At 45.9% G+C, this 114,500-nt stretch overlaps 1 protein-coding gene across 2 annotated transcripts; it reads right to left on the bottom strand.

The window, feature by feature from the left end:
* Positions 1 to 14,126: 14,126 nt before the first annotated feature.
* Positions 14,127 to 111,601, bottom strand: capn5a (calpain 5a). 2 transcript variants are annotated; one of them, XM_052026074.1, is made up of 12 exons: positions 111,524 to 111,601; positions 57,345 to 57,476; positions 53,334 to 53,542; positions 44,080 to 44,272; positions 40,561 to 40,754; positions 36,300 to 36,377; positions 34,524 to 34,719; positions 31,670 to 31,792; positions 29,490 to 29,686; positions 28,456 to 28,577; positions 26,642 to 26,778; positions 14,127 to 23,309 (listed from the first exon to the last, which is right to left on the bottom strand). In XM_052026074.1, the coding sequence occupies exons 2-12, from the start codon at positions 57,438 to 57,440 to the stop codon at positions 23,127 to 23,129; spliced, it is 1,728 nt and encodes a 575-aa protein (XP_051882034.1). In that variant the 5' UTR covers positions 57,441 to 57,476; positions 111,524 to 111,601; the 3' UTR covers positions 14,127 to 23,126. The 2 variants fall into 2 exon arrangements, with proteins under 2 accessions (XP_051882034.1, XP_051882033.1); XM_052026073.1 differs by lacking the exon at positions 111,524 to 111,601 and adding an exon at positions 78,035 to 78,171.
* Between the last annotated feature and the right edge of the window lie 2,899 nt (positions 111,602 to 114,500).

The following is a 114,500-nucleotide window of genomic DNA, read 5'->3' as shown; positions in this document are numbered from 1 at the left end:
GAGAAAGCAGCGGGAATTGAACCCGGGTCGCTGGCGCTGTAGTAGCGTTATGCTAACCACTTTTACTGTCATGTGCACAAGTACGGTGAGGTACAGGTACAATGAAAAGCTTGCAGCAGCATCACAGGCACGTAGGTTCAGACAATTCATAGAACATAAATTACACATAAATTATACAAGTCGTTCTGTGTTCTGTGAGTACAGCTCTAACAACACTCTGAAAGCTCTTCTTACAAGCCTGGTGATCTTCTGACCTCCAGGAACGACTACGAAGCGGACCCGACTCGTGGACCCAGAAGGCTGACCTCACGATCTACCTTGTTGTGACCTTGCACCTTATTGCACTGCACTTTCTCTGTTGCTGTGACACTTTACTCTGTACTGTTATTGTTTTTACCTGTACTACATCAATGCACTCTGTGCTAACTCAATATAACTGCACTGTGTAATGAATTGACCTGTACGATCGGTATGCAAGACAAGTTTTTCACTGTACCTCGATACAAGTGACAATAATAAACCAATACCAATACCAATACCATCCAGGACAATTGGTAATTGGTAATTTTCTTGTGAATGCTGCTTATCTGATGCTCTGTGCCTGTGATGCTGCTGCAAGTAAGTTTTTCATTGCGCCTGTGCACACATGGACTTGTGCAGATGACAATAAACTCGACTTTGACTTTGGTTTATTATTGTCACATGTACCGAGATACAGTGAAAAGCTTCTGCTTGCGCGCCATCCAGACAGAGCCTTCCGTACATAAATACATCGAGGTAGTACAAAAGAAAAACAGAATGCAGAATGTAATGTTGCAGTGACGGAGAAATTGCAGTGCAATGCACTTCATTTGTTTATAAAGTACGAAGCAAAGCAGCCCACATGATTGTCATTTCAATCACCACCTTAAACTCCCCCTCCCTCCAGCACTGGAGCAGGAGCTGCAGCATGCACCATCCACAAAATGCACCGCGGATACTTGCCCAGCCTAGTCTGTCGTCACCTCCTAAACCTGTGACCTATACCACCAGAAAGACAGGAGCAGCGCCTGCAGGTTCCCCTCGAAACTTCACCCCATTCTAATATGAAACTATGTGATCATTCCTTCGCTTTTGCTAGGTCTAAATCCTGCAGCTCCCTCTCCAGCAGCCCTGTGGAAGCCCCTTCACCAGAAGGGCTGCAGTGGTTCACCCCCACCTGTTGTAGGGCAATGAGGGATGGTTAATGAATGCTGGCCTTGTAGCAATGCCCAGATCCCAAAAATAAAAGGTAAAAAATACATAGCTTTGGTCACTCTAGAGGCACTGACAAGGGGGCAGAGATAACTTGTCAGGGCATATATATATTCATGGGAGAAGGAGGTCAAAGAGTTGTATTTAAAATGATGAAAGGTGATGATAGAGTGTATGCAGAGCGAATATTTCCACACAACAAGATGCTGGAGGAGCCTAGTGGGTCAGGCAGCATCTGTGGAAGGCAATGGACAGTTAACATCTCGGGTCGAGACCCTTCATCTGGTCCACATGAAAAGGGCCTCAATCCGAAACGTCGACCATCCATTCCCCCCCTCAGATGCTGCCCGACCCGCTGAGTTCCTCCAGCATCTTGTTTTTTGCTTCTGCAACTTCTCTTGTGTCTCTAGAGTATAACCAGAGGCTGTCAATATATGTCAAAAAATGCAAGCAGGAATTCAGAAGAAGCTCCTTTACCCAGAGGGCGGTGAGAATGTGGTGCTCACTTCCACAGGGAACGGTTGGGACGAATGGTGTGGATGCATTTAGGGGAAGGCTGGACAAATATTATTGGGAGAAGAGACTAGAAAGTTACATTGTTATATACACCAGGGTGTAATGAAATCCCTTGAGAGTCACGCAAGCAAGGAATTTCATCGCACCGTGGTGTATATGACAATAAACTAATCTGATCTGATAGATTTAGATGCAGAAAATTTATTTATTATATTCACCCAATCTTTTAACATTCTATAAGTCCAGTCAGAGGAGTGCGTCATAGAGTAAGGTAAGATAAGATAAGATATCTTTATTACTCACATGTACATCGAAACACACATGCACCTTTTGCGTAACGTGTTCTGGGGGGGAGGGGTAGCCCCCAAGTGTCGCCACGCTTCCGGCGCCAACAGTGAGACACTAATTGAATTTTCAAAGCTTTGGGGGCCACAGTTACTCATAGGAAGCCTCGACTCACTGCCCTTACACTCTCAATCTCCCTAATGCATGGGTATTCTGAGGAATTTAGAAAGAAATCTCTAGCAAACATTGTGATGCTAATCCAGCAAGAATTTGATTGTGTGCCATGGAACTTCAATGGATTGTTCAATTTACCTACCCATTTACCATCTCAGTGGCTCAAACCCACACTCTGAAGAAATGAGTCCAAAGCCCAGGCCAATGCTATCTTGTGGATCTCGGAGTGATATCAAAGGATAGGCAAAGGGGATCTTTCTCTTTGCTTTACTGACCAGAATGTGTCCTTCAACAAATTGAAATAGAATGTTCAGCCTACTTATTGTGGGAACTTGCTAAGCACAACTGCTTGTGTCATTTCCTGTGACAACACACTAATTAATTGTCTGTAGAGGCTTTGAGAAATCGGTGACAGGTGCTATAGAAATGCCAGGACTGCCTTTGTTATCATAGGCTCCAAAAGGCAATGGACAGTGAACAGCACTGTCCTCTAGTGGGTGCCTTGTGTACTCTCCAGGCGAGGAGATTTTAATCAATAGATTCTTCTGAAATATCAGATTGAAGTATCTCACGCTCCTGTCTAAATCAACGGTGCTGAGGTCAAGAGGGTTGAGAGCTTCAGGTTCCCGGGAGTGAACATCACCAATAGCCTGTCCTGATCCAACCACGTAGATGTCACGGCCAAGAAAGCTCACCAGCGCCTCTACTTCCTCAGGAGGTGAAAGAAATTCGGCATGTCCCCTTTGACCCTCACCAATTTTTATCGATGCACCATAGAAAGCATCCTATCCGGATGCATCGCAGCTTGGTATGGCAACTGCTCTGCCCGGAACCGCAAGAAACTACAGAGAGTTGTAGACACAGCTCAGCGCACCACAGAAACCAGCCTCCCTGCCATGGACTATGTCTATACTTCTAACTGCCTCGGTAAAGCAGCCTCGGTAAAGCAGGTACATGGATAGGAAAGGTTTAGAGGGAAATGGGAAAATTGCAGCAAATGGAACAAGCTTGGATGGGGCATCTTGGTTGGCATGGACTCTGACTCCAAATGGTGAAAGTTCTGTTTCCATGCTGTCTCTCTCGATGATTTTGACCTCAGCACCACTTACCTGTACAATCCCCTTACCTGAGAAGCCTTCCAGTCGATTTGGAAGATTTTGTGGAGACAGTGTTGGTGGTACCTCCCCAGTATCTTGAAGTGTAACCTCTGCACATCGTCTCTGTGGCCCACTCCACATCCAGCCTTGTAGCATTGAGATCACTTTAACCATTTCGTTGCTACGGGAATGGCAGCGAAGCACTGTGTCCACAACCAGGAGGAAATGCAACAGAAAATTGCACAAAGCAAGCTCCCACAAACACCAATGGAGCATCGACCTAATAAGCTGGTCTTTTTTTGTAGTAATGTTGATCGTGAATTAATATTGGGCAGTCTAGCAGTCGCTTCATAACATCTTTTACAGTCACCTGAACAAACATAGAACAGGAACAGGCCCTTCGGCCCACCATGTCTGTGCCGAACACAAGGACGAATTAAACCAAATTTCTTCTGCCTGCACTTACCACTAAAAAAAACTTGCCCCACACATTTCCTTTGAACTTACCCCCCTCTCACCTTAAGTGTGTGATCTCTAGTATTTGGCATTTCTACCCTACGATAAAGATTCTGACTATCTATGCCTCTCATAATCTTATAAACTTCTATCAGATCTCCCCTCAGCCTCACAACACTCCAGAGAAAACATCCTAAGTAACCTTGGTCTTACACCTGATTTGAAAGGCAGCATCTCCAGCAGTGTAGCACTCCCTTGGTATTCAACATTCCTCAATATTTGGTATTGGTATTGGTTTATTATCATCAGCTGTACCGAGGTACAGTGAAAAACTTGTCTTGCACTCCGTTTGTACAGATCAATTCATTACACAGTGCAGTTACATTGAGTTACTGTAGTACAGAGTGCATTGAGGTAGTACAGGTAAAAACAATAACAGTACAGAGTAAAGTGTCACAGCTACAGAGGAAGTGCAGTGCAGGTAGACAATAAGGTGCAAGGTCACAACAAGGTAGATTGTGAGGTCAAGAGTCCACCTCATCATATCAGGGAACCGTTCAGTAGTCTTATCACAGTGGGATAGAAGCTGTCCTTGAGCCTGGTGGCATGTGCCCTCAGGGTCCTGTATCTTCTGCCTGATGGGAGAGGAGAGAAGAGAGAATGACCCGGGTGGGTGGGGTCTTTGATTATGCTGGCTGCTTGACCAAGGCAGCGAGAAGTATAGACAGAGTCCATGGAGGGGAGGCTGGTTTCTGTGATGTGCTGAGCTGTGTCCACAACTCTCTGCAGTTTCTTGTGGTCCTGGGCAGAGCAGTTGCCGTACCAAGCCGTGGTACATCCAGATAGGATGCTTTCTATGGTGCATCAATAAAAGTTGGTGAATGTCACAGGGGACAAACCGAATTTCTTTAGCCTCCTGAAGAAGTAGAGGCGCTGGTGAGCTTTCTTGGCCGTGGCGTCTACGTGATTGGACCAGGACAGGTATTTCACAAGATGCCTGGCTAAAGGAAGAGATGGGGTAGATTAAAAACTGGATATTGAGGAGGATTTTTGTTCATTCATTTTTCAGGAGCTAGACATGGCCAGCATTTAATGCGCATCCCTAATTGCCCTGGAACTGAACGGCTGCCGAATCATCCCAGAGACAATCACATATAAGATGGCAAATCTCCACTGTTCAGGGACATTGGCAAACCAGATGGGATTTTATATACAATCCAGTGGTCTGTGTAATAATTAAATTTTGACATTTCACTTTTGAAGTTGCTGAATTCAAATCTCATTAGTAGATACATTCTTGAAGTATCGGGGAATCAAGGATGATGGGGAACTGGCACAGGAGAGGAGTTGAGGCAAGTATAGATCCGCCATTGATCAGTGGGATAGGGTTGATGGCCCGAGTGGCCTACTCCTGCTCCTGTTTTCTTGTTTTCTTAAATCCTAACCCAGCACCTGTGGGATTTGAACTCATCTCCAGATTGTTAGTCCAGGCCTCTTGGTTACGAAGCCACTGATGTAACCACTGCACCACTGCTGTACATTACTGAAGAGTGAGATGGACAAAGAGGCTGAGGTGTGTTTTGGAAGATAGTGCAGTTTCACCATCCCTACCTCCGTAACCTGCCTTGGCCCTCCAAGTACCTCTTAAACCTTCTTGAATTTAATTTCACCACCTCTAGGGAGCCCACCCAACATGTGTGTGTGTTTCCCTTATCTGGTTGCACAGCACCTCCAGTCTCTGTCTTCCACCATTCCTCCCCCCACCCCCCGCCATTGACTTCACTTGTTACCCCCCCGCCCCCTCCCCCGGATCCAGGGTTTCCACCCAAAACTTCAATAATTCCTCCCCCACCCCCCTGCCCCCACAGATGCTGCTCGACCCACTGAGTTCCTCCAGCAATGGAACATAGAACATAGAACATTACAGCACAGAACAGGCCCTTCGGCCCACAATGCTGTGCTGACATAGCTAATCCCTCCTACCTACAGAATGCCCATATCCCTCTATTTTCCTCTCATTCATGTGCCCATCCAAGCCCTTCTTGAAAGCCCCCAATGAATTTGCCTCCACCACCTTGTCAGGCAACGCATTCCAGGCATCCACCACTCTCTTAGTAAAAAACGTACCCCTCACGTCTATTCTGAATCTATCTCTTCTCACCTTAAATGCATGCCCTCTGATATTGGATCACTCAATAATGGGAAAAAGATATTGCTTGTCCACCCTATCTGTGCCCCTCATAATTTTATACACCTCCAACAGATCACCCCTCAGCCTCCACCGCTCCAGAGAAAAGAGCCCAAGTTTGTCCAGCCTTTTCTGATAGCACATGCCCTCTAATGCAGGCAGCATCCTGGTAAACCTCCTCTGCACCCTCTCTAAAGCCCCGACATCCTTCAGGCATCCAATACACAAAAAGTGCTGGAGGAACTCAGCAGGTCAGGCAGCATCCATGCAGGGAAATAAACAGTCGAAGTTTCGGGCCGACACCCTTCATTAGGACTGGAAAGGAAGCGGGCAGAAGCCAGAATAAGAAGGTGGGGGGAGAGTCTATTGGTGGTGCTGCATGGAGTGAGACATATACTGGCTGTGCTCCATCTAATTCTCATGTAACACCTTGTAATAAGACTTTTATAATACTGTTACAAGATTAATTTTGATTTTTAACTGTCAAAATGAATACCAGATCCAAAGCTAGAGCTAATGGCAAGAATAATGGAGACACTCAACCTACTTTGGAAGCTATTTCTAAACTGGATAAAAAGCTTGATCGAAGATTTGCCGATTTGGGAACACTTTTAAAGGATATGGAAGACAGACAAAATACACTCATTCAGGAAAATGCTAAACAGCAGCAGTTAATTGACGAGCTGAATCAAGCTGGTAAAAAGAGAGGTTCCAGACTGAACTCACTTGAAAAAGATTTGATTACGACCACACAAAATCTGGAAGAGTAAAAACAGAGGATTATTGAACCTAGAGAGTCACAGTCAGACACGGAATGTAAGAATCATCAGATTTCCTGAAAATGCCGAAACTGGCAACCCCATTGAATTCTTTTCTAAACTTCTGGTCGATGTGTTTGGCTCTGAAGTGTTTTCTACTCAGCCTATTCTGGATCGTGCTCATCAAGCAATAAGACAAGAGCCTTCGCCAGAGCAAAAACCACAGCCAGTAATATTGAGCTTTCACTACGTAAGTATGAAAGAACATTTGATACGAATTGCTCGTCGTAGTGGAATGATTCAATACAAACAGTGGAAGTTTCGTTTGGTTGAAGATTATACCCCAGAGGTTATGAAAGAGAGACTGAGTCACAAACCAGTTATGTTGCGTCTCTATCAAAGCAATTACCATCCAGCATTATTATTTCCAGCACAGCTGAGAATTACATTACCCGATAAATCTCATAAATGGTTTAACACTGGCAAGCATGCCGAAGATTTTCTCATGGACTAGCCTTCAATTTAGAGGGTTAAGAAATGCAATTTTCCTTGATTTATTACTTATTTGATCTATTAAGTAATAATTAACTTTCAGATTTGACTCTTCCTAATTTTGGAGATACTTTTCTTTCTTTTGTTAATGTTCTCCTGCTTGGTTCTGGAACATGGACACTAATCATACTTAATGATTCTTCTTTTCCTTTTTCTATTATCTCTTTCAGTTTAATAATTTTTTTAATGCTCTGTTTTAATAATAATCAAGAACTTGACAAAGTGATTGATCGCTTTTTTTTGAAATAATTATAAAACTGTATTTTTTAAACGTTGACTGTTAATATCGTTTGCTTTTGTTTAAATTTTCTAACAAGTTTGCTTATAGTTTGGTAAATTTGTTTTGGGTTTTTTCGATTCTTTGTTTCGACTACAAAAGGTGGCTTACATCCTTTTCAGTTTTGGAGATCTGCCACCAATGGAGTTGGGGGTATTCAAATTAGTAGATAGCTTTCTGACTGCCTATTGGCCAGTTTTTGGGCTTTTCTGGGTGGGGGGGTGGGGTTGCTTTTAGGTTAGGTTTTTTCCTCTGGACTGATGAGCTACAAATATGTCTGAATTCTCGTCATATCCGGCTCCCCTTTGAATTCTTTTTCCTCTTCCAGTTAATGAGCCTCCTATACAATAAGGTTAACCCTTTACATACCATATGTTTTTAGTCTATTAAAATGGATAAGATGATCAATTTTGTTTCCTGGAACACAAACGGTTTAAATAATCCAATTAAGCACAATAAGTTCTTTAAAGTTTTTCATAGACTGAATGCTCAGATTATTTTTGTCCAGGAGACTCATGTGAGGACAGAGGATAATCAACGCTCTTTTAGATTTTGGAGGGGTCAACAGTTCCATTCTAATTCACAAGCAAAGGTGAAAGGAGTCTCTACTTTTATAGACTCCTCAGTTTCATTTGTTCGTCATGAGATAATTTCAGACCCAAATGGTAGATTTTTATTAATTACTGGCTTACTTCATAATAAAAAAGTTGTTATGGTTAACGTCTATGCACCTAATGTTGATCATCCTGAATTCTTTTAAATATTTATTCGTATCTTTTCCTAATTTAGACAAATATACTTTGACTATGGGTGGAGATTTCAACTGTTGTTTAAACCCTCCAATGGATAGATCTGTGTCAAATCCTACACTTCCAAACAAGTCCGCTGTCTTTATTAATTCCTTTTTAGTCGATTCCAGAATCTTAGATGTTTGGAGATTTCTACACCCATATGATAAAGAATTTTCATTTTTTTCTCATGTTTATCATAATTACTCGAGGATTGATTTTTTTTACCGACGCCAGATTAGCTTCATTTATTATTGACTGTAAATATGATGCAATTGCCATTTCTGATCATGCGCCGTTGAAATTATCAATTAAATTAGCAGATGTACCCTCTGGTGTCAGACAATGGCAATTCAATCCTTCTCTATTGCAAGATTTAGACTTTCTTCAATTTATTAAAGAACAGATTTCATTTTTCTTTTTAACTAATTTTACTGAAGAAATCTCCAGTGGGATAATATGGGATACTTTTAAAGCATATATCTGCAGTCAAATTATTTCATATTCTGCTAGATTGAAAAAAACAAACTAATAATGAAATACGTATATTGGCTGATAAGATTAAAGAAATCGATAAAAAATATTCCGATGCTCCTAATTTGGAGCTTTATAAAAAGAGTACAGAACTTCAATTACAACATAGTTTACTATTAACATTTCCAACTGAAAATCAATTACTTAAAACCAGAAGTCAGTTTTATATACATGGTGACAAATCTGGTAGATTGCTTGCCAATCAATTGAAAGCTGCTTCAACTAAACGTTAAATTATTAAAATTCGTAAACCAGATGGTAACTATATGGTGGACCATGAACAAATTAATAAATCTTTTGAAGGATTTTATACTTCTTTATACCAATCAGAATTCCCTGAGGATTCTATATTAATGCATGAATTTTTAAGGGACCTGAAGACTCTGAAATTATTATGTAATGAACGTTCAATATTACATGCACCCATTTTGGAGGAAGAAATAAAGAAGGCAATTTTTTCAATGAATTCAGGTTAAACACCCGGTCCTGATGGGTATACAGTCGAATTTTTAAAATCTTTTTCTGATCTTCTTTCTCCCTGGTTAGGAAAAATTTTTAAAGATGCCCTATCAGTGGGTAAACTACCACAATCCTTTTAAGAAGCTATTATCTCTTTAATTCTTAAAAAGGATAAAGATCCCACTGAATGTGCATCTTATAGACCTATTTCTTTATTAAATGTGGATTCCAAAATATTGGCTTCTAGATTGGAAAAGGTTCTTCCACAAATTATCTCTGAAGACCAGACAGGATTTATCCAGAATCGTTATTTGCATTTTAACATTAGGAGGTTAATGAGTATTATATATACCCCCTCATCTAAAATTCCAGAATGTGTTATTTCATTAGATGCTGAAAAGGCATTTGATAGAGCCGAATGGGAATATTTATTTAATACACTTGAGAAATTTAATTTTAGTCCCAATTTTATATCTACAATCAAATTGATTTATCATACACCTAGGGCTTCAATACTTACTAATAATCAGAGATCCCCCCTGTTCAGGCTTTTTCGAGGTACTAGACAGGGTTGCCCTCAAAGTCCTTTATTATTTGATATTGCTTTGGAACCCTTGGCAATTGCCCTTCAGGATTCTTTTAATATATTTATTATCACTCATGGACAGGCGATTCATAAGGTATCTCTATATGCAGATGACTTGTTACTTTATATTTCTAACCCAGAGGAATCCATCCCTGCAGTATTAGCACTGCTTGCTCAGTTTAGTGTTTTTTCTGGTTAGAGATTAAATCTTAATAAGAGTGAACTCTTTCCATTAAATATGCAAACCCCAATTTATAGGCAAGTACCATTTAGATTAGCAACAGACCATTTTACGTATTTGGGTGTTAAAATTACCAAGAAGCATAAGGACCTGTTTAAAGTTAACTTGCTACCTTTAATTGATCACATTAAACAATTATTTACGAAATGGTCCCCATTATCTCTATCATTGACAGGCCGAATTAATGCAGTTAAGATGAATATTTTACCAAAATTTCTATATCTATTTCAGGCGATTCCAACTTTCATCCCAAAATCTTTTTTTGACACTATTGATTCTAAAATTCTTTCATATATATGGCAGAATAAAAACCCAAGGTTAAGTAAGAAATATTCACAAAAATTAAAAATGGATGGTGGCATGGCTTTGCCTAACCTTAGATTATATTACTGGGCAACTAATATCAGATATTTAATTTTTTGTGCACAACATTTAGATGTAATTCAATATCCCAAATGGGTATACCTTGAGTATGAATCAGTGCAAGGATTTTCATTAGTTTCTATTTTAGGAGCCTCACTCCCTTTTGCACTTACTAAAGTGAGTAAGTATATGAATAACACAGTTAACATACAATATGAATATGGTTTCAATTCCGTAAATTCTTTGGATTGAATAAATTTAACTTATCAAGACCCATTCAATCTAATTTTTTCTTTCAACCATCCAGAATCGACTTAACTTTTTCTTTATGGAAAATGAAGGGAATAACATCTTTTAGTGATCTATCCATTGACAACTGTTTTTTATCTTTTGAACAGTTGTCTAATAAATACAATTTGCCTAAATCACACTTTTTTCGAAACTTACAGATTAGAAATTTTTTAAAAGTTACTATGCCTTCTTTTCCGACTCCATATAAAATTGAAATTACAGAAAAAATTTTACTGTAAGCTTTAATCCCTATCAGAAGGGCTTGATAGCAATAATTTATGATTTAATTATGAAAGTACGTCCAGAGACATTTGATAAAATTAAGAATGAATGGGAACAGAACTCCAGATACTTTTACCCACAGAGACATGGAAGAAAATTCTTCAATTAGTTAATACATCTTCAATGTGTGCTGGACACTCTTTGATACAATTTAACGTGGTTCACAGGACCCATATGTCGAAGGACAAGTTAGCCTGTTTTTATCACCATATAAATCCTATATGTGACAGATGTAATTTGGAGGTGGCTTCTGTGACACACATGTTTTGGTCCTGTCCCCTTTTAGAAAAATATTGGAAGGACATTTTTAACATTATTTCAACTGTATTGAATATCGATTTACTACCTCACCCAATTACTGCAATTTTTGGGTTACCAATGATGGAATCTGGCCACTTATCTGCTGCAGCTTGTCATATGATTGCCTTTGTTACATTAATGGCCAAGCGATCCATTTTGTTTAAATGGAAGGATCCAATACTTCCCACCACTTTTCAATGGTTTTCTCAAACTATATCATGTTTAAACTTAGAAAAAATTAGGAGTGGCACTGTGGATTCTTCGCTTAAATTTGAGGAAGTTTGGAGTCCATTTATTCAATATTTTCACATGATATAGATCCCTTTTCAATAATCTTTGAATTTAGAGGAGTGGAGTTGACAACCTAGTAATGCTCTTTGTTCATCGAAAAATATCAGTCCAGTTTGTTTTTCTTTTGAAATTTTTTTAGTTTGTTTCATTTTGTTACAATTTTTCTTTCCGATTTGGTTTTTTTTAATATATTAAATCTTTTTCTTCCTCCTTTTTAATTTTTTAGTAATATATTTGTTTACCAAGAAACCATGGGGCCTAGAATATATTTTTTATTCTTTATGACTATATATGAAGGTGGGGGGGGGGGAGGGGGAGGAGCACACACAGGCAGGAGAGAGGCAAGTCCAGGTGAGGGGGGGAAGGTAGTGGGTAGAGGAGGGGGTGAAGATGTAAGAAGCTGAGAGGTGATCGATAGAAGAGGCAAAGGCCTGAAGAAGAAGGAATCCGGTCGGAGAGGGCAGTGGACCATGGAATAAAGGATGGGGGAGGGGAGGAGAGGAGATGGGCAGGTCATCAAGGCAGTGGAAGGGAGCCACAGGAATAAGGGAAGACAAAGGTGTGTGGGGGGTGGGGGGGGGGGAAGAAAAAGAAGGGAGGGGTTACCAGAAATTAGAGAAATTGATGCTGAGGCCATCAGATTGGAGACTCCCAAGGCAGAATATGGGGTGTTGTTCCTCCAACCTGCGCCTGGCCTCAACGTGGCGGTAGAGGAGGCCGTGGACAGACATGTCAGTGTGGGAGTGGGAATTGTGTCTCCGAGTTCCTCCAGCAGACTGTTTGTTGCTCCAGGTTCCAGCACCTGCAGTCTCTTGTGTCTCCACTCCCTGTTTCTCTCTCCACAGATGCTGTCTGACCTGCTGAGTATTTCCAGCATTTTCTGTTTGAATTTCAGATTTCCAACATCTGCGGTGTTTCTTGATTTTCACAGATGCAATTTGTTTTTGTGAGCCTTAGAGGAGGTTACACAGAGGGGGCGAGGAGCGCTGTGAAGCAGATAGAAGGCAGGAAACAAATCCATGTGACGGCCAAAAATCTGCAGATGCTTGAATCTGGAGCAACATAAAGTGCTGGAGGAACTCGGCGGGTCAGGCAGCAACATGTGACGGCTGACCCATTAAGGATCTGGAGGAAGGTAATGGGAGCAGTGAGAGCCAAGACAATATCCCTCCTCTTCGTTGAAATGCAGTGGGAATGCTGCTGTGTGCATCTGCCTCCTTCTCCCTCTCTCCCTGTGTCTGTGGTTGCCTGGGTTTGCACGCCTTCCTTGGGTTGTGAACAGGTTCCGCTTTTGCAGATGTTGTCCGTAAGTCGGCATTGACACAATATCACTCGATATGGTAGCCATACCTCCACAGTATTGCAATGAGTGGTGTTGATGAAGTCCAATTACCAAGACAGTTTATCGTCTTCCCCACCTAGTTACAACGGTACAGAATGAGGATGCTCCATGCTCACTGGATGGTTTTGATGGGCTTGAAGTATCAGTGGCTGTTACATTGTTTAATGGAGCATCATTGCACAAGTATCAATAGAAGCGATTGCTTGTCAATTTCCAAAGCAACTCTCTTAAGTGGCTTCCTGTGGCGAAACTGGCAGCCTGTGTACTCAAGAGATAATGGTGTCTGATTACTGCAGGAAGGTTACGTGTTAAACAGGCTTCTTTTTTCCAAGACTGGTTCTTGTTTGAATTTGGTAATATTTATGGGAGCTCATTTGTACGTACAGGGTGTCCATGAGTCAGGCAATTTGTAATCCGGGAAGGACCTGTTCTTGTGTGAGTTTCTCTTTTTGGTTCTGTCTCCTGGACTGTGTGCTCTGAACACCCCTGTCTCTCTCTCTCTCTCTCTCTGTTTCTCAGTGGGTCTGCCCAACTGTCTCTTTCTCTCTCTCTCTCTCTCTCTCTCTGTCTGCCTGCCTCTCATTGTCTCTCTGTGTTCACTCATCTCTCTCTGCCTCTAGTCTGCGTGTCTGTCTATATCCGCCTCCCTTATTGTATCTACTTCCCTCTCCTTCATCTATGTGTGAGCCTACTTTCCTTCAGCAATACCAGGTGATAAGATATCTTTATCAGTCACATGTACATCGAAACACACAGTGAAATGCATCTTTTGCATAGAGTTTTCTGGGGGCAGCCCGCAAGTGTCACCACGATTCCGGTGCCAATGTAGCATGCCCACAACTTCCTAACCCGTACGTCTTTGGAATGTGGGAGGAAACTGGAGCACCCGGAGGGAACCAAAGCAGACACCGGAATTGAACCTGGGTCGCTGGCACTGTAATAGCGTTATGCTAACCGCTACACTACCGTGCCTGATGAGGTGGAGAGTGGAGTGAAGGACACCTCCCATAAGAGTTGGCAGACAACGTTCACACAGGAACTAAGGCAATGATAAGCAGGATCATTTTCGGAGAAGTGGTGATAGTGAGGTTTGATGCCAAATGATGAGCCCAATTCCAAACTGTATTCATAGTTTATTTCTTTTTGAGAGTAACCTTCATATAAAATACATTTTATTAAAGCACTTTAATAAGCCACAGCTCTGTAGAAAGTCAAGACACAATGGGGTTCCATGCAGAATTGATCAGTGCAGGAATTTTGCCTCTGTGCAAGGTCAGAGAGCTCAAAGCTGAGGCAGTAACTGGTGGAGTCTCACCGTGAGGAACCAGGGTCAGCATTGCAACAGTGTCTCATTGTCTACCTACTGGAACACCCCTCTTCCCCAAAAAATCTTTTCCTAGGCAGGTAACCACCAGGTAATCCTCCCACTGTATCCTCCCTCAGATGTGTCATTCCTGTATTCCAGTCAAGACCAAACCTCGACACTCCATGGAACTCCAAGATTTCTGTGAGGTGCTTTGGTTCTGATAGAGACCTTGCTCTTCCTCTAGGGATGCTGGGATGAGGAAGGGGAAATCCTGCCAATGACTGCAGGGCAGCCAGATTGGAAAAAAGTCTCGCATTTCTAAAGCGCCTTTCACATCCCTTCCCAGGAAGCATTTTTGGTGTAGTCACTCTTGTAACAGTGAGTCCAATAGCCAATGGCATGTGCCCACAAGCAGAAACCTCACCGCAACCACTTTTGATAATGTCCTTTGATAAATATTGTCCTGGACACCACAAAATAGATTTCCCTGCCCATCTTAAAAGAACCCATGATACTACTTTGACGTTGCGAGTAGACGGAACCTTGGTTTGACATCTCATCCAAAATTGGGATTGGCTCCATTTGAAACCAGGATACTGGGTCTGCCATGGCTGGGGGAAAAGTAAGCACTCTCCTCATTGTACATGCAGAAAGGAGGTGCTCGCTTGCCTCATTCCCACCAATTCTGGCTCTGCTGCAATGGACTGAGCAATGTTGCAAAGAGTCAATGGATGAGCATGAAACTTGATTCATACAGCACTGGGGAGGAATTAAACAGCAAGTTGCAGTGTCAACAGTTCACCACCAGGTGCCAGCAATCCTCATCCTTATTGTTCCCAAACCATTTGGGTCAGGAATTTCCTTCTGCTCCACTGATTTAACTGGACCACAAGCTGGAAGCAACTGCATGGATCTTTCTAGCCTTACTTTGGCAGAATATCAGGATTTAATCAGCTGCCTCTAGTTCAGATGTCATCCAAAACTGAGCACAGTAATAGTGTTGAACTACAGTCCACGGTCTGAGGGTTAGCAACAGTAGCAAATGTTGTTGGATTGTGAAATATGGATATTTCTTGTAAAAAATGTAATTTTATTATCTTGTTTTCATCTTATAGATGTCAAAAATGGGATATTTATTCTTGGCAACAATTATGAATCTTCTTTCTTTCGTTGCTGGTACAAACTTTTCCAGATCGACAAAGTAACTGTTCTCAGGGGACTTTCCGGTCCAGAATGCTTTAGATTCTCTTCCTTGGCCTTGCCCCATCCCCAAGTGGTCACAACCACCATCAACGTTCTCAACAGTTGCCCACTCGTGTGAGCATCTCCAATGGGGCCGCCCGACACAGCTCCCCCTCTGGTGGGAAGTTTCTGCCTCTGCTTGGCCCAAACAGGAAGAAAAGATTCAAAAGGGGCCCAAAAACAGCAGTCCAGATGTTAAAATTTTGGGCCAAAAAGAAAAAGTATTGCTTCTTTTAAAATAAATCCTCAATATTTTTGCTTATTGGTTTAAAAAAATGCCAGTGGCTGTCGATTAACAGTCAAGCATCATTAAGTAGCATCAGGAAGAGTCTATTCACTATCTAATAGGTTGGGCAATAGAAAGATAGACATTCTGGCCAACTAATAGCACGACAGCTGGAGGCAGGAAGTTGACTGACAATGCATTTGGGAATACGTCCAACCAGGACTGGCCTACCCAGAACACCCTTTCCAAAAGATGTCCTCTGATTTGAAACCTCTCGGATACTGAAAGGCTTGGAAAGAGTGGATGAGGAGAGGATGTTTCCATTAGTAGGAGAGCCTTGGATCTGAGGGCACAGCCTCAGAATAAAGGGACGTCCCTTTAGAACTGAGAGGAGGAGGAATTTCTTCAGCCAGAGGGTGGTGAATCTGTGGAATTCGTTGCCACAGATGGCTGTGGAGGCCAAGTCATTGGGTGTATTTAGAACATAATAGCACAGTACAGTACAGCCCACAATGTTGTGCCAACATTTTATCCTGCTCTAAGATCTATCTAACCCTTCCCTCCCACATAGCCCCCCATTTCTCCATCATTCATGTGTCTATCCAAGAATCTCTTAAATGTCCCCAATGTATCTGCCCCCACAACCTCTGCCAGCAGTGCGTTCCACGCACCCACCACTCTCTGTGTAAAAAACTTACCCCATGACCTCCCCCTTATATCTTCCTCCAATCACCTTAAAATTATGCCCCCTCGTGTTAGCCATTTTCACCCTGGGAAAAAGTCTCTGACTGTCCACTCAATCTATGCCTCTTATCATCTTGTACACCTCTATCAAGTCTCCTCTCATCCTCCTTCTCTCCAAAGAGAAAAGCCCTAACTCGCTCAACCTATAAGATTTAAGGCAGAGATTAACAGGTTCTTGATTGGTAAGGGGGAGGTTAAGGGTTATGGGGGAATGGGGTTGAGAAAATATCAGCCATGATCAAATGGCAGAGTGGCCTAATTCTGCTCCTATATCTTATGGTCTATGACTAGTGGAGTTGACCAGCTGGATCTATGGGAGAAGGGTTCTCATGGTTCTGGAGTGTTCCGATACAAAATTAAAAGGCAAGAAGGCCATTGTTAAATAAGTAGATACACCATCCCAGCAGGCAGAGCAGAAATAGCAAGAACCACCTACATCAAAAGCGGTCCTTAAACTAGTGGTCTCTCAGCAGCATGAAAAACAGCACAAGACTTCAAATAATTTGCCCGATTTGGCCCATTAGTAATCTCAGTACAGTTGCTATGACATTATGAACGGATCCTACATCACAGTCAGACCCCCACAGGAAAAACTTGAGTGATACATCCCACTAAATGTAGCCTTGGCTGAATAAATGATCTGCTGGTGGTACACAAGCAAACATATAACAATTTTACATAATATGCACATTTTTACACAGGATGCTCCAAGCAGCTAGTTAACACTGGGGAGGTTTTTTAATATGTTGTTAGTGTGAATTGTATTCTTATTGACGTTACTAGGCAACGGAACACCGCTTTGGACCCAATGTCAAGCATTCCTATGTCACAGGCAGAATAAAACAACCTGCCATACTGAGAATTGGCCTCCAATTAGTATTCCCTCTACAGGGTGGAGACGATATTTCTATCCTCTGCTCCCAGACCATTCAGCCCCTTTAGAGTTGTTCTGTATTCCAAGCACATGAGGGAGAAAGAAAGGAGATGCTGATGGGGTGAGAAAGGGCAGGGTTGGGTGGGGAGGGGGCTCGTTTGGAGTAGAAACACTAGTGTGATCTGATTGGGAGTTCACTGGGGACACAAGAGGGACCACGCAATCCCAGCACCTCTTGGCCAAGGTGCAGCCCAGAAATATCGTCATAGAGTTATACAGCACAGAAACAGGCCCTTCAGCCCAATTTGTCAATGCTAACCAAGGTGTCTACCTGAGCTAGTCTCACTTAACCTACATTTGGCCGTTATCCTTCTAAACCTTTCCCATCCATGTACCTGTCCAAATGTCTGTTAAATATCGTAGTTGTAGCCACCTCTACCACTTCCTCCCGCAGCTCGTTTCATATACCCAGTGTGAAAAACTCTGTTAAATCTTTCCCCCTTCAACTTAACCTATGCCCTCCAGCTCTAGACTCCCCTACCCTGGGGAAAAGACCGTGACCATCCACCTTGTCTCTGCCTCTCGTAAGGTCACCCCTCAGCCTCCATCACTCCAGGGAAATCAGCCCCAGCCTTCCCAGTCCCTCCTGAGAACTCAAGCCCTCCTGTCCCGGCAACACCCTTGTGAATTTCTTTCTGCTTCCCTTTAACTGAATCACATCCTTATGAAGGTTTAGACAATCCTCCTCTGGATGGGGAGAAATTTCAGTCCAGGCACACATTTGACTAAAGGGTTAAACAGATACTTAAAACCACACAGAATGTTAACAGGAGGCTTGTTAAAGAGTGAATGCAGATTGAATGCTAAGCAACTATGTGTAGAAGGGGCTGCCGGCAACAGTGGTGGAGGCGGATACGACAGGGTCTTTTAAGAGACTTTTGGATAGGTACATGGAGCTTAGAAAAATAGAGGGCTATGGGTAAGCCTAGTAATTTCTAAGGTAGGGATATGTTCGGCACAACTTTGTGGGCCGAAGGGCCTGTATTGCACCGTAGGTTTTCTATATTTCTATGTTTAATTGGAGGTGGAATGAAGAAATTTCTTGTTTCAACAGCCCTTGATATAACCTGAGATTCACCAAAGGGCAGACTGCCTGTAGGAAGTTGAATAAAAACTTTAAAGGCAGGTTTTTTTTTTTCCCCAGGGATTTGGGGAAAAGAGCAGGGAAGTGGGAATATCAGTATGGTCTTGATGGGCCTCCTCTTGAGTTAAGACCATTCCACAAATTGATAACAGGGTAGAGATAGCAAGTCCGATTCCTGTGCTGTATGTTTGATTATTAAAGAATGAGAAAGCAAACTTGGAACTGGATTATGTGAAAAGGAAAACATTAAGAAATTAAACTTATAGCAGAACTGTGGGGTTTTCCGAAATCACCACTGCTTCTGGAATCCTCTGGTACTTTTGAGATGGAGATCAATAGATTATTTTTGTTAAGTAAGGTTACCATAGAGTTGTACAGCAGAGAAACAGGCCCTTCGGCCCACGGCGTCTATGCTGACCATCACACCTATCTATACTAATCCCTCTTGCCTGCATGAATTCCATATCTCTTAGCATTGAAGGACTGGAATTTAGAAACACCCTAAAGGAGCTGCAGAGTATCCAGAAGGGGCTCTTGCATTGCAATAGTTGCCCCAAAATGGAGATCAAGTCTCCCTGTTGGATTCAGATCAGAGGAATTTTTACTGTATTTAAATCCTGGCACACCTTGACCAGGTAATGCTTGAAACTGGGGTTGAAGACAGGTGAGATTAACCATTAACTGCTCAGCACTGAAGAAAGATCACCAACCACGCCGCAGGGCCTAATTTACAGACCAAGGTATAAACCCATCTATAATAATTCACCATTGTCTTTAGCACAGAAGGTACATCATGTAAACATCTTGGGTTCTGGGTTAATGGTCCAGCACCCACAAGCCCAAGAACTCAAAGGCATTTGTTGCACAATTTGTTAAGTCTCCATGATCTGTAAAGCCACAACAGGCAACTGAAGCCCAAAGACATAACGAGGCAGAATAGTTTCTATTATCTGTGAAGGAAGTTGATGCCTTCCTCTCACAACCCATCATCACCACCTTAATATTATGGGCAAAATACGCAAATCACCCCAGCCATGTTCCCCACTCTCCACCAATCCCAGCCAGGTGGTGGAGATCCCACCAATCCCAGTGAGATGGGTGGAGATCCCACCAATCCCAGAGAGATGGGTGGTATTCCCACCAATCACATGGTGGGTAGTGGAGGGCCCCACCAATCCCAACCAGTGGGATAGAGATGCCACCAATCCCAGAGAGGTGGAAATCCCACCAATCTCAGTGAAGTAGGTGGAGATCCCACCAAACCCAGCAATGATGTGTGGAAATCCCACCAATCCCAGGGTGGGGGGGGGGGGGTTAGGGGAACCACCAATCCCAGCAAGGTGGGTGAAGATTCCCACCAATCCCAGGTGGAGATCCCACCAATTCCAGCAAGGAAGGTGGAAATCCCACCAATCCCAGTGAGGTAGATGGAGATCCCACCAATGGTGTGTGGAGATCCCACTAATCCAAGGGTGGGGGGGGGGTGGAGATCCCACCAATCCCAGCAAGGTGGGTGGGGGTTCCCATCAATCCCAGATAGGTGGAAATCCCACCAATCCCAGAGTGGTGGGTGGAGATCCCACCAATCACAGGGAAATGGAGGCTCCAACTAATCCCAGGGATGACTTTTTCCTGATTATGGCTTGGCAACGTCTTTCACTTTGTGTGGGGCACTGGCAGTGGGAAGGCAGGAATGAAGACAGCAATTGGTGATTGTGCACAGGTTCGGAAGATGCTCCATTTTGACCTATTATCCTTGAACAATCCTCCAGGCACAGATTCAATGCACTAAAGCCATACCATCATCTCAACCAAAGGTTGTCGTGAACACCATAAATCCATCAATAAGGGTAGTTTCTGCCCTGTATACAGCAGTAAAAAAGGTCTTCCATTTATAAAAACATATTTAAAAAAACATTTAAAAAATCAGTGGTAAAAAATCCTCAGGATATTTCTTTCAGTTCAAAATGATATCCTTCAAGTTGAGTGAACCCTTTTCACAGTGCACACCCTCAGTATAAGGCTGGTGTGTCACAAAATGGCTTCCCTCCTGTGGTCCCAACAAGATATCCTACCCCAGTGTCAGAGGCAGGCATGAGTGGACAGGGGAAGAGGTATGGACTGCATTACAAGGTACAGGCAGAGTAGGAGTGAGAGAGGAAGTAAATCAGGACCCATAGGGTGGTCACTCCAAAACCTGGGAGTCAAACTCTGGAGAAGGGAATGTGTAGGGGTAGAGGAGCAACAAGTTGGAACAGCAGAGTGTGTGATTCAGTTTTAATCTCTTATGGGACGCAGTTGTCACCAGAAAGACCAGCATTTATTGCCCATTCCCCAACTGCTCTTGAGAACCCAAATGGAGACACAAGAGACTGCAGATGCTGGAAACTGGAGCAACACACACAGGCTCTGGAGGAACTCTGTAGGTCAGGCAGCATCTATGGAGGGAAATGGACAATCGATGTTTCAGGTTGAGACCCTTCATCTGGACTGGAAAAAAAGAGGGGAGTCAGCCGGTATGAAAAGGTGGGGGGGGGGGGAAGGGGTGGAGCAAGAGTTCTGAAAAAGGAGGACATCTCGGATGTCCTGGAGTGGAAGGCCTCATCAAGAGAACAGATGTGGTGGAGACAGAGGAACTGAGAAAAGGGAACGGTGTCCTTGCAAGTGACAGGGTGGGAGGATGTGTCATTGAGGTACCCGCAGGAGTGAGTGGATTTGTTGTAGATGTCAGTGGATAATCTGTCTCCTGAGATGGAGACAGAGAAATCAAGAAAGGGACCTGGCCCCACCCCTTCCCTCCACCTCTTTATACTGGTTATCCTCCCTCTTTCTTTTCAGTTCTGATGGAGGATCTCGACCTGAAACGTCGACTGTCCGTTTCCCTCCATAGATGCTGCCTGACCCGCTGAGTTCCTCCAGCAACGTTGAGTGTTGTCCTTGAGAGCCGCCATCTTGAACCACTGCAGTCTTTCTGGTGAAGGCGCTCCCACCATGCTGTCGGGGAGGGAGTTCCAGGATTTAGACTCGGTGATGATGAAGGAGCGGCGAGATGTTTCCAAGTCAGGGTGGCGTGTGACTGGGAGGGGAACCTGCAGGTGGTGGTGTTCCGCTTGTCCTCCTTGCTGGTTTCGGAAGGTGTTGTTGCAGTAACCTGGGCAAGTGACTGAGGATGGTACACACTACAGCCACTGAGTGCCAGCCATGGAGGGACTGAACATTGAGGGTGATGGACAGGTGTGAGACAAATGGACTGCTTTGTCCCGGATGGTGTCGAGCTCCTCAAGAGTTGTCAGAGTTGAACTCATCGAGACAAGTGAGAATTCCACCACTCCCGTCTTATGCCTTGTGGATGGTGCCAAGGGCTTGGGATGTCAGGATGCACAATATCCTACTCTTGGAGGGACGGTATTTATGCGTCTGGTCCGGTTGAGTTTCTGGTCCCCAGCATGGAATCAGTGATGGTCAAGGGGCCACACTGAGATGCTTAACTACAAGTGTGATAGTGAGTGGAGAGAGTGTGATCCTTCGGGAGAGATAAAATCACAAGCCAGTCAGCTTCAGAGTGGAGGGTGGAGGGGGTGGTACTGGAGGGAAGAGAGAGGGAGAAACATCTTGTGATTATGATTGGTTGGGAAAACCAGTGAAAATATTAATGTTTATCTCACCCAACAGCCTGGTACTGATGATGGGCTGGTTGGTCAACAGTCTGTGGAGATGGAGGATTGGGGAGGGGAGGGGGTTGGTGAGAGGGGGGGGAAGGGGCAGGTGTGGGAGAGGAGGACGAGGGGGAGGCGGTGGGGAGGAGGGAGCAGGAGAGAGAGGGGAGGAGAGAGGAGGGGGGGAAGGGGAGAGAGCAAGGAGGCAGCAGAGGGGAAGATAGGGAAGAGGAAAGGACGGAGAGATTGGGGGGTGAGAGAGAGGAGGGGGAGCGGGAGGGCAGTGGAAAGAGGATGATGAGGAGGAGAAAGGGGCAGGGAAGAGGGAAGGGAGGCAGGACGGAAGAGAGAGAGGGAAAGAGAGAGGGAAGTCACAGAGGAAGAGAGGGAAGGTGGGACTGGTAGGGAAGAGAGAGGGGCTGGGACACAGACACATGGGAGAGGGAGGGAATTAAGAGGACATCCCATTTAATCCTGAAGTCTCCTTCGGAAGAGTTCCAGGGGAATGAAGAGGAACTGACAGAATTCCCTTGTACTTTCCTTTCTCTGACCATCATCTCACCCAACATCCTCCTTGCTCTCTCGGGGAGGGGCTGTAGATGCAGTACCAGGGCAGGGCAGAGGAATCTGTTGAGGTATGAGCAGCTTAGAGTCAAGGAGGAGCAGCATTATGGAAGGAGGAAGTCTCCAAGAAATTTCCGGAATTACAGCCACCCAAGTAGGTCGTCGGGAGTTCCCATATCAAAGGCCATTCCAAAAGAGGTTGGGTGATTAGCGAAGAGGAGGTCGATAGAGGGGGTAAAGACCTGTAGGCATCAACAATTCCTCACCCCACCCCTCCCTCCCCTTCCGAAATCTTCCTAGCCGCAGATCCGGTCGACCGTCTCGCGCGTCTTGTCTGGCAGAAGAGTGTCGGGGAGTTTAGATACTGGCCAGCTCGTTGCTGCTGCTGATGTTAAGGTTGATGGTGCCGGGAAGGTCGTTGTCCTGACGGTTGCCCTTGTCTCTCAGGTGCAAGGTGTGGTGTGGCTGGAGGTCACTGGGGTCAGCCAGGAATGTCACCTGACCCAGGAACTGGTCATTGAAGACATTGTTATTCCAGATCTGGGCAAAATAAATATGTGTGGAGAGTTCAAGTTATGACAGTAAACATTGCATTATTTAAATTTAAATTATTAAAATTATTTCAATTTCTATACAGAGCATTCTGACTAGTTGCATCACAGCCTGGTATGGAGCCTTCAAGAGGCTGCAGAGGGTTGTAGACTCAGCCAGCTCCATCACGGGCACAACCCTCCCCGCCATCGAGGACATCTTCAAGAGGTAGTGCCTCAAGAAGGTGGCATCCATCACTGATGACCCTCACCATCCGGGACATGCCCTCTTCTCGTTACCACCATCAGGGAGGAGGTACAGGAGCCTGAAGACCCACACTCAACGTTTCAGGAACAGCTTCTTCCCCTCCGCCATCAGATTTCTGAATGGTCCATGAACCCATGAACACTATCTTGTTATTCCTTTTTTTTTGTACTAGTTATTTACTTATAGTAATTTTATATCTTTGCGCTGTACTGCTGCCATAAAATAACAAATTCAGTTGAGTCAGTGATAACAAATCTGATTCTGATTCTGATTTATGAATTGGAACCTCTTTGCTTATGTGATGATGTTGAGTGCACCTGTTCTAAATTCCTAATCTTAAATCAAGACCTTTATCAGTTATAAGTGTCTACAAGTACCCTCACTTTAGGAAGATTATACTGTATCTACTTGTATTTCAAAGACTAATTGACTGAATTACTTTAGTCTCTTTTCTAAATGGGTTTAGTTGTCAATAATCACCATTTCGAGAGGTGGGTCCCTTCTCCCAACCAAGAAGAAGATACTTCCAGCTAACAATGCAGATTAAACAGTTATTTTACTTTAAATGGAGCACGTTTATTCTGAGGAGTAAATTTTAACAGAGATTATAATCCTACAAAGGATTTTCGAAACACAAGTACAATTCAGTAGTGGACTCAGCCCAGTACATCACGGGCACATCCCTCCCCACTGTCGGTAGCATCTACAGGAGGCGCTGCCTCAAGAAGGCAACATCCATATAAAGACCCTCACCATCCGGGCCGTGCCATCTTCTTGCAGCTACCATTGGGCAGGAGGTACAGAAGCCTGAAGTCCCACACCACCAGGTTCAAGAACAGTTACTTCCCTACAACCATTCAGTTCTTGAACCAACCGGCACAATCCTAGTCACCATAGTTTAGCAACACTATGACCGCTTTGCACTCAAATGGATTTTAATTGTGTTCTTTCTTGTAAGAATTGTGTATAATTTATGTTTTTCTTGTGAGTGCTGCTTATATGTTGCTATGTGCCTGTGATGCTGCTGCAAGTAAGTTTTTCATTGCACCTGTGCACACATGTACTTGTGCAGATGACAATAAACTCAGTTTGAACTTTGAGAGACAATTGTGCTGCCCACTGAAATCAGGCGATGAAACAATGGAGGGGTGGAAACATCTTCCTCATTATAGGAAGAATGTGGAAGTGTTGGAAAGGGTGCAGAGGAGATTTACCAGGATGCTGCCTGGTTTAGAGAGTATGGATTATGAGGAGAGACTAAGGGAGGTAGGGCTTTACTCTTTGGAGAGAAGGAGGATGAGAGGAGACATGATAGAGGTGTACAAAATATTGAGAGGAATAGATAGAGTGGACAGCCAGTGCCTCTTTCCCAGGGCACCAATGCTCAATACAAGAGGGCATGGCTTTAAAGTAATGGGTCGGAAATTCAAGGGAGATATCAGGAAGGTTTTTTACCCCGAGAGTGGTTGAGGCATGGAATGCACTGCCTAGGGCAGTAGTGGAGGCAGGTACGTTGGTCAAATTCAAGAGATTACTAGATAAGCATATGGAGGAATTTAAAATAGAGGGATATGTGGGAGGAAGGGGTTAGATAGTCTTAGGTGTGGTTTAAGGGTCAGCACAACATGGTGGGCCAAAGGGCCTATATTGTGCTGTACTGTTCTATGTTCTATGTTCCCATAACATTCCTCCAACTGCTCAGGAACACGAGGATTGGACCCAGCAAATGATTGAATCCAGAGATTACAGAAATGGTTATCTATCAATGATGTCAAGTGCGTGAAGAATGCTGAGATATGGTGTTGGGTATGGGGAGGGCGAAGTGTTCTGATACTCAAGTGATATCCAGAGCTGAGCTCAGCTCCCTGACCCAAGTCCAACGGGACCACAGAAATTGCAGAGAGTTGTGAACGCAGCCCAAGCCATCACGCAAACCAGCCTCCCCTCCATTGACTTTTGTCTACACTTCCCGCTGCCTCGGGAAAGCAGACAAGATAATCAAAGACCCCCCCCCCCCCCCCCACCCCGGTCGTTCTCCCTTCTCCCCCCTCATTGGGCGGAAGATACAAAAGCCTGAAAGCACATACCACTAGGCTCAAGGACAGCTTCTAGTCCTCTGTTATTAGATTTAAACAAACCTCTTGTAAGCTAAAGATGAACTCTTGATCTCTCAGTCGTCGTGGTCCTTGCACTTTATTCGTCTACCTGCACTGCACTTTCTCTGTAATTATAACACTATATTCTGCATTCTGTTTCTATTTTCCTTGTGTACTACCTCGATATACTTACATATGGAATGATCTGTCTGGATGGCATGCAAAAAGCTTTACACGGTATCTTGGTACATCTGACAATAATAAACCAATTACCAATTAACTGCGTCAGGAAGGAACAGATATTGGGTAGCCTGGCTCAGTATTTTAACCAGGTCAGGATGAGTTATATAAGAAATAGGAGCGGGAATTGGCCATCCGGCCTCTCAAACCTGCTCCACCAGTCATCCAGTCTGATCTCAGTCCCATTTTCCAGAACTATTCCAGATCCCTTGAACCCTTCAACATCCAGAAACCTATCCACCTCCATTTTGAATAGACTCACCAACCGAGCTTTCTGGGCTTGAGAATTCCAGAGATTCACCAGCCTCTGAGTAGGGAAGGCTCTCCTCAGCCCCTTTATTCCCATTGGTTGATATTATTCCATGTTTCCTCTATTTCTGACATTCAGGATTACAAGTCCAGTTCTCCCCCTTTTGCAAACCCCTCCAGGGTGGGTTGGAAATGGAAACAAAATGGGCCAGGCTCAAGCTTAGCTCCGATTGTCTGTGATGGTATCAGCGCTGGGTTGTTACCTGGTATGACCTCTAACCAGATTTGGTTTCAGGCAATCACAAGGTCGATGGCAGAGAGTGGGACTAAGTGGGCAACTCAACTGGAGAACAGGGATAGGAAGGAGGGCCAAATAGCCTCCTCCTGCTATGGTATGTTCTGGACTGTGACTGGGTACACGGGCAACTGCGTTGCAATCCTCAAAAGGTGCATCTTAAGGAGGAGGGAGGAGGGTGGGCGGTCACTCACCTCAATGCGGATGGGAGTCTTGGCATCTTTCCTGTAGAAGATTCCCTTCACATTGAACTCGGGATTCACTGTGTCCTTGTGAATGGGTGACCTGACCTTCTCTCTCCCACACCGGATAATCACATAGGGGTCAGCTCCTGCGCAAGGACAGAAGAACGATATCAATTTCCAATGCCGCACTTGTTCCTGACATGGAGAATCACAACCAATCGAAGTAGTGCCATGTAACCTGTGCACCACTTCCCAACCTTGCCCACCAGAACATAGAAACAAGAGGCTCCTTATCAGAGTCATAGAGTCATAGAGCAATACCACATGGATACAGGCCCTTCGGCCCAACTAGTTCATGCCGACCACATTGTCCACCCAGCCAGTCCCAATTTCCTGCATTCGGCCCATATTCCTCTAAACCCCGCCCATCCAAGTACATATCCAAGTGCTTCTTAAATGAAACTATTGTACCTGCCTCAACCACTTCCTCTGGTAGCTCGTTCCATATACTCACCACCCTCTACGTGAAAAAGTTGCCCCTCAGGTCCCTTTTAAATCTTTCCCCTCTCACCCTAGACCTACGCACCCTAGTTTTGGGCACCCCCACCCTGGGGAAAAGACTGTTACCGTCCACCTTATCTACGCCTCTCATAATTTTGCACACTTCTACATGGTCACCCCTCAGTGTCCTATGTTCCAAGAAATAAAGACGTAGCCTGGCCAACCTCTCCTTATAACTCAGGCCCTCTAGTCCTGGCAACATCCTCGTAAATCCTTTCTGCACTCTTTCATACCCTGAGGAGCTTTAGGATATATGCAGGAGTTGTCTGTTTACACAAGGCTTCAGGTTAACTTGATGCAGCAACGAAGTGCAGGTGCTGGGAAGTTTTTAAAGCTTATATTTCCCTATCTAACATTGAGAAGGGATAACTTCCTTAACTATCTTCACACCCCAAAATCTTACTGAAGTGTAATTGAAATCCTGGAACTCTCCTCCCCAACAACACCGTGGGAGCACCTTCACCAGAAAGACCGCAGCAGTTCAAGGAGGTACCTCACCCCCGCATTCATCCGAGTCATAGAGATGTACAGCACAGAAACGGGCCCTTCGGCCCAACTGGTCCATGCCGACTGTGATGCCCATCTATGCTAATCCCATTCGCCTGCACTAGGCCCAGATCCCTCTACGTTCCGACCCAAGTACCTCTCCAAATGCCTTTCAAACGTTGGACGATATTTCAGAAACAGAAATCTGCCCTTGCAGAGTTCACAAATCACTACGAAAAGATCCGAGGTACAGAGGAAGAATTTGCTCTCACAAAATCTATGTGAATAAACGTAAATAAATCCACATAAAATGCACTTTTATCTCAACTCACATTCCTCAGCACAGATGACATGGCTTCCTATAATGGGAAACCACAATGTAGGCGGTTTTCTAGGACTGCAACCTCTTCCCTATAATGCAGGGGTCATCTGTAGTTGTACCCACCTCTACCACTACCCCTGGCTGCTAGCTCCAGATAACCACCACCCCCTGTGTGGAAAGCCTCCTCTCATGAATGCCAATCTTGCCAGTAATGCCACAAAAAAAGCATGTCCATAAGGACATAAAGAGCTTCCTGACCCAATTATCCAAACTCACCTTATCTGATTAACCTATCAGACGGCTGCATCACCCAAAATATTACACACATTGGAACTTCTCAGCATTAATTTTGTAAACTTTATGCTGTTTGGTGGTAAGTTTGCAATGGTCAACCTAGTGCAAGATGGTTAGAAAACTCTAGCCAATTGGTGAAGGGTTTGCAGTGCGTGGGTACCTGTGGTGCCATCTTGTTGGGCCAATCCACTCGCAGCAATGACGTGAACTTGGGTCACAACCTGGGGGTGTCCACACAGCCCAGACCAGCACGTGCGGGGAGGCTCGTTAAGAGTCAGTTCCCTGCAGAGACAACCACAAGGAAGAAAAGGACAGGTCTGTAAGAACGATTATAGTCATCTGCACATCAAGTGGAAGGCCAGAATGCAAACACCAGACCACATAGAGGAATGCTCTGCCAACTTTAGTAGGAATGTTATGAAACAAATAAAGCTATACTCTGTCATCAGATGGATCTCACCATCTCCCCAGGAACTAAAACAGGATGTGGTCGACTGTTGCCAGATTGTGAAGCACGCACAGATCAAACGATCCAAGGCTCACTGAGCAGCTTATACGATGCACTGTCCGATTATCCACGAGGTGCAGCGCTGAGACAAAGGCAGAGACACAAAGGAGGGAGGAGAATGAGCAGGCATGGAACGAGCAGGCACGGAACGAGCAGGATAAGTCAGAGGGAAAGGGAGGAAGAGAAAAGGAAGGTGAGAGAGAAAGAGTGGACGAAGATAAAGAGAATGAGCAGGAGAGAGGGAGCAAGGGCTTGGTCATCAAATGAGACATGGAGAAGTAGGGATGGAGGGCCAGACAGGAGGGTCTTTCAAGGTCTCCCAGCCTTCTATTCCCTGAGACGGGTGAGGTTCCTCTAATGGATGGGCTGAATGAGATACAACATGTTCATACTTGGCTGCAACATCACCCTCCTCGGCCAAAGACAAATAGCGAGGTATCGACTGTAAGGTCATTTGGTCATCTCAGGAAAGGCCAGCCTCAACGTTGATCTTTCATGAAAGGTGGTGGAGTCAGTTCGGTCAGGGAGGGGGTGGATGGGGAAGTCAAAGGGGGATGAGCAGATCTTCTCCACAAATACCTAGTTCGTTTGTCAGAGACCATCACTGCCCAGAGTCTACCTGACCTGCTGAGTATCCCCAGCATTGTATTCCTTCATCAGAAGCTGCTTTACACTCGTGGTCTTACTTGAAGTTTGCCGGCACATCTGTGAAGACCCTCAGCAAGAACTCCCCAGTTATTCCAGGCTCGAAGGTGGTGGGGATGATGACATAACGACCCTGAGGGAGTTCCTTCCGAAGGAAGATGGTCTTGGAGTTGATGTAGACGGAACTGGCCACCTTCTGCTGTATGGTGTGCATCCTGTAGTTGCGGTTCAACTCCACCTGTGGAAACCAATTCTCTTCAAAAACCAGCAGGGAGTAAGGGACTTGTGGGTTCAAATCCCGCACCAGGAGCTTGAGATCAAATATCTAGGTGGACACTCAGTGCAGTACTGAAGGAATGCGACACTATCAGAAGCCAGTACCAATTCCACATTATTTTCACTTTGTGGGATCTTCCTGGTGTGAGCCCCTGCCCTCTCTGCCACTGTGTCAGGAATTTGGTTTCCTTTCAGCAAGGAATTATCCATGGCAGAGTGCGGAGAGGTCGCCTGTGAGGGCTGTTGTTGGGTGAATGGGGGGTGGGCTACACCCTAGCCAGCATGGTGAATCATAGTCATAGAGTCATACAGCACAAAACAGGCCCTTCGGCACAACTGGTCCGTGCCGTCCAAGATGTCCCATCTATCCGTGTACCTGTCCAACTGTCTTTAAAAAGTTGTTGTTGTACCTGCCTCAACCACTTCCTCTGGCTGCTCATTCCAATATACATACCACCACTTATGTAAAAAAAAGTTGCCCCTCAGATCCCTTTTTAATCTCTCCCCTCTCACCTTAAACCTATGTCCTCTAGTTCTTGATTCCCCAACCAGGGTACATTCACTCTATCGATGCCCCTCATGATCTTATACACCTCTATAAGGTCACCCCTCAGTCTCCTACGCTCAAAGGAATGAAGTCCTAGCCTGTCCAACCTCTCTGTATAACTTAGTCCCTCAAGACCTGGCAACATCCTTGTAAATCTTTTCTGCACTCTTTGTTTAATAACTTCTTTCCTATAGCAGGGTGACCAAAACTGAACACAGCACTCCAAGTGCAGCCTCACTGGTGTCCTGTACAACTGCACCATGACCTGTCAACTTTTGTACTCAGTGCCCTGACCAATGAAGAAACCTTTGGGCAGAGAAGTTGGGACATTATGTGACAGTTGTACCAGACATTGGTGAGTTCGCACTTAGAGTATTGTGTACAGTTCTGGTCACTCTCTTATAGGAAAGGTGTCTAAACTGGAAAGAGTGCAGAGGAGATTTACAAGGATGCTGCCAAGACTCAAGGGCCTGAGTGAAAGGGAGAGGTTGGACAGGCTAGGACTTTATTCCTTGGAACGTAGGAGACTGAGGGCTGTCCTTATAGAGGTGTATAAAATCATGAGGGGCATGGATAGGGTGAACGCACATAGTCTTTTTTCTCAGGGTAGGGGAACTAAAAGGGCATTGATTTACAGTGAGAGGGGAAAGATTTAAAAGGGGACCTGAGGGGCACCTTCTTCACACAGAGGGTGGTGAGTATATGGAACGAGCTGCCAGAGGAAGTGGTTGAGGCAGGTACAATAACGACATTTAAAAGACATTTGGATACGTACATGGATAGGAAAAATTCAGAGGGATATGGGCCAAATGTGGGCAAATGGGACTAGCTTGGTGGGCATCTTGGGCGGCATGGACGAGCTGGGCCGTAGGGCCTGTTTCCCTTCTGTATTACTCTACGACACAAACCCAGATGGATCGGTGTATGGACGATTGGCAGATGGAAGTGGGAAAGGTGAACAGAGGGAGAGGGACACAGCCTGACCGAATGGTCTAATTTGAAGTACGTGGGGATACATACTTGTGGGTGTTCCGGTAGGAGAACCAAGAGTGCCATATCCTCACACCTTAGTGCTGAGAGGTAGAACCACTCAACCGGGCCAGGTCACCTTCAGCCTTCCACACTCAGCCATGAACGATTCATTGCTGGTGAGTGCCGGGTTCCTGGCACAACAGTGCCTCGCAGCAGGAAGGGCAGGCGTTCATACCAGGTTGCCAGCACCTTCAGAAGGCAAGGCCAGTACACCACCAGCTCATTCCAAGCCACCGTGAACCCATGGACGTTGGTGGCTCTCCATCCCTCCAACTGGGATCTTGCTGTGTGCTGCAAATAACGTCGTTACCCAACAAAGACGCTCCACGCTTGGTCTCCCCGATGGAGTTACAGTGGGTCACTTACCCTGTAAACCTCGAAGCCCATGGACAGCTTCTCGCCCTTGCCCTGTTGCCGAGTGTAACGGATGTCTTTCTGCTGCAGGCACATCAGCACCTCGTCCATGTCCTTCTTTACATCAAAGACATACTGGAGGGGGTTAAACCCAAGAGAACACATTATCCTTCAACAACATCACTACACCACTGTAATCATTGCAATTTACAACACCATCACTACACATTACACCACAGTAACCATTGCAATATACAACACCAACACTACACTACACCCCTGTAATCATTGCAATATACAACACCAACACTACACCACTGCAATCATTGCAATATACAACACCTACACTACACCACACTACACCACTGCAATCATTGCAATATACAACACCGACACTACACCACTGCAATCATTGCAATATACAACACCGACACTACACCACACTACACCACTGCAATCATTGCAATATACAACACCGACACTACACCACTGCAATCATTGCAATATACAACACCGACACTACACCACTGCAATCATTGCAATATACAACACCGACACTACACCACTGCAACCATTGCAATATACAACACCGACACTACACCACTATAATCATTGCAATATACAACACCGACACTACACCACTGCAACCATTGCAATATACAACACCGACACTACACCACACTACAACACTGCAATCATTGCAATATACAACACCGACACTACACCACTGCAATCATTGCAATATACAACACTGACACTACACCACTGCAATCATTGCAATATACAACACCAACACTACACCACACTACACCACTGCAATCATTGCAATATACAACACCGACACTACACCACTGCAATCATTGCAATATACAACACCAACACTACACCACACTACACCACTGTAATCATTACAATGTAGAACAGCTAATACTACATATTACAGTGCTCCAACCTCAGGGTGGGTGGAGCAGGATAAGGTGCAGAGTGAAGCTCCTTCAGCAGTCTTCCTCCACTCTACCCCACTCAATGGCCCCTACAGGATTGCTCAGAGCCTTTGGTCATGATACGTCTCACTTGGTTGAGATTATTAATCCCAGCAGGCAGGGTTCCTCCAGTTTTTTGTGTGTTGCTCCAGATTCCAGCATCTGCCGTCTCTCGAGTCTCAACCAAACCATTGTCTCACATAAGCCAGACTAGATAAGGATGACGGAGTGCATCCTTTTTAGGTGAACCACCATTAATTCCAGAGTTATCTCCTTACTTGAGTTAACTGTGTTGGGATTTGAAGTTATCCTGTCTGAATCAATTGTCCAATTCCTCTGAAGCTCAGTCCAGTCACTGTGACCTCGACCTCCTTGCGGCAGTCAGTGAAGGGGGAGGCAGGTTTTTGTTCTACATACATATTGAAGGGGCGTGAGTGTTGCTAACAACACCAGCATCTATTGACCATCCCCAATTGCCTTTGAACTGAGAAATGGGGAGTCCACTATGTTGGTGTGTCTGGAGTCATACTTAGGCCAGGGGGAATAAAAATCGGCAGATTTCCTTCCCAGGGTTGAAATGTCAAATACCAGAATTTCAAGGTGACAAGGGGGTAAATTTAAAGGAGATGTGCGGGGCAAGTTTTTTTTACACAGAGAGGGGTGGGAGCCTGGAACGCACTGCCAGGGGTGGTGGTGGAGGCAAATATGATAGTGGGGTTCAAGAGGCTTTTAGATAGACACATGAATATGCAGGAATGGAGGGATGTGGATCATCTGCAGGCAGAAGGGATTAGTTTAATTTGACATCATGCTCAGCACAGACATGGTGGGCTGAAGGGCCTGTTGCTCTGCTGTACTGTTCTATGTTCTATGTTTCTTGAGGAACATACTGTAAATGAACCAGATGGGTTTTTATAACAATCCAGTAGTTTAATGGTTACTGTTACAGACACTGGCATTTTTGTTTAATATTCTAAATTTGCTTAACCATTTCAATTTGAATACTGCAGCTGTTGCGGTGGGATTTGAGCACACGCCTCTGGATGAAGAGCCCAGAAACTTAACCACAACACTATCATAGCCCTGCACTGGCGTTGGATAGAGTAGCATCTTCACACTGTATCTGTATCTCTCGAAATGGCCCTCTCGGGAAAGCAGCCAACAGAATCAAGGACCCCTCTCATTGGGCAGAAGATACAAAAGCTCGAGAACATGTACCACTACGCTCAAAGACAGCGTCTGTCATAAGACTCCTGAACGGACTTCTTGTATGATAAAGAACTCCTGACCTCTCAATCTACCTCATCATGGCCTTTGCACTTTATTTTGACTACCTGCACTGAACTTTCTCTGTAACTAAGATACGACAAGATCTCTTTATTAGTCACACAGTGAAATGCACCTTTTGCGTGGAGTGTTCTGGGGGCAGCCCGCAAGTGTCACCACACTTCCGGTGCCAACATAGCCCACCCACAGCTTCCTAACCTGTACGTCTTTTGTATGTGGGAGGAAACTGGAGAGTCCCCGGAGGAAACCCACGGGGACACGGGGAGAACGTACAAACTCCTTACAGACAGCGGCCGGAATTGAACCTGGGTCGCTGGCGCTGTAATAGTGTTACTCTACTGTAACACTTTATTCTGCATTCTGTTATTGTTTTTCCTTTTGTACTACCTCAATGTACATCGAGGCATTCAACGTGATGTGTGCATGAAATGATCTGTCTGGATGGCATGCAAACAAGAGCTATCCACTGTGTCTTGGTACATGTGACAATAATAAACCAACTCCCAATTCCCACATCCAGACCCCCATCGCCCAACAATGTTTCCTGATCTCCCTCCTCGATGAGGTCATTGGGAGTGTCATGTGTTTGGCCTCACCTGGGGGTTCTGAAGGAAGGTGTCCCGGTTATTGATGCAGCCTCCAGCACGGTTTTTCAAGGGGTCTTCATGCCTGGTCCAGGCTCCCTTGACCATGGCCTCCTCCCAGGTCTTGTGGAAGCTGAAGAAGGAGGTGTTCATCACACGGCAGACAACGAGATCCGTGAAGTGCTTGCAGAAATCGTCGAATGACATCCTGAAACCCAGGCAAACACTGGTCAGACCTAAAGGACCTGATTGAAGCAGCAGGGACCCAGCTTCAATCTTAACCTTGGGTGCTGTCTATGAGGAGTTTGCATGTTCTCCCCATGAAAATGTGGGTTTCCACGAGGTACCCTGGGTTCCCAGTTACAGTAAATTACTCCTTAGTGTAAGTGGGCTGTAAAAGAACCAAAGGGAAGTTGATGGACATGTGAGAGAGAGAGAGAGAGAGAGAGAGAGAGAGAGAGAGAGAGACATAAAGTGCAAGAGTACAAGGGAATGGGACTGATGGGATTGCACTGCTAGGAACTGACTGGGATCTGATGGGCTGAATGGCCTCTATCTGTTCTTTAAGAAGTAAATGTCTCCATCACTCTACCTCTCTTCATCTTTAAGATGCTCCTTAACGCCATCATTTTTGCCCAGAACTTCACTCACCTTGTCCTAATGTTGTCTTAAATGTTAGTCCATCTTCACAGCGCATTAGCTTATTTACTTTCTTAGGTGTAAGAGAAAATTTGGCATGTCCATAAGGACTCTCTCAAACTTCTAGCCGTTGCAAACTTCTAGCTTTTCCAGCAGATTGTTTGTTGCTCCACAGTCAAGTATCTGCAATCTCTTGTGTTACCATTCCATCAAACGACCTCCAAGGACGACCCTGGTCCACACTGGGTGCAGTGAAGGAAGGTCCGAGGCTCCATCTCTCATTTTCTTCCCATCTCCCACCCCAGTGAAAATGGCATCACAGGTAGACAGGGTGGTGAAAAATGCACTTGGTACGCTACCTTTCATCGATCAGGGCATTGTGTATAGGAATTGGGACATTATATTGCAGTTATACAAGACATCGGTGAGGCCAGAACTGGAGTATTGTGTACCATTTTGGGGATCCTGTCATAGGAAAGATGCCATTAAGCTGGAAAGAGTGCAAAGAATATTTGCAAGAATGTTGCCAAGACTCGATGGCCTGAGTTATAGGGAGAGGTTGGGCAGGCTAGGACTTTATTCCTTGGAGCATGGGAGACTGAGGAGTGATCTATAGAGGTGTATAAAATCGTGAGGGGCATAGATAGGGTGAATGCACACACGGTCTTTTTCCCAGAGAAAGGGAATCAAAACATAGAGGGCTTAGGTTTAAGCTGAGAGGGGAAAGATTTAAGAGGGACCTGAGGGGGGCAACTTTTTTTCACCCAGAGGGTGGTCAGTATATGGAATGAGCTGCCAGATGAAGTGGTTGAGGCAGGTACATTAAAAACATTTAAAGGGTACTTGGACAGGTACATGGATCGGAAAGGTTTAGAGGAATTTGGGCCAAATGCGGGCAAATTGGACTGGCTTCAATGGGCATCTTGGTTGGCATGGATGAGTTGGGCTGAAGGGCCTTTTTCCATGCTGTATGACTCTATGAAGGTACCGATAGGCATCAGGTCACAGCTGTGTACGCCTTCAGCATGTCAATCCCCAGCAGAAGCTACCAGTGATTAATCTTGTCACCTTCCTGGTTCCAATAACAATCCTTAGCATTGGCCCACTGTAGATAGAGAAGGACAACAAAGGACACCTATAGAGACTCACCAGAATTCGCCATCATCTCGCACGGTTACACCCATGGACTCCCGCTCTCCTTTGCTGACCTGCTTCCATTCTTGAGAGCTGCAAAGACAAAGTTAATCCGATCTCACTCCACAGGTCAATTCAGTTTTTACACATTACATACTGCTTTACAACATAGTAATCTAAAGGAAGCTGTTTATCGATTACAGCTCAGCATTCAACACCATCATCCCCTCAGTACTAAAAAACCTCGGCCTCTGTACCTCCCTCTGCAACTGGATCCTCGACTTCCTTATTGGGAGACCACAGTCAGTGCAAATTGGTAGCAAAGTCTCCTCCTTGCTGACAATCAACACAGGCGCACCTCAAGGATGTGTGCTTAGCCCACTTCTCTGCTCTCTCTACACTCATGACTGTGTGGCTGAGCACAGTTTGAACGCCATCTAGAAATTCGATGACACCACTGTTATTGGTAGAATCTCAGATGGCGATGAGGAGGCGTACAGGAGTGAGATAGACCGGCTGGCTGAATGGTGCCGCAACAACAACCTCGCACTCAACATCAGCAAGTCCAAGGAACTGATTGTGGACTTCAGGAAGGGGAAGTCGGGAGAACACACACCAGTCCTCATTGAGGGGTCAGTGGTGGAAAGGGTGATCAACTTCAAGTTACTGGATGTCAACACCTCGGAGGATCTATCCTGGGCCCAAAACATTGATGCAATCATGAAGAAGGCCCACCAGTGGCTCTATGTCGTTAGGAGTTTGAGGAGATTTTGTATGTCACCGAAGACACTTACAAATTTCTACAGACGTCCGGTGGAGAGCATTCTGACTGGTTGCATCACCGCCTGGTATGGAGCCTCCAATGCACAGGATCGCAAGAGGCTGCAGAAGGTTGTAGACTCAGCCAGCTCCATCACGGGCACAACCCTCCCCTCAAGAAGGTGGCATCCATCACTTAGAGCCCTCACCATCTGGGACATGCCTTCTTCTCGTTACTACCATCAAGGAGGAGGTATAGGAGCCTGAAGACCCACACTCAAGGATTCAGGAACAGCTTGTTCCCCTCCAACATCAGATTTTTGAACAGTCCATGAACCCACGAACACTACCTCGTTATTCCTCTTTTGCACTATTTAGTTTTGTAACTTACAGTAATTTTATGTCTTGCACTGTACTGCTGCCACAAAAGAACAAATTTCACATCATATGTCAGTGATAATAAACCTGATTCTGATTCTGAAGATCTGCCTAGTCTGCTAAACCACGATGAGGATGATTTCATAGATTAGAAAAACCTGGAGCAGAGAAAGCCAAGAGGAGATTTGGTTGAAGTGCTCAAGATCACGTAGAGAAAACAAATACTGTTCCCATTGGTTGAGAACCACAGAATTAAGGTGATTGACAAAGGAACATTATTCACACAGCCAGTAGCCATGATCTGGAACTCACTGGCCACCAAGAGCGAAGGAAGCAGATGCTTTCAAAAAGCTTTTGGAATAAGTACATAGGAAAAATATGTGCAGGCAAACAGGAAAAGAGGTAGGGAATAGGAGTAATCGGATTCCTCATACTGAAAGCTATCACAGGCTTGATAGGTTTAATGGCCTCCTGCAGCAATTGTAAGAAAGGGGTTGGAATTCCAAATACCAGGTTAGAATAAAAATTAAGAAATTAAAATTAAGAATTGAAGAGTTAGTTTTCTTCTGAAGACCGGTAGGTCATGCAATAAATTGGGGGGAGAGAAACATTGAGAGGGGGCGGTGTACATGCACCTCTCTACATCAATGGCGCTGAGGTCCTGAGGGTTGAGAGCTTCAAGTTCCTGGGAGTGAACATCACCAACAGCCTGTCCTGGTCAAATCATGTGGTTGCCATGGCCAAGAAAGCTCACCAGCGCCTCTACTTCCTCAGGAGGTGAAAGAAATTCGGTATGTCCCCTTTGACACTCACCAACTTTTATCGATGCACCATAGAAAGCATCCTATCTGGATGCATCATGGCTTGGCATGGCAACTGCTCTGCCCAGGACCGCCAGAAACTGCAGAGAGTTATGGACTCAGCCCAGCACGTCACAGAAACCAGCCTCCCCTCCTTGGACTCTGTCTTTACCTCTCGCTGCCTTGGTGTAGCAGCCAGCATAATCAAAAACCCCACCCACCTGGGTTATTCTCTCTTCTCTCCTCTTCCATCAGGTAGAAGATACAGGAGCCTGAGGGCACGTACCACCAGACTTGACAACTTCTATCCCACTGTGATAAGACTATTGAATGGTTTCCTTATACAATGAGATGGACTCTGACCTCATGATCTACCTTGTTGTGACTTTGCACCTTATTGTCTACCTGCACTGCACTTTCTCTGCAGCTGTGACACTTTGCTCTGTACTGTTATTTTTACCTGTACTACCTCAGTGCACTCTGTACTAACTCAATGCAACTGCACCGTGTAATGAATTGACCTGTACGATCGGTTTGCAAGACAAGTTTTTCACTGTACCTCGGTACAAGTGACAATAATAAACCAATGCCAATACATTAATCTGACAATAGAAACAAACCACTCAGCCCACTGGGTCCGTATCCCACAAGACATTCCCCATCCTGTGACATCCAACACTGCAGTATCCTTCAATCCCCATTGTCCTCATTTACTTCTGCAGTTTCTCCATTCTTCGCCTGAATCATTCACTGTGGGAGTGGGTTCCACATTCCCACTGCTTTCTGGGGAAAAAAATATCTTCGAAATTCCCTTCTAAATGGCCCGTGTTTCTAATGTTCTTACAAGTGGAAATATCTTCATCAGCCAATCAAACCTTTCCATAATCTTCAATACCTTTTATTGTCAGCCCTTCTTACTAGATAATAAAATTCTGAGACAAAGATCTAGGAGAAAGCGCAGATGATAAATAATGGTTTCATTTTACCTTCTTAAGGGGCTTCCCACAGGGAATGATCCCAAAGTTGCCTGTCAAGTCCTCTGTTGCCCAACCAAATAGGCAATCCTCGGGTACAACTTATAGCAGGAAGTGTTGGCAGAGGCTTTAAGGATGAGACAGTAACTGATAAATCCCAGTCAGAGTTCAGCAGTCACTCCCTTACACAGAGAGGATGCAGGGAGTCATTGAGACAAGCAGCATGGATGCACTTAATGGAATGAAGGATTAGGAAGCATTTACAAGAGAGAAAGGGATAGAAGGGTATGTTAGGGATAGATGAAGGGAGGTAGAAGACAAATCCTGTAGAACTTAGTAATGTAGGGCGTAGACCTGACTGGCCTGGCTGTAGATTCCATATAAGGGGAAAGGACACAACGACACAGGAGGCAGTCCAAAGGAGATTCACTGGCCTGGTTCCTGGGATGAGACAATTGTCCTACCACAAATGGCTAAAGAAGATCGATCTGTATTCTGTTGAGCTTAGAAGAATGAGGGGTGATCTTATTGAAACACATAAGGTCCTAAGGAGACATGATAGAGTAGATGTTGAGATTTTTTCTGCTTTGGGAGAGTCTTGAAGGAGAGGACATAGGTACAAGATCAGAGGTTGGTCACAAAACGTGAGGTAAGTAGGAATTTCTACTTGCAGAGGGGGTTGAATATCCGGAGTGCTCTATTTCAGAGGGTTGTGGTGACTAGATCATAGAGGATATTTAAAAAAGATAAGTTTTCAAAAGATCAAGGAATTGAGGGCTATGGGTGCAACATCAGCATATCCTGATGCAGGATGTCAACCCGAAATGTCCTGATTCGACCCGAAATGTCAACAATTCCTTTCCTCCCACAGATGCTGGAGGAAAGTGCTGGAGGAACTCAGCAGGTCAGGCAGCATCCATGGAGGGAAATAAACAGTCGAAGTTTAGGATCAAGACCTAGGCCCGAAACGTCAATTGTGAATTTCCCTCCATTGATGCTGCCTGACCTGCTGAGTTCCTCCAGCACTTTTTGTGTGTATTGCTCCAGATTCCAGCATCCGCCGAATTTCTTATGTGAGTTTCTCCAGCAGATTGTTTGTTGCCCCAGATTCCAGCGTCTACAGTCTCTTGTGTCCCCTGAGGGCTATGGGTAGCTGGCATAGAAGAGCCAGCCTTGAGCAAATCACCCACGATAACATCAAATGGCGGAGCAGGAGTGAGGAGTCAGTGGCCTACTCCTGCTCCTATTTTCTTGTGTCTTTCTGTACCACAGCCAAGTGCATCTCTCCAATCACCACACACCATGGGTTAAAAATAAATGCCTCATCTAACACAGGCTTTAAACAGCTCTGTAATGTGTGCTTACTTATCACTCCAGGCTCCATTCCATTCCTTCTGTCCCCAGGGATTCCTCATCCTGATCATGAAGAGTTTATCCGCTTTGAAGTACGCAAGGAGACCGTGGCCAAGTCGGACTTTCCGGACATCAGTCACTGCATAAGCGTGGCCTTTCACCAGGCCACTGTTCAACCGCACTTCCATCTCAGCAGCCGACGTGACCTATGTAAACACAACACAACCTCCTGTAGTGTAATCATTGCCATCAAACCAGCTGACAAAGGTGGTGCCATGGTGGTCTGGCGTACTGACCTCTACCTCGCAGAGGCCAGACACCAACTCTCGGACACTTCCTCCTACCTACCCCTGAACCATGACTCCGCCGAGGACCACCAGGACATTACCTCCCGCAGCATCACTGACCTCATCACCTCGGGAGATCTCCCCCGCCACAGCTACCAAGGTGACAACACCTGCGCTCTGTCTGTAACCATGACCTGCATCTCCCCATGGCCAGTCACTTCACGTCCCCCTCCCACACTATCACTGATATGTCAGTCCCAGCCTCCTCCACTGGTATGAAGGGTATGAAGCCTGAAGTCCCACACCACCAAAGGCTTTGACTTTTTTTCTGTCTCAGCAACTCAAACTTGGAAACTACTTCCTTTCAACCATTCTGTTCTTGAACCAACCTGCACAACCCTTATCCCTACCTCAATATAGTGACACTATGTCGACTAGGTGACACTCCAATGAACTTTAGTTTTTTTTGTTCTAATTGTGTTCTTTCATGTAAAAGTTGTGTTTAATTTATATTTAATGTATGTTTTTCCTGTGAATACTCTTTATCTGATGCTCTGTGCCTGAGATGCTGCTGCAAGTAAATTTTATATGCATAGGCAAAGATGTACTTCTGCACATAGTCATAGAACAATACAGCACGGATACAGGACCTTCGGCCCAACAAGACCATGCTGACCACGGTGCCCACCCAGCTAGTCCCAATTTCCTGCGTTCGGCCCATATCCCTCCAAGCCCTGCCCCTCCGTGTACCTATCCAAGTGCTTCTTAGATGATATAATTGTACCTGCCTCACCCACTTCTTCTGGCAGCTCGTTCCATATACTCACCACCCTCTGTGTGAAAAAGTTGCCCCTCAGGTCCCTTTTAAATCTTTCCCCTCTCACCCTAAACCTATGCCCCCTAGTTTTGGACTCCCCTACCCTGGGGAAAAGACTGTTACCGTCCACCTTATCTATGCCTCTCATAATTTTAAACACTTCTATAAGGTTGTTCCCTCATTCTCCTACGTTCCAAGGAATAAAGACCTAGCCTGGCCAACCTCTCCCTATAACCCAGACCCTCTAGTCCTGCAATGTCTTCATAAATCTTTTCTGCACTCTTTCCAGTTTAACCACATCTTTCCTATAACAGGGTGACCAAAACTGTACACAGTACTCCAAGTGCTGCCTCACCAACGACCTAGACAACTGCAACATAATGTCCCAATTCCTGTACTCAGTGCTCTGACTGATGAAGGCCAGCGTGCTGAACGCCTTTTACACCACCCTGTCTACCTGTGACGCCGCTTTCAATGAACTATGCATTTGTACTCCTAGGTCCCTCTGGTCCATTACACTCCCGAGTGCCCTATTGTTCATAAAGTAAGTCAAGCCCGAGAGTCTGGGCTTGAGGCTTGACCCTTGCTTCCCCTCAACCATGTGTGTGGAACAGTAATTAAGTGGAGTCACCACACAAGATGGTGGCGGGATCTGCAAGTTAAGAGATTGGGAAACAGAAGGGTGGATGGACCAAGCCTTACCTTTGGGCCAGTTCAAAAGGAGAGTGATCCAAGACCAATGATATGGAGACACATTTGAATCCACATGGAGATTTGGAGATTGTAAGATTGGAGGTGCAGGTACAAATTTTGGAGGAAGGAGGCAGAGAGGTGTAGGTTCAAACTTTGGAGAAAGGAAGGCAGCAGATAGAAAGAACACTATGTCAATAAACTTGTCTGACTTTTTTTCTGTCAAACTTGGAAACTGTCTCCCTGCTCATTTGTTTCTGGGCAAAGATCAGCCTTCATCAGCTGTCCTTGGGCACGGGACCAAAAAGGTGCAAAAGATGCTTTATAAATTCAACATCTCATTTCCGATCATCCCTGGGAACAGCTCCCAGCCACACTGTCAGGGTGGAGGCACCAGGGTTGTTTTCCTTGGAGCAAAGAAGGTGGGGGGGACATTTGATAGATGTTTCTATCACTCTGGTTACTAGATACCATGGTGGTGTTTAAGAGGCATTTAGATAGACACACGAATATGCAGGGAATGGAGGGATATGGATCACGTGCAGGCAGAAGGGATTAGTTTAATTTGGCATTGTGTTCGGCACAGACATTGTGGGCTGAAGGGCCTGTGCCTGTGCTGTACTGTTCCATGTTCTATGTTTGGAAGACCACGGTGGGTTGAGCTGGCATTACTAGATTCATTAATGGGTGGTTCAAGGGCAGGGAGAAGGTGGGGGCGCAGATTTAAAGGAATGGGTGAAAGATGCAGGGGGCGTGCGGGGACAAGCTTCATACACACACAGAGTGGTGATAATCCAAACTCACTCCCTGTAGGGAAGGTGGAAGTCCCTCAGCACTCTCAGAAAGGAATTGGACAGTTGTCCGAGGGGAAATTAACGTCAGGGAAACGTGGAAGGAGATGGAGAAAGGGTACAGTCAGGATCGCTTCTATTGATAGAGAATGGATGCTGACGGGAAACTATTGGGAAATGAGACTGGATCATGAACTCGATGGACTGAATGGATGCCTTTGGTGTTGCAACAAGTTTTTTGATTCTAGTACAGCCCTCTCTGCACTGAGGGGTGCTTCTTCAAGTGCGTGAGTGAGATGGGATCTAAATGCATGTCAAAGTGTGCCATGTATTGACTCGTGGCCAGCGCAGTGGTGGCTACATGTGTAACCCCATCTGCAGCATCTCTGCATCATCAAGGGGGTATAGCTCAGTGGTATTTGACTGCAGATCAAGAGGTCCCTGGCTGAAATCTGGGTGCCCCCTCTTTTGACTTATGAGGATAGGTTGAGTGAGCTGGGGCTTTTCTCTTCGGAGAGGAGGATGAGAGGTGACCTGATAGAGGTGTACAAGATGATAAGAGGCATAGATCGAGTGGAGAGTCAGAGACATTTTCCCAGGGTGGCAATGGCTAACACGAGGGGACATAATTTTAAGATGATTGGAGGAAGGTATAAGGGGGATGTCAGGGGTAAGTTTTTTTACACAGAGAGTGGTGGGTGCGTGGAACTCACATCCGGCAGAGGTTGTGGGGGCAAATACATTAGGGACATTTAAGACGCTCTTAGATAGGCACATGAATGATAGAGAAATGGGGGGCTATGTGGGAGGGAAGGGTTAGATAGATCTTAGAGCAGGATAAAATGTCGGCACAGCATTGTGGGCTGAAGGGCTTGTAATGTGCTGTAATGTTCTGTGTTCTATGTCTATCACCAGTTGAAGGGCGATGATCCGACTCGCTACTCACCCTGATGGAGCAGCTGATGAGACCCTCGCGACTGTGGACCTTCAGGAGTTTGTCAAACAGCTGGAGCCTCTGCTCCTCCACAGTGGCAAAGTTCCCCTGGATCAGGTCGATAGGCTCCGACACCCCACCGGTAAAATCCACCAATGCGTCTGCGGTGTTCCCTCCGTCCAGAGACTCGTAACAGCCCGCCAGTCTGAAAACGGGAAGGCCAAAGGGGTTCAACAACAACAACAACAACTTGCATTTATAAAGAAACAAGAAACATTGACAAAATTAACAGGCACTTGAGGAGATATTAGAAGGTTGGATTCAGTACGATGCGCAGCACAAAAATAGGCCATTCGGCCCAACCAGAAGAGGCTCCACTTCTTGCTCGTCCCATCTTCCCTCCTAAATCCCTCCTGTGTAGGTAAGTGGTAGGTAGAGATTGCGAGGCTGGGGGTGGGGGTGATGGGACTATTGGGAGAATAAAATTGGATGAGTTTAGGATTAATGTAGGGTTAATCACAGGAAGGATGTGGAGGGTTTGGAGAAGGTTTACCAGGATGCTGCCTGGATTAGAGGGTATGAGCTATAAGGAGAGGTTGGACAAACTTGGGGTGTTTTCTCTGGTGTGTTGGAGGCTGAGGGGAGACCTGGTAGAGGTTTATAAAATGATGAGAGGCAGAGATAGAGTGGATAGTCAGAATCTTTTTCCCAGAATAGAGCTGTCGAATAGCTTTATGGTGAGAGGGGGAAAGTTTAAAGGGGATGTGCGGGGCAAGTTTTTTTTACACAGGGTGTTGTAGATGCCTAGAACAGGGTGCCCGGGGTGGTGGTGGAAGCACTTTAAATAGAGGCGTTTAAAAGGCTCTTAGATAGGCACATGAATATGCAGGGCATGGAGGGATATGGATCATGTACAGGCAGAAGGGATTAGTTTAATTTGGCATCATGGTCGGTACAGACATGGTGGGCCGAAGGGCCTGTTCCTGTGCTGTACTGTTCTATGTTCCATGAATATGCAGGGAATGGAGGGATTAGTTTAATTTGGCATCATGGTTAGTACAGACATTGTGGGCCGAAGGGTCTGTTCCTGTACTGAATGACTCCATGACTATAATCGCTCCTTGGAAGCCAAGCCTTCTGTCATTCTGGTTGCTTCCTTTTACATCCTCTGAGTGGCTGCAGCATTCATTACAATGATACACCTTCAGTAGAGAGGCTTTGGCAGCAGGAAATGCTTTCCCCACATGAGAGAACTCCAGCTCCCGTTGCCAGCGAGGTTTCAGAGGTGATTTACACAGTCTGAAGTATGCAGCAGTTGTCAGCAAGCAAAACTCGAGGCTCATTTGTTTCACTCCTTTAGTACCAAGCCAACTCCCTACACTACGCAGCAAGACTGGCTCGGTGCCAAGGTTTCCAGAGCAGTTTCCAATCATCCCAGAGAACAGGAACATAGGTCTCGATATCATTGATATAGAGTCACACAGCAGAGGAAACAGACCTTTTGGCCTACTACATCCATGCCGACCCAGCCATAATTGATCCCATCTCCAGCACTTGGCCCGTAGCCGAGATATTTCAAGGGCTCGTTTTAGACACTTCTTAAATGCTGAAAGTGCCTCTGCTTCTCTCAGGCAGTGCACTCCAGGTACTCACCCTTCTCTGGGTGAGAAAGGATCCCCTCTAAGTCTCTTCCTCCTTACCCTCAATCTACATCCTCTCGTTTTACCTCACGCAACTGCAGAAATAACACACTCTGAAAATAATAATGATTTTTTAAAATCTCAATCAATCACTAAATTTTAACAGCATAGGAAGATGCCTTTCAGCACATTGTTCCTCTGCCATCTCTTTGAAAGACCCACTCTCCTGCTCTTTGGACCCATTTATATTTTTTCTTTTCAATTACATTTGCAACTCATTTGAGTCATAGACTAACACGGCATGGAAACAGGCCCTTCAGCCCAACCTGTCCATACTGACCAAGGTGCCCACCTAAGATAGTCCCATTTGCCCATGTTTGGCCCATAACCCTCTAAAGCTTTCTTATCTATATACCTATTCAAAAGTTGTTATTGTACCTGCCTCAATTACTTCCCTTGGCAGCTCGTTCCATCTACCCACCACTTGCAGGCACGGTAGTGTAGCGGTTAGCGTAACGCTATTACAGCACCAGCGACCCGGGTTCAATTCTGGCCGCTGTCTGTAAGGAGCTTGTACGTTCTCCCCATGTGTCTGCATGGGTTTCCTCCGGATGCTCCGGTTTCCTCCCACATTCCAAAGACGTACGGGTTAGGAAGTTGTGGGCACAATATGTTGGCGCCGGAAGTGTGGCAACACTTGCGGGCTGCCCCTAGAACACTCTATGCAAAAGATGCATTTCACTGTGTGTTTCGATGTACCTGTAACTAATCTTATCTTATCTTACCCTCTGCATGAAGAAGCTGGATCCCTTTTAGATCTTTCCCCTCTCACCTTAAACCTATGCCCTCTAGTTTTAGTTCCCTTTCCCTGGGAAAAAGACTGTGTGCATTCACCCTGTCTATGTCCTTGATGATTTTATACAGTTCTGTAAGGTCACCCCTCAGTCTCCTACACTCCAAGGGATAAAGTCCCAGCCTGCCCGACCTCTCCCTCTGACTCAGGCGCTCAAGTCCTGGCAGCATATTCGTAAACCTTCTCCACACAAACAGGCTCTTCTGCCCATCATTTCTACACTGACCATTGAACATCCATCTCCACTTTTCCCATTTATTCCCCCCCAAACTCTCCTACACAATAGGGGTAACTTGGTGGTTAATTAACCTACCAACCCACATGTTCTTGGGATGTGGGAGGATCTGGGGGAAACCCATGCAGTCACAGGGAAAATGTGCAAACTCCACACAAACATCACCGGAGGTCAGGATTGAACCTAAATTGGTAAATTGGTTTATTATTGTCACCTGTACCGAGGTACAGTGAAAAACTTTGTTTTGCATGCCGTCCATACAGATCATTTCATCACATAGTGCATTGAGATAGCACAAGGGAAAACAATAACAACACAGAATAAAGTATTACAGTTACAGAGAAAGTGCAGTGCAGGCAGACAATAAGGTGCAAGGTCATAATGAGGTAGATTGTGAGGTCAAGAGTCCATTTTATTGTACTAGGGGACCATTCAATAGTCTTATAAGAGCAGAATAGAAGCTGTCCTTGAGCCTGGTGGTACGTGCTTTCAGGCTTTTGGATTCTTGGAGCTGTGAGGCAGTGGCTATACTAGTGTTGAATCTGCTGCAAACTCTCATTCAAGCTGCACATTTCAGATTATAACAACAAAATTATCCTAACCTCAAGGTTCCTTTGATCAGATTAGATGAGTTTATGCATTAGGGTATACATCACGGTGGAATGAAATTCCTTGTTTACACGAAGCTCACAGAGTACACAGTAGACATGGTAACAATAAATACAAGAAGGGTTTGCTGAATCTTGGTGGCCAGTGGTGATATTCACTTCTTGAATAGTTTATTAGTTTTTATGGAAGTTCCTTTCTTGGTAACTGACTTGATCACTCCAACAGCCACCATCTGTCTCATATCACGGACAGCAAAGTGGCCAAGACGTGGATGTTCAGAAAAGCTCTCGACGCACATGGGGTCAGTCGGAATCATGTCAATAACGTAGCAGAAAGGTGCAAAGACTGCAGTGCAATCTGAAGTAGTGCAAAAAGAAATGCTAAAGTGACAATAATGGAATAACTGAGAGAGGTAGAGTTAAGAGTCCAAGAACGTGGCAGCACCACCAGAAAGGGGATGTGAAAGAGGTGATTGGTTCATGGCGGCAGAGTACCTTGGCCCCCTTTACTGTCACCTTGAGGCCAGGCGAAGGTTAGAGGAACAACACCTCATATTCCGCCTTGGGAGCCTCCAACCTGATGGCCTCAACATCGATTTCTCTAACCTCTGGTAAGCCCACTCCTTCTTTTTCTTCCCCTACTCCTTTGTCTTCCCTTATTCCTGTGGCTCCCTTCCCCCGCATAGATTACCTGCCCATCTCCTCTCCTCCCCTCCCCTCCCCCTTCCTTTGTTCCATGGTCCACTGCCCTCTTCTACCGGATTCCTTCTTCTTCAGCCCTTTCCCTCTTCTACCTATCACCTCTCAGCTTCTTACATCTTCTCCCCCTCCCCTACTCACTGACCTTCCCCCCTCACCTGAACTCACCTGTCACCTGGACTCACCTGTCCCCTGCCTGCGTGTGCTCCTCCCCCTCCCCCCACCTTCTTATTCCGGCTTCTGCCCTCTTCCTTTCCAGTCCTGATGAAGGGTCTTGGCCCGAAATGTCGACTGTTTATTTCCCTCCATGGATGCTGCCTGACCTGCTGAGTTCCTCCAGCACCTTTTGTGTATTGGCACAGTAATGTAGCAGTTAGCGTAACGCTATTACAGCGCCAGCGACCTGGGTTCAATTCCCTCCGCTGTCTGTAAGTTTGTACGTTCTCCCCATGTCTGCGTGGGTTTCCTCCGGGTGCTCCGGTTTCCTCCCACTTTCCAAAGACATCCGGGTTAGTAGGTTAACATGGGTGTAATTGGGAGGCGCAGGCTCGTTGGGCCAGAAGGGTCTGTTACCGTGCTGTATAAATAAAGTTTAAAGTCTGAGAGCAGTGGGGAAGAAACTGTTCTTGAGTCTGGTCAGCAAGCTCCTGTATCTTCTCCCAGAAGGTAGAAGAGAGGAAAGGGAATGACCAGGGTGACAGGCATCCTTGACGATACTGTCAGCCTTCCTGAGGCAACGCACGGTGAAGGTGGACTGGATGGAAGGAAGTGACGAGCCTGTGATGGACTGTGCTGTGTTTACCCCTCTCTGCTGGTTATGTCAGTCAAAAGCAGAGCAGTTGCCCTACCAGGCTGGGATGCAACCTACTGGGATACTTTCAACAGCACACCTGTAGAAGTTCGAGAGAATCCTTGTAGACAAGCTGAATCTTCTCAGACACCTAGGTAAATAATCTGATGTGCTTTCTTGATCACCACACCAGTGCGGAGAGACCAGGTAAGGTTGCTGGTGATATGAGTATCAACGTCATTCAAATCTGTAACGTGCTTGTATTGGAGAGAGTACAGGTGAAGTTCTCCAGGATGTTGCCTGATTGGAGGACTTTAGTTATGGGAAGAGATTGGACAGGCTGGGCTTGTTTTCCCTGGAGCGAAGGAGGCTGAGGGCTGACCTGACAGAGGGATATAAGATCATGAGAAGCATAGATAGGGTAGATAGAATCTTTCTTCCCATGGTGGGGTATCAATAAGGTGACCTTGCACCTTATCGCACTGCACTTTCTCTGTAGCTGTGACACTTTACTCTGCACTGTTAATGTTTTTACCCTGTACTACCTCTATGTTTCTTAAGTTGCCGAGAAGAGGAAGGGGTGTAGAGAACAAAGGGAATGTCTGTGATAGGGTGGGGACCAAGAGAGTCTGTGGTGCATATAGTGGTGGGGAAGGTTTGTTAATTACAACTGCTCTGCCTGGACCAGATCAGGACCAGAGGCAAAAAAATGTCAGAAGTGAGAGATAGAGAATGCATAGGTTTGGGGTAAAGAGTTTAGAGGATATCTAAGGGAGAGATTTTTCACCCAGAGGCTGACTGGAATCTGGAGTACACAGCCCTAGGGAGTGGTGGATGAACTTTGTTTTGCATGCCATCCATCCAGATTATTTCATCAGCCCTAGGTAACCTCACAACATTTAAGAAGTACCCAGTCAAACACACACTTGAATTCCCAAGGTTTAATGTTAATGGAGGTACAGAGAACTCCCGTAGAGAGAGGTCTGTGGCAGTTCCAGGCCCAGAGCTGTGGGAGAGAAAGAGAAGAGGGCCAGCAGATATCTGTGCATAGAGATGAGGGTAGTGTGTATAATATGGGAGGAGATGTTCGTTGTAGGTCATGGAGACCAAGTGTGGTTAAATGGGACTAGTATAGATGGATCAGCATGGAAACAATGGCCCTAATGGCCTGTTTCTAGGCTGTATGAAAACTCTGTGGTTTCTGGAAATCTGAAATAAAAGAGAAATACCAGACAGGTCACGAGCACTTGTGGACAGAGAAAAATTCAGTGTTACAGGTAGTGATCTTCCAACCAACCAGTTTTTCCGGTTTGTATCACAACTCCCAGGTTTCGATGAAAGCCACGGTGATTTTTGACTCTTCCTATAAACCATCTATTCAAGCAACCCTAACACATTTTTAGAAAATTTGTAATGAAAACAAAAAGGGGAGAATCTTGGATTTATTTACAAAATGTTTAGTATTCCAATGTGCATCATTGCAATCACAGCTGAATAAATAACTGAGCTCAGAACTAGGACTGTCACGCTGAAATTCAGCTCAAGGGAAAAGGTCAAGAATTTTAACCATTTGGTACATCACCAAAGACACTTACAAATTTCTATAGCTGTATGGCGGAGAGCATTCTGACTGGTTGCATCACCACCTGGTATGGAGGCTCCAATGCACAGGATCGCAAGAGGCTGCAGAGGGTTGTAGACTCAGCCAGCTCCGTCACGGGCACAACCGTCCCCACCATCGAGGACATCTTCAAGAGGCGGTGCCTCAAGAAGGTGGCATCTGTCACTAACGACCCTCACCATCTGGGACATGCCCCCTTCTTGTTTCTACCATCGGGGAGGAGGTCCAGGAGCCTGAAGACCCACACTCAACGATTCAGGAACAGCTTCTTCCCCTCCGCCATCAGATTTCTGAATGGTCCATGAACACTATCTCATCATCTCTTTTTTGGCATTATTTATTTATTTTGTAAGTTATAGTAATTTTTATGTCTTGCACTGTACTGCTGCTGCAAAACAACAAATTTTACGACACATAAGTCAATGATAATAAACCTGATTTTGATTCACTTAATTTGCTCTTACACCAACACAAACCCCTGCCTTTTGTCAGTTATTTTGTATGTCCAGCTGAGAGAGCACACAGAGCCTCTGTTTAAAGTCTATTCTGAAAGCTGGCTCAAGGACGGCTTCTATCCCGCTGTTATCAGACTCTTGAACGGACCTCTCACACGCTAAAGGTGAATTCTTGATCTTCCAATCTACCGTGTCGTGGCCCACCTGCACTGCAGTTTCTCTGCAGCTGCTACACTATATTCTGCATTCCGTTTTCTTTTTACTTCCTTTAAGTACTTGTGTATAGCATGATCTTTCTGGATAGCGTGCAAACAAAAGTTTTTCCACTGTATCTCGATACAGCCTCCCCTCCATGGACTCTGTCTATACTTCCCGCTGCCTTGGTGAAGCAGCCAGCGTAATCAAAGACCCCACCCACTCGGATCATTCTCTCTTCTCTCCTCTTCCATCGGGTATAAGATACAGGAGCCTGAGGGCACGTACCACCAGACTTAAGGGCAGCTTCTACCCCACAGTGATAAATCTATTGAACGGTTTCCTTATACGATGAGATGGACTATAACCTCATGATCTACCTTGTTGTGACCTTGGACCTTATTGCACTGCACTTTCTCTGTAGCTGTGACATTTGACTCTGTAGTGTTATTGTTTTTACCTGTACTACCTCAATGCACTCTGTACTAACTCAACGTAACTGCACTGTGTAATGAATTGACCTGTATGATCGGTATGCAAGACAAGTTTTTCACTGTACCTCAGTACAAGTGACAATAATAAACCAACACCAGTACGGAACTCCCTCAGTCCCACATTGGAGCACGTTCTTGGCACTGCACCACTCTGTCTCCATCTCTCTGCCTTCCAAGATACAAAAGCTTGAAAACATGCACCACCAGGCTCAAGGACAGCTTCTGTCCTGCTGTTGTAAGACTCTTTAACAGACCTCTTGTATGATGAAGCTTTTAGTGTTTAGCGTAATGCTATTACAGCGCCAGCGACCCGGGTTCAATTCCCCCCCGCTGTCTGTAAGGAGTTTGTACGTTCTCCCCGTGTCTGCGTGGGTTTCCTCCGGGTGCTCCGGTTTCCTCCCACGTTCCAAAGATGTACGGGTTAGGAAGTTGTGGGCATGCTATGTTGGCGCTGGACACAAGGTCATGACCTTTGCACCTTATTCGTCTACCTGCACTGCACTTTCTCTCTCACCGTTGTAGGCCATATCTCAAACAGCGATGAGTCGGAGCACAGGAAGGAGATAGAGAGCTTAGTGGAATGGTGTCATGACAACAACCTTGCCCTCAATGTCAACAAAACTAAAGAGCTGGTCATTGACTTCAGGAAAGGGGGCAGTGTACATGCACCTGTCTACATCAATGGTGCTGAGGTCGAGAGGGTTGAGAGCTTCAAGTTCCTGGGAGTGAACATCACCAACAGCCTGTCCTGGTCAAATCACGTAGAGGCCATGGCCAAGAAAGCTCACCAGAGCCTCTACTTCCTCAGGAGGCAAAAAAAATTTGGTTTGTGCCCTTTGACTCTCACCAACTTTTACCGATGCACCATAGAAAGCATCCTATCTGGATGTATCACGGCTTGGTACGGCAACTGCTCTGCCCAGGACTGCAAGAAACTGCAGAGAGTTGTGGACACAGCCCAGCACATCACAGACACCAGCCTCCCCTCCTTGGACTCTGTCTTTACTTCTCGTTGTCTTGGTGAAGCAGCCAGCATAATCAAAGACCCCACCCACCCGGGACATTCTCTCTTCTCTCCTCTTCCATCGGGGAGAAGATACAGGAGCCTGAGGGCACGTACCACCAGAATAAGGACAGCTTCTACCCCACTGTGATAAGACTATTGAACGGTTCCCTTATACAATGAGATGGACTATGACCTCACGATCTACCTTGTTGTGACCTTGCACCTTATTGCACTGCACTTTCTCTGTAGCTGTGACACTTTACTCTGTACTGTTATTGTTTTTACCTGTACTACATCAATGCACTCTGTACTAACTCAATGTAACTGCACTGTGTAATGAATTGACCTGTACAATCGGTTTGTAAGACAAGTTTTTCACTGTACCTTAGTACAAGTGACAATAATAAACCAATAGCAATACTTACTGCAACTTTTTTCTTTCTACTACTTCAACGTATGTATGAAATGATCTGTCTGTATGGCACACAAAAGAAATGTTTTTCACTGTATCTCAGTTCATGTGACAACAATAAACCAATAACAATTTCTCGATATTTCCAATACAGTGGGCCGAATGGCGTTCTTCAGCACTGGATGATTCTGCCTCCACACAGGGCAGGAAGAGTAGCCAAGCAGTGCAGACCCGCTTCACGGCCTAATGTTCACTTACTTGGCATAAGCCTTCTCCACCAGAGCGCTCCAGAACTCGTTCTTGGAGTTGGAGTGGCAGTAGATCAGCTGCCCGTTGACTGTCGGCAGACGGTCGTCGATCACCACGTCTACCCACTCTCCGAAGCGCCAGAAACAGAAGTGGAAAATTCCCGCGTAGTTGTTGGGTCTATCCACGGCCCATTCCTGCTCCTTCCAATTCGGGATTACCTGTGATCCCAAAAAAATGCACACAGGTCGGGCAGGGGTCCGAAAGTTAACCAGTCGATCGACGGCTTCTCGGAGAGCCCACCCTTTCCTATTCCGTCCGCCCCATTGTACCTCGCTGCTGCACATTTTTAGATAGATATCTTTATTAGTCACATGTACATCGAAAAAATGCATCTTTTGCGTAGAGCGTTCTGGGAGCAGCCCGCAAGTGTCGCCACGCTTCCGGCGCCAACATAGCGCGCCCACAACTTCCTAACCCGTGCGTCTTTGGAATGTGGGAGAAACTGGAGCATCCAGAGGAAACCCACGCAGATACGGGGAGAACGTACAAACTCCTTACAGACAGCAGCGGGAATTGAACCCGGGTCGCTGGCGCTGTAAAGCGTTACGCTAACCACTACACTACCACTGATGCCCAGAATCTCTACGATTGCCTCCAGTGAAGACAAGGAATCGTGGTGTGAGGAAACCATTCAGACCCCCGTACACTCTTCCCCGTACATTCAATAAGATCAAGGCTGCTCTTTTACCTCAGTGCCTCTTTCTGAATTAACCCATATCCTCAACGGTAGCATAGCAGTTAGTGTAACGCTATTACAGCGCTAGCGACCCGGGTTCAATTCCCACTGCTGCCTTTAAGGAGTTTGTACGTTCTCCCTGTGTCTGCGTGGGTTTCCTCCGGATGCTCCGGTTTCCTCCCACGTTCCAAGGACGTACGGATTAGGAAGTTGCGGGCATGCTATGTTGGCGCCAGAAGAGTGGCGACACTTACGGGCTGCCCCCAGCGCATTTTTAGCAACGCAAAAAGACGTATTTCAATGTGTGTTTCAATGTACATGTGACTAATAAATAAATATCTTTTCTTATCCAAAAATCTATCGACCTCTATCTTGAACCCACCATGATCCTCTTGGGAAGAGAACATAGAAGAGTACAGCACAGGAACAGGTCCTTCGACCCACAATATCTGTGCCAAACATGATGCCAAATCAAACTGAATCTCTTCTGCCTGCAAGTGGTCCATCTCCCTCCATTCCCTCCGTATTCACGTGTCTACCTAAAAGCCTCTTAAACGCCACTATCGTATCTGCTTTCACCACTTCCCGGGCAGCCCATTCCAGGCACCTACTACTCTTTGTGTAAAAAAAAAACTTGCCCCACACATCCCCTTTAACATAAGAACATAAGAAATAGGAGCAGGAGGAGGCCATCTGGTCTGTCGAGCCTGCTCCACCATTCAATAACGTCATGGCTGATCTGGCCGTGGACTCAGATCCACCTACCTGCCTTTTCCCCGTAACTCTTAATTCCCCTACTATGCAAAAATCTGTCTGTCTCTTAAATATATTTAATGAGGTAGCCTCCACTGCTTCCCTGGGCAGAGAATTCCACAGGTTCACTACTCTCTGGGAAAATCAGTTTCTCCTCACCTCCGTCCTTAAACTTTCCCCCTCTCACCTTAAATGTATGTCCTCTCGTATTTGACATTTCTACCTTGGAGAAAAAGATTCTGATGATCCACCCTATCTATGCCTCTTATAATTTTATAAACTTCTATCAGGTCTCCCCTCAGCCTCTGATGCTGCAGGGAAAACGACCCAAGTTTGTTCAACCGCTCATACTGTCTAATCCAGGCAGCACCCTGGCGAACCTCGTCTGCACCCTCTCCAAAGTCTCCACATCCTTCCTGTAACGGGGCGACCAGAATTGCACACAATGCTCCAAGTGCAGCCTAACCAAAGTTTTATACAGCTGCAACATGACTTCCTGACTCATACTCAGTGCCCCGACCAATGAAGGCAAGCATGCTGTACGCCTTCTTTATCATCCTATCTACTTGGCGGCATGGTAGTGTAGCGGTTGGCATAACGCTATTACTGCGTCAGCAACCCAGGTTCAATTCCCACCGCAGTCTGTAAGGAGTTTGTATGTTCTCCCCAAGTGTCTGCGTGGGTTTCCTCTGGGTGCTCCGGTTTCCTCCCACATTGCAAAGACGTACGGGTTAGGAGCTGTGGGCATGCTATGTTGGCGCCGGAAGCGTGGCGACACTTGTGGGCTGCCCCCAACACATTCTCAGTAATGCAAAAAGATGCATTTCACTGTGTGTTTCGATGTACATGTGACTAATAAATAAATATCTTATCTTATTTTGTGTGGCCACTATCAGGGAGAGGTCCAAAGATTCACTACCTCCTGGGTGAAGAAATGCATGACCTCTAGTATTTGACATTTCTACCCTGGGAAAAAAGGATTCTGACTGTCCACTCTATCTATGCCTCTCATAATTTTATAAACTTCTATCAGGTCTCCCCTCAGTCTCTGACACTCCAGAGAAAACAACCCTAGTTTGTCCAGCCCCTCCATGTAGCTCATACGCCTTAATCCATTTCTTCTCATTCTGAATGGCCAACCCCTATTTTGACCCCTGGTTCTAGACACACCAGCCAGGGGAAATATTAACTCTGCATCTACCCTGTCATGCCCCGTAAGACTTTGTACCACAGAAAAACCCTGCTTCTCCTTGGTACATCCATCATCTCTCAAGGGCATTGTCTCTTGGGCCTTCAACTAAGGCCTAGTGTCGTAGAGTAACAACTCCTCCATAAGATAAGGTATCTTTATTAGTCACATGTACATCGAAACACACAGTGAAATGAGTGTTCTGGGGCCCTCAATTGTCGCCCAAGATTCCCATCTAAGCCAGTCCCACTTGTGTTTGTCCCATATCCCTCTAAACCTTTCTTGTGTCCAACTGTCTTGGTTAGAGTAAAATTATAGTTGTACATGCCACAACTATTTCCTCTGGCAGCTCGTTCCATATACCTACCAGCTTCTGCATAAAGAAGTTTCCCCTCAGTCTCCTTTTAAATCTTTCCCCTCTCACCTTAAATCTAAGTCCTTTAGTTTTTGATTCCCTTTCCCTGGGAGATTGACTGTGTGCAGTCACCTTACCTATGCCCATCATGATTTTATATCCCTCTATCAGGTCATTCCTCAGTCTCCAACAGTCCGAGGAATAAAGAACCAGCCTGCCCAACCTCTCCCTATAACTCAGGCCCTTGAGGCCTGGCAGTATCTTTACAAATCTTCTTTGCGCTCTTTCCCGCTTCACGACACCTTTTCTATAACAGGGTGACCTAAACTATACACAATACATCAAATACGGCCTCACCGATATCTTATACAACTACAACATAAAGTCCCAACTCCTATACTCAGTGCCCTGATTCATGAAGGCCAGCGTGCCAAATGCCTTCTTCACCACCCTGTCTACCTGTGACGCCACTTTCAGGGAGTGATGTACTTGGACTCCTAGGTACTTCTCTTCTACAACACTCCCCAGGGTCCTGCCGTTCACTGTGAAAGTCTTACTCTGGTTTGACTTCACAAAGTGCAACACCTCGTACTTACCTGGATTGAACGCCATTTGCCATTCTTCAGCCCACTTACCTCGCTGAACAAGATCCCCTTGTAATTTTTGATAACCTCCTTCACTGTCTATGACACCACCTATTTTAGAGTCTGTAAACGTACTAACATTGTACGTTCTCATCCAGATCATTCATATAAATAACGAATAACAAAGGTCCCAGCACCAACCCCTGTGGCACACCGCTAGTCACAGGCCTCCAGTCCGAGACTTCACTCGCTTCCCTCCCTCCAAACTCCTTCAGACCCTCCTTCGTTGTAAAGATCCATTTAAACCACGTCATTGTTAAGCTACAAGCTATGCAACTCCTGAGCCTGAACTGTTGTCATCCTTGTTGGACATGCAAAGCAAGATACTTAGAGAAACACTTACCTTTTGCCACAAGGTCTCCCTCGAGGCCAAGCAAGAGCAGGCAGCCACGAACCAACAGTTACCCAGCTGGCCTTGGTTCAGGTCATGGGCACTCATGCCATCAACAAAGAGGTGAGGGCTGTTGCAGATTTCCTGTGGGGGGGGGGAAGGAGAACACATCAGAGTCTGTATCAATAGTGTTGAAGTGGAGATGGTTGAGAGCTTCAGGTTCCTGAGGTTAAATATCACTAACTATTTGTCCTGGTCCAGCCACGTTGACACTACAGCAAAAAAAAACACACCAACACCTCTACTTCCTCAGAAGGCTAAAGAAATTCAACTTGTCCCCGACGACCCTCACCAATTTTTACAGATGCACCATAGAAAGCTTTTTATCTGGATGCATTGCAGTTTGGTATGGCAACTGCTCTGCCCGAGACCGCAAGGAATTGCAGAGTTGTGAACACAGCCCAGTCCATCACGCAAACCAGCCTCCCCTCCATTGACTTCGTCCTCACTCGCACTGCCTGGGGAAAGCAGATAACATAATGAAGGACCCCTCCCACTCTGGTTTCTCTCTCTCCTCCTCTCTACTGTCAGCAGAACACACAAAAACCTGGGAGCACGTACCACCAGACTCAAGCTATCCCACTGTTATCAGACTCTTGAATGGTCCTCTCATACACTAAAAGATGAACTCTTGAACTCCTGATCTCCCAATCTACGTCATTGTGGCCCTTGCACTTTCTCTGTAACTGTAACACTATATTCTGTTTTCTTTTTACCACCTCAGTGTAATTATGTATGGAATGATCTATCTGGATGGCACGCCAAACAAAGTTTTTTCATTGGATCTTGGTACGTGTGACAATAATAAAACAATTCCAATTCCACTGACAAGGTTCTGTGAGGGACTGAGAGGATGGATCCCAGGTGCCTCTTTCCTTTGGAAAAGGTGGGGCCAGGGACGAGAGTCACTATGGAATAAAATATCTTCACTCAAAGGCTGGGAATCTCTGCAATTCTCCCAAAGACCTGTGAATGTCCAGACTTTGAATATATTCAAGCCTGTGATTGGCAGATATTTGTAATGAAAGACAATCGCCAACAACAACTTTCATTCAGGTAACACCTTCACTGTAGTCACTTCACAGGAGAGCTCCCAGATTAAAAACTCTGGTGCTTTGTCACAAATTGGTGCAGATAATCCAAGTCAAAGAAGTAGGTTTGAAGGAACGTCTTAAAGGAAGAGAGTGAGATAGGATGGTGGAGAGGTCTAGGGATGAATTTCCAGAGCTTAAGATCCAGGCAGCTGATTCAGATTCAGGTTAGTTTATTGTCATAAACACCAGGGGTGCAATGAAATTCCTTGCTCATGTGAAGCTACAGAGTAAACAGTATATGTCACGTAGATGCCACAGCCAAGAAAGCTCACCAGCGCCTCTACTTCCTCAGGAGACTAAAGAAATTCAGTTTGTCCCCTTTGACTCTCACCAACTTTTACCGATGCACCATAGAAAGCATCCTATCTGGATGTATCACGGCTTGGTACGGCAACTGCTCTGCCCAGGATCACAACAAACTGCAGAGAGTTGTGGACACATCCCAGTGCATCACGGACACCAGTCTCCCCTCCTTGGACTCTGTCTTTACCTCTCGTTGTCTTGGTGAAGCAGCCAGCACAATCAAAGACCCCACCCACCTGGGTCATTCTCTCTTCTCTCCTCTTTCATTGGGTAGAAGATACAGGAGCCTGAGGGCACGCACCACCAGGCTCAAGGACAGCTTCTACCCCACTGTGATAAGACTATTGAACGGTTCCCTTATACAATGAGATGGACTATGACCTCACGATCTACCTTGTTGTGACCTTGCACCTTATTGCACTGCACTTTCTCTGTAGCCGTGACACTTTACTCTGTACTGTTTTTACCTGTACTACATCAATGCATTCTGTACTAACCCAATGTAACTGCACTGTGTAATGAATTGACCTGTACAATCGGTATGCAAGGACAAGTTTTTCATTGTACCTCGGTACAAGTGACAATAATAAACCAATACCGATACACAGTAATAATAAATACAATAAGTACAAAACAGCAGAATGGTGCAAAGATTGTAGTGCAAACTGAGGTAGGGCAAACTGAGGTAGGGCAAACTGAGGGAGTGCAAACTGAGGGAGTGCAAAAAGAAATGCTAAAGTAACAATAACAGAAGAGGTAAAGAGTTCGAGAATGTAGCAGCACCACCAGGAAGGGGGTGTGAAAGAGGTGATTGGTTCAAAAGTCTGACAGCAGTGGGGAGAATCTGTTCTTGAGTCTGGATGTCGGGGCTTTCAAGCTCTTGTATCTTCTCCCAGAAGGGAGAAGAGAGAGAAGGGAATGGCCGGGGTGACAGACATCCCTGACGATACTGTTAGCCTTCTTGAAGCAACGCACCGTGAAGGTGGATTGGATGGAACAGCCATATAACCTAGAATGAACGTGACAAAGCTCAGAGAGACACGGCGGGCTAGAATTGGAGGGGTGCAGATATCCAAGGGTGTATGGGCAGGAGGCAAGAACAGGGAGGGATCTGAAAATGAGAGCAAAAGTTATAAAATGGAGTAACTTCTTAACCATGAAATCAATGAACAAAATAGTGAAGGGAGAATGAGACAGACATGTTAGGACACAGGCAGTAGGGTTTTGAATATCCCCAGGTTTCACAGTGAGGAGAATTCGGGTGATCAGCTAGGTGTACATTGGAAAAGTCAATGACAGCTGACAACATCGCTGGTATTGGTATTGGTTTATTATTGTCACTTGTACCGAGGTACAGTGAAAAACTTGTCTTACAAAACGATTGTACAGATCAATTCATCACACAGTGCAGTTACAATGGGTTAGTACAGAGTGCATTGATGTAGTACAGGTAAAAACAATAACAGTACAGAGTAAACTGTCACAGTTACAGAGAAAGTGCAGTGCAATAAGGTGCAAGGTCACAACAAGGTAGATCATGAGGTCATAGTCCATCTCATTGAATAAGGGAACCATTCAATAGTCTTATCACAGTGGGGTAGAAGGTGGGGTACCACCTTAAATCTGGTGGTACGTGCCCTCAGGCTCCTGTATCTTCTACCTGATGGTAGAAGAGAGAAGAGAGAATGTCCCGGGTGGGTGGGGTCTTTGATTATGCTGGCTGCTTCACCAAGACAACGAGAGGTAAAGACAGAGTCCGAGGAGGGGAGGCTGGTGTCCGTGATGCGCTGGGCTGTGTCCACGACTCTCTGCAGTTTCTTGCGCTCCTGGGCAGAGCAGTTGCTGTACCAAGATGTGATACATCCAGATAGGATGCTTTCTATGGTGCATTGGTAAAAGTTGGTGAGAGTCAAAGGGGACAAACCATCATGGTGAGGGTTTCAGCAGCAGAATGGAGGGAGGCGGTTACGGAGGTGGAAACAGTTAGACCTAGAGATGGCCATCAAGAGATATAAGACCATTAGACCGAGGAGCAGAATTAGGCCATTCGGCCCATTGAGTCTGCTCCACTATTCGGTCACGGCTGATTTATTTTTCCCTCTTAATCCTATTCTCCTGCCTTCTCCCTGTAACCTTTGACTCTCTTACTAATCAAGAACCTCTCAACCTCTGCTTTAAATACACCCAATGACTTGGCTTCCACAGCCATCTGTGGCAATGAATTCCACAGATTCACCACCCACTGGCTGAAGAAATTCCTCCTCATCTCAGTTGTAAAGGGACGTCCCTTTATTCTGAGGCCGTGCCCTCGGATCCTAGACTCTCCCACTGCTGGAAACATCCTCTCCACGTCCACTCTATCCAGGCCTTACAATATTCGGTAGGTTTCAATGAGATCCCCCCTCATCCTTCTAAACTCCAGCGAGTACAGGCCCAGAGCCATCAAATGCTCCTCATACGTTAACCCTTCCATTGCCAGGATCATTCTTGTAAACCTCTTCTGGACCCTCTCCAATGCCAGCACATCCTTCCTTAGATATGGGGCCCAAAACTGCCCACAATACTCCAAATGTGGTCTGACCAATGCCTTATAAAGCCTCAACATTACAACCTCGCTTTTATATTCTTGTCCTCTTGAAATGAACGCTAACGTTGCATTTGCCTTCCTTACTACTGACTCAACCTTCAAGTTAACCTTTAGGGAATCCTGCACTGGGGCTCCCAAGTCCCTTTGAACCTCCGATTTCTGAATTTGCTGCCTGTTTAGAAAACAGTCTACACCTTTATTCCATCTACCAAAGTGCATGACGGTACACTTCCCTACACTGTACTCCATCTGCCACTTCTTTGCCCATTCTCCCAACCTGTCCAAGTCCTTCTGTAGATTCCCTGCTTCCTCAACACTAACTGCCCCTCCACCTATCTTTGTATCATCCGCATGGGGGCTGGGTTGGGTTGCTGTGATCTTCTCTTACCCAATGTTCAGAGAAAATGAGAACAATGTGTTCTTTTTGATGTTTTTCCAAAGGTATTTCTCTCATAGGAGTGTCCTCAAGATATAGTCTGTAAGATATGGTCTGTATAGTAAGACATAATCTACTCTGGTTAGACCACACTTGGAATATTGTGTTCAGTTCTGATCACTACATTATCGGAAGGATGTGAAAGCTTTGGGGAGGGTGCAGAGGAGATTTACAAGGATGCTACCTGGGTTGGAGAGCATGTCTTATAGAAACGTAGAAAACCTACAGCACAATACAGACCCTTCAGCCCACAAAGTTGTGCCGAACACATCCCTACCTTAGAAATTACTAGGCTTACCCATAGCCCTCTATTTTTCTCAGCTCCATGTACCTATCCAAAAGTCTCTTAAAATGACCCTATCGTATCTGCCTCCACCACTGTTGACAGCAGCCCATTCTACTCTCTGAGTAAAAAACTTAACCTTGACATCTCCTCTGTACCTAGTCCCCAGCACCTTAAACCTGTGTCCTCTTGTGGCAACCATTTCAGCCCTGGGAGAAAGCCTCTGACTATCCACACGATCAATGTCTCTCATCATCTTATATACCTCTGTCAGGTCACCTCTCATTATGAGGAGAGTTTGAGCAAGTTAGGGCTTTTCTCTTTGGAGTGACGTAGGATGAGAGGAGACTTGATACAGGTGTATAAGATTATGAGAGGCATAGACAGAGTGGACAGCCAGCACCTTTTCCCCAGGGTGGTAATGGCCAATACTGGAGGTCACCCGTTTAAGGTGTGCAGGGATCATGGGCCAAAGGGCCTGTTCCTGTGCTGTACTGTTCCATTCTGTTCTTAATCTGTGGAGGCAGAGAGTTGGTCAACATTTCAGGTCGAGACCCTGCATCAGGACTGAGAGGGTCGAGGGGAGATATTCAGTATAAGGAGGTGAGAGGGAGGGGCGAGGCAGGGGCTGGCAAGTGGTAGGTGGAACCGGGTGAGGAGGGGGATGATGGGCAGATAGAGCCAGGTGGGGGAGGAAGGGGTGGAGTCGGGTAACAGTGGCTGCTGGGTGATAGGTGGAGACAGATCATAGGAGAGGAAAAAGGGGACAGATGGAACCAAGTAGGGAGAGAGGGAGGGGAGGGGTAGAGACAGAGGCTGGAAGGTGATGTGGAGATGCAAAGGGCTGCAGATGCTGGAATCTGATGTGACACCTATATCCCGAAGCTTGGTGACCAGTTCAGCACAAAACAGGCCCTTCGGCCCACAATATTGTGCTGACAAAGCTATTCCCTCCTACCTACAGAATGCCCGTATCTCTCCATTTTCCTCTCATTCATGTGCCCATCCAAGCCCCTCTTAAAAGCCCCCAATGAATTTGCCTCCACCACCCTATCGGGCAGCACATTCCAGGCATCCACCACTCTCTGAGTCAAAAACATACCCCTCACATCTATTCTGAACCTACCCCCTCTCACCTTAAATGCATGCCCTCTGGTATCTCAATAATGGGAAAAAGATATTGTTTGTCAACCCTATCTACGCCCCTCATAATTTTATACACTTCCAACAGATCACCCCTCAGCCTCTGCCGCTCCAGAGAAAAGAGCCCAAGTTTGTCCAGCCTTTCCTGAAAGCACATGCCCTCTAATACAGGCAGCATCCTGGTAAACCTCCTCTGCACCCTCTCTAAAGCCTCGACATCCTGCCTGTAGTGTGGTGACCAGAATTGCACATGATACTCTAAATGCGGCCTAACCAGAGTTCCATAGAGACGCATCATAACTTCTTCACTCCTTTTCTCAATAACCTGATTAATGAAAGCAAGCATTCCATAAGCCTTCTTAACCACCCCGTCTACCTGTGTAGCCACTTTCAATGAGTCATGGACTTGCACCCCAAGGTCTCTCTACTCTTCAACACTGTTAAAGATCTTGCCCTTAAGAGCGTACTGCCTCCATCAGCCTGGGAACACCAGAGCGAAGGGAAGGACCATGTACACATTGATAGACAGTTGGAAAGGCTAAAAGGGTAAATGCACATTGTCTTTTTCCCAGGGAAGGGGAACCAAACACTAGAGGGCATGGAGGGGAAAGACTTAAAGAGGACCTGAGGGGCAACTTCTTCACAGAGAGGGTGGTGCGTATATGGAACGAGCTACCAGAGGAAGTAGTGGAGGCAGGTACAATTACAACATTAAATAGACATTTGGATAAGTACATGAATAGGAGGCGTTTAGAGAGAAATGGGCCAAATGCAGGCAAATGCTTAGTGGACACCATGGTCGGCATGGACGAGTTGGGCCGAAGGGCCTGTTTCTGTGCTGTATTACTCTATGACTCTATGTGCGGGAGCAGGTATATGCAAATGCACATGTAACACTGAGCTGGTAATGAGTAGGTGTGTGACTGCATAAACAGCATCGCAAGACCCTAGTTTGAATCCTCCCACATCAGCTGGGGTATTTAAAGTTAGTTCATTATGTATAAATCTGGATTTAAACAAGCAACCACCATATTGGTTTCACTAACGTCCTTTACAGAAGGAAGTCTGTTGCCTTTACACAGTGTGGTCTACCAGTGTCTCCTTAACACAAGGCACATGGTTCACAAGAAGGAAGCTCAAAATTTAGGATAATCGATAATCTCTGACCTTGCCACTGCTGACTTCACCACGTAAACCAAACTTGTCAGTGTACACAGTCCTGTGTGCATTGGTGTACAATCTATGTTGTCAAGGTCCCAGTTATAACAAAGATGTTTCACTCTGGGATCTGTAAACACGTACCCCACCCTTCTCCATTACTGCTCAATGTAATACAATAGAATGTAAGGCTTGCACAATGACTCAGTCAGCTTGGCTGGGAACAGACACACAGGAGACCTGTGGTTACCAGTCTCTTAATGAATCATAGAACTGTAACAGCATAGCAACACTGAAACAGGCCATTCAGTCCACCTAGACCATGCTCTTCTGATGCCTATCTATGCCAATCCCACTTGCCTGCAATAGGGTCCCTATGACTTTCCTGTCTAAGTATCTGTTCGAATGCTTTTTAGACATTGTTAATGCATCTGCCTCCACCACTGGCAGCTCGTTCCAGGCACCCACCACTCTCTCTGTAAAATAAACTTGCCCTGCACATCTCCCTTTAAACTTTCCCCCTCTCACCTTAAAGGCATGTCCTCTGGTATTTGACATTTCTACCCTGGGAGAAAGAATCTGACTGTCCAACCCATCTACGCCTCTCATCATTTTATAAACCCATCAGATCTCCCCTCAGCCACCGACACTCCAGAGAAGTCAATCCAAGTTTGTCCAACTTCTCCTTATAACTCATACCCTCTAATCCAGGCAGCATCCTGGTGAACCTCTGCTGTGCTCTCTCCAAAGCCTCCACATCCTTCCTATAATGAGGCGACCAGAACTGTACACCATACTCCCAAGTGCGGCCTAACCAAAGTTTTATACAGCTGCAACTTGTGTTCTTAGGACTGGGGAAGAACTTCAAACTGTCTGTGAGCAATAAAGATAATAACAGACAGTTGGAAGACACCTTCTTTGGTGTTTCCACAGGTCAAGGACGACTTGTTTCCAACGTCCTTCTCTGGGTTCTGAGGTGGCTGAAGAGTCTTGCACAGGATCTGCCAACTACCGCAACTGGGGCTTGGCTGGGCTGTTTAGTTTGTTGCATGCTCTTTCCTATGTTTTGTCTTGGTTCCCACATGTTCCCATTGCTGCTCTTTGACCACAGTCCAGATGAAGGGTCTCAACCTGAAACGTCAACTGTCCATTTCCCTCCACAGATGCTGCCTGACCCGCTGAGTTCCTCCAGTTATTTAGAGTATTTAGAGCACACTTAGAGTACTGTGTCCAGTTCTGGTCGCCTCATTATAGGAAGGATGTGGAAGCGTTGGAAAGGGTGCAGAGAGGAGATTTACCAGGATGCTGCCTGGTTTAGAGAGTATGGATTATGAGGAGGGACTAAGGGAGCTAGGGCTCTACTCTTTGGAGAGTAGGAGGATGAGGGGAGACTTGATCGAGGTGTACAAAATATTAAGAGGAATAGATAGAGTGGACAGCCAGTGCCTCTTTCCCAGGGCACCAGTGCTCAATACAAGAGGGCATGGCTTTAAAGTAATGGGTAGGAAGTTCAAGGGAGATATCAGAGGGAGGATTTTTACCCAGAGAGTGGTTGGGGCATGGAATGCGCTGCCTGGGGTGGTGGTGGAGGCAGGTACATTGGACAAGTTCAAGAGATTGCTAGATAAGCATATGGAGGAATTTAAAATAGAGGGATATGTGGGAGGAAGGGGTTTGATAGTCTTAGGCGAGGTTTAAAGGTCGGCACAACATTGTGGGCCTAAGGGCCTGTATTGTGCTGTACTGTTCTATGATTCTATGATTTCTGTGTGTTGCAGGGAAGTGGGATGGCTCTGTGATCTGGCATAGATTCAACAGAGTGAAATGGCCTTTTTCTGTGTTGTAAGGAGATAGGGAAATGCGTTCTCGGCCAGTTAATCCCCATGGCTTTTCAAGTCTCAGGTGGAAGATGGTAGATCAGGAAGATTTGGAGAAAGCTGGGTAAAATATTCACAAAGTACAGGAAATCCTTGATCAAGATCCAGGCCACAGGCTGACGAGTAAAACTGGCCAAACATTTACTTTCTTAACAATAGGAATCTAGATTTTAATGCAAAGTTGTTCCTCTCTCCCACACCAGCAACCAACACCCTCTCAGTTCACACAGGCTATCGCTTCCCACCCTTGCATCAATCTCCCCACCCAGTCCTTCACTAGGACTTCTACCCCATCCTTCTCCCCTTCATAACCAGTGGGTCCCCCAAACCCCTCCTGCACCCTCACCAGGAAAGGGAAAAGGAGTTCAAATTCAAATTTATTGCCTTGGGCTTACACGCACAGGCTTGAAATGCCAGGAAAACTAGCTTTTTGCAGCAGCAGCACAGTACGTTACAAACATGACAAACATAAGTTAATTTAAACTTAAATTAACATAAATTAAACATAGCTTACGGGACAAAATAAACAAATGGAGAGGAGAAAGAGGGAGGGATAGAGGAAGGGTAAAGAAAATTCTTTTAAATGTCAAGTTTTCCACAGCAGGGAAACAGTGGAGGGACGGAGAAAGACTTCTGTTCCAGTTTACACTGGAATGTTGGAATCTCCAGCCAGCCAGGTTCCCAATCATTACCGTAAACTCTGGTGTATATGTTACACCTCCGTTTGTCACCCACTAGCCTTCAGACTGACATTTTAATGATGAATTGGTTATTATTGTCAGTGAAAAACTTGTCCTGCATACCGTTCACACAGATCAATTCATTACACAGTGCATTGAGGTAGTGCAGGTAAAAACAATAACAGAATGCAGAATAAAGTGTCACAGCTACAGAAAAAGTGCAGTGCAGGTAGACAATAAGGTGCATGGCCATAATGAGGTAGATTGTGAAGTCAAGAGTCCATCTTATTGTACTAGGGAACTGTTCAATAGTCTTATAACAGTGGTATAGAAGCTGTCCTTGAGCCTGGTGGTACGTGCTTTCAGGCTTTTGTACCTTCTGCCTGATGGGAGGGGGGAGAAGAGAGAATGTCCGGGGTGGGTGGGGTCTCTGATTATGCTGGCTGTTTTACCGAGGCAGCGAGTAACCTTTTAATCTTTGAACCTGGTTTTCCAAGCTCCCACACAGACTACCACACCCGTGTGTCAACTCTCAAGAGGGCTTGACAATCAAATTGAATTAATCATAGCCGAACACGGGTGCAGCAACAATGTGACGTAATTTTGCACATAGAAAACTTGCACAAACAGCTGTACAATATCGACCAGACAATTAGTATTTAGGTATCGGTCTGGAGATTATACTTTGGCCGGGACACCTGGGAGATCGCCCTTGTGTGTCTCAGCAAGTGCCCTGGGATCAGTAGTGGCTAAGAGAACAAAAAACACAAAGAAATTGGAGCAGGAGTACGTCACTCTGCCCCGTCCTTCAATGAGATCATGGCTGATCTGCTCCTGGCCTCGTCTCTTCTTCTGTGCCAGCTCCCCATTGCCCTTAATTCCTTGATCTTTCAGAAAATAAATCTACCTCCTTTTTAAACACCTCCAGTCATCCACAACCCTCTGGGGAAGAGAATTCCAGAGATTCACCACCCTCTGCAAGAGTTTCCTGAATTCATTGATCTTAAATGATTGGCCCTTTCCCTTGCCTGAGGCTCCTCACCACCTATCTCAAGATCTCAACACCTACCTCAAGGTCTCAACACCTACCTCAAGGTCTCAACACCTACCTGTCAAACCACCTGAGGATCTTGCATGTTTCAATGAGCTTAGCCCTTATTCTTCTAAACTCAAAAGAACACAGATCTCGCGCTATTAGCTCGTGATAGGCCAAGCCTGTCATCCTAGGACTTAGCAAGTGAATCTCTTTCAGCCTTCCTCCAATACTAGCACATCATTTTTTAAATAAGGGGAACAAAACCATGCATAGTACTCCAGGTGTGACTTCACCAGCACATTATATAGTTGTAATAATACTTTCATGTTTTCTAAATTCCAAGTTCCTCACAATAAAGGCCAAATTACCATTGGTCTTCTTAACCTACCTGCTGTAACTGCATGCTGACATTTTGTAGTTCATGCACCAGAGCACCTAGATCCCTCTGTGCATTCATGTTCAGTCTCTCTCCATTTAGATAACAGCCAAGAGAGTGGACTGCATTGGGTTTACTGACAGTGCATCAGTCCCTCTGAAGCCCACACATTACATCTACTTCCCAAAATTTAGGCTGATGATGTAGTTGGTGGAATGTTTACAGAGAGAAGCATTTTTCACCCAGAGGGTGGTAGGGATCTGGAACTCATTGCCTGGAACTCCTGACTGGTTGCATCATGGCCTGGTACGGCAATTCGAATGTGCAAGGAACATAAGAAGCTGCAGAGAGTAGTGGACTCTGCCCAATACATCACGGGCACCTCCCTCCCCATCATTGGTAGTATCTACAGGAGGCGCTGCCTCAAGAAGGCAACATCCACCATCAAAGGTCCCCACCATCCGGGCCATGCCATCTTCTTGCAGCTACCATCGGGTAGGAGGTACCGATGTTAGGAGGAGCCTGAAGTCCCACACCACCGGGTTCAAGAACAGCTACTTCCCTTCAACCATTCGGTTCTTGAAGCAACCTGCACAACCCTAATCACAACACTGTGATTACTTTGCACTAAAATGGACTTTTTTTTTGTTCTAACTGTGTTCTTTCTTGTAAAAATTGTTTATGTTTTTGTGAATGTTGTATATCTGATGCTATGGGCCTGTGATGCTGCTGCTAGTAAGTTTTCATTACACCTATGCATACATGGACTTGTGCATACAACAATAAACTTGACTTTGATCCTTTGGAAGAGATGGTAAGCTCATCACTGTTAAACACTATTCGGATGTGTACTTAAAAAGCCACGGCCTGCAGAGCTATGGGCTCAGTAGCCTGAGACTGGATAGTTCTTTTTTGGCAGAGACACGATGGACTGAATGGTCTCCTTCAATGTTGTAAATGTTCCAGCTCTCCCTCAGCTTCCATTTGCCAAGCTCACCAGCTCTGAAGGTTTCACAGAAGAGGAAAGGAATCTTTACATTGCTAAGAAGGGGTTAAACTGCAGATCACATTTTCCAACAACTAATCAACCCTTAGAGAACAGAAAATTCACAGTCACCGGTTTCCTTCCTACTGCCAGACATTGTCTGTGTGCAAAAAGAACGAACAGAACAGAAACAGCTCCTCCGATTCGAACAAGGCAGCCCAACGAGCCACAGCTGTAGTTGTTACGGAAAATTCTTTCCCTCTTCTTCCCTCCCCTGCTACATGAAGGTCACTGACATCCAGTAATGTTCTCCATCAACTAAACCCAGCCAGCAGAGAGAATGAGACAGTGAGGAATAGTCCCAAATTTCTCTGCCATTTCTTATGTCATGCTTATAAAGACAACAAATGAGGCAACTGTACTGGGTCCATGTTATCCCAATATTCCCATCCCCCACTTCCTTATTTTCCTCTCCCCACCTCTCACCGACTCCCCTTTACTTCTTTTTACCAATTATCTACACTAAGGGGCAAGTTACATTAATCACCGACACCACCAGCATTCCTTTCGGACGTGGGAGGAAACTGTGGAGTACTCAGAGGAGACCCACGTGGTCACGGGGAGAACGTGCAAACTCCGGACGGACAGCACCGGAGGTCACTGGAACAGCACTAAACAACAAATCACCGTCAGGGCATGAAGCTCCTTTGAAGTGTGGTCACTGTTGCAAACACAACAGCCAACTTGCACACGGAAAAAAATCCCACAAAATATGATGTGGTAGCAACCAGATGATCTGCTTTGGTGCTCTCAGTTTTCTGTCTCATATTTTTCTTAAATGGTGGAGGTCTCGTTTCTTATCGCTATGGTAACTGCTCTTGAATCCACAAGTCTTTTTGAACATGACAACCATTGTATCCTACTACCTCCACAGCCGCATCTTTCAAAACCCTGGGACACAGATCATCAGGTCTTGGGGATTTATCAATCTCATTAGTTTCTCCAATTTTCCCAATGTCAATTTTTGTTCAGCTCTAGGTTTACTTTTCTCCACTATTTTTAGTTGTTTTTGTGTCTTCTTCAATAAAGACCGACAGAAAATATATTTGTTTCCTCTTGCTTTTCTTTCCCCCTTGTCTGCTTCCACCCATCACTCACCTGCCTCTAATCTCCCAACTCCACACCTGCCCTGTACAACGGGCAGGCGAGGACTTCATCCTTGGAGTGTAGGAGACTGAGGGGTGACCTTATAGAGGTGTATAAACTCATGAGGGGCATGGATAGGGTGAGTGCACTCAGTCTTTTTCCCAGGGCAAGGGAATCAAAAACTGGAGGGCATAGGTTTAAGGTGAGAGGGGAAGGATTTAAAAGGGACCTGAGGGGCAACTTCATACAGAAAGTGGAGAGTATCAGGATCAGGTTTGTTATCACAGACACGTCATGAAATTTGTTGTTTTGTTGCAGCAGTACAGTGCAAGACATAAAGACATAAAAATTACTATAAATTACAGAAATAAATAGATAGTGCAAAAGAAGGAATAATGGGGTAGTGTTCGTGGACTGTTCAGAAATCTGATGGCGGAGGGGAAGAAGCTGTTCCAGAAACGTTGAGTGTGGGTCTTCAGGCTCCTGTACCTCCTCTCCAATGACAGTAATGTGAAAAGGGTATGTTCCGGGTGGTGAGGGTCCTTAATGATGGATGCCACCTTCTTGAGGCACCGCCTCTTGAAGGTGTCCTCGATGGCGGGGAGGGCTGCGAACGAGCTGCCAGAGGAAGTGGTCGAGGCAAGTACAATAGGAACATTTAAAAGACACTTGGACAGGTACATGGATAGGAAAGGTTTAGAGGGATAAGGTCCAAATGGTGGCAAATGGGACTAGCTTAGATGGGCATTTGGTTGGCATGGATGAGTTGGGCCGAAGGGCCTGTTTCTGTGCTGTATGACTCTATGACTCTAAAGAACACCGTCAGACTTTTCTCCAGAGTCCCGACCAACATTTTTTTTGCTCACCCAACATTTTTAAAAGGTTCCTTTGGTAATTACCACTAAGCTGTTTATGGGATCTCGCTGTGCCCAAGTTGACTGCGGCATTTTGTACATGACAAAGTGACTACAAATTCAAAGTACTTCCTTGGTTGCAAAATGCTTTGTGAATTCCTGAAAGGGATGCAGAAGATGTTACTTAAATGCAAACCTACATCCTTCATAACTTAGGGAGGTTTCAGATGATCTTACAAGGTGGCCACTGGTGGGAGAGGCAGACAAACCTGGGGGATGAAGCCCCAGCAACATCACCACACAAATGAGTCGCATGGGGAGACCTCAGGAAGAGAAGATTTCATCAGCATATGCAAAAATAAAACTCCTGTCACAGTTCAATGCACCATGCATTTCAGACACAGCCCAAAAGCCACAGGAATTTTAAAGGTTTATTTTTAATATATTGTAGTTCCTCCTTCGACTTGGTTCTAAGACATGTGTACTATGAAAACTCCACCGACTTCTTTCTGGCAGAAGTCACTAGACAGGAAATGGGTCTAATTCTCAGTTTATTGCCAGAAAGCTGATATCTCCTGCGTTACACCATTTCTCTTAATAGGGGAAGAATAATTCATGTCACCGACTGAAGAGGCAGAGAAGTTAGAGCCACTTGAAAAACAAAGCAATTCAGTTTCTTGAAGAGCTGAGGTCTGGGGCAGATCAGCCATGAATTGGACGGTGGGTCAGGCTTGAGGAGCCAAGGTCCCAAAACAACCAAAGCCCCAAAGTAACAGACCCCATGGCCATTAGTCCAAAGAAGACTGCAGGAGTTTCCGCTGGAGTCCAAAGCAACAGTTCTTCTGCAATTCTGGTCACCCCCATTATAGAAGGATGTGGAGGCTTTGGAAGGGGTACAGAAGGAGTTTGCCACGATGCTGCCTGGATAGAGGGCATGTGCTGTAAGGAGAGTCATAGAGTACTACAGCACAGAAACAGGCCCTTTGGCCCACCTAGTCCATGTCGACCTGATCTTCCGCCTAGTCCCGTTTACCTGCACCCGGACCACATCCCTCCAAACCCCTCCCATCCATGTACCTATCCAAACCCCTCTTAAATGTTACAATTAAACCCACATCTACCACTTCCACCTGCAACTCGTTCCACACTCGCACCACCCACTGAGTGAAGAAGTTCCCCCTCAGATTCCCCTTAAATATTTCACCTTTCACCCTAAACCTATGTCCTCTAGTTCTAGTCTCACCCAACCTGAGGGGAAAAAGCCTGCATGTATTCACCCTATCTATACCCCTCATAATTTTGTATACCTCTGTAAGAGCTCCCCTCATTCTCCTGCACTCCAGGGAATAAAGTCCTAACCTATTCAACCTTTCCCTATAACTCAGGTCCTCAAGTCCTTGCAAATTTTCTCTGCACTCTTTCAAGCTTGTTGATATCTTTCCTGTAGGTAGGTGACCAGAACTGCACACAGTACTCCAAATTCAGCCTCACCAACATCTTGTACAACTTCAACATCACATCCCAACTCCTGTACTCAATGCCCTGATTTATGAAGGCCTAAGTGCCAAAAGGCCAAACTACCTGTGACACCACTTTCAAGGAATTATGGATCTGTATACCCAGGTCCCTTTGTTCTACCGCATACCTCAGAGCCCTACCATTCACTGTGTAAGTCTTACCCTGGTTTGTCCTCCCAAAGTGCATCACCTCACACTTGTCTGCATTAAATTCCATCTGCCGTTTTTCAGCCCATTTTCCTAGCTGGTCCAGATCACGCTAAAGGCTTTGATAGCCTTCCTCGCTGTCCACTATGCCCCCTATCTTGGTGTCATCCATAAATTTGCTGATCCAGTTTACCACATTATCATCTGAATCACTAATATAGATGATAAACAACAACGGACCCAGCACCCCTCCCTGCGGCACACCACTAGTCACAGGCCTCCAGTCAGAGACACAATCACCTATTACCACTCTCTGGCCTCTCCTGCTCAGCCAGTGTTGAATCCAATTGGCTATCTCATCCTGAATGCCAAGCGACTTAACCTTCTGGAGCAGCCTTCCATGTGGGACTTTGTCAAAGGCCTTGCTCCATGTAGACAACATCCACCGCCCTTCCCTCATCAACCTTCTTGGCAACCTCCTTGAAGAACTCTACAAGATTGGTTAGACATGGCCTACCACGCACAAAGCCATGTTGACTATCCCTAATCAGGCCCTGTCTATCCAAATACTTATATATCCTGTCCCTCAGAATACCTTCCAATAATTTACCCATGACTGACGTCAGGCTCACCGGCCTATAATTTTCTGGTTTATTCTTAGATCCTTTCTTGAACAACGGAACAACATTAGCCATCCTCCAGTCCTCTGACACCTCACCCATGGCTAAGGACGTTTTAAATATCTCTGCCAGAACCCCTGCAATTTCTGCACTAGCCTCCCACAAGGTCTGAGGGGACATCTCATCAGGCCCTGGGGACTTATTCACCCTAATTCGCCTCAAGACAGCCAGCACCTCCTCTTCCGTAATCTGGATACAGTCCATGTCCTCACTACCCTTTTGCCTCAGTTCTATAGTCTCTGTGTGTGTCTCCAGAGTAAATATGGATGCAAAAAATTCATTTAAGGTCTCCCCAATCTCTTTTGGTTCCGTGCATAGATGACCACGCTGATCTTCAAGAGGACCAATTTTGTCACTTGCTACCCTTTTGCTCTTAATATAGCTATTGAAATCCTTGGGATTCTCTTTCACCCTGTCTGCCAGAGCAACCTCATGTCCTTTTTTCGCCTTCCTGATTCTCTCTTAAGTGTTCTCTTGCATTTCTTATACTCCTCAAGTGCTTCATTTGATCCTAACTGCCTATGCCTGATATGTGCCTCCTTTTTCTTTACCAGAGCCTCAATATCCCTCGATAACCAAGGTTCCCTGAACCTATTAGCCTTGCCTTTTATTCTAACAGTAACATACACTTTCTTCACTCTCAATATTTCACTTTTGAAGGCCTCCCACTTGCCAAGCATCTCTTTCCCAGAAAACAACCTATCCCAATGCACACCTGCCAGATCCCTTCTGATGCCATCAAAATTGGCCTTACTCCACTTTAAAAATTTTAACCCTAGGATTAGTCCTGATCCTCCTCCATAATTATCTTGAAACCGATGGAATTATGATCACTAGATCCAAAAGTGTTCCCCGACACACACCTCTGTCACCTACCCTGTCTTGTTCCCCAAGGGGAGATCCAGTATCGCGCTCTCATCTTGTTGGGACCTCCACATATTGATTGAGGAAATTTCGCTGAACACATTTGACAAACTCTTTTTCATCCAATCCCTTTACAGTATGGGAGTCTCAGTCAAAATGTGGAAAGTTAAAATCACCTACTATCACCATAGTACCACAGAATCATACAGCACAAAACAGGCCCTTCGGCCCAATATGTTGTGCCGTCCATCAAACCACCCTCACACTATCTAACCCCTTCCTCCCGCATATCCCTCCATCTCACATTCCTCCATGTGCCTATCCAACAAACTCTTGAACCTGTCCAATGTATCTGCCTCCACCACCACCCCAGGCAATGCATTCCATGAACCAACCACTCTCTGGGTGAAAAACCACCCCCTGACATCTCCCCTGAACCTCCCACCCATAACCTTAAAGCCATGCCCCCTCATCCTGAGCATTGGTGCCCTGGGAAGGAGGCGCTGGCTGTCTACTCTATCTATTCGACTCAATATTTTATATACCTCTATCATGTCTCCTCTCATCCTCCTCCTTTCCAGTGAATAAAGCCCTAGCACCTTAAGCCTCTCCTCATATTCCATACGCTCTAATCCAGGCGCATCCTGGTAAATCTCCTCTGCACCCTCTCCAACGCCTCCACATCCTTCCTATAATGTGGCGAACCAAAACTGAACACAGTACTCTTAAGTGTGGTCTAACTAGAGTTTTGTAAAGCTGCATCATCACTTCGCGGCTCTTAAACTCAATCCCGCGACCTTATGAAAGCTAACATCCCATAGGCCTTCTTAACTGCTCTACCCACCTGTGAGGCAACTTTCAGTGAACTGTGAATATGAACCCCCAGATCCCTCTGCTCCTCTACACTGCCAAGTACCTTGCCATTTACCCTGTACTCTGCCCTGGAGTTTGTCCTTCCAAAGTGTACCACCTCACACTTCTCCAGATTGAACTCCATCTGCCACTTGTCAGCCCAGCTCTGCATCCTATCAATATCCCTCTGTAAGTTCCGACAGCCCTCCACACTATCCACAACACCGCCAATCTTAGTGTCATCCGCAAACTTACTAACCCAGCCTTCCACCCGCTCATCTAAGTCATCTATAAATATTACAAAAAGTAGAGGTCCCAGAACCGATCCCTGCGGGACACCACTAGTCACTGCCCTCCAATCCGAGGGCACTCCTTCCACTACAACCCTCTGCTTTCTACAGGCAAGCCAATTCCTAATCCACGCAGCCAAGCTTCCCTGGATCCCTTGGCCTCTGACCTTCTGAAGAAGCCTACCATGAGGAACCTTATCAAACGCCTTACTAAAATCCATATAGACCACATCCACCGCACTACGCTCATCAATCTTCCTCGTTACCTCCTCAAAGAACTCTATCAGGCTTGTGAGGCAAGATCGTCCCTTCACAAAGCCATGCTGGCTGTCCCTAATCAGTCCATGATTCTCCAGGTGTTTATAAATCATATCCCTTAGAATCTTTTCTAACAGCTTACCCACCACAGACGTAAAGCTCACCAGTCTGTAATTCCCTGGACTATCCCTACTACCTTTTTTGAACAAGGGGACAACATTCACCACCCTCCAATCCTCCGGCACCATCACAACCTAATTTTTCTTGCAACTGTCTGCTATCTCTCTACATATTTGTTCCTCTAAGTCCCACTGACTACTGAGAGGCTGGACAAACTTGGGTTGTTTTCTTTGGAGCCTCAGAGATTGAGAGGAGACCTGATAGAAATTTATAAAATAATGAGAGGCATAGATGGGGTAGATGGTCAAAATTTTTTACCCCAGTGTAGAAATGTCAAACACGAGAGGACATGAATTTAAAGGCGAGGGGGATAAGTTTAAAAGGAGATGTGTGGGGCAAGTTTTTTTTATGTTCAGTGTATGGTATAATTTATGTATAATTTATGTTCTGTGTGCTGTCTGTATCTACGTGCCTGTGATGGTCTGCAAGTTTTTCATTGTACCTATGCACATGACGATATATTTGACTCGAGTGGTGGGTGCCTGGAACTACTAGAGGTGGAAGCAGATACGATAGAGGCGTTTAAGAGGCTTTTACACAGACACATGAATATGCAGGGAATGGAGGGATATGGATCATCTACAAAAGAAATTTAGTTTCATTTGGCATCATGTCCAACACAGACATTATGGGCCGAAGGGCCTGTTCCTGTGCTGTACTGTTCTATGTTCTAAACCCAGTCCCCACCCAGGAGGACAATCTACACCCAAGATTGGTATTAGCTGTGTGGATATTTTCTCCCCACAGGGCAGCAAGGTGAAGAATAGGAAACACCCAGATTGCAGAAGAAACGTTGCCCGGTGCTCCTACAATCTTCATTAGATTAATGGCCATGGGATCTGTTACTCTGGGGCTTTGGTTTAAAAATTCCTCATAGCCCTTCCTTAGTACTGCACAGGACCATCGAGATAGACTTCTGTGTGCAAGTCACTCGGGTGGGAGAGTGATGCAGCTGCTCACTGAGACAGAGACCCGGCTTTACTTGCCACGACACTGCGAGTTACATCCTCTCCTTTGAGTCAGCAAGGTTGCATGTTCAATTCCCAACTTTGGAGATTAGGAGACAGAATCTAGGCTGACATTCCAGTGCCGTGCTGAGGGATGAGCTGCACTGTCAGAGGCTCCGCCCTTCGGATGAGAGGTTAAACCGAGGCCCTGTCTGCTCTCAACAACGTACAAAAGATCCCACGGTACCATCTGAAATATAAGCGTGGAAGCTGTTCCTGATATCCTGGTTAAGAAGAGATCATGTGGGATAATCATATGCAACTATCCCTACTATTAGGGCTGGCACGGTAGTGTAGCGGTTAGCATAATGTTTTACAGTGCCAGTGACATGGGTTCAAATCCAGCCACTGTCTGTAAGGAGTTTGTATGTTCTCCCCGTGTCTGTGTGGGTTTCCTCCGGGTGCTCCGGTTTCCTCCCACATTCCAAAGACGTACGGGTTAGGAAGTTGTGGGCGTGCTATGTTGGCGCCAGAAGCGTGGCGACACTTGCGGGCTGCTCCCAGAATGCTATGCAAAAAGATGTATTTCACTGTGTATTTCGATGTACATGTGACTAATAAAGATATCTTATCCTATCTTATCTTATCACAGCCTGCTACAGCAATTCCAATGCACAGGAACGCAAGAGGCTGCAGAGAGTAGTGGACACAGCCCAGTCCGTCAGAGGCACAGCCCTCCCCACCAGAGACTGCATCTACACGAGGTGGTGCCTCAAGGCGGCGGCATCTATCATCAAGGATCCCCACCATCCGGGCCATGCCCTCTCCTCACTGCTACCATTAGGCAGGAGGTACAGCTCCTGCTACCGACAGCTGAGCAATCTACAATCGTCCATTGTCAGAGCCACGCTAACACAGGGGCTGACACATCAGGAGGAAGTTCACCTACCGGAGGGCGCTTCCAATGGACATTGGACACCAGTGGCAGTTGTGCAGAATAGTGATTCATCGTTGGCGAGGGAACTGGGGTCCTCAAAGAGCTGATTGCGTTGCTGGCATTCTTTCTTGAGGGCATAGAACTCCTGGTTTGGCGTAGGCTTCACCGAGTCCAAACATCCTTCAAACCTGCCAACAGGAGCACAACATACAGTTGAGAGAAGTTATCTTCACTCATAGGCAAGGGGAAGTTTGAGAGCACATACATTGGGAGTTACAGGGTGTCGCCTGGGTTACGTCAGGGATCTGTTCCTGAGAATTGGCATCACAGGTAGATGGTGTCGTAAAGAGAGCTTTTGGCACTTTGGCCTTCGTAAATCAGGGGCATTGAGTACAGTAGTGGGATGTTATACTGAAGTTGTACAAGACATTGTGAGGCCGAATTTGAGTATTGTGTGCTGACTGGTCAATTACCAACAGGAATGATATCAATAAGCTTTAGAGAGTGCAGAGAAAATTTAGACGGATGTTGCTGGGACTTGAGGACCTAATTACAGGGAAAGGTTGAATAGGTTAGGACTTTATTCCCTGGAGCGCAGGAGAATGAGGGGAGATCTTATAGAGGTATACAAAATTATGAGGGGTATAGATAGGGTGAACACGCAGGCTTTTTTCCCCTCGGGTTGGTTGAGACCAGAACTAGAGGACATAGGTTTAGGGTGAAAGGTGAAATATTTAAGGGGAGAATATGAGGCGTAACTACTTCACTCAGAGGGTGGTGTGAGTGTGGAACGAGCTTCCAGTGGAAATGGTGAATGCGGGTTCAATTGTAACATTTAAGAGGGGTTTGGGTAGGTACATGGATGGGAGGGGTTCGGAGGTATATGGTCCTGTGCAGGTAGATGGGACTAGGCAGAAGATCAGGTTGGCATGGACTAGATAGGCTGAAGGGCCTGTTTCTGTGTAGTAGTACTCTCTGACTCTAATTGTTCATAACCCGAGCTGTCCACAAATCGAAAAAGAACAAGAACACTGTGTTGGAGAGGATCACGGAAACAGTGGTGACAGTTTATCGCCATGGTCACCCTGGTCTCACCCTATCTGAGACATCCCTCCACCCCTCCCCTCTCTGCAGCTTTAGAAACTCCTTTTGTCTCCTTCCCAGTTCTGATGAAGGGTCTTCAACCTAAAACACTAACTCTGCCTCTCTTCCTGAAGACGCAGCCTCACCTGTTGAGTATATCCAGCATTTTCTGTTTCTAATCTGTTCTAACATTCTTCTGTTTCTATTTAGGCGCAGAATGCCATCTCATTTCTCAAATTGTTTCCACTTTAAGTCTCTGGAAGGGAGATTCTACAGCACAAGTAATTCCATTAGTAAATGGCTACAGTGGAGATTTTATAGACTAATTGGACAGTATCATTCAAAGTCTCCAGTGCCAGGAGACCTGCAGATTATCTGATGTACCAAATAGGCAGGAAGGGGCAGAGGGAGCATTTATATAGCACCTTTCAGAATCTCAGGATGTCCCAATGTAGTTTCAGCCAACGAAGTACCTCTCAGTACAGTCACTACCGCAATGCACGAAAACAGGGCGACCAGTGTGTAGCAAGCTCCTACAATCTTATGAGATGAATACCCAGATGTGTTTAAGTGATATTACTGGGAGTTAAGTATGGGCAAGACCACTAGGGGAAACCTCCTCTCTTCTATGAAGCAAGGCCATGAATCTCCTACACCCCAACTGGGAAGGTATGGGGAACCGTAACTAACACCTTAGCCAAGTAATGGCACTGTGCCTACAGGATTGAGATAAACACGGAAGTAGCAACACACAAATCTGCTGGAGGAACTCAGCAGGGTCGAGCAGCATCGTGGGAGGAAAAGACTTGTCCATGTCTGAGGTCGAAAGTCTGCATTAGGAATGAGAGTGGAGAGGGGAGATGGTCAGTATAAAGAGGGCCAGTAACCCCACCCCAACCCCCCCAGCTCCCCACACCCATCTCAGTCCCCCTCCTTGTTCCATCCACCCACCATACACACAGGTCACCCACAGATTCCCCCCTCCTCCCCTATCTGGTTCTGGCTCCAACTGCCATACCCCTCTCCCCTGATGGTCCCCATTCTCACCTCGCTTATCAGAGTTGGGCACTGGTAGCCCTTTGCGTGCTGCTTATCTCCCCCAGCAGTTTGTCTCCGACCTTCACCCTCCCCTCCCCACACTCACTCCATCTGCCTCTCTTTTCTCTCTCTCTCTGCCTCCATCTATCATTCACCTGCCACTGTCTCGCAACTCCAACCCCCGCTCCCCTCCCCAACCTGCCCATCATCTTTTACCCCTCCTCAGTCCACCGATCACCTCAGGATCGTGTCTCACCAATTCCCCTCTCCTCTTTATACTGGCCATCTCCCCTCAGGTAACCTCTGCAGTCTCTTGTCTCCAAACAGCAGGGGTTTGGGTGGGTGTAGGAGGAACAGAGGAACAGGTTGCCTGAAATTGAAGAATTCCACGTTCTTGCTTGTCAGGTTGTAGACTACCCAGGCGGAATACGAGGGTGTTGTTCCTCTAGTTTTGCCTTTGGCCTCTCCCCAGCAGTGAAGGGAGCCAAGGACAGACAGGTTGATGTGGGGAATGGAGAGGGAAATTAAAATGGCTGACAACCAGGAACTCCAGATAAATCTCCAGGGTGGAGATTATTGATTTTGACTACAGCTCTGCCTTCAATACAATAATCCCAAGTAAGCTTATCACCAAACTCCGAGACCTAGGAACTTAACACTTCCCTCTGTACTGGATCCTTGACTTTCTAAACAAACAGACCGCAATCAGTGAGGATAGGCAGCAATACCTCCGGCACAATTATTCTCACACTGGTGCCCCACAAGGCTGCGTCCTCAGCCCTCTACTCTACTCCCTATACACTCATGACTGTGTGGCCAGATTCTGCTCAAACTCCATCTACAAGTTTTGCAGATGATACCACCGTTGTAGGCCGTATCTCAAACAGCGATGAGTTGGAGTACAGGAAGGAGATAGAGAGCTTAGTGACATGGTGTCATGACAACAACCTTTCCCTCAATGTCAACAAAACAAAACAGCTGGTCATTGACTTCAGGAAAGGCGGCGGTGTACATGCACCTGTCTACAATCAATGGTGCCGAGGTCGAGAGGGTTGAGGAGCTTCAAGTTCCTGGGAGTGAACATCACCAACAGCCTGTCCTGGTCAAATCACGTAGAAGCCGCGGCCGAGAAAGCTCACCAGTGCCTCTACTTCCTCAGGAGGCTAAAGAAATTTGGTTTGTGCCCTTTGACTCTCACCAACTTTTACCAATGCACCATAGAAAAGCATCCTATCTGGATGTATCACGCTTGGGTACGGCAACTGCTCTGCCCAGGACCGCAAGAAACTGCAGAGAGTTGTGGATACAGCCCAGCGCATTACGGACACCAGCCTCCCCTCTTTGGACTGTCTTTACCTCTCGTTGTCCTGGTGAAGCAGCCAGCATAATCAAAGACCCCACCCACCCGGGAACATTCTCTCTTCTCTCCTCTTCCATCGGGGAGAAGATACAGAAGCCTGAAGGCACGTACCACCAGACTTAAAGGGCAGCTTCTACCCCACTGTGATAAGACTATTGAACAGGTTCCCTTATACAATGAGATAGGACTATGACCTCACACGATCTACCTTGCTGTGACCTTGCACCTTATTGCACTGCACCTTTCTCTGTAGCTGTGACACTTTACTCTGTACTGTTATTGTTTTTACCTGTACTACATCAATGCACTTTGTACTAACTCAATGTAACTGCACTGTGTAATGAATTGACCTGTATGATTGGTCTGTAAGACAAGCTTTTCACTGTACCTCGGTACAAGTGACAATAATATACCAATACCAATGGAGAGAATAGAGATTTTGCCTTTCTCTTATTCTGGAGGATGTGGGGATTAAATGACTTGGTTATTTAGTGTAAGCGTTTTTTTTGCTTGTTTTAGTGGTGGCTTTGTGTTGTGACCTCCCAGTTCATGGCCCTCTGACTGGTGACTGAGCCTGGAACAAACCTGTCAGATTCACCAACAATCCCAAAAGACAAAAGGCCAAAAGTGGCCCCACACGTGATTTCCGACACCCGACAGCACTTGGAGAAGAGGCAACACCGACATTCCACTGATTCCAGTGTTCAGATTCCAGGAAGCAGAGTCTAATACACGGCAAACCCAGTGATAATGGTTTACTGCTGGGAATGACTAGTGCTGGGCCAAGCCCGCTGACTAACTCTGTGAGGAATAAGAAATTAATAGGAGCAGGAGGCTGGGCATGTGAGTGTTAGTGGGGGGTGGTGATTTATAAAAAAAGATAATATATTTTGCATCAAAATTGAACTCATGGAAAATAAACTGGATAATTGACAATGACAAAATTCAGAGTAAGATAAAAACAGGCAAAATGAATATACAGAAATAAATGGAAAATATACCAAATAACTTATTGTTGTTAATGGGTTCTTGGCTATTGCATTGCTTTGGACTGGCTAGAACTCAAAAGTAAAGTCTATATAAGGGTATGGACAATCACAATCCGGGACATGCCCTCTTCTCGCTCCTACTATCGGGGAGGAGGTACAGGAGCCTGAAGACCCACACTCAACGATTCAGTAACGGCTTCCTCCCCTCCACCATTAGATTTCGGAACAATCCATGAACCAATGAACACAACCTCATTATTCCTTTGTTTTTGCACTATTTATTTATTTTTGTAATTTATGGCAATTTTACATCTTTGCACTGCACTGCAGCTGCAAAACAACAAAACTCACATCATATAAGTCAGTGATAATAAATATGATTCTGACATGCCTTTATTGTGGAAGTTGCATATAAAGGAGGCACTGGAATTTTAAACACCCCGTAAAACGTACAAGGCAGCTGTTGAAATCACATGCCTGCCTCAATGCTTTGGGAAAATTCTGTTTCAGAAGAGCGTAAAGCCTCAAAGTTTAGATGCTGCTGATGGCAAACCAGCAACATGAGTGAGAGGGAGAGGTGGAGAAGTATTGGTTTATTATTATTGTCACTTGCACCGAGGTACAGTGAAAAACTTGTCTTGCATACCATTCATACAGATCAATTCATTACACAGGGCATTGAGGTAGCAGGGTAAAAACAATAAACAGAGTACAGAGTAAAGTGTCACAGCTACAGGGAAATGCATTTCAGGTAGACAATAAGGTGCAAGGTCATAACAAGGTAGATTGTGAGGTCAAGAGTCCATCTCATTATATAAGGGAACCGTTCAATAGTCTTATCACAGTGGGCTGGAAGCTGTCCTTGAGCCTGATGGTGTGTGCCCTCAGGCTCCTGTATCTTCTGCCGATGGGACAGGAGAGAAGAGAGGATGACCCGGGTGGGTGGGGTCTTTGATTATGCTGGCTGCTTCACCAAGGCAGCGAGAGGTATAGACAGAGTCCATGGAGGGGAGGCTGGTTTCCATGATGTGCTGGGCTGTGTCCACAACTCTCTGCAGTTTCTTGTGGTCCCAGGCACAGCAGTTGCGCTACCAAGCCGTGATGCATCTGGATAGGATGCTTTCTATAGTGTATTGATAAAAGTTGTTGAGTGTCAAAGGGGACATGTCAGATTTCTTTAGCCTCCTGAGGAAGAGGGAGAGGGAGAGAGACAGACAGACACCACTTGGAAGCCCAGTTTAAGGCCACAATTGGGAAGTTTTTTCTGGGATGTTCTAGGCACTATTCTAGAACTCTGAGCTACCAGGGATAAACTGGAACAGGTAAAGTACACCTCCTCATCTTAATCTGATGTGCTGACTACATGCAATCTATCTCCAGGGCAAAGTGTCAGACAGCAAGTTTAAGAGAGTGGGAGACTGTACCTGGTCATTAAGATCAGGAGTAAGTTGTGGGTCGGTTGCCAGCTCTCTCACCTCGGAGTCAGAAGTTTGTGGGTTCAAGTTCCAGTGCAGGACTGAGGACTGAGTGCAGGACTGAGGGAGTGCTGCACTCTCAGAGATATCACCTTTCCAAGCTGTTTTTCAGGTGCATGTTGAAGATCCATGGGTCCATTTTGAGGCAGTTGTCCTCGCTGTCTGGCCAATATTTACCCCTCAACCATCATCATTACAACAGATTATGTGGCCTTTAGCATTATCACTGTCTGTGGAAGCTTGGTCTGTGAATATTAGCCACTCTGTTTCCTGTGTTAAAAGAGTGACTGCACATTAAAAGTACCTTATTGGCTGTACAGAACTTGGCAATATGAAAGGTGCTATAGAAATGCACATGTTTCTTCCCTCTTTCCCCCCCTACCATCGGGCAGAAGATACTGAAGCTTGAAAGTACTTACCACCAGGCTCGAGGACAGCTTCTATCCCACGGTTAAAAGACTATTGAATGGACCACTTGCACATTAAGCTGGATGCTTGATCTCTCAATCTACCCCATTATGGCCTTGCACCTTATTGTCTGCCTGCACTGCACTTTCTCTAACTGTAACACTTTATTCTGGATTCTGTTATTGCTTTTCCCTTGTACTACCTCAATGTACTGATGTGATGAAATGATCTGTACGAATGGCATGCAAGACAAGTTTTTCACTGTACCTCTGTACATATAATAATAATAAATCAATGAACCAATTTAAACCTGGGATGAGCTTTGTGAATCAAACAGCAATCCAAACAGAACACTTCATAAGCGTGGAGGGGAAGGTGAGGGCGCTGGTGGCAGTAAATGTAAAACTCCACCTCGGACTGAACTCCTGAAGTAATCTGATAACCAACAGCCTCTGCCTTGGTAAGTAGTTGGTGCTGTAACACATGATGACATTCAATGGGACACCATTTAGTCAAAAACAGTTGCAGGGAATAGGTTACAAGGAGATAAGTAAGGGGAATGAGACTGATGGGATTGCAACGAGAGCCAGCAGACAGTCAATGGACTAAATGGCCTCCCTCTAAGGGAATACAAGGAACAGATTCAAACTGAAAGACACTAAAAATTTCAGCCTGCAGATGTAGTGGATTTAAATAATTGCCGGAGGGCAGATCCGGGTAATGAAAGATGCAGAGTTAATTGGAAGCAGTCCAGGAACGTTTTGATTGTGCAACTTTATTTGGCTGTTTTAGTTTTACATTTTGGAAACTATTGTCCTGGAGGGGAAACGCAAGAATATTATACTCCTTGTAGGAACTTCACCACAATTTTTATGGTCACAGGTCAGACAGCAACACAGCACAGATGCAGGCCCTTCGGCCCAACCAGTCCATGCCGACCATGGTGCCCACCCATAGAGTCCCAATTTCCTGCATTCAGCCCATATCCCTCTAAGCCCCTCCCCTCCTTGTACCTATCCAAGTGCTTCTTAAGTTATACAATTAACCTGCCTCACCCACTTCCTCTGGCAGCTCGTTCTGTATACTCACCAGCCTCTGCATGAAAAAGTTGGCTCTCAGGTTACTTTTAATTCTTTCCCGTCTCACCCTAAACCTATGCCCCCTCGTTTTGGACTCCCCTACCCTGGGGAAAAGACTGTTACCGTCCACCTTATCTATGCCTCTCATAATTTTAAACATTTCTATAAGGTGGCTCCACAATATTCTCTATGCTCTTCAGTCCTAAGTGAAGGTAACTCCAGATGCACAGTGTTAATTTGTGGACTGACCTCTTTGATAAGATATCTTTATTAGTCACATGTACATCGAAACACACCCATAGATACTGCCCTTTGTGTAAAAGAAAATGTTGCCTATCAAGTTTCTTTTAAATCTCTCCCCTCTCACCTTAAACCTATGCCCTCTATAAGAGATACCTTTATTAGTCACATGTACAACGAAACACACAGTGAAATGCATCTTTTGCATAGAGTGTTCTGGGGGCAGCCCGCAAGTGTCGCCACGCTTCCGGTACCAACATAGCACGCCCACAACTTCCTAACCTCCACGTCTTTGGAATGTGGGAGGAAACTGGAGCACCCGGAGGAAACCCACGCAGACGCAGGGAGAACGTACAAACTCCTTACAGACAGTGGATGGAATTGGACCTGGGTCACTGGTGCTGTAATAGCGTTATGCTAACCGCTACACTACTGTGCCTGCCTTGTTGCAATAGTTTCCAGTTTCAGGTAACCCACACCCCGTGTTCCTTTCCCACTCCTACGGATCCACCCAGGTTTTCTCCCCCTTTGTTCACCTCCTCCATTCTCCACCTCCCCCCAACCCATTACCTGGATCTGTTACCCTCCCGCACCTGGTCCCATCTGCCCATCACCCAGATACCCATCTACCAGAGACACCAGAGACTCTGCAGATGCTGGAATCTGGAGCAACACACACAAATGCTGGAGGAACTCAGCGGGTCGGGCAGCGTCTATGGATGGAAATAAACAGTCGACGTTTCAGGTCGAGACCCTTCATCAGGACTTCGTCACACACTAATCTAGCTGGCTTGCTTCTCTCTTGGTTCATTTGTCCTATCCCTTCCCCCACCTGCCTCCATCTGTCCATTATTCCCCCCACACCCCCCCAGTTCCACCTATCACCTGCCTTACCCCTCCCTCTCCATACTGGCTACCTTCCCTCTCCACTCTCAGTCCTGATACAGGGTCTCGACCCGAGGTGTCGAGCATCCCTCAGCCTCCACAGATGTTGATCCTCCAGCAGTGTCTTTGCTTCAGGTTCCAGCAACTGCTCTTTATCTCTCAGATATGTTAATACTGCTGCTCAAACTCAATAATGTAAGAAGCAGTGAGTGTGGGAGACAGGATATTGGCAAAAAACTTGTTGGTAGAATCTCAGATGGCGATGAGGAGGCGTACAGGAGTGAGATAGAGCGGCTGGCTGAGTGGTGTCGCAACAACAACCTCACACTCAACGTCAGCGAGACCAAGGAACTGGTCGTGGACTTCAGGTAGGGGAAGTCGGGAGAACACGCACCTGTCCCCATTGAGGGGTCAGCGGTGGAAAGGATGAGCAGCTTCAAGTTCCTGACCGTCAACATCTGTCCTGGGCCCATCACATTGATGCAATCATGAAGAAGGCATGCCAGCGGCTCTACTTTGTTACAAGTTTGAGGAGATTTGGTACGTCACCAAAGACTCTTGCAAATTTCTACAGATGTACGGTGGAGAGCATTCTGACTGGTTGCATCACCGCCTGGTTTGGAGGCTCCAATGTGCAGGATCGCAAGAGGCTGCAGAGGGTTGTACACTGAGCCAGCTCCATCACGGGCACCACTCCCCACCATCCAGGACATCTTCAAGAGGCGGTGCCTCAAGAAGGCAGCATCCATCATTGAGGACACTCATCACCCGGGACATGCCCTCTTCTCATTACTACCATCAGGGAGGAGGTACAGGAGCCTGAAGACCCGCACTCAATGATTCAGAAACATCTTCTTTCCCTCTGCCATCAGATTTCTGAACGGTTCATAAACCCATGAACACTACCTCATTATTTCTTTTTTTGCACTATTTATTTATTTTTGTAATTTACAGTAATTTTATGTCTTGCACTGTACTGCTGCTGCAAAACAACAAGTTTCATGTCATATGTCAGTGATAGTAAATTTGATTCTGAGTCAATAGTTGTTATACTTAAAGCAGGAAGTATGAAGTGAAAAAGAACATCCATCAGAGTCAGATTTATTATCACTGACATATAATAATACTTATTTATTAGTCATATTAATGTAAAAATGATGCATTTCACTGTGTGTTTATGTCATGAAACTTGTTGTTTTGCGGTGGCAGTACGATGCAAGACATAAAAATTACTATAAGTTACAAAAATAAATAAATAGTGCAAAAGCGGAATACCGAGGTAGTGTTCATGGGTTCATGGACCATTCAGAAATCTGATGGTGGAGGGGAAGAAGCTGTTTCTGAATCATTGAGTGTGGGTCTTCAGGCTCCTGTACCTCCTCCATGATGGTAGTAACGAGAAGAGGGCATGTTCATTAAAACTAGCAAGATATGAATAGTTATACATTGTGAGAAAAAGTCATGAGGGACCAGAGATGGTCAGGAGAAGATTTCATGGCTTCTCACACTAAGTACATAAATTTCCACACTGTAGGATTAATACATGCAAACTAAAACTTAATTCACTGGCTAATATACAGCAGCTAAACCAGCAGGATAGAACATCAGCAGTAGAAAAAGCCCTGGAGGAACTCAGTGGGTCGGGCAGCGTCTATGGAGGGAAATGGACAGTCGACGTTTCGTCTCGACCTGAGGCATTGACTGTCCAGTTCCATCCATAGATGCTGCCTGACCCACTGAGTTCCTCCAGGGCTTTTGTGAGTTGGCAGATCAAGAACTGCTGCAGTTGCTCCAGATTCCAGCATCTACAGTCTCTCATGTCTCCAGAATACAACATCACTTCTGTAGAAACCGCTTCAGAGCAATAAAAAGGGATGCAAACCTTCAATATAACCTGCAGGTATCATCAAGACTTTGTATTGAGCCAAACTGGAAGTGGAGGTGGATGGACGACCTCAAATTACCAATGATTATTCTAGGCTTCCGAATTGTGCAATTTATCTAAAGATCATGCATATTGTGATCAAATACATCGAAGGCTTACTTGAGATCATACAACACTAAGCTACTAACCCGAGCTATATCCTGTACACCAGCCAGGATTAATCAGATCCCAAGGAAGGCCAATGTTAGCAAGGTGAAATAGCCCATTTTAACAAAGGCCCCCAGTGTTTACTTGCAGGAAACATCCACTGATCTAGACAAGTGGCGTGACAAAGTGTTGAGGTTACAAAAGATGATGGGGGATGGAGCTGGGTGGTATCAGGAAACCTATGTTACAGTTTGAGATGACTGCGTTGAAGGCCAGCAGACAAATGAGATAGGGGTAGGAGTTCATTTTCCTGAAAGTTGACACTCTAATTAAACTAAATTAAAGCTTTTTTGTTCATTGATTTGGTTAAATATAAAGCCTTTAAATATTCTCCACACTTGTGAAGGATCAGTATTTTTCCAGACATCCTGTAACTAAGCAGAGGGATTTCCTGGAGCATTATCTCCTCTAGTAATTAAAGTCATAATTAGAGAATAAAATTGTTAATTAAAGGAAGGAATAAGAATTTATTTCAAAAATAGTAAGTATAACTGCTAATATTACTAAGACCTTCTATTGGACATACTATACAGTTAACGTGGGGGTTCTACTTGTCCAGTGGTCACAATACTCTGTGATGAAAATTCTGCAAAAGAATTGAGATCTTTCCTTAAGTGTAGTTTTGTGTATATCTATGTAACAACTTGGCAGATAGTGAGATGCAGGCTGAGGTTCCTTCGCCTGTAAGTGGTGAGAGCAGACACTCATTCACACAAAACGTTATTTTAACTCTATAACAGAAATAACAGAAGTACTCGCTTCATCAAAATCTTGGCTGTGCTTACTCCTATCTACAAACACAACAGAGTACGTCACCAATGCTACTTTGACAGCAGCTCTCAAGCCCGTGAGCACTCCTGCTTTGAAGGTCAATTGGAGATGGAGCTTGGATTTACCACCAACTGTACTATATGTCGCCAGTTCTTCATTGTCACTGGGTCTAAATCCTGGAATTCCCACCCCACCAGAGCTGTGCGAGAACCTTTACTAGAAAGGCTGCAGTGGTTCGAGAAGGTGGCTCACCACCATCTTCCCACGGGCAACTGGGGATGGGCAATATATGCTGGGCTTGCTGGTGATAACCATGGCCCATGAATGAATAAAAATGAAATGAGAGAATTAAAAGCTTTGACAATGTGTGGAAATTTCTAAACTGTGCAATTAGCATTAAAAAGCTATGCAATAAGCGTGCCATGTTTTACATGAACATGCACATCCCATGAGATTTCAGACAGAGCTCAGCATCAGAGTGGGAAGGAACAATTCCATCTCTTCTTGTGGAGTGTGGCTCATAAGGTATTCTGACTGGTTGTGTCAAGGCCTGGTACAGCAATCCCAATGCACAGGAACCCAAGAGGCTGCAGAAAGTAGTGGACACAGCCTGGTCCATCACGGGCACATCCCTCCCCACCAGTGACAGCATCTACAGGAGGCGCTGCCTCAAGAAGGGGACATCAATCATCAATCATCCCCACCATCCGGGCCATGCCCTCTTCTCACTGATACTGAGGGGCAGGAGGTACAGAAGCCTGAAGTCCCACACCACCAGGTTCAGGAACAGTTACTTTTCTCTAATCATCAGGCTCTTGAACCGACCTGCACAATCCCAACCCTACCTCAGCAAAGGAATACTATGGCCCACCTCTTGCACTACCATGGACTTGTCTCTGCTTGAGTTGATTAAGGAATAAATATCGTGATGTTTCCCAAGAGGAGTTTCCTGCTCATCTTCAAATAGTGGCAAATGGATTCTAACATCAATCCGACGTAGTAAACCGAGCTTTCAATTTAATGTTGCGTTGATGGTACTGTGATAACATTACAGCACCAGTTATGCAGAGACCTGAACTAATGTTCCAGAGACCAGGTGAAAATCCCACCTTGACAACTATGGAATTTAAATTCAGTTCATTATCTTATACTTATCATGACAAGCTGGGCAGCCATTCAGCCCATTAGAACAATCCTATCAGTCCTGTTCCTCCTTTGGCATCCGTCAGGGCACTGAGTATAGAGTTTGGGATGCTATGTTACAGTTGTACAAGACATTGGTGAGGCTGCACCTGGAATATTGGGTGCAGTTTTGGTCACCCTGTTATAGGAAAGGCATCACTAAGCTGGAAAGAGTGCAGAGAACATTTACAAGAATATTGCCAGGAATCGAGGGACTGAGTTATAGGGAGAGGTTGGGCAGGCAATGAATTTATTCCTTGGAGATTAGGAGGGGTCACCTTATAAAAGTTTATAAAATCATGAGGGACATAGATAAGGTGAATGCACACAGTCTTTTCCCCAGGGAAGGGCAATCAAAAACTGGAGTGCATAGGTTTAAAGTGAAAGGGGAAAAGATTTAAAAGGGACCTGATGGGCAACTTCTTCACGCAAAGGGTGGTGCATATATGGAACGAGCTGCCAGAAGAACGTAGATCAGTACAGCACAGAACAGGCCCTTCGGTCCACGATGTTCTGCTGACATAGCTAATCCCTCCTACCTACAGAATGGTTGAAGTAGGTATAATAAAGGCATTTAAAAGACATTTGGACATGTACATGGATGGAAAGGTTTAGAGGGATATGGGCCAAACACGGACAATTGGGACTAGCTTAGATGGGCATCTTGGTCGGCATGGACGAGTTGGGCTGAAGGGCCTGTTTCTGTGCTGTATGACTCTATGAATTACTCCCAGCTATTAATGTTACAAATTGTACTGAAAGTAAGCATCATTACATTTTAGTTGAAACTTACTGAGGCACGGTAGCATAGTGGTTAGCGTAACGCTATTACAGTGCCAGCGACCCAGGTTCAATTCCGGCGGCTGTCCGTAAGGAGTTTGTACGTTCTCCCCGTGTCTGTGTGGGTTTCCTCCAGGTGTTCTGGTTCCCTCCCACATTCCAAAGATGTACAGGTTAGGAGCTGTGGGCATGCTATGTTGGCACCAGAAGAGTGGCGACACTTGTGGGCTGCCCCCAGCACATTCTCAGTAACGCAAAAAGATGCATTTCACTGTGTGTTTCAATGCACATGTGACTAATAAATAAATATCTTATATCTAAAAGGCGAGAATATAGAGGGTCAAGGAGGCCAATATCAACTTGGCAATGTTACCTCACTGATGACAGAAAGGATAAACCAGGCCAGGTCTTTAATATCCAGTGGTCAGAAACAATATCTAGCACCGTAATCAGAAAGAAAACGCCACCAATTTTCATGACCAAGTCAGCAGCATAGTGGTTACGTTGCAATGTTAATATCTGGAGGCCGGAGCTTCGCCTTGCAGCACCAGGGACCCAAATACAATCCTGGCCTCAGGGTAAAGTCGAGTTTATTGTCATCTGCACAAGTCCGTGGATGCACAGGTGGGATAAAAAACTTCCTTGCAGGAGCATCACAGGTGCATAGCATTAGAGACACAATATTCACAAGAAAAACATACATTAAACCTGAATTATACAAGAAAGAACACAATTAGAACAAAAAAAAAGTCCATTGTAGTGCAAAGTGGTCATAGTGTTGCTATCCTGAGGTAGTGATTAGGGTTGTGCCGGTTGGTTCAAGAACTGAGTGGTTGAAGGGAAGTAGCTGTTCTTGAACCTGGTGGTGTGGGGACTTCAGGCTTCTGTATCCCCTGCCCGACGGTAGCTACGAGAAGATGGCATGGCCCGGATGGTGGGGATCTTTGATAGATGTTGTCTTCTTGAGGCAGCACCTCCTATAGATACCACCGATGGTGGGGAGGGATGTGCCCCTGATGTATTGGGCAGAGTCCACTACTCTCTGCAGCTTCTAACATTCCTGTGCCCATCAAGTCTGTGTCATCTCAATGCAAGAACAGTCCGGTTGATCCGGCTCTCCAATGCCCTGCAACATTTGCTTTTCCTTTCAAGAACATATCTAGCTCAGTTTGAACAACAATAGATTTTGCCAGATGCTTTCATTCAACATCCCTGAATAGGAACAGCTTTGAGGTGTTGCATTTTTGGAAGACAAATGAGGGTAGGACTTTCACAGTGAATGGTAGGTTTCTGGGGAGCGTTGTAGAACAGAGGGACCTAGGAGTACAAGTACATGGTTCCCTGAAAGCAGTGTCACAGGTAGACAGTGTGGTGAAGAAGGCATTTGGCACGTGGGCCTTCATCAGTCAGGGCATTGAGCATAGAAGTTGGGATGTTACATTGCAGTTGTACAAGGCTGTTGGTGAGACTGCATTTGGAATATTGTGTTCAATTTTGGTCACCCTGCTATAGAAATGATGCCATTGAGATGGAAAGAGTGCAGAGGAGATTTACGAAGATGTTGCTGGAACTTGAGGGACTGAGTTATGGAGAGAGGCTGAGCAGGTTGGGACATTTTTCATTGGTGCATAGAAGAATAAGGGGTGATCTTGTAGAGGTGTAAAAATTATGAAGGGCATAGATAGGGTGAATGCACACTGTCTTTTTCCCAGGGTTGGGGAATCAAGAACTCGAGGGCATAGGTTTAAGGTGAGAGGGGAGAGATTTAATAGAAACCAGAGAGTGGTCAGTATATGGAATGAGCTGCGAGAGGAAGTGGTTGAGGCAGGTACATTAACAATATTTAAAAGGTACTTGGACAGGTACATGGATAGGAAAGGTTTAGAGGAATATGGGCCAAACGTAGGCAAATGGGACTACCTTAGATGGGAATCTTGGTCGGCAAGGACCAGCTGGGCCGAAGGGCCTGTTTCTATGCTGTATGACTCTGACTCTCTGTCTATTCTGTTTGGAGCCTTCACAGTTCAAAAGACTTCTGTCAGATCCCCTCACAACCTCCTCTGTTCCTTGGAGGAACAGCTTCAGCTCCTCCAGTCGATCCCTGTAACCCCAGCTGAACCCTCTCTGAGGGCCTCTTGCTGAAAAGGAGGGAAAAGACCAAGCGTCCACCTGATGGGAATTGGATCGTTAGTGACCCAAGGGTGAACGCATGTCAGCAGAAGCAAAGGATTTAATAACTGGCTGTTCTGCTATTTACCTACAGTCCAGGGGCAACAACAACAACAACAACAACTTGCTTTGATATAGTGCCTTTAAGGCACTAAAATATCATAGAAACACAGAAAACCTACAACACAATTCAGGATCTTTGGCCCACAAAGTTGTGCCGAACATGTCCCTACCTTAGAAATTACTAGGCTTACCCATAGCCCTCTATTTTTCTCAGCTCCATGTACCTATCCAACAGTCTCCTAAAAGACCCTGTCGTATCCGCCTCCACCACTGCTGCCGGCAGCCCATTCCACGCACTCACCACTCTCTGAGTAAAAAACTTGCCGCAGACATCCCCTCTGTACCTACTCCCCAGCACCTTAAACCTGTGTCTTCTTGTGGCCACCATTTCAGCCCTGGGAAAAATCCTCTGACTATCCACAGGATCAATGCCTCTCATCATCTCATACACCTCTGTCAGGTCCCCCCTCATCCTCTGTCGCTCCAAGGAGAAAAAGCCAAGTTCACTCAACCTGTTTTCATAAGGCATGCTCCCCGATCCAGGCAACATCCTTGTAAATCTCCTCTGCACCCTTTCTATGGCTTCCACATTCTTCCTGTAGTGAGGCCACCAGAACTGAGCACAGTCCTCCAAGTGGGGTCTGACCAGGGTCCTATATAGCTGTGACATACCTTGTCACATCACAGGAGAAATTATCAAACAAGGGGAGAGATTTATCGGAAGGAATTCCAGAATGTGGGACTGAGGTCATTGGGATTATAGCTGCTAAGGATGGTGCAGAGTTAAGATATCTGGGATTAATCCAACCAACTGGGATAGTTTGCTAAAAAACACAGGCAGTTTGAAAAGTGGGCTGCATCATAACTGCAAGGGTTCAAGTGGTGACGCAACCTCAGCACCTTCTCAAGGGGATTGAGGGAGGGGCTATCAGTGCTTTGTCAGTGACTCCCAGATCCCAGGAATGAACAACAAACAATCTGCTGGAGGAAATCAGCAGGTCGAGCTGCATCTGTGGGGGGGAAAGGAATTGTCAATGTTTTGGCTTGCAGGGTTTTGACCTGAAATGTTGCCAATTCCTTCCCCCACCCCCCCCCCCCACCCCCACAGAAACTGCCCGACTCGCTGAGTTCATCCTAGCAGATTGTTCATTGCTTCACGTTCCAGCATCTGCAGTCTCTTGTGTCTTCACAAATGAGTACATTTGGAAAAACTCCACCCCAGCTTCAGGAAGGCTGACAGTATCGTCAAGGATGCCTGCCACCCTGGCCATTCCATTTTCTCTCTTCTACCTTCTGGGAGAAGATACAGGAGCTTGAAAGCCCGGACGACCAGACTCAAGAACAGCTTCTCCCCCACTGCTGTTGGACTCCTGAACCCATCACCTCTTTCCCATCCCCTTCCCGGTGATGCTGCAGCGTTCTCAAACCCTTACTTCTACCTCTTCCATTATTGTCACTTTAACATTTCGTTTTGCACTACTTCAGATTGCACAACAATCTTTGCACCATCCTGCTATTTTGCGCTTGTCACTGTATTTCTTGTTGTATTTATCATTACCATGTATACTGTTTATTCTGTGAGCTTCATGCGAGCAAGGAATTTCATTGCACTCTGGTGTATATGGCAGTAAACTAATCTGATCTGACCTGATCTGATCTGGATACCAATCACAGTCACAGAGTGTAAAAGTTGTCATTCAGTTGCGATATCTTGCCTTGGCTGATTTACAAACACACTGACAATTAGTGGTACATTAAGAACAGTTTAACCATTTGTTTTAACATTGCATTTCTACTTGATGCAGTTACAGCAGCAACTTAGAAAGAGATTTAAAAAAAAAGAGTATTTCTGTATCAACTTTCATGACTTCAGAAGATCCTCACAACTGACAAAGCACATTTTTGTTTCGAGCACTGCTCACATTGTGTCCGAGATATACATCCACTGAGAAGGCAGTGACAGGTTCGGTTAAACATCTCATTAGCCAGTCAGCACATTCAATAGTGCAGCACTACAGCATCAGCCTAGATTTTAAACTCTAACCCCTGTAGTGGGATTTGAACTGACAACTTTCAGACACCGAGGGAAGGGTCAGGTGGACCACAACTGAACTGGGGTGTATGAGAAAACACAAAAGCACCGCCACCTATGCCCTGGCCCATTCCCTCACAACCACCTAATATTAAAAGGTTAACCGCCCATTGCCTCATTTTACACAGAGTTGGTACACAGATGGAAATGAGCTGCCAGAGGAAGTGTTTGTCGGTCCTGACCTGAAACTTGACCACCTGCTTTTCTCCACGGACGCTGCCTGGCCTGCTGAGTTCCTCCAGCATCATCGTGTTTTTCATCTAGATTCCAGCATCTGCAGTCCTTTGTTTCTCAAGAGTTTGAGGCAGGTACGATAACAATTTTTAAAAAGGCACTTAGACAGGGAAATGGATAGGAAAGGTTCAGCAGAATATGGGCCAAATGCTGGCCAACAGGACTAGCTTGGATGGGAAACCTTGGATGGCATGGACAAGTTGGGCCGAAGGGCCTGTTTCCGTGCTGTATGACTCTCTGGCCCATTTTATGGACACTTAATCCTGACTGACTTTGCCAAATGCTGACATTTGCTGTGCGAAGTCAGGTAACACGGAGAAACTGATCATCACGTCCATGCAGGTCAAAGAAAGCTACTTTAGTTAATCCTGCTTCCCAGGTCCTGGTCCATAACCCTGCAGCTCAAGGCTCTTTATTAGTGCTCTTCCACAGTTTAAATGTGGTGAGAGTTTCTGCCTCCACTACTCTATCAGAGAGTGAGTGCTAGACTCCAGTAAACATCCTCTCTAATTCTTCTACCAAATAAATGATCTCCAGCCCTTTTGTCACCTCCACCTATCACCTCCCAGCCTCTGTCACTATCTCCACTCCCCCCTCCTCCATCTGCCCATCGCCCCTCCTCACCTGGACCCACCTATCACCTGCCAGCTCTTGCCCCTCCCTTTCCCCTTGCCTCTTTACACTGGCCATCTCCCCTTTACTCTTTCAGTCCAGATGCAGGGTCTCGTCCTGAAACATCGACCGTCCCTTTCCCTCCACAGATGCTGCCCGACCCACTTTATTCCAGTGGTTTACTTTCTGCTCCAGATTCCAGCATCTGCAGCCTCTAAGGTCTCTAAATTATATCCCTGCCTCTTAGTTATTGACCTGTCTACCAGGGTGTTTAATGGTCAACCATTCTAACCTTTCCATAGTTTTCATCCTTCAATTAAATCCCTTCCCCCCCACCCCCCCCCCCCCCCCCCCCCACCGCCCTCAGCTCCTATTCTGAAGAAAACAACTCCAGCCTTTGGACCCCATATCTAAGGAATGATGTTGTGGCCCTGGAGACAGTACAGAGGAGGTTCACAAAGATGATCCCAGGAAAGAAAGGCTTAACGTATGAGGAGTGTTTGATGCCTCTGGGCCTGTACTCATTGGATTTCAGGAGGATGAGTAGGGGAATCTCATTGAACCCTACCGGATACTAAAAGGCCTGGATAGAGTGGATATGGAGAGGATGTTTCCATCAGTAGGAGAGTCCAGGATTTGAGGGCACAGCCTCAGAATAAAGGGACGTCCCTTTAAAACTGAGATGAGGAGGAATTTCTTCAGCCAGAGGGTGGCGAATCTGTGGAATTCGTTGCCACGGAGGGCTGTCGAGGACACGTTATTGGGTGTATTTAAGGCAGAAATGATAGGTCTTGATTGGAAAGGGGGTTAAGGGTTACAGGGAGAAGGTGGGAAAATGGGATGGAAGAGAAAAATCAACCATGACTGAATGGTGGAGCAGACTCAATGGGCCAAATGGCCTAATTCTACTCCTAGATTTTATGGTCTATGGTCCTATGTAGCCTCTCCTCATCACTGATAATTTTGATGAGAGATAACAGTGCACTAAAAGGTTGTGTATGAATGTAGTTATTGCTTATCACATTCATTCACTGAGAGCACTCAAATACATCTACACAGCAACTATAATTGTCATAAATAAGTGGACTTTGACCAACAAATCACAGGCACATCCCTCCCCACAATCAGTGGGACCTACATGAGGCGGTGCCTCAAGGAGGCAACATCCGTCATCAAAAATCCCCACCATCCAGGCCATGCCATCTTCTCACAGCTACCATTGGGCAGGAGATACAGAAACCTAAAGTCCCACACCACCAGGTTCAGCAACGGCTACTTCCCTTCAGCTATTCCGTTCTTGAACCAACAGGTGCAACCCTAATCACCACAGTTTAGCAACTAAAATGCACTTTGCACTAAAATTGACATTTTTTTTGTTCTAATTGTATTCTTTCTTGTATAATTTGTAGGGGCAATTCACAATGGCCAATTCACCTCCCAACCTGCACGTATTTGGGACAGGGGATAAAACAGAATACACAGAGGAAACCCACATGGTCACAGGGAGAACGTGCAAACTCCACACAGACAGCACCAGAGGTCAGGATTGAACTGGGGTCACTGGTGTACAAGGAGAACGTGCAAACTCCATGCAGACAGCACCAGAGGTCAGGATTGAACCGGGCTCACTGGCATACAAGGAGGACGTGCAGACTCCACGCAAATAGCACCAGGGGTCAGGATTGAACTAGGCTCACCAGAGCTGTGCCAGCTGCTGCCTCATGATGAGGGGAAGCTTCCATCCATTTAGTAGTAGCAATGTAGTGGGACTCAGGCTACAATCAGGCTTGGACTGTCAAATGGCAGGTAACATTTGTGCCTTACCAGTGCCAGTTAATGCTAACCTCAGCAAGATTGAATCTAACTTTTGGAGCAGACGGTGTTGAAGGTTGTCTAAGATTACAACAGGATCTAGATGAACTGGGGAAGTGGGCCAAGGAACGGCAGATTGGACAAATGTAAGGTGTTGCATCTTGGTCATTTAAACCAGGGTAAGACTTACACAGTAAACGGTAGGGCCCCGGAGAGTGTCATGGAACAGAGAGACCTCGGGGTACAGGTACATAGTTTCCCAAAAGCGGCGACACAGGTAGACAGGGTGGTGAACAAGCCATTTGACATACTTGCTTTCATCGGTCAGGACACTGAGTACTGGAGTTAGGGCATCATGTTGCAGCTGTACAAGTCATTGGCGGGACCACACTTGAAGTATTATTCACAGTTCTGGGTGCCATGCTATAGGAAGCAGATCATTAAGCTGGAAAGGGTGCAGGAAGATTTGTGAGGATTTTACTGAGACTGGAGGGCTTATGTTATAAGGAGAGCTTGGATAGGCTGGGACTTTATACCTTTGAGCATAGAAGGCTGAAGGGTGACTTGATAGAGGTTTATAAAATCATGAGGGGCAGTGATTAGGTCGATGGTCACAGTCATTTTACCAGGGTGGGCAAGGCTGAAACTAGAGGGCATAGGTTTAAGGTGAGAGGGGAAAGATTTAAAGGGAGCCTGAGAGCCAAGTTTTTCCACACAGAGATGGGTACGTGGAACGAGCTGCCAGAGGAAGTGGTAGAGGCAGGTACAATTATGACATTTAAAAGGTATTTAGACAGGTACATGGATGTACTGTTGAAAGTATCCTGACTGGTTGCATCACGGTCTGGTATGGCAATTCGAATGCACAGGGATGTAAGAAGCTGCAGCAAGTAGTGGACTCTGCCCAGTACATCACGGGCACATCCCTCCCCACCATCGATAGTATCTACAGGAGGTTCTGCCTCAAGAAGGCAACATCCATTATTAAAGATCCCTGCCATCCGGGCCCTTCTCGCAGCTACCATCGGGCAGGAGGTACAGAAGCCTGAAGTCCCACACCACCAGGTTTAAGAACAGCTACTTCCCTTCAACCATTCAGTTCTTGAACCAACCGGCACAACCCTAATCACCACAGTAAAGCAACACACTGACTACTTTGATCACTTTTCTTGTTCAAATTGTGTTCTTCCTTGCAAAAATTGTGTATCAATTATGTTTTATTTATGTTTTTCTTGTGTATGCTGCTTATCTGATGCTATGTGCCTGTGATGCTGCTGCAAGTAAGTTTTTCATTGCACCTGTGCACACATGGACTTGTGCAGATGGCAATAAACTTGACTTATTGCTCTGGTTTCCTCCCACATTCCAAAGATGTAAGGGTTAGATGTGGGTATGCTATGTTGGCGCTGGAAGTGTGGCGATACTTGTGGGCTGGCCCCAGAACACTCTACGCAAGAGATGCATTTCACTGTGTGTTTCGATGTACATGTGACTAATAAAGAAATCTTATCTTTGACTTTGGATCGATTCCCTGACATGGTAGTAACAGTAGGGTGAGGGACACATTGGGCTGTGCAGTCACAGATTGTGGTGGTGTGTGTTTCTGCTGCTGCTAGTCCCCAGTGCCTCACTGATGCCCAGCTTTGAGTTGCCAGATCCAGTCCAGGTCTAGGCCACACATAATGACAAACACACAAGTGTGAGATCTGACCATTCAACGGTCTTCCACCAAGAACGACAAACACACGAGTGGTTGGATCATTCCCGAATAAATTGGTCTTTACTTATAGTTTTCAGGGAGGGAAGTTTGCCATGGTTATATGTGACTCCAGCCTCAACATTATTGGATTCGACTGTTTTAATTAGTTTTTTTTTACATGTATAGTGTTTAATACACCTCAAGTGGCTGCACAAGGAATGGCCGCTTCCTAGCTTATTGGTTCGCCCATCAGGTGAATTTGTATTTTCTCATTGGTTGGTTTGGCCACAGGTATCAAATAGGTTTCCTGATTGCACTATTGTTAGCTAAGGAGTACCTCTTATCCCAGGTATAAAAAGTGTTTTTTTTTTGTTAATCACTCTCTTGCCCCTATCGCGCTCCCTTACCCCTGTCTAGCTCTCTTGCCCCTATCGTGCTCCCTTGCCCCTATCGCGCTCCCTTGCCCCTATATCGCTCTTGCTCTCTTCCCCCCATTGGCCCTAGCTCATCTTTAGTTCCTTTGTCTCGGCTCATCTCCCAGTAGTAAAGCCAGTGCCATGTGCTCTGTGACTGTTTCTTTGTTTTAAACTTTTCCAATAAATCTTTGTGAAGCACCAAGTTGTTTTCAACTCATTCCTGGACTCCTGAAAGAACCTGCGGATTTGAAAATAACTGGATCCGATAACGTCTTCAGAGGGACACGAGGAGTGACAGTGTTTTGTGGAACGGAATAGAACTCTGCGCCTTCCCAGCCAAGAATTCACATTCAAGCCTGTGGACTGTGCAGAGAGGAAGGAGAAGCAGAGCTAGTTGAGGTGACAGTGTTACCCCTGCAACCACCACATCTGTAAACACTCCATAGGGTTGTTAAGAAGGTGTACGGTGTGTTGGCCTTCATTAGTCAGGGTATTGAGTTCAAGAGCCGCAAGGGGATGTTGCAGCTCTATAGAACTCTGGTTAGACCACACTTGGAGTATTGTGTTCAGTTCTGGTTGCCTCATTATAGAAAGGATGTGGAAACTTTAGAGAGGGTGCAGAGGAGATTTATCAGGATGTTGCCTGGATTGGACAGCATGTCTTATGAGGATAGGTTGAGCGAGCTGGGCCTTTTCTCTTTGGAGAGAAGGAGGATGAGAGGTGGCTTGATAGAGGTGCACAAGATGATAAGAGGCGTAGATCGAGTGGACAGTCAGAGACTTTTTCCCAGGGTGACAATGGCTAACACAGGGGGACATAATTTTAAGGTGATTGGAGGAAGGTATAAGGGGGATGTCAGGGGTAAGTTTTTTTACACAGACAGTGGTGGGTGCGTGGAACGCACTGCCGGCAGAGGTTGTGGGGGCAGATACATTAGGGACATTTGAGAGACTCTTAGATAGACACATGAATGATAGAGAAATAGGGGGCTATGTGGGAGGGAAGGGTTAGATAGATCTTAGAGCAGGGTAAAATGTTTGCACAACATTGTGGGCGGAAGGGCCTGTACTGTGCTGTAGTGTTCTATGTTCTATGTGACGGAGCACCCAAACTCACTCCCAATTTGACCATCTCCGTCCCCTCCAGGTTAAAGCGACCTAACCACTTATTCTCCTTATCCTCTCTCTCTCTCTCTCACTCTCTCTCGCTCTCTCCCCCTCTCTCCCTCCCTCGGTTCCAACTGCAAGATCCCAGAGCCACAATCTGAGTGTTTGATGTGGTGAGAAAACTAGGAACTGACAGGCCTTAGACTCGGGAAACAACCGGAACTGTGAGCCGCTATAAATGGCCATTACATGGCTTGTGGTGTGGCTTTGGTCATCCAATAATCTCTGCCTTGGAAAAGTAAAGAGTTTCCAAGCCAATGGCCGTGTTTTCCTGTCTGAAGTCAACTGAGATTGATGTTAAGTACCTTCTACAACAACAGGGGTCTCTAATTACAGCAAATCCATTAACTAATGGCTGCTTCCCTTCAACTGCATGTTTTACAAATAGACGCAAGGTTCCAATTATCTGCAGAGACTGGTGGCTGTAATGTGTAATAACTGCAAAATACAGTGACATTACTCATCCACTTCAAAGGCACCTTCCGAACACCCACCCATCTAGCAGGACTAGGACACTGGGCACTAGGTACACCACTACCTGCAGGTTCCCCTCCCAGTCACCCACCAATCTGACTTCCAAATATAGAGCCAGGCACCACAGAAAAAGGCCCTTCAGCCCATTATGTCCATGCTAACCTTTTCTGTCCTCCATCGACACTTGGTGGCACGGTAGTGTAGCAGTTAGCATAACATTATTACAGCGGCAGTGACCCGGGTTCAATTCCGGCCACTGTCTGTAGGAGTTTGTACGTTCTCCCTGTGTCTGCGTGGGTTTCCTCCAGGTGCTCCGGTTTCTTCCCACGTTCCAAAGATGTACGGGTTAGGAAGTTGTGGGCATGCTATGTTGGTGCCGGAAGCGCGGCAACACTTGTAGGCTGCCCTCAACACATTCTCAGTAACGCAAGAAGGTGCATTTCGCTGTGTATTTCGATGTACATGTGACTAATAAATAAATATCTTATCTTATTCCATTGGCTGGCATTAGGTCCACTATCTGTCGTTATTCCTTCAGTGTCACTGGGTGTAAATCCTGGAACTCTCTCCCCGACAGCTCTGTGGGAGCACCTTCACCAGAAGGACTGCAGTGGTTTCGACAAGGCAGCTCACCCCCAACCTTCTCAAGGGCAACTAGGGATGGGCAATTGGCTATAATCCTTTCTCACCTTATAGATAGGGTGAATACCCTCAGTGTTTTTCCCAGGGTTGGGGACTCAAGAACTAGAGGGCAGGCACGGTAGTGTAGCAGTTAGCATAACGCTATTACAGTGCCAGCGACCCGGGTTCAATTCCGGCTGCTGTCTGTAAGGAGTTTGTACGTTCTCCCCGTGTCTGCGTGGGTTTCCTCCGGGTGCTCCAGTTTCCTCCCACATTCCAAAGACGTGTGGGTTAGGAAGTTGTGGGTGTGCTCTGTTGGCGCTGGAAGCGTGGCGACACTTGCGGGCTGCCCCCAGGACACTCTACGCAAAAGATGCATTTCACTGTGTGTTTCGATGTACATGTGACTAATAAAGATATCTCTTACAGAGGACATAGGTTTAAGGTGAGAGGGGGAAAGTTTAAAGCAGATGTGTGGGGCAAGTTTTACTTTACACAGAGAGGGGTGGGCCTGGAATGTGCTGCCAGGGGTGGTCCTAAATAGCAACATTTAGGAGGTATTTAGACAGGCACATGAACGGGCAGGGAATGAAGGGATATAGACTACATCCAGGCAGACAGGTTTACTTTAATTTGGCATCACATTCGACACAACATTGTGGGCCAAAGGGCCTGTTCTTGTGTTGTACCGTTTTATGTTCTGTAAAATGCTGGTCTTGCCACCAACACCCAAATCACAAAAATGAATATTAAAAAAATTCTCAATGGAGAGATCTTTTAAAGAGCTAATGGGCCAGAGTGTCTCCTCTCCTGTGTAAATTCCCACACAGCAGGCTACATCCTCGTCAACCCAAACTGTTGAATAGTACGAGACTCAGTAATCTGGGCCAATCTAATTTAGTAAGGATTAACTGAACTTGATATCACCAAGGCAGGGAGATGTGCATAATTTGGAGAGGAACCCAGCTCTATCTCAGGACATCCATTGAATTCAACCTATCCTGTTTATTTTCTGGTCCATATGAAGGGTCTCGACCCGAAAGGTCGACCGTCCATTTCCCTCCACAGATGCTGCCTGACCCGCTGAGTTCCTCCGTTGTTTGTTTTTTTGCTGATTTTCTTGTGCCACGAAGAAGGACGTTCACAAGTTAATGAACTTAATGCGCCTGTCTCCAGCTATGACATTTAGTATAAAGCAGGTTAGCATTTTGGCCCTGAAGTACAACAACTGATATTATATCAAAACATTTAACAAAGCAAATGTTCCAAGGTGCTTCATATAGTAACCCTAGTCAAACAAAATTTGATGCCAAACTGCTTTACAGTATATTGGGACTGGTGACCAAAAACATGTTCAGACTAGAGGGCTTTAAGGAGCATCTTAAACAGGAAGACACTGATATGGAACTTGGAAAGTTTAGGGAAGGAATTGTGAAGTTGAGGGAAGATGGCATAGACACATATTGTGGAGGGATTAAATTCAGGGGCAACTGAACTGGTGGAGAGCAGTGAGTGGTGCAGTGACCAGCAGAGCTACTGTGTCTCAGCTCCAATCGGAATGCTCCAACATGCAGGGTCGAAAAAGGCTGCAGAGGGTTGTCGGACTTAGCCAGTTCCATCACAGGTACAACCCTGTGCGTCAAGAAGGCGGCATCCATCACTAAGGACCCTCACCACCCGGGACATGCCCTCTTCTCATTACTACCACTGGGGAGGAGGTACAGGAGCCTGAAGACCCACACTCAATGATTCAGGAACCGCTTCTTCCCCTCCACCATCAGATTTCTGAATACTACCTCATTATTCCTCTTTTGCACTATTTATTTCTGTAACACAGAGTAACTTTTATGTCTTGCACTGTACTGCTGCCACAAAACAACAAATTTCATGACGTGTCAGTGATAATAAACCTGATTCCGAACCTGGGTTTAATACCGACCTCCGGTGCTGTCTGTGTGGAGTTTGCACGCCCCCCAGTGATTGTGCAGGTTTCCTACCACATCCTAAAGACATGCAGGTCAGTAGGTTAAAAACACGATGATGCTGGAGGAACTCAGCAGGCCAGGCAGCATCCGTGGAGAAAAGCAGGCGGTCAATGTTTCGGGTCAGGACCCTTCTTCAGGACTGAAGATAGGAAAAGGGGGAAGCCCAATATATAGGAGGGAAAAGCAGAGCAGTGATAGGTGGACAAAAGAGGGGAGGCGGGGTGGGCACAAGGTGGTGATAGGTAGATGCAGGTAAGAGATAGTGATGGGCAAGTGCGGGGGAGGAGGGGAGAGCAGATCCACCGGGGATGCTGTAACTTGCCCCTAGGCTCTAGGTGAGTGGTAGAATCTAGGGCGAGTTGATGTGAATGAAATGAGATGAGATGAGATGATAGGTGATTGATAGTTGGCGCAGATACAGTGGGCCGTTAGGCCTGTTTCTATGTTTTATGATTCAAGATAAGATAAGATCTTTATTAGTCACATGTACATTGAAACACACAGTGAAATGCATCTCTTACGTAGAGTGTTCTGGGGGCAGCCCACAAGTGTCGCCACACTTCCGGTGCCAACATAGCACGCCCACAACTTCCTAACCCGTACGTCTTTGGAATGTGGGAGGAAACCGGAGAACCGGAGGAAACCCACACAGACACGGGGAGAACATACAAACTCCTTACAGACAGAGGCCAGAATTGAACCTGGGTCACTGGCGCTGTAAAGCGTTACGCTAACTGCTACACCACTGTGCCTGCCCATGTATGTAGAACATGTAGAATGGGAGGAGATTAGAGAGGTAGAGCAAGGGGACAAGACTGTCAAAATGTTTGCAAACAAAGCTGAGAATTTTACAACGCAGAGGTAAAAAAAATAACGAACCAACAAGCTGCTGTAAACAAGCAGGTAACAGGAAGAGAACTCGATGACAGAAGAATTGGCAAATCATTCGTAATAAAAATGCCAACACCCACCTGAGCAGCTCAGAGCTGTGGTTAATCTGCCCAAGGCAGGAGGCAAAGAAACTCAGGGAGAATAACACCAACATGTCCTGACCACAGGATCACGTCTACTCTATCTCTGCCTCTCATAATTTTATAAACCTCTATCAGGTCTCCTTCAGCCTCCAGAGAAACAACCCAAGTTTGTCCAACCTCTCCTGACAGCTCGTACCTTCTAATCCAGGTAGTGTCCTGGTAAACTCCTTCTGTACTCTTTCAAAGCCTCCACATCCTCCCACCACCTCGCCTGGCAGCCAGTTCCAAGCACCTACCACTCCCTGTGTAAAAAAACTTCCCCCGCTCACATTCCCCTCAAACTTCTATGCCCCACACACTGCCTTGAAACTGGGACTTTTAAACTCAGTGCAGGCAAAAAGAGAATCGGCCAGAGAGTGCCTTCCTGGGTGCTGTGGTTGAAAGTGCTGGGACTTCTGGAGGTTAAAGCCAACAGCAGGGATCCTATCTGTTGCTCCCCGAGAGAAAGCAGAGCAACCTCTGCAAAACCACAGCCCCACCGAGAGTCAGGCTTCAAACTCCAATTATCTAGCGCAGTGGGTGCCAACTTTCCAGACTATTGGATGACAATCATATTAAATTGATAAAGGTGTACAAGATGATAAGAGGCATCGATCAAGTGGACAGTCAGAGACTTTTTCCCAGGGCGACAATGGCTAACACCAGGGCGCACAATTTTAAGGTGATTGGAGGAAGATATAAGGGGGACGTCAGGGGTAGGCGTTTTTTAAACGCACACAGGCACGGTAGTGTAGCGGTCAGTGTAATGTTAATACAGTGTCAGCGACCTGGGTTCAATTCCCGCTGCTGTCTGTAAGGAGTTTGTAGGTTCTCCCCGCGTCTATGTGAGTTTCCTCTGGGTAATCTGGTTTCCTCCCACATTCCAAAGACGTACAGGTTAGGAAGTTCTGGGCATGCTATGTTGGCGCCAGACACTTGCGGGCTGCCCCCAGAACACTCTACGCAAAAAAGGTGCATTTCACTGTGTGTTTCGATGTACATGTGACTAATAAAGATATCTTATCTTGAGTGGTTGTTGTGCAGAATGCACTGTCGGCAGTGGTTGTGGAGGCAGAGACATTAGGGACATTTGAGAGACTCTTAGATAGCCATATAAGTGACAGAAAAATAGGGGGCTATATGGGAGGGAAGGGTTAGATAGATATTAGAGCAGGATAAAATGTCGGCACAACATTGTGGGCCGAAGGGCCTGTACTGTGCTGTAATGTCCTATGTTCTTAACACCCCAAGACACTTTTAATCCACATTTTTTAAAAAAAAGATATTACAACATACTGTAGCACATATTCCAATGAACCCAGTGAGTTTGGGAGTTGCAGGAACCAGGGCTCCAGTGAGTTGAGAGGGAAATCAGCAAACCTCACCTGGTGAGTCAGCTGCTGAACTATCAGAAGCAGATTTGTTATCACTGACTTGATGTGAAATCTGTTGTTTTGCAGCAGCAGTACAGTGCAGTCAGGATTTCTGAATAGCTGGAGAGCAGATTATCAGAGCCTTACTGTACATTTGCATTCAAACTGATGAAGAAGTTTGACTGAGTAAAAAAAAATTAAACTGTTTCCAGTGACTGGAGGTTTTTCATATCTTCATACAATGTAGAAGGAGATATTGGAACTGGAATTGGTTTATTATTGTCACATGTACTGAGATACAGTGAAAAGCTATTGTTTGCCTGCCATCCAGACAGATCATTCCATGCATAAGTGCATCAAGGTAGTAAAGAGAAATACGGGACGCAGAATATAGTGTTGCAGTTACAGAGAAAGTGCAGTGCAGGTAGACAGATAAAGTGCAAGGGCCACAACAGGGAGATTGGGAGATCAAGGAGACACGAGAGAGACTGCAGATGCTGGAAATCTGGAGCAACACACAAAATGCTGGAGGAACTCAGCGGGTCGGGCAGCATCTGTGGAGGGAAATGGACAGTCGACATTTCAGGTCGAGACCCTTCATCTGGACTTGATCAGATTGAGCCTCAACCGGAAGCACTGACTGTCCATTTCTCTCCATAGATGCTGCCTTACCCACTGAGTTCCTCCAGTGCTTTGTGTGTTGGGAAATCAAGAATTCATCTTTTAGAGCATGAGAGGTCCGTTCAAGAGTCTGATAACAGTGGCATAGAAACTGTCCTTGAGCCTGGTGGTTCAACCTCTGTAGCTTTTGTACCTTCCCCATTGAATCTATGCCGGCTCACAGAGCAATCCCATTCCAACCACCATGGTTTTCCCTGGAAACTATCCTCCTCACGTTCCCACCAACCCATCCCATACTGTCCACACTGGGGGCAATTTACAGTGACCAATTAACTTACCAGCCCACCAGCGGTGTTGATGGTTCAGAGTTTACTGAATTAAGACAAACAGCCAAAAAGTGTCATAGATAAAATTTTGGATGATGTGACTTCTTGGGAAGTGGTGGATACAATTCGAGAGTCACTTTGCATCAATACATGACGTGGAAGAGTTTTCAGGAAGCAGGGAGAAAGCTGAAGATTTGGGGATGGGACAAGTGGTTCAACTCTTTTGACAGTTCAAAGATTACGGGCTGAATGGCCTCCTTTGGTGCTGTATGATTCAAGATGTACATTAACCATAGAATCATACAGCACAAAACAGACCCTTCGGCCCACCATGTTGTGCAGTCCATCAAACCACCCTCACACTACCTAACCCTTTCCTCCCACATATCCCCCCATCCCACATTCCTCCATATGCCTATCCAACAAGCTCTTGAACCTGTCCAATGTATCCACCACCACCCCAGGCAGTGCATTCCATGCACCAACCACTCTCTGGGTGAAAAACCTCCCCCGACATCTCCCCTGAACCTGCCACCCATAACCTTAAAGCCATGCCCTCTCGTCTTGAGTATTGGTGCCCTGGGAAGGAGGCGCTGACTGTCTACTCTATCTATTCCTCTCAATACTTTATATACCTCTATCATGTCTCCTCTCATCCTCCTCCTTTCCAGTGAATAAAGCCCTAGCACCTTAAGCCTCTCCTCATATTCAATACTCTCTAATCCAGGCAGCATCCTGGTAAATCTCCTCTGCACCCTCTCCAACGCCTCCACATCCTTCCTATAATGAGTCGACCAGAACTGAACACAGTACTCTAAGTGTGGCCTAACTAGAGTTTTGTAAAGCTGCATCATTACCTCGCGGCTCTTAAACTCAATCCCGCGACTTATGAAAGCCAACATCCCATTGGCCTTCTTAACTGCTCTTTCCACCTGTGAGGCAACTTTCAATGAACTGTGAATATGAACCCCCAGATCCTTCTGATCCTCCACACTGCCAAGTACCTTGCCGTTTACCCTGTACTCTGCCCTGGAGTTTGTCCTTCCAAAGTGTACCACCTCACACTTCTCCGGATTGAACTCCATCTGCCACTTGTCAGCCCAGCTCTGCATCCTATCAATATCCCTCTGTAAGTTCCGACAGTCCTCCACACTATCCACAACACCACCAATCTTAGTGTCATCCGCAAACTTACTAACCCAGCCCTCCACCCCCTCATCTAAGTCATCTATAAATATCACAATAAGTAGAGATCCCAGAACTGATCCCTGCGGGACACCACTAGTCACTGCCCTCCAATCCGAGGGCACTCCTTCCACCACAACCCTCTGCTTTCTACAGGCAAACCAATTCCTAATCCACACAGCCAAGCTTCCTTGGATCCCTTGGCCTCTGACCTTCTGAAGAAGCCTACCATGAGGAACCTTATCAAACGCCTTATTAAATCCATGTAAACCACATCCACCGCACTGCCCTCATCAATCTTCCTGGTCACCTCCTCAAAGAACTCTATCAGGCTTGTGAGGCAAGATCTTCCCTTCACAAAGCCATGCTGGCTGTCCCTAATCAGTCCATGATTCTCTAGGTGTTCATAAATCCTATCCCTTAGAATCCTTTCTAACAGCTTACCCACCACAGACGTGAGACTCACCAGTCTATAATTCTCTGGCCTATCCCTATTACCTTTTTTGAACAAGGGGACAACATTCGCAACCCTCCAATCCTCTGGCACCATCCCCGTGGACAACGAGGACTCAAAGATCCTTACCAGTGGTTCAACAATCTCCTCCCTAGCTTCTCGAAGCAGCCTGGGGAAAATCCCGTCAGGCCCCGGAGATTTATCTGTCTTAATATTATTTAACAACTTCAACACATCTTCTCTCTTGATATCTACAACCTCGAGAACATTACCCCTACCAGCACTCCCTTCCGCATCATCAAGACCCCTCTCCCTGGTGAATACCGAAGAGAAGTACTCATTGAGAACTTCTCCCACTTCCGCTGCCACCAGGCAAATTCTCCCACCTTTGTCCTTAATCGGACCTACCTTCACCCTAGCCATCCTCCTACCCTTCACGTACTTGAAAAAGGCCTTGGGATTTTCCTTAACCCTACTAGCCAACGCCTTTTCATGTCCCCTTCTAGCTTTCCTCAGCCCTTTCTTAAGTTCCTTCCTCGCTACCCTATATTCCTCACAGGCCCTGTCTGAACTTTGCTGCTTATACCTCATGTACGCTACCTTCTTCTCCCTAACAAGTCGTTCCACCTCTCTCATCACCCATGGTTCCTTCACCCTGCTGTTCCTTCTCTGCCTCACCGGGACATATTTATCCCTAACATCCTGCATAAGATCCCTGAACATCGACCACATCTCCATGGTACATTTTCCTTCAAAAAGGACATCCCAATTTACACTCCCAAGTTCTCTCCTTATAGCCTCGTAGTTTGCCCTTCCCAGATTAAAAATCCTCTTGTCCTCTCTGCACCTGTCCCTGTCCATGACAATTTTAAAGGTTATGGAGCAATGGTCACTGTCCCCCAAATGCTCACCCACCAATAGATCCTTCACCTGTCCTGGTTCATTTCCTAAAACTAGATCTAGCATGGCATTCCCTCGAGTCGGCCTGTCGACATACTGCATCAGGAATCCCTCCTGGACACATTTAACAAATGCCGTCCCATCTAAACCTTAGGCACTAAGCAGGTTCCAGTCTATATTTGGGAAGTTGAAGTCTCCCATTATAACAACCCTGTTACTTCTGCTTCTCTCCAAACACTGCCTGCCAATCTGCTCCTCTATATCTCTACTGCTACTACTTAGCAATACTTAGTCTACTCTAATACTTAGTCAAAGAGCAACACAAACAGGAGACATTGCACAACAGAGGCGCCGATCTATTTAGCCATTCGTTACATTATAAGTATAAATAAAGAGCGAGAGGACAAATGCAGTGAAATACTTTAAAGTTGAGTATGTACTTGAGATTAAAATGATCTCATCGTTTGCTGCAAATAAAATTCGTGAGTTGCTTGATAACAAGGGAAATTTACAAAACATTTCCGCCTTATATCTACCTTGAAATACGACATCCTGCTTTCTGCAGTCCTTGAAAACACGAGCACACAACATAAACACACAGACAATATTTCTCTCAATGCCTTGTTGCCTCGCCTCTACTTTTAAAAGTCCATCTCGCTAGAACAACGTGGAGTTCCAAACGCGAGTTATAAAGCATCAAACCTCCAATTCCCAGAGAGATCAGAGAAATCTTTGTTATTTTTCTCCTCGCTGATGTATCAGATTGAAAGTAATTGTATCAAGCAGAATAAAGAAATCCGGACAAGGGAGGATAAAACGTATCCGAATTGTATCTTTTTAACTCTTGTTACATTGTGTTGATTTTCGCCGCGACTGAAGGTAGATGTTAAGAGGAAATCTCACCTCTCCGAACAGCTATCCGTCTTTAAATCTGCCTTCAGCGAGCGTTGCCCCGACTGGTGTACGCGACAGCTGATCAATTTCTGCTGGTTTGTTTCACCCACTGATACATTTCCCCCGCCCATGTGGGAGGAGTGCGGAAGCAGCAGTGCGCATGTAAACTGAGTATATAAAAACATGTTTGATGCAGACTGGGAGATGTAGTTTATTCTTCGCGGGGAGGGATCCTTGATAATATCGACAGGGTGGTGTAGTGGAGAAATTACTGGGGTCATCCGCTCGGTTTATTGATCCGGAGACACAATTGGAATCCTTTAATGATGCGCTGAGGGTTTTAAATTCAAGTTTCTAAATAAATCTGTAATGAAAGGTCTGCAGCTGTGAGCATGAAACTAGATTGTCAAAAAAAACCTTGTCTGGCCTTTTGATGTTTATTTCCCTGTTTGGTGCCTCCAGATCTATTGCACTTTTGACTCAGAGTCAAGGATCCGAGGGCACAGCCTCAGAATAGAAGGATGTCCCTTTAGAACAAAGATGAGGAGGATTTTTTTTTAGCCAAAGGGCGGTGAATCTGTGGAATTCATTGCCACCGAGGGCAGTGGAGCCCAAGTCATTGGGTGTATTTGGTACACTACCAGGCAAGCGCGGTAGTGTAGCGGTTAGCGTAACGCTATTACAGTGCTGGTGACCTGGGTTCAATTCCGGCCGCTGTCTATAAGGAGTTTGTATATTCTCCCCATGTCTGCGTGGGTTTCCTCCGGGTGCTCTGGTTTCCTCCCACGTTACGAAGACGTACGGGTTAGGAAGTTGTAGGAATGCTATGTCGGCGCTGGAAGCATAGCGACACTTGCGAGCTGCCCCCAGAACGCTCTACGCAAAGATGCATTTCACTGTGCGTTTCGATGTACATGTGACTAATAAAGATATCTTATCTCTTAATTTCACCCACCTCTGCCACTTCGTCTGAGAGCTTGTTCCATATACCCACCACCCTCTGTGTGAATGAATAGATTAAAACATCCTGAATCTACCCACTGTACTTTGCTTACATTTTTAACACCATATTCTCATCCTTGTTTGCAAAACCCTCCCTGGTCTTGTTCTTTCTCTGCAATCCCCTCTGATTTCTGTGCTGTCTAATCCCTGGCCCTGATCTCAATCGCTCCACACTCCAGCCGAGAAAACCCAAAACCCATCTGCATCAAAATCTCAGTCAGGGTCCCCAGCGTCAAATTGTTTCGTAATGTTTTTGTGAAGACTTTGTTCTTTTGGGTGGTTGTTAACCAGGTTGTGGTTGGAGATGAAGTAGCATCTGATGTGTCCCCACTGCAACAATTAAATTGAATTAATTACGCTAATCTAGAAATAAAAGTTAATCTTGTTGATAAACCTCCTACCTTGTCAGATATACCCTTATATACCTTTAGACAGGCACCAGTCCTCACTGAGGGGTCAGCGGTGGAAAGGGTGAGCAGATTCAAGTTCTTGGGCTTCAGCATCTCAGAGGATGTATCCTGGGCCTAACACATTGACGCAATCATGAAGAAGGCATGTCAGTGGCTCTACTTCATTAGGAGTTTGAGGAGATTTGGTATGTCACCAAAGACTTTTACAAATTTCTATAGCTGTACGGTGGAGAGCATTCTGACTGGTTGCATCACCGCCTGGTATGGAGGCTCCAATGCACAGGATCACAAGAGGCTGCAGAGGGTTGTAGACTCAGCCAGCTCCATCACGGGCACAACCCTCCCCACCATCCAGGACATCTTCAAGAGACGGTGCCTCAAGAAGGCAGCATCCATCACTAAGGACCTTCACCACCCGGGACATGCCCTCTTCTCATTACTACCATTGGGGAGGAAGTACAGGAGCCTGAAGACCCACACTCAACGATTCAGAAACAGCTTCTACAAGACCCTTCTTCAGGACTGAAGTTAGGAAAAGGGGAAGCCCAGTATATAAGAGGGAAAAGCAGAGCAGTGATAGGTGGACAAAAGTGGGGAGGCAGGGTGGGCATAAAGTGGTGATAGGTAGATGCAGGTAAGAGATGGTGATGGGCAGGTGCGGGGGAGCAGGGGAGAGCAGATCCACCGGGGGATGGGTCAAAGGTAAGGGGAGGGTGGACAAAAGAGAGATAGGCCAGGAAAGGGAAGAAAAGATGATGGGGATGCATGGTTGGGGGTGGGTGTTGGGGGAGGAGAGGGTGTGGGGATTACTTAAAGTGGGAGAATTCAACGTTCATGCCGTTAGGCTGCAAGGTTCCAAGACAGAAAATGAGGTGCTGTTCCTCCAGTTTGCGCTTGGAATTCTCCTGGCAGTGGAGGAGGCCGAGGACTGACGTATCTTTATTCCTTGGAACATAGGAGAATAAGGGACGACCTTATAGAAGTGTTTAAAGTTATGAGAGGCAGAGATAAGGTGGCCGGTAACAGTCTTTTCCCCAGGGTAGGGGAGTCCAAAACTAGGGGGCATAGGTTTAGGGTGAGAGGGGAAAGATTTAAAGGAGACCTGAGGGGCAACTTTTTCATGCAGAGGATGGTGAGTATATGGAACGAGCTGCCAGAGGAAGTGGGTGAGGCAGGTACAACAGTATCATTTAAGAAGCACTTGGATAGGTACATGGAGGGGCAGGGCTTGGAGGGATATGGGCTGAATGCAGGAAGTTGGGACGAGCTGGGTGGGCACTGTGGTTAGGCCGAAGGGCCTGTATCCAGGCTGTATTGCTCTATGACTCTGGGCAACCCATTCAAAAGACTGGACCATTCCAAATGTGGAGATTGCTAATTAAGTAGAGGATGGAACCTTTTGATCTAAAGTTCAAAGGGATTGGTTTTATTGATTGAAGTATGATCACTAAGTGATTTCTGGATGTCCAAGGACTGAAATATATTTACTTGGTCCAGACAATGTGGATTACTTAAACATTTTCTGCTTTATTTGAATACTACACATTTAATGAATGAATATTTCTACTTCAAAA

The sequence above is a fragment of the Pristis pectinata genome, chromosome 11 (assembly GCF_009764475.1).
Source record: "Pristis pectinata isolate sPriPec2 chromosome 11, sPriPec2.1.pri, whole genome shotgun sequence".
Taxonomy (NCBI): Eukaryota; Metazoa; Chordata; class Chondrichthyes; order Rhinopristiformes; family Pristidae; genus Pristis; species Pristis pectinata.
This window is presented reverse-complemented; position numbering and strand designations above follow the sequence as displayed.

What these genes read in the sequence shown, in the direction of transcription:
- capn5a (XM_052026073.1), bottom strand. Translation starts at nt 78,160, where the DNA reads ATGCCCTCAAGAAAGAATGCCAGCAACGCAATCAGCTCTTTGAGGACC. An exon ending in CGAGATGATGGCGAATTCTG is followed by an intron (nt 34,720 to 36,299) that starts GTGAGTCTCTAT and finishes CCTGGGTTTCAG; the next exon opens with GATGTCATTCGACGATTTCT. An exon ending in CCTTCCTTCAGAACCCCCAG is followed by an intron (nt 31,793 to 34,523) that starts GTGAGGCCAAAC and finishes AACCCCCTCCAG; the next exon opens with TATGTCTTTGATGTAAAGAA.